Here is a 109,008-nt window from a genome sequence, read left to right on the forward strand (position 1 = left end):
AGGGGTGTTTAAATAGCATGCCGGTGAAAGACATGAAAGGTATTTCAGACTTCCAAACAAAAGTTCAGACTTGGCAAAGGCCAAGTAAGTTGGCAGGAAATTCATGAAGGAGCCTAAATGAACAAATATATTTTAAAACAGTTAATTTAATTGTCTGTGATAATCAGATTATCATTCTGATTTTGTATTAAATTGTAAAAGTTTGAAATCAGAATTATTTTTGTTATGCAATTCAAACATCACATTAAAAATTTAACTTCAAATACATTTTATTAAAAAAAATTATCAAGCAAAAACTGAATAGGTGTGATACATAGATGGAAATCAGTGAGGCCTGGAGACGATGTCGAGCAAGAATGCCTTAAAGCATAGTTTGCACAGTTTATCTCAAAGGTGATAACTGGGGTTGAGGTCAGGCATTTTATGCAGTTCACTTGAGTTCAACCTCTCCAACTTTCGTAAATCTCAAATCAACCTCGAATCTGACCATATATCTGTTTCGAAGTTGTAGTGTTATATTCTAAAATTGAAATGGATTTAATTGGAACTACAGTACCAGTAGAACGTTTGGACACACCTTCCAAATGTATGTTTTTAAAAAAATATATTTTCTACGTTCTAGAATAATACTGGAGATTTCAAAACTAAGAAATAACACATATTTAATTATGTAATTTATTTAACAACAACAACAATCAATCATTATTCAATCATTATTTTAAAGACATAAACACACTTCTGGAATGTTTAGTCTCTGCTGCAGACTAGTGGATCATCAGAAATCACCAATTAACAGCAACTCAGATTAGAACCATTATGAAAGCTTTATAGAGCATAAGTATAAAACACATCTCAATATGAACTGTTTAATGAAGATTATTGCATATTTGGGATGCGTTCAGCATTATTTTACGATGTAGAAAAAACGTATTGTCATATATTCAGATGGCTTCTCTAACTAATCCCTTCTTTATCATGTCATTGACTATTTAGTAGATGGCCTCCTTTACACTTATTTGTTTTATATTTCTGAATGATAAGTATGTAATGGTGCTCTATGAAATACTCAACATTATAATTTTTTTAAATAACTCAAATCACAATTGTTAAGTTCCAAGGCTTCTGTTCCGATGCTGTTTCTTTATGTACAGTATGTTCTTTAAAAAAAAAAAAAAACTCTGGACCATTTATACTGGGTATATTTACATGGGGATAATGAAACAATTAAATTGCCCCACATTTAAATTGTCATCATTACCAGAAATGAATTCAGTGTTCTCCTTCTTTCAGCTGCTCTTGTTAGGAGTCACCAGAGCAGACACACCACATTTGTCTCCCTCTAACTCTTCTACCACATCTTCCTTTGTCAATCCAACCTCCTGCATGTCCTCTCTCACAACAGCCTTTCTCTTCTCCTCCTGCGTGGCAGCTCCATCTCTAACATTTTCCTCTCCATATATCCCAATGTCCAAACCATCATGATCTAGCCTTACTAACACGTTCCTTAAACCGTCCTTATCCTGTCCATTCTTGCCACTCCCAAAGCAAACCACATCTTCAGCTGAGCTCTGCTTCCTGTCTTTTTGTCAGCAGCAATATCTTTAAATCATACAACATTGCTGGTTTCTCTACCATGGGACCGACACTAAAAGACAGCCTAAAAGTACACTGGCTTGTGCAACCGCAGTGGCCAAATTATGTTGGGAGAGCCTAAAACACTGAAATATGTAGAGCAGTGGTACTCCAGGACCAGGATGCAACTGTGCAACTAGACAAGGAACTGAATGAGTACCTAAGTGACTTAAGTGAAAGGAAATTGCTGAACCGTCCCACAGCATAAACATACAAAAGAGAGTAAAGCCTGTTTGACTGTGAGTGAGGTCAGAGTAAGTAAACGGTGCTATCTGCTGGGTGCTTGCTGTAATGGCAGTTTACACTAGAGATGACCTGCCCTTTCACTACTTCTGTACCACTGTTTACACCAGCATACTACATTCCATTATTATTATCAACTGCTACTATTATTATTAGCTATTAGTAACTGCCATCCAGGTGGGAAGTAGGAATACACCCTGGGAAGGCCAATATTCCCTCATACCATGAGCATGCACACGTTCACATACTCATACACACCAATGGTCATCATCCACACTCTTATTCTGTGTAGAGGGTTGGTGGTAGGGCACAAGGCGGGGTACACCCTGAATAAGGTGTCAATCCATTGTAGGGCACACACACACACACACACACACACAATGGGCATATGGGAATGCTAAATAATCTGCATGTCTTTGGGTGTGGGAGGAAACCGGAATACTTAGAGGAAACCCTCTGAGCACAGTCAAACTATACAAATACAAAGCCCATACACACCTGAGGCGGGAATCAAACCCTCGACCCTGGAAGTGCACTGAAAAAAATAACTTGTAAGATTTACTTAATAAAATCCTCGTAACAATTTGCACACATAGATTTTAAGTAAATTTTATTGCTCCAATATTAAGTAAAACTCACCTGTAATTGTCAGGTAAAATCTACTTAACAATTAAATTAACAATTAAATTAACCATTAAATTAACCATTAAAAAAATTTAGTAAAAGTTACATAATTATATTTAATGCACAAGTTAGATTTATTTAAAATAATCTAGTAAAGTTAATTTATTGTTGTATAAGCAGGAACCTTGATTTTATGAAATTATTAAGTAAATCTTACTATCATTTTGTTTTATGAGATTTTCCCTTACTTGGTTTTATTAATTTATATTACTCCCTATAATAATGTACACATTGCTAATTTATGTTTTGCAAAGAAACTTAAGTAATTATTTCATCTATATCTTTCATAAATCACACAACTAAAATATAATTAAACAGTTTATTCACCAACATTACCAAATATTTTTGACATTCATTGTCTTTTTAATAAATGCGCATTCAGATAAATTTTGCATCCATAGGAACATCTGCACAGCACCAGGGCCTGAAATACTTGTTTTAAACAAAATTGTGTAAAATAATAATAATAAATTAATTAATTAATAAAATACAGCATTCATTTAGAAATAAAATACTGCAGAAAATACATTAAACAAACTGTAGAATAAACTTTAAAACTTAATAGCCCTCTGTAGCAGTGAAGTTGCAACATTCAAATCAGCACTCTGGACTAGTGCACTTAAAAGTATGCCATTGAAACTTAACGCATTAAAACATTTTAAGCTGAACATGTAAACACTGAACATGTAAAGACAAGTAGTCAAGCCATATCAAATGTTTTAAGATGATAACTTTATCTTTAAAGCTTGCACTTTTGGTGATAGCTTAATCCCACCAAGTTCTAAAAGAACTTTTTGAAATAGCTCAAATGTGTAGCGCAGTGCTCGGGGGTCTAAAAGGTTTATAGCATAAATTATTTCCATAAGCAGTGCACATGCATTTGCAGTATTGCCACATTCTTGCAAAATTTCCTTTTCTTCAAGGATTATGGATACACCAACTGGTTCCTCCCCTTCAACAGCACGGACAACAAGGATTTTAAGAATGTGCAAACTGGCATTACTTCGTCTGTCCTCCTGCATAAAATTTACAAGTAAATAAAAGAAAAATTATTTTGAGAAATAAAAAAATCTGAATTGCTTCAATCACCTGTGATTACTTCATTATCACAGAGAAAAAATAATAATAAAAATGATTGATAATAAAAAATGACCATCACTTCATATACTTCGGATTGTTAAACTTGGGTTAAATTGCTTTAGCAATAATCTTGCATCAGTAAAACATTCTAAAACATGTCATGAGATGGCTACACTCCATAGATTACTCTGCACCTTTACAGTGTCAGGAAATCATATGATGAATGCTGAGTTTGTATTTAAAGGGTTAGTCCAAACATGAAAATTCTTTCAATTATTACTCAGATTTATGTATTTATTTGCATTTGGTATATGCTTCTGTCCAATGCAACAAACACTATATTCAAGGTACAAGTTTTTATTTATAACTTGTAATTTACAATTACTTGCTTTTCCTGGGAATCAAACCCATGACCTTGGTAGCACCATGCTCTACTGTTTGAGCTAGATAAACTGTAGATGGTCATCACTAAGCAGAAAATGTCCACCCCTTCATCTAACTTTATCTTGTAGTGAATTTAACATTTTAAATTGTATAATTAATAAGAAAACAATGCTTTACCAGGCAATCATCAGAGATCCTCTTCAGCTTCACGTCTCAGCTCTACGCTTTGTTTCTGTGAAAATATTTACATTGTATCATTACATAATCTTTTATTAGTACAACTACATTTAGCCATTTCTTCATCTTTTGTAAGTTTGCCTTTATCCAAAGAAAAATTACAAAAGAGAAAGGCATCAAGCATGTCAAGCACTGCTACTAACACAAACACATGTTTCTGACATTGTTAGAAAAATACAAGATAGAATAATGAGGGATTAAGGAAAAAGTGAGAAGTAAGAATCATGTGTGGAAAGATTAAGCATGCAAGGTCACAGGATGACTCTACTTCTTTTTCTTGTCTGCAATGCGATTTGGACAAATTAGAGCTTCTGTCAATACTGTATGAACATATGTACAGGTTCTTTACAGTTGAAATTTAACTTGTAACTTATTAATAAAATTCGGATTAAAAAAAAAAAAAAAAAACGTTTATTGCTAGTGCTCTTTTACCATTTAATGCTTTAACACACCTGACTCAGTTTGTTCAGAAAGGTCATCTCACTGACGAGCTTTTCTCTGAACACGCCGTTTTCACGAGGGGTGGGGGTAAGAAACACGCATCTCGGTTTATTAAACCACGCGCTCGGTTCGTTATTATTTTATTTATTTTTTAATTTTATTTTTACCACAGGACCCCTGGGGGGCTCCGTAGGTTCAGGTTTTTACACGAAAAACGGTGTTTTGTGAATCTCCACACTATTAAAAACTGAAATATTGCTAATTGTACGTCCTGAGATTAAGATGAACATTAATTGGGGGTCATGAAAGTGAGAATCACATCCAAAACAGAAAGGTAAACTTACCTCGAACACGCCAAACTCCAGCTCCAGCCACGCCGTGCTGTACCTCCGTGATGATCCCCAACCGACTGATCCACAGCGCGGGTACAGCGTCTCCAAACACGCATGCGCGGTTTAATTTGAAATTTAAACTAAACTTTAAAAGTAAAATTTACTTAATATTATTAGGTTTATGTGCAGTGACTATAAAACATGTAAATGTTACAAGTAAATACATAATAATATTTAACTCTTTCCACTTAGTTAATTTATTACACGAATTAAATGTGTAGGTATTTAAACTTTTACTTAGAAAATTCTAGTTCTCCTTGAAATGTATTTTTACAATGTAAAAATTATGATGGTTAATTTAATAAATTTTACCACACCAAAAAATCATTTTTTTCAGTGTGTAAGGTGACAGTGCTAAACACTACTTCACATATTGGCATGTTTTTGTGAGGTGGAACAGAACCAAAGAAGCCTAGACAAATTCATGTGGGCATAAGGAAACTGTAAAGAAACATGAACAGAATCCCAAAAACATAGCAAAGACATCAACCTGAGCTCAGGATCAAACTGGGGACCCTGGAGGATAATAATAATAATAATAATAATAATAATTAGTATTATTATTTGATAATAATAATAATTATAATTTATTAATTAATACTACTACTACTACTAATAATAATAATTATTATTATTTTTACAATACATTATTATTATTATTATTATTATTATTATTATTATTAATATTTACGTATAACGTAAAAAAGACTTTATTTCAATTGCCACGTGATTCCGTGAAACGCAGGTATGCCGTAATGCATTAAGAATCAACTAACGTCCTTCGAGTAGCCGCACAGGACTTTTATTTTGTACCGGAAGATAAAAAACCGGAAAAGTGTATTTTGTGCGACAATTTTAAAAAATAGGTTTACATTTATTAACGTTTTATTTACGTTATTTAAAAAATGGCTTCTATGAAAGAAATCTTACAGATGGACCTGTATGCTTTGCTGGGAGTTGAAGGATCAGCGACAGAGAAAGAGGTGCAGTACAAAAGTCAGACATGATTATTAAGGCTGGCGTTGGTGAGTTAGCATTAGCTGTAGCAGTGAGTGTGCTGACCGGCTTTCTGATTTATTTTCTACATTCTAGAACAATACTGGATTTTTTCACAGCTACGAAATAACACATATGGAATTATTTCATTAAGTAACAACAACAGTCAGTTGTTATTTTACGACACGAAAGTCGGCTCTTCTGGAATAATTCTGACAAGAACAGTTTTGTCAAGTGTATTTGCAAAACCTATCAAGCACCATGATGGAAATCACCAGTCATCTCCCGATACGATATTATCACGATACCTAGGTAACGATTTGATTGCACTTGCGATTTTATAAGTGGGTCATTGACGGATAAGACTTTTTAATAGGCCACTTTTAAAATACCAAAAATATGGATATGTTTGGCCATTTTCTAAACATTTGGAATGTAGTGTACACATGCCTTTATAAAGAAAAGTAGAAAAAAAATGACAATTTTAGTGTTTTTACACTTAAGTTAATAATACATAGCCTTAAAAAGTCATCTGGGGCGACCGTAATATATCTCAAAATTCACATTTTTATGTATCATTAAGACTAGTTGAACTCATATCAGTAAGTAGATAAACTGATGAAAAGAGATAAACTTTAGTGCGCTTTCATTTTATGAAAACCATTATTTCACAAGTTTATTCTATAATATCAGAGTCTCCCTCATTATCCAGTTACAATACTGATTTTTACTTCAAAAGCAAAAAAACTGAATTAGGATTTATACAGATATTACACATTCAACAATAGCATACCACTGATTAATATATGAGGCTATACTGATGGATATTTGGTTATGCATTTAGTGTAATTATTGCCATTTGTTGGTTACCCCACATGACATATGGTCGCCCATAAGAAAACCACAGGTATAAAAATTTCAGTTGAAATGTACACAAAAGAGTTCAAGACGAAAGAAAATCTAACTCTTTTTATTCAGATAACATTTCAACATTTAAATATAACAAATCAGAAGGACATTAACATTTAAAATTATATAATTTTTATTGCAACACACATTAAATCCTTCAAGAACTTAAGAAGCTGAGTAAAGAATCTCTTTTTTGGAACCTTTTTGATTTATTGGACAGGGATGAACACTACTTGCATTTCAATTAACCTTTCAACATTCAAATATCACAACTAATAAGTTTCTTATTTTGGCCCTTTCCTTTTCTTTTCTCATTGTAAGGGCCATATTTCATTCTTGTAATTTGTTGTTGTGTTTATTTCATTTCAATTTGTTAGTTAAGCATTATACATTAAGTCCATTGAGTTTATTAGTTTAAGCACTTAGTATTATACTCGTAAGTTGTTCTGTGACATCATCCCACAGTTTTGTAGCTGTATGTCTATCACGCACGTTAGTTGTTCAGTTGTTGTTAAGACACGGAAGGATACAGAAAGGTGTGGAGAACACAAGCTTTTGACCGTGACACTGTAAGCTAAAGGATACAGTAAAATAAGTTGTTGTAACTGTAATCTACCGAAGCTACAGAACACAGCAAACGACTTGTCGTGATTACAGTGGATTTATGCAAAAAACTGTAACAACCGGTGTCCTTTGATGTTGAAAATAAAACAAGAGAGAAAGAAATCAACGGACGTAACACTGAGTTAACAATGTGTAACAAGAACTGAGTAACACTGAGTAACACTGTGTAACAAGAACTTGTGAATAACATGCACGTACACTCATCTTTGCAAGTTGTTTCCTCAGATTTATGTTTAGCTTTCTTAATTCATGCTTCTCAGCATGCAGTCGTTTAAAATGTTTCTCAGCTTTCTTTTCTCTATCTTTTCTCTCTGGTGTGGAGGATATTTGTAGATGGTAATCCTCATTTTGAGGTGGAGCATCCAACACCACACATCCCCCTGGACTCACTTGCTGCCCCTCCACTCCTTCTACACCTGCTGGATCTGGCAGAGTGTTCTCTATGGATTGAGGTGTCAGGTCCAACATTGCCTTCACCATCTTTCTTCTCTCCCTGTATCTTCTGGATGCAGCCTTCCACTTGTTTCTCAGATTATTCCTCTCCCTCTCTGATAACTCATCTGACTTCACATATGGAATGCTTTCTTTTTTGGTAGCTGAAACAATTATGTACAGAGTTGTTCATCAACAACAAGATAAACATTCTACACCTGTGCTCTTTCCTCCTTATCCTGAACCTACTCTCTTTAGAGAACAGCTGTTTCGGTGACCAATGTTTAATAGCTCATTGTAGCATACTGTTATTTGATCTACCTTGGTCTCCTACTTTCTGTAGCTCTAGTGACTTTAGCTCACTGCTACAGAAGCTCTTTTTTCTTTACCTCTCTCTTTTCCTTGCAAGATACTCTGCTCTTGCTGCAGGGTCGGAGTTGACTTTCTGTCTATGACGAGCAGTCTTCTCTTTGCTTGTTAATCGTGCCATCTAGGAAATAAGTAAAATAGGTTAAAACTTGTTTTAAATGACTAATACATGTATAGTCTCACAAATAGAATGTCATTGTGTAGTTTTTATTTTTTATTTTTTATTCTTTTACATTTTTCCTGTAGGACTGTACTACAACAAAAAAATAAATGTTTATCCCTATAAAAGGAATGGAAAATGGCTGAATTTAGAAAAAAACGATAAAATATACAAATAATTATGCTTAAACAATTAACTCTATGTATATAATTGATGTATAGGATATGAAAACTACAAATATAGGACATATATCTATCATTTAAAACACTCAGCAGTGGTCGCCCCACATGATACTCGGTCGCCCCATATGATGTTTTCAAGTTTACTCAGGTATAACAGGCTAACAGTTAGCCTCAGAAACCAAACTAGCTTCTTCTAGTGACAAAGCACTATCAAATTTATCATCAAAATATAGATTTGTGGGAAAAAAAATTATAATTCACAGTTTTGGGGTGGTCGCCAGTAGTAGCCTTCATGTGGGAGTACCTTAGGGACGAGGAGGAATTGGACACGACTTAATTAGGGAGAAAATTTGGAGAATATGGCTATATGTGAATGGGGAAACAAAATAATCGCAATTCATAACTGAATTGTGTTTTTTGCCTGGTCTCTATTAAGCACCACAATAAAACTGACTCAAAACACTTATTTTATAGAAAGAAATTAAAATCAGGAAAAACCATGAAATGAGAAGGTGTGTCCAAACCTACTGGTAGTGTATATACATATATCTTCTATCTAGTCTACATTTACAAATAAGTTAAAGTTTATTCATTGGAGCTTTCAAACCTTACTATAAAAGTGATTTAAAATATGACGTACCACTCCAGTACCAAGGGACGGGACTGTTTGGTACTTTCGGCAGCTAAGAACTCATTTTTTATAAACAAACAGGCACATACAGTAAGAGGATCATTTTATTTGTATGATCCACCAGTTCACACATTGTGCCAATTACTTTTCAAGATAATTATTCTTTTCATTTAGAATTGATATTTGTTGCATTTCACACTATGACAAAAAACGCGAGCCAGGGATGTGTTCCAGTCTTTTTGATCATTAGGAAAAATGCTGCTTCTAAATATTTATATGTGGAAATGAAAGCTGGAATTCTCGTCTGTTGTCTCATATTTAACATTATCTTTTAGGCAGGTTGACTTTTTTTTTTTTTTTTTTTTTTTTCTGCATTTGTTAAATTGGCCAAAGTGGCGTCCCAGATGCTGCACATACTGTGTGTCAATAGCAACTATATAACTGCAAGAAAAAGGTTTTAGGACATTAGTGAAATCACATTTGTTAAAAGACTGTTTCTTATAACCTTAGTTTTCTTACATTAAAACAGAGCGCAGCGTTTAAACAAAACAAACTAACGTTAAATACAACAGTCTAACATTGTTATATTGTAAATTCATCCTGCTTTTTTTCAGAGTTGTTATACATGTTTGTGTTATTGGATCTGCAAATAAATAGTGATTAGACCACTATGTGTCTCTGGTTAATAGTTTATAGGTTTATACAAGTGGGTTTCAAAAGTGTTTCAAACTGTGTTATTAGTCAAGTTTAGGTGCGTTAACTACATGAAGCGGTCAGTGCTTGTTTACTGCCTTGTCCACAGGGGGCACTCCTGCACCACTATAGCCTTATGCCTACTGAAAGTCAACATTAGAAAGCTTGCGTGCCTGGCTCATGACCAGAATGATGTAGAGCATTGATTCTCATCACTTTTTTTGCTACAGTACTCCCATTCAGTAATGTTTTAAATGTCTCATGTAATGTCTCATGCTATAAAAAATACATTCAATGCAGCAATTAATCACACATTGCAGACCGCAACATATGAAATGTATTAGTTAATAATAGATAGAGAAACAGTTAAATGTAAATAAGATTTTATACATTTCCATTTTGATAATCCTGTACAGTATTGTCTTTTGTATTTTGTGAATGATCAACCGTATGGCAAAGAAACAGCTGGTTCTTGTGCTCAAAATTTCATACTTGTTAAATCCAATTTAATCATCAATCATCAATGCAATTGAGTTTTCCTCTTTTTGTTAAATCCCCTTTATATTACCTTCATTTGAAAAATATCACCTGTGCTATATCATCATTAGAGCTATACGATTGAGTCATATTTAGTCAATCATAGAATTTGTTTATATATTTACACGCTAGATGTGCCCGCAACTTTGTTCACGTGGAATTTAATTGCACACTCATGAGCGCATTTGTAAAAATATACAGCGGCATCTTTTAAAAAAAAATTTGGAATTAAAAAAAAAAAATTGTGTTACCGTTAAGTGCACAGAATGAATGTGTAACATCAAGTAGATTTAAATTGCCCACTCAAAGCGCATATTTAACAATGTACAGCGCCATCTGTTGAATTTTGAAATGGCCTAATGATCTTTTTCAAGGTAAATTTTTTTAAAGTCATTAATTAATTAATTAATTTAATTCAATTAATTATATACAGATGAAACTCGAAAAATTAGAATATTGTGCAAAAGTTCATTTATTTCAGTAATGCAACTTAAAAGGTGAAACTAATATATGAAAGACTCATTACATGCAAAGCAAGATAGTTCAAGCCGTGATTTGTCATAATTGAGATGATTATGGCTTACATCTCATGAAAACCCCAAATCTACAATCTCAGAAAATTTGAATCTTGTGAAAAGGTTTAATATTTTAGGCTCAAAGTGTCCCACTCCAATAAGCTAATTAAGCTATAACACCTGCAAAGGGTTTCTGAGCCTTTAAATGGTCTCTCAGTCTGGTTCAGTAGAAGGCACAATTATGGGAAAGACTGCTGACCTGACATTTGTGCAGAAAACCATTATTGACATCCTCCATAAGGACGGAAAACCTAAAAAAAATAATTGCAAAAGAAGTTGGATGTTCCCAAAGTGCTGTGTCAAAGCACATTAATTAAAAGTTATGTGGAAGAAAAAGGTGCACAAGCAACAGGCATGGCCGCAGCCTGGAGAGGATTGTCAGGAAAAGGCCATTCAAAAGGCACGATATTCAAATTTTTTGAGTTTCACCTGTGTGTGTGTGTGTGTGTGCACAAACAAACAGACAGGCAAAATTACAAAAAACATCTTGATGTGTTTTATTACTCATTACTCATGCGTTACTCCAAAACACTTATTTAGGCAATATCTTGTGCAGTAGTGCAACACCTCAACTTTTTTTTTTTTTTTTTTTAGGATATTTTAAATCACGTTTATGTAATTGAGTATGTACATGTCGATGTTGCACCAGGTTCATATGTAATGTTGATCGATCATGAAATTTAATCAATCTTTTGTTTCTGATAATTGAATTGCTGAGTTGGTTTTTGATTCAGAATTGATTCACAGTTTATAAATTAGTTTGGTGAACTTTCAAAATGGTTAAATTGTCTAAAAAAAAACCCAAAGTTTGCAGAAAATACAGCTTTTGTCTGCAAATAATCATGTTTTGCGAGAGTTCCTCAAAAGAAGAAGTGGTACTCTCTTGTTGTTCGGTGCACTACTGTCACCTACTGGTCTGGAATGTGGTGCAGAAGATTCCAGACCAGTAGGAAGCAGAGGAAAGAAGCAAAGGAAATGTCGAGTGAGACTATGAATTTAAAAGCGCCTGTTTCGATGGTACTGTACATAATTTCTCACGCCTAGATAATAACAGTTTGTTTTATCATCACCAGCTGGCTGTCTGCCTGTTGAACAATACAAGAGTTATCACTGGCCTTTATTGTACTGTGTGCAAACACATATTACGAGTTTGTGTAGGTATGGTACTGAATTAATTAATTTACGAATTGTACAAAGTTTCCTGGAATCTTGATTCTCATCTCTATACACGAAGAAGAACTGGTAAATGTCTTCCAGGCAACATGCGCATGGACATTTACCAGTATTGTACCTTTAATTCACTTGAGCACCGTGTTGATCTCTTAGTGCTTAGAAACTGTTAAAAGCTTTGCTCTGGAGGCTCAGCTGACAGGAAATCAAATTAACCCTCCCGTTCTATGAGTTTTAATTTGAACCTAGAGTAAACTTATGGGCTGTGCTGTTCTTTTGAACTTTATCTAAAAAGTCAGAGAGCTTAAACTCTGATATGGATCATACCTCATGGGAAAAGCTATGTTTTTCCTTGGCTAATCCCCCCCCTTTCCCACGTGGAGCGCAACATCATGGCGGCTTAAATATAAGCTTGAAAGAAAGGGGAGTGTGTCTCGACGTGCATCTGATGGAAGGATCTAAATCTCGAGGTCAAGGCCAGCGAACGATAATGATGTTTAGTTTCGGAAAGCTGAACAACTGAACCATGTCTTGTTGGATTATTAGGATAAAGCCACACGTGCGGGCAACACAAAGCCAGTGGGTGGTAGGGATGGGAATCACCAGTGACGATACCCAGATGGGGATTCGATTGAAATTGCGATTCTGTAATTTCTATTTTAGAAATATCTTATTCAATATAACAATTTTAAATCTTTAAAAAAGTTTAATGATCAATTTAATGTTAAGAATACAAAATAACTTTAAATACAAGACATTAGCATTTAACTAAGCAGCACGTATCTCTTTCATCCAACATAATTAGTATTATTTAAATAAACTTGGTAAATAATTTACTCCTACCACACAGGATAAAAATGTAAAAATAGTTCTGAGTGCGCCACCTGTAGGATTATAAAGAAACAGCAATGTTTTACCAACTTAAAACTCAACTTGACAGTGAGCGTGCAGTTTGAGTGGCTGCAAGCATGTGGGTGTGTGAGGCTTCTAATGCTGAAACCCAGGGCTTTTAACAAATGCGATTTTTGGACTAATTACTGCTTATGTTTTGAGAGTGGTCTAAGTGTGTGTAATGACTGGGATTAAGCTTAATTCACTCGTAGTTTGGAGAGAAAGGCAGATTGGAGGCTTTTAATGTGTGCGATTTTTCTTAACATCATAAAAATGCGTTTCTGTTACACCACTTATACATAATCATTTATATTCAAGGCTGATCGGCTGATTATCGGTCATGGCCAATCAAACTGAAAACCAGTCATTCTGGTCACGGGCTGATCAACAAATTCCTCTCTAATATAAACATAAAAATATATATTTAAAAAATTTTGAGTCAGTATGGCGATTCGCAAATTGTTAGTCAAAAGAATCAGGATTCATAACTGAATTGACTTTTTTAAAATGCTGATAATTAGTCACATACACACATGACCACTGCAAAATACCACGGATGGGTTAGAATGATGATTGCAGAGCTAGTCAGTAAAACATGTTAAATATGATACTAATTCAGCATTTAAGACAAAAAAATTGTTCACAACTGGTAAATACAGTTCACTTCTTTTGACACTCGATAATTCTATCCAAAAAAACCTGCCCATTTGTGTGAATGGAAAAGGACAAAAGAGCATAAAAATACTTCTGGATCATCAGGGCATATGTATGCGTAAAAAATAAAAATGTAAAGAAAAAAAACCTGACGACAACAAATGGATGAAGGCTGTACACAAAACTCCTTTTTATTCAGCTCATTCTTAACTGTTCAATCACATCACACACACACTGTTGTTACATCTTTCTTGTTTACAGATGCTAAAAGACGAATAACACAAATCCAAACACACAAGTCCGACAACAAGCAATATTAACACAACAAAAACCCTAAATCCAATAACATTTAGCGAAACAACAATGCAGATGTTTCCTCGTGCGATCAGAGAAAGTGACCGGCCTGGTACTTGTTTTGTTTTGTTGTCACAATTTTTTTATTTTATAATTTTGTTTTAGAATAATGTGCAGTACTGTTTTTACTCTCTCTGTTTGATTTTGCGCATCTTTCGGCCATAAAGCCTTTCCTTCAGTCAAAGCTAATTGTAGAACCTTTTTGAACTGAAGTGTCACACTGAATCCTACTTTTCCTCTACTGATTTTGTTCTCAGCTGGCTTTGCCCTCTTCTCTCTAGCAGTCAAAGCAATTTAATCAAAAGCATATTGTCATTAACGTCACAAACAATTGAATGATGCGTGCAGGCTAAATTGTTTAAAACTACTGGAGGTTCACTGCAGAGTTTGATCCGTACTTTAGCGTAACAGCTTTTTGACTTTAAAAGCTCGACTGCAGGTTCCAGCCCGTAATGTGTAGAAAAAGTTTCTTATCATGTGCATGAAAAGAGACTAAAGGACATTTTCAAAAATTATAATAGTCTCAGCACTCCGTCTGGTTTATTTAAACTCTTGTCAAAAAGCCTTACTTATGAATGGCTTATATTTGTGTGCATGTGTTTATAGCTTGCGTAGCTAGACCGGCCAAATGTCCCCATGAGAATAGAAATATAGAAAGTTTTGACATTGTAGGGACATTCGACTGTCCCCAGGAGGAAAAAAATATGGGCTTTTTCAAATTTTATTTTTAAAATCTTTCCTTTTTCGAACCTGGGGTTAAAGTTAAGGGTAGATTTAGCAATAGGCATAGATTAAATTGGATGCATTACGTAATAAAACAATGACCTCACAAGGACTGTTAAACAAATATATGTGTGTGAGAGAGAAAGTACAATAATGTGTTCTTGTCAAATCCACTTTAACTTGCATCCTTTGGGGTTTAGTATGAAGTGTAGAAACATTCAGCAGGCTCATGCCATCATAAACTTGTGGTGAACTGTTACTACCACCTTATTTTTTTCTTAATTTCGAGAATCTTTTATATTGTGTTTTCCTGGGACCGTCACCCCATTCCGTGATTCCTCCCCCTTATACATTTTAGATTTGTGCTGTTCTTGCCAATAACGACATGAATAACAATAGAGTCTGAAATTTTATCATGATCTTATTCGCCAAGAAGCATACAGTGGCTTGGACCGGTCCCAAGTAAAGCACTCTCTCAGTTTTCTAAAAAACATAGTTGAACGTACTATTCAAAGTCAAAGGGTGTGGAGTACAGTTTGTGTTTGTTGAAGGAGAATACCTGGAAGTGTTTTGTTGAAATCATGAATAAGTACCGTGTACTTTTGTAAACACAGTCATGGCCTGCAACATTATTATCTATTGATTTATTTATTAATCTATTTTTTTAGATCAAGAAAGCGTACAGACAAAGAGCTTTAACCTGCCATCCAGACAAGAACCCGGATAATCCAAAGGCTGGTGAGTCTGTTTGGCATTTACGCATTCGCATACACACATTGGACACTTTCAAAAGAACAGCTATACACCTGCTTATTCATTAGAGATGGGGGGGGGGGGGGATTGGGATCCATTCTGTTATGTTTTTTTTTTATCTTTGAACAATTTCTATGTTTGCATTTGAGGTGGTAAAATGTTGCTGTTCCTTTACAGTCCTATAGGTGATGCTGTAAATAAAGCATCCTGTGTGGTAGGAGCAAATTACTTGCAAAATTTCTTTAGAACTGTAAAAAAATGAAAAATAATATTGCATTAGTAGGGGTAGTGTAACAGTACACAAAATTCAGAGTTGGTCATGGTTTGGTATGTGTGTATGCTGTTCATGCAGTGAAGTAAAAAAAAAAAAAAACATACATGAACTTTCTTTTCAATTTTAATAAATTTAACTTGTAGGCCCCGGTTCAATTGCCAGCCCCAAGCCCGGATAAAATGGGAGAGTTGCATGAGGGAGGGCATCTGGTGTAAGACCTGTGCCAAGTTGTGTGCGGAACGGATGGTCCGCTGTGGCGACCCCTTGATGGGAGCAGCTGGAAGACTAACAACAACCATATAAACTTGTACAAACTTGTAAACGGTGACAAACCGGTTGTAATTTCCTGAACTCGTAACAAATGCACATAAACGTGCATGCCTTTTTTTCCTTAAAAACCATACTGTAGGTATCTATGCACAACAAGTAGTGCAGGACTAATAACAGCACTATGTGGTACAAAGTAAATCTATAGCAGATAATGCAAAAATAGTTATTTTAAATAAGAGTTAAATGATTTTTAAACATAATTTGCACTAGTTGCTCTAAATACCACAGCTGCCATTTGGGACGTATCAGTAAGCGCTTTTTTTTTAACAGAGTAATCTCTTCCCTGTTGAAATGATGTCTTATTGTTAAGTTAGTTACATTGTATATTTAAAATGGGTTTGACTCAGTTATGAATCAGTTTTTTCCCCCCATTTGATTATTTGGCGATTTTTGTATTGCCACAGTGACTCCAAAACCGATTTTTTTTTCTTTTTTTTTTTTACTTTTATAATAAAGAGAAACCAGTCTCAGATACTATTATCTGTGTGCTGAGCATGGCTTCTGCAACAGAAATACATTTTTTCATACTTTATCAACAATCAAGCACATTTCTTTATAATCCTACAGGTGGTGCACTCTGAACTATTTACACATTTTCATCTCCCATGTGGTAGGACTGAACATTTGCTAAGTTTGGCTACGTTCCATTCCGAAGTAAACTTCACAGGGTGCTATCTAATCCCTGCCCCGTTTGCAGAGATTCTGGGTAAAGGGAATTTCCCTGGACATACCTGGCACTACATGACATTAAATATTGAATATTTATTGAAAAAAAAATGATACCATCATTAAACATACTATTAAAACGTATATAACTTGTAAATACATCATTGATTAATAATGATCGATTAAAGATATACAGAGATTTTTTACCTATTATTAGCCTATATAATACTAAGGATTTCTTGATTTGCATTTAAATTTACATGTTTGTGCTCTTTTAATATGATGTCGTCCACGATAGTGATAGTAAATACGTACGTAAATCGTTTTTTTTGATGCAGTGGCTTATGGGAAAATTTTCATTCACTTTTCTGGTGAAGTGAAGTCCTGTTGTTCACTCGTTCCCCGCACCGTGCGCTGTTCCCTTTTAGCTAAACGCTTTTGTTCCCTACAGTTTGGTATCACACTTAACATGAATATAAAGTTTACATGCAGTGTTTGTGAGCTGCACATGCTGTAGGGAGTGTTTATCAGGTTAAGAAGAGTGTTTTTTCCCTTTTATTGGTTGACAATTTGAAACAATAAACACTTTGAATTGACCTTTACTGGTTAAAGCTAGTGTAAAGTGTTTTCAAACGTTCAGTAAAAAATTTCAATCAGTGATTCATATCGCAGCAGTGCAAAGCCAAAATCTTGCATATACTAGAACTGTGAACCCTAGGTAGACTTTTGATTTGATTAGATTTTTGGGCATTGCGATTTTTAAATTGATTTGATTCAGTCGCACTAATGTTTACTGATTTGTCTCAAGCAGCATTAGTATTAAAAACTACAAAAAATCTTTAACAAGCATTTAAATTTAGTTTATCTTGTGTTGTTGATTAATTAAACGTAATGTCTCGTACAAAGTGATAATCTGCAACGATCAAGTCCAGTAAGTGGCGATATTGCACCAAATGCTCAAAAACCCAGCTCTACTCGTTTGCAGATTATTTTACTTAAAGCAATTTCCAAACAAGGAAGTCAGGAAATTAAAATTTCAAAATCTTGCATTTAAGGGTTAAGGATTTAGCTTTCTGGCTCAACAGTGGCTCTGTGGTACTCATGGGTTTAGAAATGCAACGTAGTTTATATACATTTTAAACAGAAATGCCTTTGTAGCAGGAAGTTTAGATTTAACAGGAAGTTTACATTTCTGTTGTATTGTACTGTTTATAGAAACTCTCAGCCATACAATTTTAGATTTGTGCTTTTCTTGCCAGAAACAGCATGACTAACAACAACTTTAAAATCTTATCATGATCTCACTTGCCATGATGCGTTTGCCATGTTCATGGGAGAAAAGATTTGGATACATTTTACAGACAAAGAAGTAGCAGGAACAAGCTTAGACCAAATGTCCTAGGTTGCAAACTTTGTCTGCCTTAGGTCTGTTGGGACCTGGAATAAAACGTAAACAGAGGGCTTGCGGTATTAATAAGATATTTTATAACATAGTTAATGTATAAGCACAGTTTTATGATACATCCTGTTCTTGGGTAGCTTTAGTGGATTGAGGCACTATTCTACAGACACAGAGGTGAAATAGCATAGTGCATTTAAAGAAAATATTTTGAATGTGCACTGCCTGGACTAAAAAATTAAAAGATCACACATTAAGATTTCTTTCGATCACCTTTAGCTTTGGTTTTGGTGCACAATTTGGTGGCCAATTCCAGTCTGAAAATTCTTCCTCATTCTCCCAGGACCAGTCTTTCACAATTTGAGTCATGGAATATGCCTGTGCCTCCAGGGAAGAAAACGCATCTATAGATGTGATAACCTGGTCATTCAGTACATTCAGGTCATCAGCTGACTCTTTTTGATGAGCTGATTTTATTGCCACATAACTTTGCTGAGCCTAGACCTGACCAACTGAAGAAACCCCAGATCATATCACTGCCTTCAGAGGCTTGTACAATGGTGTAAAACTTTTAATGGGGCAGACCAGAATGTAGACCTTGGGTATCTGGAGATGAAGGAAAGGTTTAGGCTGCAGTCTTGGGAGATGATGGCAGAGCAAGACAAGCCTTTAAAAAAATTTTTTTTAAACTTTCCCCCGATTCCTCCGATTTCTCTCCCCATAACTAGGGGGCTCCTACATTAAGGCTACTACTACCACTCAGTCGGGAGGGCCGAAGAACCACCAGCCGACTACATCTTTTCCAACTGCTCACTCACGCATCGCAAACGCTCATTTGGGGATGGCGTAACACACTTGCACTATTCGCTCCTTCCACTTGCGTGAGCTCACAGACGCCCCGATTGGCTGTAGAGCCGTGATTAATGTGGAAGCACTAAGTACCACTCATTCCTCCCCTCTGAACGAGCTCGGCCAATCAGCTCCTTCTAGACCTTCAGCAGCGAGAGGTTACAGAGTGAAGGAGGAGGTCTAGCTTGGTGCTGGCTCCTTCTTGGCAGGTTATTCCGAGTCAGGGGAATCTTTGGAAAAATGAAAAAGAGAGTTCTGTAAGAAAGTAAAAGGAACGGACTGACTTTCAGCGCTTATTTCAAACGAAGCAGATTATAGAAAGACATCTACAGAAGGTCATCTAAAGAACTCTACAGTGGAGTCACCTTTTGACAACTTCTCCTGCTAGCTGGTGTTAGCCTCAGGCTAACTAATTAGTACCTAATACTAGTACTAATTAGTTTATGGCAATAATTACAAAGAGCCACCCTTCCAAATTTATGCACTGCCCTTGAAGAAAAGGAGAACGATGCAACCGAATGACATGCAAACAGAGGTTTTTGTAGGAAATGGCGGCTTAGAGATGCGTTTCATAAGGCTGGCTAACAGTGTGATGATTAGTGGTTCCATGTTTGGCCAGCACATCAAAGCCAAAAACAAAAACAACTCATTTGTCATTGGAAATAAAATTATGAAGTTGGAGACCGTAATCGTGAACGTAGCAATTGCCACATCACCTGGCTCAGTTTGAGCCTCCTGCCTTGACACCCTATGTGATGGAGCTATTTGATCAATAACACTAATTTAACTTCAGATTTTGCTCTGACTAACTTTATTAGTTCGCATTTAACATATTACCTTATTATATCAGTAAAGGGAACTAAAAAAAATGAAGAAAGAAGAAATGCAGTGTATTATTTTGGTAAGTAAAAATATGCTTGGCTGGTGGATTTTTTTGCAGTCAAAAAGTAAAATTTGGAGCCTGCTGTTTGGCCGGGCAGTGTAGTCAGATGTATCTAGAATTTCCTATTACTGTACTGTATAAGATTGCAATAACCCAAATAGATAGGGTAATATTAAAATAATTTCTAGGATTTTCTTACTTATTTCAAGATAATTTTTTTCTTATTCATTTGACAAAAAGAAAAAAATACCTTAAGTATTTCACACTTAAAGGAATAAGGCTTAATCATCTTTAATTTGGTTTATTGTAATTTAATAAGAAATGCTAGCTAATTTTGAAAGTAATTATGGTATTTTCTGTTGCCTTTTTATCAGAACCTGTTCTGATCTATTTCATAGCTAGACATAAAACTAGCTGGCAAACCAAACCAGAAACTACAGCAATGTTCACATTACAAGTCACTGATTTTAGAATTGATTTTCTTATTTATTTATTTTTTTCAGATCTGAATTTGCATGTCATGACGGCCTGTTATTTTCATCATAGGTATACCTCACCTATGAGAGACAAAATAAGGAAAAAAATCCAGAAAATCACATTGTAGGATTTTTTAAGAATTCATTTGCAAATTATGGTAATAAATAAGTATTTGGTCACCTACAAACAAGCAAAATTTCTGGCTCTCACAGACTTGTAACAACTTCTTTAGGAGGCTCCTCTGTCCTCCACTCGTTACCTGTATTGATGGCATCTGTTATCAATGTAAAAGACACCTGTCCACAACCTTAAACAGTCACACTCCAAACTCCACTATGGCCAAGACCAAAAAGCTGTCAAAGCTGACACCAAAAACAAAATTGTAGACCTGCACCAGGCTGGGAAGACTGAATCTGAGGTAAGCAGCTTGGTGTGAAGAAATCAAATGTGGGTGCAATTATTAGAAAATGGAACCCACGCAAGATCTCACCCCATGGGGTCAAAAATATCACAAGAACTTTGAGCAAAAATCTCAGAACCACACAAGGTGACCTAGTTAATGAGAGCAGAGTGCAAAGGAACAAAAGCTACCATCAGTAACGCACTGCGCCGCCAGGGACACAAATCCTGCAGCGCCAGATGTGTCCCCCTGCTTAAGCCAGTATATGTCCGGGCCCGTATGAAGTTTGCTAGAGAGCATTTGGATGATCCAGAAGAGAATTGGGAGAATGTCATATGGTCAGATAAAACCAAAATAGAACTTTGTGTTTGGAGCAGAAAGAATGCTGAGTTGCATCCAAAGAACAACACAGTATGGGGGTGGAAACATCACGCTTTGGGGCTGTATTTCTGCAAAGGGACCTGGACGACTGATTCGTGTAAAGGAAAGAATGAATGGGGCCATGTATCGTGAGATTTTAAGTGAAAACCTCCTTCCATTAGCAAGAGCATTGAAGATGAGACGTGGCTGGGTCTTTCAGCGTGCCAATGATCCCAAACACACTGCCCGGGCAACAAAGGAGTGGCTTCGTAAGAAGCATTTCAAGGTCCTGGAGTGGCCTAGCCAGTCTCCAGATCTCATCCCCATAGAAAATCTTTGGAGGGAGTTGAAAGTCCGTGTTGCCCAGTGACAGCCCCAAAACATCACTGCTCTAGAGAAGATCTGCATGGAGGAATGGGCCAAAATACCAGGAACAGTGTGTGAATACCTTGTGAACACTTTTTGAAGCACAAAAACATTTGACCTTTGTCATTGCCAACAAAGTATTGAGATTAAATTTTGTTATTGACCAAATAATTATTTTCCATCAGAATTTGCATATAAATTCTTTAAAAATCCTACAATGTAATTTTCTGGAATTTTTTTCTTTTTTTGTCTCTCTGAGGTATACCTATGATAAAAATTACAGGCCTCTCTCATCTTTTTAAGTGGGAGAGCTTGCACAATTGGTGGCTGACTTTTTTGCCCCACTGTAAATATACATATGGGATCCAGTAACACATACAAAAGAGACTTCGATCCGATCTGAAAACAGTCAGATTTGTGCATGCAAAGATCAGAAAAAAAAAAATCAGATCACATTAGAGTAAAAAAATCGCATTTGACTCTCTTCAGGCTGGTAATGTGAACGTAGCCTATGTTTGATCACTTACAATGGGGAGGATATGTGGCTCATTAAAAAGCTGTGTGTTTCCAGCTATTGTACTATTTTAAAACCATTCCAGCATAGTTAGATAGAGTTTAATCCTGCCTTTAACCCCAGCATCATACTCACAATGGCCTGTGGCTAATGTGGTTAGTGGTTCAGACAAATCCAGGCAGTTTTTCTCATATCTCCAGACCACCGGTCCCTTGGGACGGTCCCGAGAACGTAACGCAACAGGCCTGGAATTGTAATCCAGTGTTCGAAAACGTGAATCTGCACCTTGGAAAAGGAAGCTGCGCTGCATGGTTTTGATTGAGGCTCGTGCGGTCTCTGGACGCCGCGGCTGAATCCTGATTAAGTCAGCAAACGAGGGGGTAATAGGGGTTCAGAGCCCAATGAGATGGGGCTGGCTTTCCCAGAAATGAAAACCGAGAAGTCTGCAGAGAATGCGGCCTCAGATGCATGTCATTTACGCTCTCACACGACAAGGGGAAGCCACGAAGAGGACATAAAAAGGGGGGAGAGACAAGGTTCTCTTGCGGACACCCATGAACTGACTCTCAGAATTTACTTAGACATTAATTACACAAGTGGTTGTCATGCAATAATTCAATTCATATTATTTAACATTATATTCCACTATTCTTTTATTCTAGAATTATTCTATTCTACCATTAGTGTTTAGAATTAAGGGCCATTTTAGTCAACTTTTACCAAGTGTAGCACATCTATCAGTGTAGTGAAATCGCCATAGGATATCTCCTCACCGATAATAGACGATGGAATATTCATAAACACAACATGACACTATCATGAAGGTAGCGTGTATTTGGTAGCACAATGTAGTGCAGTCTCTGTTACCCATAATGTGGATGCAAGTTTTTTTTTTTTTTTTTGTGAGCAGCATAATCCAGCAGCCGTCATTATGTTTTTCATCCGAGTGGTCTGTTATATAAGTTGTTGCTTTCTTTACTGACATTTTCAGTACCATTTCATTTTTGTTGGAAAAGTTATGTTGGGGAAATCTAAAATGTTTTTGTACTGGCTCAGTAATTCAGTCATAAAATAAACACCAAAAATGTAATCTGTACTAAAAATGCATAGGGTGCCTAAGATGTTTGCCCTGTTGTTTTACTTTGAATATTTATTTCAAAATGTGCAGTTTACCAATAAATGAACCAATAAAACACCAATAAATGTCCATGAGCTAAAAAATCTGTTTGCAATTTGATGGTGATCTGCTTTACAAATATTTCTTTTATATACTTAAATTTTGACAAAGTACGTACATATCAAGTACAGTAAAAGTGCAGAATGTATGTTTTGATTTTTAAACAAAATGCATTATTTATATATTTCTGTAAGTCATCACTTTCAATTTATGTCCTATGTTTCGGCTTGGTTTCACTCTGAAACGCATACAATTAATGAAGAAAGCAAGCAAGTATCCACTTGAACATACTGTTTTTTTCCTCCCCCTCTCTTTTGGTTGCTATGCCGTTTGGGGTCACCACACTGAATTACTAGGTCTGTATATTTGATTGGAAACATGTTTTATGTTGGATGTCCTTCCCAATGCAACTCTACCTAATTAATCCGGGCTTGGAACCAACTCTATGAACGCACAGATGTACGTTTCCCAATGGCTGGGTTATGCACTTGAGTATATTGTATTAGAGAATAATATTTCAGCCATAGCACTTAAATGCCCCATTTCTCATTTTAATTGCATTACTGCACTAATTGGTTATGGCACATGATGGGTGGTCACACCAAATGAAAAAAAAAAAAAACATGTTATACACAGCCTCCTAACAGAGATTAAACTGATTCCAAAATTCCAAATTGAAGTCTTACAAATCTTTTAAATGTTTTCAAGGATCATTGGCTAGATTAATATTTAATAACCTCAGAAGGTTTTTCTTAGTTTAAATGCAGATGTGCAGCAGTTTTGTTAAGCAATGCGAAACTTTTTTTCAGAATTTCACTAAAAGTCTAAGTTACTCTAATTTTACAAAAAATAATAATGTTTATGACTATTGCATCATTGATTTAGTCCAAAAAACGTTACGTTTTAGCAGAAAAGTTAAATTTTACAGAGAACTGTTTGTCAGTCAATAAAGTAACCTATTGCATAAATACATCACTTTATAAAAAGTACACATCCAAGGCTGACTGCATTTAACTCCGTAAACAGAAGTGTGACAGCTAGTGTCTTTAGAAGACCTGTAGTAGATTCTCTAAGCTGTTCCCAGCAAACTTCCCAGCAAAAATCACACTTCACATTTTCTTATGTAAATGCATCTATAACTACCATCTTGCTTTCTATCAAGCATGGTACCTAATGGTAAAGACTTTTGATTAATTTCAACAAGATAAGATATTTCTTCGTGTAGTTGATGTGTTCTTTACAATAATTATGATAAAATAATTAGTTGTAAAGTTTACAAATGCCAACCTCCACACAATTTACAGTACTTCTCTTATTAACCCAGTCTTAGTCACGAACGATACAGTAGTTGATGTATTAAAATTGGACATTCAACTGGACTACTGGCCTTGTTGCTCTATACAATCATAGCAGGGAAATAGATTTTTCTTTTTTTCCTTTTACTAAAGTATGTTCTTAATAAGAAAATCTATCATAGCAGAGTAAGGCTCTGGTATGATAGATGGAGATTCGTCACCCTTAAGCTTGTTAGTATTGTATTTCGCGGTTGATCTATCATGTCTCGGACTGAAACAATCGACAGACAATTCAGCTAGTGGCAGACTTTTAGCTTGTCTAAACAACATTGTGAACAGTGAAAACATGACAACATTACAGCGCTGTACGTGTTATACTTGCTGTATAATAGCAAGCTATTCTTGTTATGGTATTATTTAAAAGCAGATGACACCGCTAAATGACAGCTATGACTAATTGAGTTATGCATTCAAGGAATAGCTAGACCCCCAACAGTATTATCTGGGTGTACTAGACTTTCAGAAGTTTACTTTAGTATAATTTCAAGCAAGCTAACATGTTTACCTGTTTTTTTTTAAAATTCAGTTTAATCCAGTTTTAGGACTAACACAATTAGTCGGACTAACACAACGTCATGTAAGCATTCTGATAAAAAATTAATAATTTGTCAAGTAACACTTTTGTGTAGATGCTTTTTGTTTGCACTTTGAACAAGTAATTTGGGACAAGCAAATATTACCGGAAAAAGTTTAGACATCTAATTTACAAATGTTCAAATTTTTGTAAAAACTGAACAACTGTTGTGACGTCATTGCTGTGAGCTCTAGGGGGAAGCTAATCGCAGCCAATTTTTTGGTCTTTTCTGGCGAGTGGATCCATGTGTGTTTTCATTTACCATTGTTATTTTAAACATACAAATGATTATCAAATGAAAGAAAAATTATTTACTCCACCTTTAATAATGTTGCAACTGTTTTATTTTTGGGATTTTTTCCCGGATTTCCTTCCTAATTTTAGTTGTTTTTAATTCCTCTCTGTCACTAGGAGCTTCCACATTAAGGCTACTACTACCGTTTAGTCAGGAGGGCCGAAGACTATGACGTATGACTATGACGACCACATCTTTTTGTACCGCTCGCTCACAGAGTAACACGCTCAGAGGACAGCGCTATCCGCTCCTGTCGAGTGCACGAGCTCAAAGACGCCCCTAATTGACTGTAGAGCCGTGATTAATGTGGGAGCACAAAGTACCTCCCATCCCTCCCCTCTGAGAGAGCTCTCGGCCAATCAGCTTTCTCTAGACCTCCGGCTGCGAGAGGTTACAGCATCACCCGGGAATCGAACTTGCGATCTCTGGATGATAGGGCGAGCACTTTATCACCTACATTATCATTTTGTACCAACATTTTATACACGTCGTCTTATATAGACTATAGACTTGTAGGAAAAGCCACATAAGGTTAACACATAGATTAAAGAAATTTACTTTTTTACATGTTTTCTATTAGAAAGCATTTATTTTGTGTTTTTGGAGGCGTTACTTGTATCACTGCTTTGTAAGGATAGAGGTAAGGTTTAAGTTTACCGATAGAAGAATGTCTTCAGGATAGAGGTTTTTTTTGTGGTATGAAGCTGCATTTTTACTTTCTCGAGGGAATTTAGAAAGAGGCTGGCAAGAGGACGGCTGTTTATACGCGTTATAAGCGAGTGATTGGTTTCATAGGCATTGTCCAATAGTTAAGGAAAAAAAAAACATAATCAAGGAAAAGTGTCTGACGCATTGCACAACAATTCTAATCTAAGTTTAAACAAGGTAATTTGACTCAGAGGACAGAACACTTTGCCCCACACGGAGGAGACTTTTCAATATAAATAACAAGATGCAGCTCTGTCATGATCTTGCTTCAGGAGGAGTACCTGCTCAATACAAAGTAGTTATTTTGCCAAGACCTTTTCTTTTTTGCACTTTTCTTTTTCCTCAATCCAATTAAAGGTAGCACATGTAATTCTTGTCTTCTTAGTTGCAATAGATGAGTATAATTGTGTGATTTAATGATCGGTAAAAATAAACACAGTCATTTCAATGTTAAAATGTACTCTGGGGGTGCTTCAGCTTATGTGCGTGCTCCATCTCCATCATTTTTTTAGAGGCAAAAGTGCCAGAATAGGGTCATTAAAGTGCTGTAGGAGTGTGGGCTCTGGGATGGAGGACGGGGGGTGTGTCTGTGTGGACCCACTTTCTTGTTGGCCTCTCCATAGGACTTAATAGGAGCTGCGGCAGGAGGCCTCCAGGTTTACGTGAGAAAAGCGGCAGGCCATTATTAGAGGAAACGGCTTTCGTGAGACTGAGTGCTCTCTTTTAATGCTGCAAATGTGAGTTAACGTGAGCCACTTGCAAATTGCCTACCCGGTCATTATAATTATTTAGGTTCCCTCATTTAGCTGTGAACATACACGTGTGAACCATGGTCAAGTTACTATATTCTCACCACACAGAATGTTTCCATTTATGTTCTTTTTTTTCCTTCCATTTTCAGCATTTCTTTGCTCACTCTCTTTCTCTCTCTCTCTCTCTCTCTCTCTCTCTCTCTCTCACCCTTTTTTTTTTTTTTTTTGCTTTTCACCAGGGTAACCGTCAGTCAAACATATGTTTTGAATGGTGATTTCATGGTTTTGTCTTTCGTGCGAAGAAGACACACAGGCACAACTGTCCTTAAACTTAACCGTAAACTGGGCCTGTGTTTAATTGTATTTGATTGTTCATTGTTGTCTGTCGTACACAGCTGAGCTCTTCCACCAGCTCTCCCAGGCCCTCGAGGTGCTGACTGATGCAGCGGCAAGGGTAAGAAAATCGTCTAAACAACATTAACTACTGCTCATCCAACACCCCCACTGACACTGACACTGACACAAGGCAGCTTTATACCATACAAACTTTTCTGACATTTTTGACGTAGTTGGAACTGCTGCATTAACAGTCATAAGGTTATGTTTTTAAGTGCGTTGTATACCAATAAGCGGCATGGTGGTGTATTGGTTACCTCCAGGGTCAGAGTTCAATTACCGGCCAGGCTCGATTCCCGTCTCTGTGTGCACGGAGTTTGCATGTTCTCCCTGTGTTTGATGGGTTTTCTCTGGGTACTCCAGTTTCCTCCCACAGTCCAAAGATATGCAGGTTAGGGTAATTGGCATTCCCAAATTGCCCGTAGAGTGTGAATGGGTGGGTGTGTGTGCGCCGTGCGAAGGATTGGCACCCTGTCCAGGGTGTACCCTGCCTCGTGCCCTAAGCCTCCTGGGATAGGCTCCAGGATACAGGATAAATGGTATAGTAGATAAGTGAGTGAGTGTATAATAGAAAACATTTCTGTCATGAATGCTTCCCCAGGATACATGAAAAATGCCAGACTAGGATTTTTTTATACCCAAGTTTGATGTAGTTTCTTTATGATGAATATGTTGTTTCTATACAGGCTGCTTATGACAAAGTCCGCGCTGCCAAGAAACAAGCTGAAGAACGGACGAGGAGGCTAGATGACAAAAGGAAAAAGATCAAATTAGGTGACGTTTTTTTTGGCTCATTTTATTTTCAACAACCATCTTGATCTTCCTCACCTTATCCTCTGAACCTGTCTGATTGTGTTGTAAATTAAAATTTAGCCAAGAGTGCTTTAGAGAGTTACAGAAGATTTTTGTACTCTGCTGTTTGGATGCTTTTGGTTTGTGTTTAATTGTCTGGTGTGTGTGTGTGTGTGTGTGTCCGTCCCTCGGTTGTTGCTGTTCGTTGGCCTGCAGACTTAGAGGCTCGTGAACGGCAAGCAGAAGCAGAATCTCAGAAAACAGAAGAATTAAAAATCACCCGAACATTAGAAGAAGAAGTAAGAACTGAGATTTGCCACACGCACACACACAAATACACATTCACACATTTCTATCTATCTATCTATCTATCTATCTATCTATCTATCTATCTATCTATCTATATTAGGTAGATAGATGAATAGATAGATAAATAGATAGAGAGATAGAATAGATAGATTCTACTGTGCAAAATTCTTGGGCCACCCCTCATTTCTTCATACTTAGCTTCCAATGAGCCAGCCTTTTATTTATTTATTTATTTTTTAATGTAGACTCAAGGAGCCTCAATAGTTCTTTAGGCTTCCTGAAGGATATTTTGTCTCTCACTTTTGGCAAGACATTCACTCTCATTTTCAGTCAAGTCCCTGTACCTGACTAGTTTCAGTGAAATGTTTTTTTTTTGTGTGTTAAACCTTACAGTGACCTATGAGTCATTCGAGCATAAGAACTATCCAACATAAGGCATGAACCAGTAAGAAACAGGTGCAGATGGTGACAAATGATCAGGCCAGTGATAAGTATGCTGCTGATGCTGAATGCTGAGTGGTTGGAACAGACAAGAGGGGAAATGAGGCTGCTGCTGAGGTTATTAAATAACCAACCAATTTTAAAAACGTATTTTAGGCACTTTGGAGCCTGTTACAGTCAAACATTTGTTCTTTGTTTTGTTTTCAGTTAATTTATATAATTTAATATGAAGAGATTGATGAGGTTTGGTTTAAGATTATCTATATGTATACTTCAAACATTTCTTTTCTCCAGCTTCTGAGGTTGTGTTTATATTATGGTGTTTCAATACATTTTTCACTTTTTTTTTTTTTTTTTTTACACATTTTTTATATCATTGTATATCTTTTTTAATATATCATTGTATGCCTTTGTGATTCCATAAAAATCCATAAAAATTTATATATCACAATTATCATAACCTAATACTACTAATAGGATCCGTTTAGTGTATTATGACGGGTATTGAAGAAAGTTTTTATTTCTTTTTAAGAAAGTTTTTAAAATGTTACACAATTATAGCATAATGTGATACGAAGGCACCTCAGTCTCATCAATTTATTAATTTCATTGATTGATCAAATAGAACCCCTTCTGAGTTACCTACATAGTGGCATCATTGTTCAAATAATGAATGAATTCTTTCTTCCTTTCATAAGCTCTGATACTGTTTAAAATCATTAGAATGGAATGAGACTAATGCCTCATGGTTTTCCTAATAACAAAGCTGGTTTCAGGCAAAAGGAGTAAGTCCTTGCTTCAGATCAGGGTATTTAATCCCCTCTAAATTGTCCCACCATGTGCTAAACAAAGAATTCAGTTACCTTGCTTCTTTCTCTACCTTTATACTTAATCAGTAACTCGGCTGAATACCACCTGGTATCCCCTCTTCACTTACTTAGATTTTTTTAATATATATATATAAACACTAACTGGTCGTCCTGCAGAATAATTTGCCATATACCCGTAAAGGCAATAATGAATGAAATTCTTTACATTCCTGTCGAGTCAAATTCTGATCGGGTTCTCCTGTGGCTCGTGCATGGTTTGAATTTAGATACGCAGAGGCCTAATTTGTTGACAGACAGTAGGTGGCAGTGTTCCATATTAAGAAACAGGGTTTAGGGTTACTGCAGTTCATATGGTTTTGCATAGTACATAGTGCACTGCGGTTTTGGTCAGATTTAAGAAATTCCTATGGCACTGAGTATGCGTTGATGTGTTATGTTAGCATGATTTGTGTGCTGGTGCATGTTAACATGACATTTGTCTTTGTAGTCAACTTGGTGCGTTGACTGGGTTCTATCTTGTGTGTGTGTGTAGATTGTGCGCTTGAGAGAAGAGGGCTCCAGACAGCTGCAAGAAGAGCAGAGATTGATTCGAGAGCAGATCCAAAAAGAGAGGGAGCTGAGGTTTAATGCTCAACCCACACATGCAGGTACTTACGTGCTTTTATTACTTGGAGCTTATGCAATATCCAAGTCGCATGCAAAACATTTTGTACACATGATATCGATTAAAAAAATGCTGTGTGTTATTGCATTTTTTAAAATCATGATACAAAGCCGATTTTATATAATATTGCATCATAAAACGTGTTATTTGGTTTAAAAAGATTTATCTATTTAACTATAAATATTAAAAATGAATAGAGCAGAAAAATTGAATTAGGATGATGCAGCAAACAGATTGAAAATACAGAAGGAGTTACATGTTTGATTAAAGGATGATATAGAATTGTTCAGTTATTAACAATGACACCGGTTTAAGTGTCTCTCTCTCTCTCTCTCTCTCTCTCTCTCTCTCTCTCTCTCTCTCTATCTCGCTCTCTCTTTAACACTAATCCCATCACCCTCCTCAAATTTTCTCCTATGGCAGATTTTTCATCAGTGCAGCAAGACAACAAAAAGGTCACCCCTAAATTAAAGGTACTTTACTTAATTATTGTTAGACTTCTTTTTTGCATACATTTCAAATGCACCTTTTTTAAACTAAATGCGTTAAAGCAAATGTATTAATTTAACACAGTCTAGAGAGCGACAAAGTGTTTTTTTTCAGTATGTTTTTACAGAGGATGGATGCTGTTGCAGTTGATGCTGTAAAGCATGCAGTCATGCAACGAAACCAAATAAGGCAGAAAGTTTGAAATAGTCCTTGTGTTTATTATGGCAACCAAACTTTCTTAGACAGGCTGTATATGACCTTAACCCCTTTTCTGTTTCCTCCAAATTCCCTTCAAATGAAGCTTCACCCTGCAGCCAATACTCCAGGCAGGTTGTCAGAAGAATTATAACTATGTAAAGTGAGCACTATTTTGTTGCCTTTGGAAAGGCTTCGGCTTGTCTTATTAGTGGTAAAGGTTCAGAATTAGCTAATGGCTTTGTGTTATTAGTCACATCAGCATAGTTCATACTGGTCCCAGCGCTGTTCTCTCGTGTTATACTTGTGCTCATTTAAAAAATATACACCCAAGGTAAATTTGCGGTCATATGCTGTCGAATTAGAGTTCTTTTATGGTAAAAAGAATTTCTACTCATCTTCAACATGAGGATCTCTACCTGAAAAGGAAAATCTTTAGCTTGTTTGGCTGTATAATACTTTTATCAGTAAGAGGTTTTCTTTTCCTTCATCGCATCACTCAGACATTATCTCTTTATATTATCCTAATAATATCCTCTGTTATTCTTATTATTGTTATTATATTATTAACATTTCATTGTTCTTATTTTAAAGCTTATTTAAAGGAAGTGCCAACACACTCCTAATAAATGCAAAATCATCATAAATCATGTCAGAACACTTAAAATAATAATAATAAAAAAATAATATTCTAAATAAACTAATGTGGTTGTACAAGTGTGCACACCGTTCATAGCAGGCTTTGGTGATATTCTTAGAATGAACCAACCACATTCAAACTTGTTCAAAAATAATTATAATTAACCTGCAATAAAGAGTTTGCATGTTCTTCCTGTGCTTGGTGGGTTTTCTCCGGTTACTCTGGTTTCCTCCCACAGTTCAAACACATGCAGATTGGACTAAATGGCGTTCCCAAAGTTGCCCATAGTGTGTGATGGACTGAGTGTGTTTGTGTCCTGTGACAGATTGGGACCCAGTCCAGGGTGTACCCTGCCTTGTGCCCAAAGTCTCCTGGGATCGGCTCTACCCCTCACGACCCTGTACAGCCTAGAGTGGTATAGAAGATGAATGAATGAAGTGATTCTGATTAAGTCACTTTGAGTTTCAAAGCTTACTATGCATGCACACGGTATTATTATCAAAGGGAAGTGCACAAAAGTATTTCCAAAACAACAGTTTACAGTTCTACTTTATCAACAAGTAGAAATGTGTATTACAGTGACATTACCATGAACAAGATAAGCCTTTAAAATAAAGTAAAGGAAAAGAACATCAAGAAGGTTACAGAGACTTACTGTATGATCACATTAAATGAGCTGTAGAAATACTGGGGTGGGGTGCCTAAATGAAAATCCTTTTTCATGACAAATACACCTAAACCCACCAAAAACACTCCAAAACGTGTTATAATGTGTTATGGACTGACCGAGTTTGATAATTTTTAGGACAAACACAGATTTTGATTTTGGTGCAAAAATAAGATGGGTCACCCAAAGAGCACCACACCTACAATGAAGCCTGGTGGTGGCAACATGTTACCATCATTTTGCCTTTACTAGGGCCTTTGGCAATATAGGGTTTGGATATACTCAGCAAAAAAAGAAACTTTTTTTCTATTACATCTTACCTTTTTCAGGACTGTGTATTTCAACAATAATGTTGTAAAAATCCAAATAACTTTACAGATCTTCATTGTAAAGGGTTTAAAGGATGTTTTCCATGCATGTTCAATTAACCATAATCAATTAATTAACATGCACCTGTGGAATGGTCGTTAAGACCTTAATAGCTTACAGAAAGTAGGCATTTAAGGTCACAGTTCTAAAAATGCAGGACAGTAAAGAGACTTGTCAACCGACTGTGAATAACACCCAAAGAAAGATGCCCAGGGTCCCTGCTCATCTGCGTGAACGTGCATTAGGCATGCTGCAGGGAGGCATGAGGACTGCTGATGTGGCTAGGGCAATAAATTGCCATGTCCGCACTGTGAGACGCCTAAGACGGCGCTACAAGGAGACAGGAAGGACAGCTGATCATCCTCGCAGTGGACGACCACATGTAACAACACCTGCACAGGATCGGTACATCTGAATATCACACCTGCGTGACAGGTACAGGATGGCCACGACAACTGCCTGAGTCACACCAGGAACACACAATCCCTCCATCAGTGCTCAGACTGTCCGCATTAGGCAGTCCATGAGGAGGAGATGCACTGCAGTACTTCAAGAGCTGGTGGCCACACCAGATACTGCCTGGTACTTTTGATTTTGAGCCTCCCTTCATTCAGGAACACATTGTGAAACATTTTTAGTTTATGTCTTATGGTGTTGACTCTTTTAGTGTTCATACAAATATTTACACATTAAGTTTACTGAAAGTAAAAACAGTTAAAAGTCAGAGGACGTTTCTTTTTTTGCTGAGTATATATATTTATATATTATAATATTATATTATAATATATATTTGGATGAGCATGGATAGCTCAAAATATCACTTTTACCACAAAACATGCAGGCTTATTTTAAACGACTGTGGATTAAGGAAATAAATTAGCAAAGAAATTATTATAACCCATAATCTGTGTAATGCATTTATTGTCTAACACCCGTCTCACTGTTGTGTATTTGCATTTTATGTGTTCTTATAACAAACTGTCTTTTCCTCATGGCTCTGGTGCAACAACAGTATAGTACACAGATTATATAGAAGAATATCAATTGAAACCCACTTAATGTGACTTCAGTGTTTTGAAATGGCCCAGGCAAAGCAAAAATTTTTGCTTTATCTCATTACAGTATTTTTATTTTTCTTATTTTGATTTTTACATGCTTTATTTCCTTATGTTTTTTACTCAGTTTGCATGGGAGCTTCACTACTTAAAGCCTTTCTGGTGTGTTGCGGGCAATTCTGATGAAAACCATCATTCACCAGACTTAAAAAATGAGCTAAAAAACCCAGAGGCCAACCATCTTGCGTGAGGTGGTGTTATTTTTCGTGTGAGGGCGTTTGCTTTTGTTCTGGAAGGAAAAAAAATATTGCTCTTATTTGTAGCTATATGGTTGGGTTGTCTGAAATGTACCGAAGAAGTTGCCAAAGAATCCCAGCATGTGACTATGAGAAATGCTTGGAGTGTTTAACCTGGAAAATGTCCTCCTTTGAAAATTTGAGCATCTTTCTTTTTAAAATAGGAAAAGGTTATAAAGCTCTTAAAAGAAAACCCTAAACATAACGACAGAGCTTTGATTTCAAGAAGCATTTCTTTAGTGAAATGAAACAGAAGCAGTTCCAAATGCTGTAGTTATTTATTAAAAAAGCACAAACACTCCCATCCACATTCGTATACATTATGTCACTACAGTTTCTAACAACTATAAAGGATTTCTCCAGTTCCTGTTCTTACTTCCTTTCAAAAAATTCTTACTGGCACCACTAACATCTGTAAATGAGTCTGGTGACTGCTAGCACTTGATTAAAATATCTAGTGGTTAGCAGGTGAGTCACTGCTGTGAGTACTCCAGGCATTCATATTAGCTTAATCAATTCCCTTCTTTTCATTTCATTACAAAATAAGAGTAACAGTTTATTGTGCATGCTAGGGCCTATTGAGCGTCAGGTCCAATAAAAAGACAGATTTCTTAAAAAAAGAAAGAAAGAAATGCTCTTTGACCTTTGTTCTCACTCCACATTAATCTCTGTAGAACATCAGAATGAAAGCCATAATCCCACAACCACATTAACCTTCTTATCCAGAGCCACTATAAATAAGTAGCTGTTAGTCAAATTTTTTTTGTTTTTGTAAAAATTAGAAATGAGCTTCACTATATATATATATATATATATATATATATATATATATAACAGAAAGACTGACCTCTTAGTCTTAAAATAACAACTAACTGTTGTTTTTGTTGTTATGAATTACCTAATTCCATATGTGTTGTTTTATGATTTTAAAGTCCCCAGTATTGTTGTAGAATGTTGAAAATAAATCACTAAACAAAAAAAAAATTTGCAAGTGACCCCAAACTTTTGAACGAAAGTGTATATATGTACACTGTGTATATACAGTGTATATATATATATATGTATTTATATATATATGTATATATATATAATATATATATATATTTTTTTTTCTTTCTTATTTTGTCTCTCCTAATTAAAGCTGAAGTACTGCTTTTTGCATTTTTCTCTCAGCTAAAGTGGAAGTGCAAAAAAGATGATGAGAACAACGGTGGTTATTCCCAGGAAGTTCTTCAAGGCCTCCTTCAGAAGGTGACACACTAAATTACCTCCAAATCCAACACACTTGCATCAGAAAATGCTTTCATATCAAAATGCAGTTCACTTTTTTGTATATCGACCCAGTTGGCTAAAACAAACGGTGCAGTCTGGTTTCGACTGCTGCAGCATATTTTAACAAGTGTGAGAAAGCGTCCTCGCACACAAACAAGCTGTTTCTCTTCTTAATGAGCCAGGCCTGGTGTCCAGCGCCCCAGGTTTTCAGGCCTGCATGACATCAACTGTTTAAATACTTTTTACTTCTCCCCCTTATGTGAGGGTCATTAAATTTTGTTGCAACGAAAAGTGCCGAGGGCACTGCAAGTGCCCTCTTAAAGAGCTGCACGCCACTCTTGCTAGCCATCTTTGTTGGTATGTTTAATACTATCAGGGGAGTTGCTGGAAAATATGCTCTTCTCATGCAACATGTGTACCACCCTGATGAAGCACTTAGCTGATTTCGAGATCTTTTGGCAGAGGTGCAGGTTTGCACTTTACCTTAAACTCAGGATTAGAACGTATAATGATAACTCCATGTAACCCCTCAATTCAGCACCACCTAAAAAATCTTCCCGTTTCACTGGAGCAGAATAGACTGGAACTCAAGATCCCAGATTACAGATGATTACTTTTCTTGTATCTCTTATATAGAAGTCACAATCCAATAGTGTCTTGAAGGATTATGAGAACTTTGAAAACAAAACGAATTAAGTAATGAGTTTTGATAGGATGGCAGCCAGCTATTACTGGCAAAAACGTGATGGACTCTAGTCTTCATTTGGCCGGGGTCTTTGTATGTTTTGGAACAGGACTTTTTGGCTGCAATTACACCACCTCTCTCTGGAAAGAAAAAGGTTTGGAAAAGTTACATGTATGAGCTATGAGTCCTTTGGGAGCGTTTTCCTTTGTCACTGTTGGCAAGGTTCTTGTCCTTAGTGTCCAATTGCGTTCCTGACTTCGCTTTTCCCAGCAAATGAACATCGATTCCCAGCAGTTTTAAATTTCCAGAAACCATTTCTCCTTACTCAACATCTCTAGTAATAACTCAATAAGCTCATGACAGGTGATCTGTTGATGCAGTGTTATTTGAGTGCTTGTTCTTTTCTTTAGCTGTGACTAGTGGGTGCCTCTTTAATGACTATAAACGAACATGGACTTTAGTCAACCCGATTCTTCACGCCTCCCTGTGGGTTGAAGGTTACTGAGTGACCCATACTAAACCTTCCACCTTTACTCCCCAGCCTTAATCTTACTGGCAGGCCCAGGGAGCTTAGCCATTTTCATTTCAGCCCACGCACCCAAAAAACCACAGACACATTAGTAAAACAGAAAGGTTGCAAAATGGGTGAAGATAACTTTTTTTCTCAGAATATGGTCTTTCAACATCCCACTATTTCTCGTAGACAAAAAAAAAAAGAAATAGATAATGCAATAATGTTAATGGTGTCTAGCTAAAATGTGTAAGCTCTAAAAAGGGTTACTGGCACAGGATGTGTAATTAAGATATACATCTTGTCTAAACCTTTTCTGTATTTTTAAAAATATATATTTTTTTACTGTTATCATACAAGCAACCTTTTAAAAAGCAAATATCTTAAAATCTTTAACACTTTAGTTAGATTGATGTGGCAAATTTATTTTTTTTCTTCTGTTTGCAGTATGGTGACATCTTGAACATTGTAGTATCGAGTAAGAAAAAAGGCAGTGCTGTGGTTGAGTTTGCGACTGTAAGAGCAGCGGTGAGTATTTTCAAACTGACTTGTAGTTTGAGAAGTGTGTCAGTATGGCAGAGCCATATTTGACTAATATATTTTACAGTTATAGAAAAAAAAATCATAATTCATAATCACAGTATCCAGTGTCATCCAGAAGAGAATGGGTTCCCTTTTGAATCTGGTTCCTCTCGAGGTCTCTTCCTCATGTTTTTTTTTTTTTAAACACTGTCGTCTCTGGTGTGCTTATTGAGGATAAGTTAAAATCTGTAAAGCTGTAAAACAATGTCAGTTGTTTAAGGGTCATATAAAATAATTTGTCATATACATTAATTTAAATTAAAGTTTAATTAAATTTAAGTACTAATAACAAACTTTCCTTTTGCTGACTGTTCATAATATTAAAGTGTTAATGTAATGCTATCAGGTCACCTTTATTTTTACTTTTGCACTACATGTGTAAATTAGCTAAAGAACAAAAACCTGTGCATCACAAAACTTAGACTTTTGACGTAGTTTGGAATCATGTAAGTGAAATAAACAAGAGAGGGAATTAAAATCTGATTAAACATGTGACAGCATGTGTTCCCTTGCTGCGCCTTGCAACTAAATTGTTGCTTAACGGCAAAAACATTGTTAGAGAGATTTACTGTTAGCAACTCGCTTTTATTTGTAATATTAATCACGTAATCCCAGGGTTTATTTGAAACTAATACCAAAGTCTCCTACGCACATTTTTCTGCCCGAAGCAGACGATCATGGATTTATAGTTTATGTGTATAGATAATGTGACTGATGCTGTAAAGGAGCATTCTAGCACGTTTAATGGAGCCCAGAGTTTTACTTATTGTCAGGATCCGTTTGGCTGCATGCTGGGACTTGGACTGTTGTGGGCTCTGCCTGCTTGTGCGGTTGCTTCCCCAGAGAACATGGCCGCCATGCTTTAAGAACAGACTCTTTGTGTGTGGCGTTTAATGGTCCCAGGGCAGACTGGAGGCCTGGGGCTAGCTCGAGTTCAACACACACACTTTCTTTAACATGCACATAGAGATTAAATCACTGTACTGTGACAGTGGTGACAATACAAATTGCAGTTTTTTTTTTTTTTTTTCCTTACCTTATGCTTACTTGGAAAGTGATAAACGTTTGTTTAATGTTTAAGGTTAAATTTTGTAGTGTAATTTAGCTGTACTGTAATTTTTCTATTTTTCTATTTGACCCAGTTACAGTAAGTTATGGCAGAAAATATCCTCTGCTATGGATGCCATGAATGTTGAGGCTTTAGAACTTTATCAGGTGAGCAGAGTGTACAGGCAAGAGGTGAGAGGACTAGACAGACTCGAAAGAGCATTGTGGAAATGTAGGAAACTGTTAGCCAAATTGGAAATGATCAATATGTCAAGTAATTTTTTTCAGAAGTATTTATTTATAATAATATTTATTAGAAGTGGTTTTTTTTTTTGAATTTTTTCCCCGATTTTTCTCCCTAATTTAGAAGTATTTTTAACACCATTGAAGACGACATTAATTATAATTTTTTTTTGATGTTCGGATTACTGCAATTGGTGCTAGATGATTTTTAAAAAAAGTAAATAGTAAAAAACTAAATACACACACACACACACACACACACACACACTACTGTTTAAGAGTTTGGAGACACATTCTAAATCCATGGTATTTCCTGATTTTTATTTGTTCCTGGATGTGCAAAAATCCAAATTATGCAATAATATCCTTTTAATCGTTGATGTTGAGAAGTGTCTGTTATTGGTATTATTTAATTATCTACTGCCATATGCATTATTTTATAGTTTTGAATCCAGTATTGCTTTAGAATGTAAAAAATAAATGCAGACTTGGGTCCAGACTCTTGGCCGTTTTTTTATTTTTTATTTATATATATTCATGCAGGAGTTGTAATGTTCAGTCCTCGGGTCTCATTTACAGTACACCTACTAGTGTGTGTGTGTGTGTGTGTATATACATATACAGTATATATACAGTATATATATATACAGTATATATAATATTCTCTTTTTTCCAAACACTTAATTTTAAAACTTATATATAAGATGTTAATGAGACTCTTAACATTTAGTACTCACATTTTACTCTACTTATTTTGTACTCTCATTCAGGAGCTGGCATGCACAAATGAGAGTGGTTTAACAGGATCTCCCTTAAAAATCTCTTGGCTGGAGGGACAACCGGAGACCTTTGTTCCAACAGCACCTAATAACGCCACAGCTGGAGCATTTACCCATTCACAGGTATAGCAATGAAAATCATTGACATGTTTCTCGCATGTTTTTTAGCTTTGTGCAGAAAAAATAGCTTCTGAATCCATATGCTATACAGAAACTTACTATTCCTAAAAACTCAAAATGCACATGCTGCAGGTTAAGCCTCCAATCCAAATAATGTGTTCTAAATGCTGTTCCCACTTCTCAAAGAGAAATATGTAAACGCTTGACATTTTATATTCGCATCAGTGGGCAAATATGTTTGCTGCACTCGCGTGCTCATCGTGGGGCTCCCGGACAATGTGTTTAGAGAAAGGGGGTTTGGGTTTGTTTCCTTTGGAAGCGGCTCTCTGTGCACGTCTAGCAGCCTCGACGGCCCCCTGGGCTGTCCCTCATTAAGGCCTGACCCAGCAGACGGAACGTGAGAAGAGCAGGACTAGCTCGCTGTATATGTAATGGACGACTGGCACGAGAGGCAGCTTTACTTCTACCCCCCCCCTCAAGGGAAGAGTTAACCCTAAACATTCCACTTTCTTTCTGCTTTTCAAAGTACCCCGATCCATCATTTACATTTTCCAATATCCAATATATTTTTCTTATTATACATTAGCTTCTCCTCTTTCAGACAACTCTTATACTTTTGGGAATGTGTCACAGTGTTTTTTAAATTTTTTATTTATTATTAACTCTTATGAACCACAGAATTGGAAATATATTCACTATTTTTATTATGATGATTATATTAAAAGTCAATTACTTCATCATTGCTAGGTTCCCAGACGCTAGTAAAGAAAAACATCATTATAACGCAGCAATTTTCATGCTAGTCTGCAGTTGTGGAGGTGAACATTACTAATGCTGTCAAGCATCTGGGTCAAGGTTACCCTTGACAGTCTTGGAGGCTTGCCGGAGCTGCTGCATATCCCACAATGCCTGTGTTCCCTCGTCTCCTCACGCCAGCTGTAATTGTAGAGGAGAGGTTTTGAAATGTATGTTTTTTCTTTAACCTCATGAATTTCCCATGAATGCACAGAGACCTTGGCATCTTTTTTAGCTTTTTTGCTGCAATTTTTTGGTTGTGTCACCTTGTTTGTGGACTGCAACATATTTTTTTTTTCATTATTAAAGTTTTAGCTCCACTATAGACAGGTGTGGTTTTGTTGGGCAGCAGGGCATCACTGATCTATAATTTGCTTATGTACTAATCTGTACATTTAACACCTATTTATTAGCTCTCAAATATGAACGTCCAGTGCTAAATGGGGTAGAGCACCTCAAGGTTTTTTAGTTCCACTAATCTACGTTTTTAAAGACACTTACTTTTTTGGTTATTAGTGTTGTAAAATCAGTGATGGAGTTCAAGGCCTGCTTTCCACAGCTCATCACTTAACCCTTGGATATATTATATAGGTTGTATATTTCTTCTATTTTCTGCTTTTTGGAATATGCCACGACGTTTCATTTGAATTGATGGTGTTGACTTTTGACAGCCAATGAAATATGTGCCTAATAATTTATTTCATGGTGGTTGTAGGTGTGATGGCATGATGGCTCTAAGGTTGCTTGTTGCTGGTTTTAATGAATGCTTAGTTTTCTAGTTGGTCTGGCGTGCATGGTTTTCCTCTCTTTAATTAATTTCTAGTAGCCTCGTCGTGTCAAACTCCAGACATCTGCAGTGATGCTATCGGAATGAGTAACCACAGTGTGATATGAGCAGTACTCTATGTTGAAACTTTGGAAGTTTCTTTTGGACATTTTTTCTGAAATCTGCTGATTTAAAAAGAATTTCCACTGAAATAGCGTTGTGTCCGTCACTGGTATAAGTTGTAGCCTGGAACATTTTGCATTTTTTTTTTTTTTTTTTCCCCCCAGTTCTCTCAGATGCATTATAGCTCCCACCAGACACAACATTAACCAGATGTGTCTACTACGCAGACTTTCCTTTTTCCAGCTGTATGTATAAGCCGTGACTGAAAGAAGTACATTATTCTCTTGATAAATGTGTCCGGTTTGGGACTTGTGTTGGCGGCAATAGTTAGTCCCACTTTTCCTAGACAGTCATCTAAGAGGAATCAGGTTTCTGAGAAACGTCTCATGTAGTAGCTTGGACATTGATATTAGCAAGAGGTAGCATGGTGTAATTTATGGCTGTGTTTTTTTTCTGATGCAGTGATCATTCCGGTTGTAATATTGAAATTAGTGTTATCTTTATTATCAGCATTAAATAGATTACAGTAAGGTAGTTTGTACATCAGAATGGTACTATTTGATGGCTTGCCTCTCCCTACATGGTATCAAGTTCAGAACTAATTATTTATAGACAGTTTAAATAAAAAGTGAAATAATGTTGCATGCTTTGAGGAGCATTGTTTGACGCTGCCAGATGCAATTACAACAAGGAAAAGAATGTCTCGCTCTTTAAAACAATATTTTGGACAAGGTTTTCTGCAATTTCTAAGGGAAGAAATGTATATTTTTTCATTATCCTGTGAGATGGCAGGTTTCTGGTATTTCGGGTGATAGCGAACTGGAATTTGAAAAGGAAAGTGGTACCAGATGTTGTCAGGGTATCTTGCAGACGTCTGGCTTGTTCTGTAGCCTCAAGGTAATTTGTCTAATAATTATTGTCCCTTTATTCTTACATTAACCATGTTATATTTGGGCGGTTGGACTTCATGCAAACTCTCAATCTATTCATTTATTTTTTTTTTAAATATATGGTCCATGATGTGATGTTACATATTAGAGGTATGATGATGTCTGATTTCTCTGAAGGTAATTCTCATATTATGTGTCCTTTAGCTGTTTTCTTACACTTTATGCACGTTTGTAGATTTTCAGTCCTTTATGATTAGAATGGAGTCTTGTCTCATAATTGTGACTCTACCTAAATCTCTTTAGGGAAAAAATGGGAATGAGAAGAACGCTTTCTTTTAGATATAGTGGTCAGATTTTAATCAATTCTGTTTTTTAAGCCTACATTTAAAAAAATAACAATAATAATATGGTCATGCATTTTCATATAAAGTTTTCTCATATGTTTTACTCATATACAGTACTCATCATAAATGTCAACAATATTGAATTTGTAGTAAAATCTTTTTTATTTTTTTACCTTAAATAGTATAAAACCATTTCATACACTATTTTTTATTTATTTTGGGTTTTATAAAATCAATACAGGTTAAAAATCTTACATTCATCTCCCAGGGGCAGTGGTAGGTCAGTGGGTTAAGGCTCCAGGTTACTGGTCAGTAGGTTGACAGTTCAAGTCACAGCTTCACCAGGCACTCATTGCAAGCCCTTGAGCAAGGAGCTTAACGAATGGTTATGACTAAAACCTCTGTTCCCTGGGGGAGAGGAATGAGGTACAACACATAACGTATGGGATATCACGCCCTCTCGTGTCCAGGCTAAAGCCACCTATATTCACGCCGTAAAGGCAGTCAAAGGGGGCTGCGGAGTGGTCACTTTTTGAGCCTGTTTGGGCTTCACCCCTCGTCGCTGAATTATGTCTCACAACGCCTCAGCCTGTTTTCTCTTGAAGTCAAACTCTCCTGAATGGCATCGAGTGACTTACCGAACAAACCCTCAGCAGACAGCTGTTCATTCAAGTTGACGGCCCTGTCTCTATCTGGGATGGCTGAGAGCATGAGCCATAAATGCCTCTGTGCTACCACCGCACTCGCCATCCCCCTGCCGAGGGAGAGAGCCGCACAGCGACTTGGTCCATGACGACGTTAACTCACCGATAAAGTCAGGAAACATGGGCAAGCAGTTTTTAATTGTTGTCAGTTCAGGAGGGAGAAAAAATCCCGCAAACTTGACGGTTTCTGAGCTGGCTGTGTGGAGGGCCACTCCACTCGGTGGTAGAGGGCAAAAAATGAAGTGTCTTCCGAACGGCTAAAGCAGTAGCAGCGGAGCTCTGAGCAGACGGCAAAATTAAATGCTCGTCCTCCGATAAGCCGGCATTTCCAGACCGATGTCAAGCACGTCATCATCCTTGAAAGCACACTGCTCAGTGCCTGGCTGCTGGCCAGCGCTGTAGGAGAGCTCCTGGTCCTTCGACCCCTCAAACTACTTCATTTGGTCTGCCCAGCTAAGAGCGGGGACTTCTGCCGAAAATTCCTCATCAGCAGACACAGGCGAAGCTGGGACTGCTAATTCGGAAAGGTGGGGGTCCTGCTAAGCGACCGTATTTTTACCCAGGATTCTCTCTACGAATATGACCCGACTTTGAAGCGTTGAATGCCGGAGCTGGCGACAAAGCGCACATGACTCGGCTCAGCTAGCTCTCCTAGCACGGAGAATTCCCAGACAGATGGGGCACGCTTTGTGCTGGTCCTACTCGTGCAAAGAGAAGCCGCACTTCTGAGGACAGGGTCGAACAGCGGACGACTTCTTTGCCACATTAGCTTCCATGCTCATACTAGCTAGCACCGTTCGCCCAGCTAACCTTTACGGCGTGAATATTGGTGGCTTCAGCCAGGACACGAGAGGGTGTGATATCCCATACATTATGTGTTGTACCGAGTGAATCAACTGAAAGGGAACCTTGTCTGCTCCAGTATCAGTTCCCTGTGTGCTGACTCTGTGCTTTGACCCTGCCCCCAAGCTATGATATTCAAAGAAAGAAGTTTTCTGTGTAGTAATGGATCATAAAGCTTAATAAAGGCTTAACTTAGCTTAAACACAGGAGAGTCCGAAATAACTTTTAAAAGGACCAGTTAAAAGTAATAATCAAAGTCCAACATTTTACTGACATTAATGTTCATGTAACCCTCTTACTGCAACTGTAACACTTAGTCAGATGATTGATTTAAAAAAAGAAAATTGTCCCAGAAATTACTAGTCACAGTGTATGAGCAGACAAGTAACTCAACCAGTATGAAATACTGATTAATTGCATTTTTCCCCCCCTCACAGACACTCTTTCTTTTATTTTATTACTACCATGTGTACTTACAATGGGCCTCATTTATCAAGCTGAATAGGAACAGATTTTTGCGTAAATTGTTAGTATGAGCAATTACACTATAAATTTCGGTATTTCTGAAAAAAAAATAAAATGACATTCTTACTCTACTAAGTTCCCGACTGTGCGTACATTTACTCCTAAAAAGACTTAAACCCTGACTTGATGGCCTTCTGATCATTTAATTAGCATGGATTACTGCCTTTTTGTATATACTGTAGAATACAATTTTCAGTTTAAATATTTTTTTACAGGATTTAACGAATACAGGTAAGGAGTAACCTATAGAAATGCTTTGGTATTTTTTACTAAAAGCACATCCTCATGTTCTTTCACTAGGACAGAACTAAGAATAAAGAACAAGGTGTGAATTTATATTATATATAATCTATATTATTGACATTTATTAAATAAAATGAAAAATGATGAGAAAAGAAATAGAGAAATATTTCTGTAAACAAAAGGCTGCAAAATGTATCACTCACTTTTTAAAATTATTATTAAAGTATATATTTAAATTTACTCAATTGGTATAGTAGGGGGTTAAATAATTTTTACTTTTGTTTTTCAGGCTTTATTTCAATGGTTTTATACTTACAGCTGCCTTGTGCACTTGTGAACTTTTTTGGAGATGAGATGCGAAAGAGCTATGCTGTGCACATGCTTGGTAATTTTCTGGTGATTTGAATTCATCAACATGCCATCAAAATTAGCAATTTGAAACCTTTGTAAATATGGTGGAAGATTTAAGTTTGTTTTGGTTCATTTTCGTTTCTCTGTAGCCCATGGATTAATCAGACTAAGAAAATGAGGAGCGTAAAGCAGAAAGAAGGACGCTAGTGCGGCTCTTTAGTGATGGAGAGACCTGAGGATTTAAATGGCCTGAAAAATGAGCCTGCTTGTATTTTATTTTAGATTGATAGGTAATTACTTAATTGCTCTGCTGTTGTCCTTTAGCCAGACCTATTTGTTAAACGTGTTAGCTACAAATGGAGCACACTACATACTGTACTGTAACTAGTTTGGGTAAAAAGTGACACCGCTTGGATGTCTGCTGTGTTTGGTTAATATGGATACAATTTCCTATTGACAAGGGATTTTTGTCTGTGCTGTTGACTTTGGTGGTATTAATCTGACTTCTAAAACACTGAACCATTAAACTGCATAATTTGGTTTCATTATTTTCATAGCACATAAATAAATATCCTAATTATTGAAAATAAACGGATTCAGCATTTTTTTAAATCATGGCTTCAATTTATTATTTTATCTAAGGTAATCATATCAGGATATTATCCATGAGCTTTGAGACAAACTTAGACAGAATTCAGTCTTAATTTGGAAGTATTTTGTTTTTTATGTATATTGTAAGAATGTATTAATTACATATAATAATAATAATAATAATAATTAAAATGCATTAGTGCTCAGTTGATGGATAAGTAGTAGAGCAGTTATATATAAGGTATACTTAAAATATCCTTTTCAAGGAACAATATACATACATCACAATTGGTAAGTATCAGTGCAGGATGAATAGAAATATTGATTTCTATACCCTAAATCTATCAGTCATCAGTTTAATATATGTTGTATATGTTTGTTAATTATTTGGATTATGTTGAAATTTAAACCACAAGGGCTACATTAGAGATGTCCTCACCACTCTTCCAGTAAGGTCAGGAAGTGCATGCATCAGTTTTTCTATTAATATATAACTCATCACAGTTTTTTATTTTTTTTTATTATTATTCCTGATGGAGTTTGTCCATAACCCGCAGTACATCATCCAATATAGAGGGTCCCAGGTCTAGATCAAAAGTAAAGGTTGTGTCAATTTCATCTGGGTAGACTTCCTCAGGTCCAGTCTGTGTTGAATCTCTGCCTGAGCTGAGGCTCCCCCAGCCAGGGCTTTTGCTGATTGAAGTGTCTTCTTGATGCAGACTGTAAGCTTCTTCTTCCATGTCTTCAGTGTCCAGAAGTGGCAGAGAGTTCGATTTTTTGCGTCTTTCAGTTGAAGGCTGGTATTGGTACTCCCAGGTATCACTGTGCTGGCCCAGCTCTGTTTCATTAAGGTTGAGACGAGGAGGCTTTGGAGGGGGCAAGCAGGCCTGGAGCAGGTTCTGCTCACTCTGAGAGCTTTGTCGCAGCAACCTGTGACCCTGCTTCAGGAAAGAGAGGTCTCCAAAGCTGTCCCCGTTTGCATTCGAGTCAACATGAGTGAGGTGTCGAAAATCTGCCAGTGGAAGACTGATCATATTGACCGAAAGAACTCTCCTCTTTGATGATCTCCTTAGCCACCTCCCCGAAGGAGGTTTACTTTGTAACGTTGTCCTAAGGGACATCCGACTGAATTTTGTTAAACTCCAAAAATATGGTTTCCCAGGCGTTGTAAGGGATCTTTATAGGTAGCACATCATGGAACACTTTATTCTGAAAGAACATATGGGTAAAGCACAAATTCAGGATAGTCATGTCATGGGATTTTGCCACATTTACTTAATGATATTTACTGTTCTTAAAAGTCTAGTTAAGAGCTTTGCTTTCAACAAGGTCTTAAGATTTAAGTAGGCATTCTCCCAAACATGTGAACATGCATTTATTTAGTGAATATCACACTGACAGGGATTGGCACATGCATGCATTTTCCATTATTTGCATTATCTGCACACTTCTCTTAATCATCGATCTTTCTAAACATTTTATCGTGATAAGAGTATGACTGTTTAGAGTAATTATACATCTTCCTCTGTAACAGGTGCTACTTTTTAAGCCTTCAAATCAGATTATTCACAGTATGAATCATTCCACTTATACGGAAATCGCTGCTAACGTTCTAAAAGCTAGTAATTTTTTTCTTTAGGAAGCTTTAAAAGTTTCCATACTTAGGGGAAATCGAGCCCATTTATGCAATTTATGGACAAAAAGGGATGATGTTTCAGAAGGGTCAATTTATTGGCCTGCATGAAGCAAAGAAAACCTTTAAATTATTGGAATTGGGTTAAGAATCATCTAACGCATTATTAAATCCTGGAAGGATTGTGCTGAACTGTGAACTTTGTGATTGAAGAAATGTGATTGGACAAAATTGTTAAATGGTCATGAGCATATATGTGGCAGAATAATTTACGTTGTCAAAAATCATCAGTAGAAATCATAGTTATGCTTAATAGTTAAAGGGAGAGCATTTTTCACAAGATAGGGACCAGAGGAAAACCATTTGTTGGTGAGACTAGTCAGAAAAAAAAAGCTTAAGTCTACTAGTAAGAAAGGTTGGACTGTATGCACCTGAAATTTGGGGAAAAAAGGTATAAACCTATGGAATGAGATTTGTGCCAAAAGGGTTAAACAAAAATATATATAAAAAAAACTTACAATACCATGCAAGAAAATTTCAGTTAGGCTGTATTCTTCTCATTTTTTCCAGTTTTACATTAATTTTGTCACTAATAACTTATCAGACAGGATATACAGTGCTGATCCTCATTGGCCAGCTGCTGTAGGGTGAGAGTTACAGCACTGCATTCTAATTGGCCAGTTTAAATCTCTGCGGCTGTTTTTCTTGATAAAAAGCATTATAAAGTTTATATTTATTGTCCAGTAGTTTTTTTTTTTTTTTTTTTTTAAGGGTTTACACGTAGATGTGTATTTAAAATAGTTACTCAGACTCTGAATAGTTAGACTCTAGTGACTGCTAGGTTATTAGGACACAAATTGTGTCAGTGCAAGTTTAAAGTTATATGAACTAAATTTCTACCATGATGAAAAGTCATTTACTGTCAAAAGGAATTAACACGTTTTTATTTTCAAGCGTTTAATATCTATACTGGAACAAAAAAAATAATTATTGGATACTTAGAATCACTGATAAGTGCTCAAGAGTAGATATTACATGATAAATATGTTGTATTATATTATACATGCTATGATAGATATATTTGTGTACTATTCACTACCCACTATAATTTTATAATTTTCTATATTTCCAAAAAAACTATACTGATTAAATAATCTATACTAATAAAACTAACTATACTAATATTGACTATGTTAACTATGCTACTTTATATTTTTTTACACTGATATTGTTATATTACCTCTATAATATACTTGCACTACTGTCTGCATCATATACTTGCATGAAACTTTGTATTTATAAGTTATTCATAGTAGATGCTATATTGCTGCACTATTTTGTAAATACGACTTCAGTACATCTCACAGTTATGTGCCATAGTGTTGATTTGTATTTGATGATTTGTTCCAGTTCCAGTTCATTAAATTGAGTTCATTATATTTTTAGTATTTCAAAGTGGAAATGCTGTGTTGCGACCTGCAGTTTTCACAATGTATACAATTCCTTACAGCAGTAAATACTTGTCCACCATGATAGTAATTTTGGTTCGTGTAAGCTCCCGTTTAGAGTATTAACCTGGAAAAATAAGGCAAAATGTTTGATTTTTCACCACAGTAGACATTTTATTCGTATAACATCAAACCATCACCGATACACATCCTCACATAACTATCAAGATTCTAAATAACTGTACTAAAAGATTGTTAGGTCTACGAGTAAATAATAAATCCTAATAATTTATTAACAACTGGTTAATAAATATAAATGTTATAATGCTTTTTAACCAGAAAAAAATGATTGCAGCTAAACTTGTCCAGATGATGTAGTGGAGTTTTAAACAGCTGGCCAGTGAGAATGCAGTCCTGAAATCTCGCCCTAAAGCAGCTGTGGAAAAGGATGCAGCACTAGAAGATCCGCTGGATAGCAGCCTGTCCATGAGAAATCAGCCCTATAACACCTGCGCTATGAGTGATTAGTGACAAAATTGAGACTAAAAAAATAAAAATGCATGAAAAGACGTAAGCAGCAAAACAAAAAGAAAAAATGAAAGTGGAGAACACTGAGACTAATTGCAGTTCTCTTGTATGGTATTATCATGACTTTTGTTTTTGTTTGAAATAATTTCCTTCATTTTCAGTTAATTATTTTTTTTATATATATTTTTTTTTAAGATTCTTATTCCATAATGAACAAAGAATGAAAAAAATATTCTATGCATGAAGACTTTTCAGACGACTTGCCCTTTGCAATGATTGTCCAGTTCACAGTCCTGTGGACTTGAGATTTTATGTTGTAAAGACCTCCTGAAGATTCACACACTTTCGTGACTTAAAACACTCACTGTATAAATGTATATAGTACTAGAAAAAAACGTTTTCTTTGCCAATAAAGGTTTTATCGTCACTTTAGTAGCAGCGGGAGATGAGGGAACGTGGACATAACAGCATTCCTTTTTAACCATGTAAGGATGAGGGAGGGAGAAGATTGACCCATTTTAAGGAAGCTTTAGAGGGTTCATCTGCCAAGTCAAAATTAATGTGGGCCTAAACCAACAAAACTTTGCCAAGACACCTCGCAACCCTTATGAAAATACACCTCCTGTTCCCGCTCTTCCACTTCTTCCCTGTAGCCTCTCATTATTCAGTTTTGAGAAAAACTGGTTTATATCATGCGAGTTCAGTGCTTCAGGGCTTTTTTTTAAATTACAAGTCAGATCTAGTCACTGTTTACAGGAGATAACTGGGGCTGACCCGTATTTTGAAAGGTTTTCGTGAGCTGGGTCCCTTCTCCAGCACCTACTCACACGTGATAATCAGTTTACCAGGATGAGACATACACTTGAGGCATTTTGAATTAAACTGATTGCTTGTTCAGCTCTAAAGTTCTGGGAAACGAAGAGAAAATCTTTTTGTTGTTATTATGGGTACCGGTATATCAGAATTTTTAAAATGCTTTTAAAAAGAAATATGAACACTTTCTCACTAAAATATGTAGTCTATTGTTTATGTACTGACTTTAACAAATGCATATTCTAACCATCATCTCCAAATCCATCTTTTTTCGCATATAGACCGACCTCTGCTTTTTACATAGACCACAAAGTTCAAGCACACCAATGCAAATAAACACGTAAAATAGGTCCCTGTGAGTGTACTAAAGAATACAAACACATACTCTTACCTTGATTGAAACCTTTTTAAAAAAGCAGGTTTATATCTTTCAGCTGGAAGTTTAGCTCGATAGAGAATCTCCTCAGTTCAGAGTCCTTCCTAGCTTGCGAGTGCTAAGGTCCAACGTCAGATATGACGGTTGATAGTATTGTGCGTGTAGTTGTGCAGGTGAGGTCTGAATAGAAGGTGTGTCTGCAGGTGATTTTTTTTTTTTTTCTCTTTTTCTTCAGACATACCATGTCAGTTTGCTTTTCGTCTCGGCTGAACAGTACACATTAAAGTACAGCACTGTAAATCCTAAAATTGCAAATTGTACCCCTCTCACAGATAATGTCTCTTGCTCTGTTCTTCCCTTCATTTTTTAAAAAATTACTTTATTGTTCTCTTGTGAAACTGGGGTTATTTCACTCACTTCGTTCCTCTAAGTTGACTTAAGGAGCAAGGAGAGTTAAATGATTAATATGAGATAAATTATATCTGTGCATTGTATATATATCATTGTGCATTTTGCTGATTTCCTTTATTGTGTTTGCTTTCCTTCTTCAGTTGTTTATGTATGGTTGTAAAGATATGCAGAGAATTGTAGATGAAGGGCATTTATAGTCTGGGACATGTATAGGCTGGCTGCAATTGCAAAAGCAGCTATTTCAAAGAAAGAACCTGTTTCAGCTCCCACACCCACGTACGGATGTATTCTCATCATTGTATCTTCTGTGTGTTTTGCAGTGGATAAATGACTCATATTACAACAATAGTAGAAAGAAAATACCACTGTGGGCCTTGCTTTTGGGATTGTGCAGTTTTTTTATTTTTTTTTATTTTACATTTATTTAGTGTTTATCAGTTAGAGCACATGCATCAAAGCTCAAGGCTTGCAGGACAAACACTGCTCAAAACACAATTTTTACAGTGCTGATGAAAATTATGTCCATCTGCTATGTTTGATTCAAGACAGATCTGTTCCTAAAATCAGTCCATCCGTCCATCCATCCATCGTTCTTGGATGGATGGATGGATGGATGGATGGATCCTTCGAAGCCATGAATAGAAATCTGATGCTACTATGGGCTCTAGCCTAAAACTGGACAGGATGGTTTGAAAAAATACAAACACTTTTTTTTCTGTTTTATTGTCCAGTTCAGTGATATTCTTTCTTTTTTTTTTTTTTAGTCTGCTCATATCTATTGTTGTTCATAACGTTGTTGTGACATTACATAAATGTTTGGATAACTGCATGAATGAGCATGTGTGCAGGTGTTTCTAATAAAGTGCTCAGTATATACTGTATATTAAATTTTACTTTTAGAGCATCTGTGGTTGTTCTTTTGTTCGGCCGCTCCCATTGAGGGGTCGCCACCGTAGACCATCCAATCCACACCCCCAACTTGGCACAGGTGTTATGCCGGATGCCCTTCCTGACACAACCCTCCTATTTTATCCAGGCTGCATCCAGTGGCTGGGGTTTGGCCAATGGGTGGGAACTAGTGATGGGTCGTTCATGAACGATTTGTTCTTTTTGAAAGAGTCTTTAATGTGACTCAGAAGAACGAGTAGTCTCAGAGAGTGATTCGTTCATTTTCTACTTCGCAAAACCTCCGGGGTTATGTACAGGAAACAGGAATGAGTAGTTACCTTCAAGCTTTTTGGTCCGAATCGTTCGTTCTTTTGTCACGTGACTCCCATAGATGCTCTGCAGTGCAATAGACAAGAAGATATGAGAGGCTGAACAAGATTCAAAGAACCGAGTCACTAAAATGATTCAAACTTCCTAGTGGGAACTGAATCTGGGCTTTGCACATGACAGGTGAGAAACCTATCACTGAGTCACAAATGTCCCTTTAGATTTACAGTAGATTTAGCCTAGGTTATGTTAATTTATTTATTTTCTCGATCTATTCTCTATTCTATTAATTAACAACCTTAGATTGTGATCCTTTAAGGGCTTACAAACATGCTGATGTGCAGGATGTAGGCTTACATATTGGTGCAGTAACAAATAAATTATTTGGTGCTGATAAAGGAGAGCGCTGCGTAACCAAGCATTCGCAGTCACTGGAAAAACAGCTTTTTATTTACCTATCACACTTATGCACAAGCATTATTGCGGGATTTTGCAGAATTTGACACCCCTGCCTTCTCAAACTCGCTTAGATCTATGCTCAGCATTTTATATGCAAGCCAGCCCCCACACCGACAAGCTACCACTGTAGGATCCTTGAGCTTAAAGCCTTTAATCCTCATTTCTCATTACCATGGCTCTACCTTGCCTTGTAACACGCTGGGATATTTAAACAGCATAATTTCTGTGTGCTGTAAAGTTAAGACGCCAAATAAATCTAACAAAAACTCTAAGATCTGAAGTTTACCTGTGGATGTTACCTGATTTTATTCATTGTAATTGAGAAATTGTTGATAATACCAAATATGAAATTTGAACTTCCTGGTAAAATTCAATAAAGACTAAGGAAAGCAGAGCAAGGATCACAGGAGTACATAGGAGAGCATGTTCCACCATTAACATTGAGCCAGACATATCAGATCCTTGTCAAACACTGCTTATGTTTCCGCTCAGTTTAATGACGACCTGTGTCTGGGACAGATAATGCATTGTTGAAAAGACCAAAGTGGTTTATATCAAGATTTAAACTTGACAGGAGGTAGTCCTTCTGTGGGACACATGCTGTTCCAGGATGTGCTCCAAGTTTTCGCTTTCTGGAGTGTGAAAGCTGAAATGTTTTACTGATCGTCTCTCGTTCTACAAGTGCTTTCATACTTCTGCAGTAAACATTTACTCTTCCCTTGTCTCCATCAGAAGAATCAGGTCTTTCGGCACAGATGCAATCACTCATGCAACCAAAACAACATCAGCTCTCGCTACAGCATTTAGCCACAAGTGCAACTGCATATTTCAGCATTACCTTCCCCTTGAGTTTTAGACAAAAGCATAATCAAGATATTAATGAAGCTTTGCGTTATCTACAGTATCTGCTGTCTATAAGTGCCAGTAACACACAAAGCTTGTTGCTTCATTAGAAGTTAAGTTGGAACTGCTTTTATGTTATGCTCTGTATGTCTGTTGGAGTCAGACTTGATTATACTGGCCTTTATTAGGAGGATGGATTGTTTATTGAGATTTTAGCCAAGTTCAGGACATTGTTGGTTTCTTTAGTTTTTTGGTACGGCTTTTTCTCAAACTCTAGGCCGCGTAATCCTAGTTGCTTGGGAAAAGTATTTCCAGATCTAACTTTGGGCAGGCTTTAAGTTTTCGACTGGCTTTTTTTTGTGTATATTCATTTGTGTACGTTTTGTGGATTTGGTTCTAATGATTTAGTCCATGAACACAAGCGAAAAAATTACTGATTTGTCTATGTACGTCTGCCTTCTGTGCATTCCTTTTAAGTTGTTCATGATTTTAGCTTGAAGCGATCATAGATTTCTTGTGCCATGTGTAATATTATGAATTATTGTCTAGTTTTATGCCGTTTTGTCCAGTTGAATGTTAAATATATAAGACTTTGCATGTTCTATGATTAGAACGTAAAACTGAGAAATAACACCTGGCCCCGCAATGACTGAAGCGTACTGTATTTAACACAGTTCCTATATACATGTCATTGCCAGACATGTCGGTGTGATACACAGCAGAATTTATATGCTTTTTAAACTTCCACATACTCCTGAGAGTAGACAGCTTACTGGACTTTAATTTGACCGTCTGGAGTTAAATGCATAAAAATCTGTGAATGCTTATAACTCTTGAGTGGACGTTCATGCTATGCAATCCGACTGAGTGAAAGAATATAGTATACCTACATGTGGTATTGGCAAAGAATTACCCCTCATTAGTAGATGATGTTTCTAATATTGGGCTTTCTTGGAGATTTGAGAGACATAAATAAACATTGGTTGGGAATCTGCATTAAAAGCAGGATTTGCTAGTCACATTGATGAGATAAGAGGCCATTTCCACTTTTTGTGACTGATTTGGACGATGTCTTTGTCTATATGTTGGCAATAGTGTTGAGCGCTCAACGCTGCCTACTGTACCTTAATGGGAAAAAAAAACACCACATTATCTTTATTTTTAACTATATTCTTTTGTATTGTTTACTGGTTAAACTTAATGCCCGAGTAATTGAAGTTTAGTTTGGGATTTGACTTTGCACATAGATGTGAATCTTGGTTATCTTGTACTCTACGAGGAATTGAGCAAATTTTAGATCTACTTAACAGCTGGCAAAAAAAGTTATCCATATAAGGCATGGTTCCTTTAGCATGTTTAAAAGGATCAGAAAGAAGTTAAATAATGTAAATGTAAATGTATGGCTAGTCAGCTAGATGTGTATAGATAACCCTCTTAGTATAACACAGAGCAGAGGATTACGAATCTGTTAGGCTGCTATGTTTTTACTTTTCTTTTCCTGAAGTGTGTATAAATTTGGCTGACTATACAGTATAAATATATAAAAGGATTATATAAATAATATTCAATTGAATTCATGTTTTGGATATGAGCAAGACAAACACATCAAACAATACTTTAAACAATACTTTCACATTATTGTTAAATAACAAACACATGAATCGTTGTTGTTGTCATTTCTTTTGTTCTTAGTCACATGATTTACTAATAATGCTTAATAAAAAAAAACAAACCCATTAAACCTTAACTTTACAAGATGTGTAAATTAATTTTCAGTACATCGTTAGTCTCATTACATTCAGTTTATGACTACTGTTAAGAGTATTGAGTAGCTATTCTCCATGTACCTCCATGAAAAAAGGATACATTTAATATACGGAAAATGTGTATTTCCTTATACAGTATCTCTTCTGCACCTAGTCCAGTTTCAGTGGTACTGTAAGTGGCTATTTTTTACCAAAACATGTAACTCAACATGTTAAATCATACCCAGGTATGTTGGAATAAAAATCTTTAGCCACATCAACCCTTTCAGGTGAAAAGGATTAACTGATCACAGTGTATGTTGCATACATACAGAATTCAATATCCTTTCTCAGCCTGGGCTTTTGAATTCGAACCACCAGATGGTCCACATGCTGATGGTTAATCCCTGCCTTTCCACTTTGGTCTCTTTGTGCTTTAACAACGTGGAGGAAGTTGTCCTTCTGCAAACACGAAGAAAACAAATAATATTAGGAAGTTGCATTTTACACCCGTGATGAACACCACTATACACAAGCTGTTAGAACCCTTCTGTGTATCATAGACCTCTGTCCTTTTATAAAGTCTTTAATTTTTTCTGGGACCGAGAGCTTCATAGTCAAGCGGCAGCATCGATGTGGTGTTTGTTTGACTTACTAAAGAGGCTCAGGCACACATTTTTTGTATACATATTAATCTCCTTTAATGGTCAAGTTCTTTAGAAGTCATTAATCAAGTCAGATTCATAGACACAAAAGAATAAGAACCGATCACCGAACTGTGTACTAACCATTTTTACTGCTGTGCTTGATGAATTTAATTCATTACTCAACATGATTTTTGCTTAAACATTTGGGAAATAAAATACAATAATTTCTCTGTTGTTTTAGTAAACTATATTTATATTTTCTTTTTTTTTTTTCAAAAAAAAAAAAAAATTGGCTTTAGGAATAAGTGTTAAACATATCGTGTTAATTTTTTCTCAGTATTACTCTATTATAACGCAAACTGTTTTCAATGAATGGTGCAGCCTACATTAAAATGTTCATAGAAGCTAGAAGACATCAAGCTGATAGACTTTAAACGCATCTTAAACAACTTAATATTTTACTTTTTATCAGTTGCAAATTATGTAAATTAATTTCGGAAGTGCATTGTGCAACTGTAGATAGTTTACTCCACCACATTGAAATTTAGCTAGCTTAGCTACTTTTTTGGCCCTGCCTGGCAGACAGTGCTCGACCTGATTTTGGAAAGGACATTTGATGCTCTTACTTATGAGGAAATATTTAAAAGCAATATTGATTCAGTTTAGGAGTCAGGGGGGAAAGTACCTAATTTTAGCTCCATTTGTACAATGACGTTTATTGGCTTTCTAGTTATACTGTGACCAAGCATTGTGATACAGTATGTATGAACTACTGTATGATGTGTTTACCCTGCTGTAAAAACCACCAGCCACCACAAATATGATGTACATACATTCTGGCAGTACATTATGATGAGACATTCATATTCTTGTCATCATAGGCATTTCTATATAGGCTTTGTGAAATATGCATAATGCCTGACCAAAAAAAATAAATTAAAAAGTTGCACACTGTACTACTTTCTTCGGCTGCCTTATTTCAAATGTCCTGGAATTTGCCCTCAGGGAAGAAGAACTCCATTCGTGTGATACTCTGGTCATTTAGTACATTCAGGGAGTCAGCCGACCTTATTCTGTTGTTATATAACATTGTTGCGTCTGGACCTGGACCAACTGAAGCAACCGCATATCAAAACCCCGCTTCCAGAGGCTTGCACCATGCAACCATCATGTATAGTTCCTAGGTACTATGCATCATAGGTGCACCCGTTACTTTGGAACTCATCAGATCATGTGACCTTTTCCACTGCTCCAAAGTCTAATCTTTATGCCTCTTAGCAAATTGAAGCTCCTGTTTGTGTGAAAATCTTTTAACTTTCACTACTAAACTCAGCTGTGATTTCTACTGTTGAATTTTAATGAAACAACTTCACCAAGCGTGTTAGTCATCCCTGATCCTGGTCAATTGGGATTTATTTACTGATCAGATTTATACAGCAAATTTGACAGTTCAAGCGCTCTAGTTCCAGGTTTTAATATTGCATTGGACGGGTCTTAAACCAATTCCAGTAATTTTAATTTGTTCTTTGCTTGAGGTAGGCCAATAATTTGACTTGTCTGAAACAGTGACTTTTTTGTGTATGTATGTGCGTGTGTGGTTTACGGGTGGGGGCGGGGTGGATTGGGGGGGGGGGGGATTTTTTGGCCAGGCAGTTTATATATGGCTATAATTTCACCTTTCAACAGCCATGATGTTAAGTGACGTTATTTCCAGAGCAAGATGTCTATGTATGTACTACGTCGTTTCTTGTAAGAAGCAAAATAAGCCACTTTACCATGGAGCATTTTGCCTTTTCTCACGACGTTGATGAAAAATTATGATCTACAATATGTTGAAAAAGTTGAGTGTTTCAGTACTTATGGTCTTGAATCATTGGCCTGTCACTAAAAATCATGGTTACAGGGCCTTTACTGTAAGTGTATGGCATCTCTCTAACTTAAATCTCAGTACATAAAAATGACTATTTTTGTTTCTTTTACTTATTTAAATCTAAAATGATTATGTGCAAGATGACGTCAAGCCCTGCGTTGTCATTAATCTAAACAACCTACAGTATGACTCAGCATTAGGAGTCAAAATGAAGAGTGTGTTCACCCTTAGTTGGTGTTTTCTGTGACGTAAAACCCGCGAAGTACCCTTCTCCATATGGAGCTACTCAAGACTGCTTAGTTTATCCACACCTTGTATTGTTAGGATGTATACACGCACAGACAGCCCGGAGCCAAACACATTTCTCACACCTGTGACGGCACTCAGTCTTGTATTATGAGTAAGAGCAGTCTCGCAGCTTATTCTGTATTCAGCCCGCCATCTGGTGTATCACAGGCCAAAGCCTGGGGGTGCATTCTGAAAAGCGGTGATGTCAGTAATCCCATGATCACATCAAATGATGAGGTCAGCCATGCCATTCGCAATTGTTGAGTCAACATATAGTCACAAAGACTTATTTTGATGTCTTGATATACACCGGTCACTTCCATATTAATGCAATTCTCCAATCAACCAATTAAGTGGCAGCAGCATAGCACATAATATAATGCAGATACCGGTCAATAGCTTTTTTTTTAAAAAAATATTTGTTAATAATCTCTGATTTTGTTTTAATGATTTATGACATGGTTGTTGGTGCTAGAAGGCTAGAAGGAGTATTTCAGAAACTTCTCCTTTCCTGGGAATTTTACACTCAACTGTTGATAGTATGGGTGTAGGTTTTCCTAATACACTAGGAAAGTTTACATGAATGCCTTGTGCTTTATTTATTGGGCTCTTGCATCTACTTGTGGAAATAGTTTTTTCGATTCTTCATCATGGTCTGTTCAAGTTTTATAAACACAAGCACACCTGCAGTATGCTGCATAAACTGTACAAGGAAGCTGCAGCTGTGTCCAGCTGTGTCCTTGTCCATAAGAGGGTGCAGTGGAGCTTCGGTTTACAGACCTGGAGATGAAAAATCCAGTCTGGCAGGGTTGTTTTTGTTTGGTTTAGTTGAAGATGCAGCATTTGTTTATGTACTTAATTGAGCTTGCGTGATGTTTGGTGGTTAGGAGGTGGACATGAGGCTTGAGCTCATACAACAAGAATGCTAATGGCAGCACTCTCCTGCCTGCACACGCAGCATTATTCACCTCCTCCTCCTACCCCTTATTTCCTCCCTCCATTTGCCATTTGCACATCTTTTGGGTAAATACTGGTGACCACAACCACATCTTACAGATGGTTTACCTTACAACACATCACTTACTGTCATGCTCCTTTTCCTTTTTCCAAACAGACACGTACACAAAGATAAACCAGCGCACTACACCCTCACTATCTTGATGAAATTGGACATGTCTTTGGTCTTTTTCCATTAATAACTTTAAAACACATTTAAAAAATTGCTAAATTGCTTTCTCTCTTTTTGTTTCTTCATTCCATGATATGATGCAGGGCCCACTGGAAATTCTGATAGCTTTTCTGAAAGGGGGAAAGTTGTTTATTTAAAAAAATAAAAATTATCCATGTAGTTCCAAACTTTTATTTAAACACAATCTTTTTCCTTTATCAAACATCTGTTTTTAAAATAGTTCTTCAGATATAGCTTTATCCTAGTCAGAGAATGGTCAACATAAAGGGAATGGCTGTTGATAATTTATTTATAAATAACAAAACTTGTTGATTGGCTACAAAAAATTCAAAAGTATTTATCTTCATCAAGAGTCATCGAAATTATATGCCATGGTCAAATGAGACCAAAATCAGACCTGTTGGCTGAGCATATCAGCCTATTTGGATATTACATTCAGAAGCAGTATGTTTTTCTTTACAAGTACTGCAATTTTTCAGCCCAAAACCTGGTTCAGTCTGCCAGGATGTGATGACTGGGTCATAAATAATAATGAAGATAATGACCCTTAACCTAAATTTAAGTCAAAACAGAAATGGTTGCTACAACACAAAAAGAGTGCTTTTCACTCTCCAGATTTTAATGTTAATAATGAGCTGAATTGAAAAGGGTGATCCATATACACAAATCTTTGGACATGAAGGCACTGCAAATGCCCTGTAATTTGTCCGAGATCCTTTTAAAATAAAATTTTCCCACTTTGTTAGACATTCCAGTAGGCCCAGTGCTGCTGTTCTTTTTAAAGGACAAAGGTGTCCCTTAAGTCTAAGGGTGCCAATAAATTACAGTTTTTCAAATGTTGAGCAATTTTTGCTAAGCAATTATTCTACCTACAGTATTTATGCCAGTAATTATGTTACTTTATTTATGCCGATAATTATGCTACTTTAATTATACCAGGATTATTATGCCATTAATTCTACAAGGCACTGCATAAGGCAAGTTTGGAGGGTCTGAGATTTTCCAGTTTTACAACTCGACTTTTTTAATAGAAACGTACTTACTGTAAGAGACACTGGGCTTTTGAAAATATGTAAAAGAAAAATTTGCATAATATATAGAACACTATATAGGCTATTCTATATAGTGTCAGGCCAATTGTACACCAGCAGCAACATGGAGGACAATATGCATCCGGATTCTGATGGGGAGCTGCGCAGGCTAATTTGACTTTAATTCTGAAAGAGCAAAGAGAATTCAGGAAAGAATCTAATTATCAATTGAACAGCATAATGGAGTATATTAACAAAGTTTTAAAAGCATAAAGAATCAGAAGATCAAATTAACTAGGCCAAAGCTTGGATTCAGTCGTTGTAGGATGTTTTGTCGGAGTTGGTAAAATTCCATATGCAAACGAAGAATTCAAACAAAATGACTGATTGATTTATCAATACTATTGATAAGTAGAAGTGCTAAAACTGTGATATACCTATACTGGGTTAATATACTTTTTGCCTTTTTAAAACAAAGTAAAAAAATGACATTATGTAGGGTAATTATTAAGGCAGTAAAGTTAAAACATTTGGCCGGGACACCTTGTAATAGATTTGATGGACCTACTGTATACTTCACCGGCACAGAGAAAAAAGACTTTTCGTCCAAACTCGCACAAGTCCCCAAAAAAAGATCTAAAAATTGGGAGTCACCAATGTTATCTGTGAATGTCTTGTTTTATTGTATTTTTTTTTACTGATATGTTGGTCTATGTTTATGTTCGTGCTACTGTTCCTTGTAGCACTCTAGGGTCAGAACATGACTTATATACATCATCAGCATTCAGGCACACAGATCATACTTCTCACAATGCAAAGCAGTAAACCAATCAAAATAACCGCTTATTAAATTAAATGGTCTGGAAAGCCCAATAAAGAGTAAAGTTATAGCAAATTTGAAAATGGATGGAAGGGAAGTGGCTTTTCTCCAAGAAACCCATTTGATGAAATCGGAACATGAAAAACTTAAAAACTCCTGTGGACATGGCTGTAAAAGAGGGGTAAAATTTTTTATCTTTAGTAAACTTATCTTTGAATATACTTAAGAAAAGAAAGATAGGGATGGGAGATTTGGATTTTTAATTATTAATGTTTATGCTCCCCGGAATCTAAACAGAATATTAATAAGCACTTATGTCGACACAATGCATGGTCGGTGAATCAAGGACGTGAGACTCTTTACCTGATACGATTACTGAAATTTAAGTGACAAACTAAACAAACTTATAGGTAAAGACATTTCATGCCATATTAACATTAAAACCCAATAAGGCAGAAGGACCAGATGGTTTTCCATCAGAGTATTACAAAAGACAAACCGACACCTTTACTGACTGACCACCCACCTGCCCCGGGACAGAAGTGGTAAGTTCAGTATACTGTTATACCAATGAAAGTTTTGAACCAGGATTACAAGATTTTTACCCATATATTAACAAATAGAAGGAAAGTAATCCTTCACCAGATAATAAGCTTACATCAGACTTTTGTGTTGATCTATTATATGATTGATAATAAATTACTCCAAGCTATACTATTACACCTTGATGTAGAAAAAGCATTTTATAGAAATCACTATATAAATTACTACATAGATTCGGATTTCATCAGACCTTTATTAAATTATTCAACCATTATATAACATGGCCGTATCAAATTCTATTGGCCTGGAAAGAGGAACCATACAGGGCTGGACACTAAGCACAATACTGTTTGCACTGTTCATTGAAATGCTAAGCCCCAGAGTATTACCGAATATTATGATATTACAGGTATAAAAATGCAAAAGCAGGAACATAAAATTTCTCTATTCATGAATGACATTTTAATTTGTTTATAAACCCAGGGACGTTCTGTCCCCAAACTGCTATTACTTTTAGATCTCTTTAGTTCCCTGTCAGGTTACAAACTAAAGATTTTAAAGACCCAAATAGTAAGCTTTAATTACATCTCCAGCCAGATCATAAGATCTATATCAATTTAATTGACGATATCTAATATCTTCAATTAAAATGGGACCTATCATAACGGGGCAGTTGTGGCTCAAATGATAAAGGCCATAGATCACTGATCGAAAAGTGTGGGTTCAAGGCTCAACACAGCAATTCTTCCACAGTTGATCCCTAGAGCAAGGCCCTTAACCCTATCCTTAACCCAGGGGCACTATATTCTGAATGACCCTGCGCTCTGACCACAGCTTCGTAAGTGGGATATGCAAAAAAAATTATAATTAACTATGCTATAAGGTATACGTCAATTAACTAAAATAACTTAATCTTAATATGAAGTATGTTGTTAGTCTTTCGGCTGCTCCTGGCAGCGGACCAACTAATCTACAGTACACTCAACTTGGCACAGGTTCGACTCCGGATGCCCTTCCTGATGCAACCCACCCATCAGGCACTGCATCCGGTGAATGGGGTTTGGGCATTGGCTGGTAATCTGACACGGGCCTTCCACATGGCAGACGAGAAACCTACCATCAATTCCGTACATAAGTACGAAGCTATTTCACTGGAATTCCACTGAAAGACCAATACAAAGAGGTGTACATGTGAGAAGTGGAACAAAAATCATACATGATTCCAAACATCTAAAAAAAAATAAATAACTGAAAAGTAGGGTGTGCATAATTATTCAGCCCCCTGAGTCAATACTTTGTAGAACCACCTTTTGCTGCAATTACAGCTCCCAGTCTTTTAGGGTATGTCTCTACCAGCTTTGCACATCTAGAGACTGAAATCCTTGCCCATTCTTCTTTGCAAAACAGCTCCAGCTCAGTCAGATTAGATGGACAGTGTTTGTGAACAGCAGTTTTCAGATCTTGCCACAGATTCTCGATTGGATTTAGATCTGGACTTTGACTGGGCCATTCTAACACATGGATATGTTTTGTTTTAAACCATTCCATTGTTGCCCTGGCTTTATGTTTAGGGTCGTTCTCCTGCTGGAAGGTGAACCTCCGCCCCAGTCTCAAGTCTTTTGCAGACTCCAAGAGGTTTTCTTCCAAGATTGCCCTGTATTTGACTCCATCCATCTTTCCATCAACTCCGACCAGCTTCCCTGTCCCTGCTGAAGAGAAGCACCCCCAGAGCATGATGCTGCCACCACCATATTTGACAGTGGAGATGGTGTGTTCAGAGTGATGTGCAGTGTTAGTGCGGGACTTCTTATGGTTTTCTGTTAACAATGGCTTTCTTCTTGCCACTCTTCCATAAAGGCCAACTTTGTGCAGTGCATGACTAATAGTTGTCCTATGGACAGATTCCCCCACCTGAGCTGTAGATCTCTGCAGCTCGTCCAGAGTCACCATGGGCCTCTTGGCTGCATTTCTGATCAGCGCTCTCCTTGTTCGGGCTGTGAGTTTAGGTGGACGGGTTTACAGTTGTGCCATACACCTTCCATTTCTGAATGATCGCTTGAACAGTGCTCTGTGGGATGTTCAAGGTTTTGGAAATCTTTTTGTAGCCTAAACCTGCTTTAAATTTCTCAATAACTTTATCCCTGACCTATCTGGTGTGTTCTTTGGACTTCATGGTGTTGTTGCTCCCAATATTCTCTTAGACAACCTCTGAGGCCATCATAGAGCAGCTGTATTTGTACTGACATTAGATTACACACAGGTGCACTCTATTTAGTCATTAGCACTCATTAGGCAATGTCTATGGGCAACTGATTGCACTCAGACCAAAGGGGGCTGAATAATTACGCACACCCCACATTGCAGTTATTTATTTGTAAAAAATGTTTGGAATCATGTATGATTTTCGTTATACTCTTCTGTGGTGTACAACACTTTGTATTGGTCTTTCACGTGGAATTCCAATGAAATTGATTCATGTGACAAAATGTGAAAAAGTTTGAGGGGGCCGAATACTTTTGCAAGCCACTGCAAATATATGTGTGTGAGAATATGTATATATATACATATATATATATATATATATAAAAAATAGTGTGCCCTTGGCTTCGTCCATGTGCAGATCCTGACGCCTGCGTGCGACCAGTGGAGTGTGTGGACAACTCGCTGAAGCTTTTTACGCTGTTCAAATGTCTCGTACTTCTGCCTGTCGTATGCATTGTTGCTGTAGACGCTCTGTAGTCTGATCCAGGGTTACAGTAGCTATGAGCTCAGCCAGACTTACCAATTTTTATATCCAGGAGTAAATATGCTAAAAGAATTAACTCATTAGCCTGCCTTAAATTTTAACCAACTGTGTCAAAGGATAATGGAAGATGTACTTGTTTCAGATCATTCCAATATTCCAGTTAAAATAGTGTAGACAATTCAATTAATGGGATAAATTGATATAATTGGTAGTGGAAAAAAAAGTATAAAGTATAAGGACAAGATTACAGCAAAGGGTTGCTCTGTCTTCTATATAAAGTAGCTGCTTATTTGAGAACCATGATTGTTTGTGTAATCCTGATTGACAAGTAAGATAAAGAAATTGAATAGAGTATATTGGGGAAATTGTGAGTCAAGCATGGATAGGTAGATTAAACTGTTCCTTAAAAAGTGGTATTCTCAAAAAAACTGATTTGCTTAAAGAAATAACTACAAAGATGTTGCTTCTAGCAAATTGGGTACGAGATATAAGGGATGGGTAGATTGGGGCTTCAATTCATATTATACCTTCTTTAACTAGGAGACAATAAGTGATTTCCAAACATTGAAAAAACAAACAGTAGACTGAATAACAAAGATTATTTTTCTTTGTTTGTTTGTTTATTTATTAATTTATCAGGTACATTATTTTAACGGTCTAGCTCTTTTTGATATAAAGTCAAAAAGCAATGAAGAACAGGCTACTGAAATTTTTTATTAGTGCTCATAGAACAGATTTAGGGCTTAGGTCAGTTTCAAGACTTCAAGCGACTAAAACAATAAACATTACAAATATAAGACAAAAGGGGGAAAAGAAGCGCACAGTTACATCCCAGAGATTGCCTGGAGATTTCAACAGGGGATACCAAGCTTAGCAACTTGGAGAATGTTTGGCTAGAAAAGCTTAAGTAGATTATGTGTTAAGCCTGTACAGAAGATTCATCATTTAGGCCCTCGGCTGCTGGAGGAATTGTGCCTCCCAAGAAACCAACCACTAATTCTGGGCCTGTCCAAAAATAAATACTTTTTAGTACAAAATTTACACAGAAATAGTGACAATAATCGGGAAAAGCATTACTCATAATTAGTTAAAAATTTTAAATACGAAATCAAAACTTCCCTTTGGAATGCTGAGTGTAGCTGTTAAAAAAGCTATAATATATAATAAATAATTTTGGGGATTTAAATAAAATTGTGGATAAATGGAAATGGTGTATTTCCCAAAAATGCCCTTTTTATGAAATTTACTTCATTACCTCTTATGCAATTATGCAGTAATTTACCATAAAATGAATGCTTCTCAAGATAAATATATATATTGTGGAGTTACATGGTAAAAAAAAAAATCAAAAGATGGTTTACTAGAACAATATGCAGCTACTGTATGTAAAATAATGTGAATAACAAATATGTGATCCTTAATAAACTGTAAATAAAAAAGAAACTGGAAAAGTGGAATTCATAATTTCTTTTTTGGTAGTAATATAAATAGCATCGTCTATTAAATAGGTTTTAATAAATTAATTTATTTATGGGGGGTAGTTCGTAGACAGCTTTACAACTAGAATAATATTTTTAAATGCTTGTGTAGTAATTTGGTTATAGTGGTCAAACTAATGAATATGCCAAGTAAAGGACTGGCTTACACTCTATCCTATCAGTCACACTCAGTGTTCGGTAGCCATCATATGTGAAGAAGAGAGCTGACTGGTGGGTGGGAATTAGCAGGTGAATAAATTGTGGGGTTTAATTTAACACCCTTTCCTAGATATTACAGGTACATTAAAATGATTAATTTGTGTGTGGTGTTTTTTTTTTTTTTTTGCAGACCGCTCTGAGCAATGAACGGGATTACGAGAGCTTGGTGTTAATGCGCATGAGGCAGGCGGCAGAGCGACAGAAGCTTATCGAGCAAATGCAGCAAGAAGATGAGGAGGAAGAAGCAGCAACGACCTGAACGCTTTCACTTTGCAGCTTTAATTAAACATTATAAACCTTCATTGCAGTGTTGTGCTTGTATTTACTATCAAAGTTTGAATTCTCAGCAAACAATAAAATACTTTGTTTTGTAAAATGCTGACAATCAGGGTTGTGTAACTCAATGTGCTCCTCGGCTTTTGGCCGAGGGTGTGCCTGAGCAGGAAAAGATTTTCGCTAAGGAAGCACGCAGACTACAAATGGCTTTAATCAGTCGGCACACATCCCCGAAACTGCGAACCATGTCTCTCGGGTGAATTTTTGGATTCAGATCCTGTTCTTGTCCAGTGCTGAACACGTTAGAACTGTTGGAGGATGTAAACATACATTTTATTTTTATTATATATTTTTTATGGGAACCATGCTGCTGGAGTTGAGGAAAGGTGATTGGAGGTTCTGGCCTCTCTGAAATAACTGTAATGGTTACAATGATTACACTTCAGATTTGGCTCAAATCATTAAGGACATGCATTTTTGAGTCTTGAGGCCGGAGTCCATAATAAAAAGCTGATTTGGGGTGCTGGAAGTCTTGCACCTTCCAGTAGGAAAAAAATAAAAAAAATCTTGTATCCCCCTAAATATACTCTAAACCACATTAATCATATGTTTGTTATGCTTTTCCCTATTCAATCTTTGATTAGATTGGTTTCTTTTAACAAACACCAGAGATTCTCTGATATGGTCACTCCAGCATTTGTTGTTTTTACTCTACCCCAACTCCCTCATCATACCTTGATCATCTATTGCAAGCATATTAGGAACTGGAACGATGAGAAAATGTAAACTGACTTCTGGACTGGATGGAGAATCTCTGGTGTCAATTAAAAGCTTAAAGACATCACCATTTGTCTAAACCGATCTCATTCTTCATAATTATACTTTTTACTATTAGTAGATCCCTGCTTTTTTTTTCTCCTATTGACCACAAACCCCTATTCACACTAGCTGTCTTTATTTGAGTTTTACAGCTTTACAACATGTGACTAGCAGACCTACAGTACAAAGAATATTTTGTGTGTTTTTTACTTTTGTAAAATTATACATTCACATAAGAACAATTTCTTTTCTAGCAAAGGTAGCAGCATTATGTTCAGCCTGAAGTCATTGTTTTTAATTTACATGCAAACTGAGTGCTAACATACAGTAGGCACATTCATTGGATCATTCTGATGTGGGTTCTTTCCACTTTTTTCATATTTGGCAATGATGAGCAAAAAAGCTACCGGAGTATGAACTTCCCCTTGTGGAGAAGCTTCAGCCTGCTGAAAGTTAACAAGATATTAGTGTGGTCAATAAACCAATTAAATGTTTCGCATTTAAAACTTAGATACAAGGAAATCTTCATTGAATTGCTTTGAATTAATAAAGGTGGTTGGGGAAAACAGTGGCCAACAAATATAGCCTAAAAATTCTAAACCAACTTGATGTCTTGTGAAAGCGGCCCAATGTGAGAGTGATGACAGACAACAAGCTTATACAGTGTTATGGTGAATGTAAGCCAGAATGATTAAAAATTTGCCAGATGAGACAGTATGCATTAAAAACAAACCATATTTTCCAAGGAAAAATGATTCTCTTGAACATTCCTTTTGAAGAGTTGCCTCAAAATCACTTGTTACAAATCTCTAATTCAGTAAGATATATTAGTTATCTATTCAGAATGAAGCAGTTTAGGGTTTAACTCTGCTGAGCCAGGTCTTACTGCAGACTTTGGTCCCTTTTACCTCCTAAGAAAAAATTTGCAGTTAATTTCTTGAACTTTGTCTGAATCATTTTAAAACAAATCTTAAACAGAAAAAAACAATTTGGTGCACAATTTTTAAAAATATATGTACATAAAGCACATATTTTGTTGACTGTTCTTTAGATAGCCATCAAATAGCTTCTCATTGAGTTCTTTTGAACATTTTAAATTTTACTTTTAATTAAATTAAAGCACAGTCCACAAATTTTTTTAGATGGTTGTGGCTGGAAAAAGCTTGCCTAGTTAGTCTACCTTATCCATTCCACAACTGCCTTATTCATTTGTGTTTTTGGTCGTCCTTTTGGTACACTCAATTTTGTTCAGCAGTCTTGCTGATGATCTACAGTTATAAAGAGTTCTGAGGTAGTCCTGCTTTATTATTCCATTTACTTTGTACAATGCATGTACATGCCCCAAAACATGATGCTGCCACCACCATGCTTAGCAGTTGGTGCAAAGTTGAATGCCTCACCTTTCCTCCTCCACACATACTTCTGGTCCTCCAGAAGACTTTTTCTTTGTCCATGTGGTCACCTGCAAAATGTATTTCAGCTTGAACTTTGATTTTGGAGCAGGGGATTCTTTATGGCTTTCCTGCCTTTCTGTCCATGGTGATATAAATCTTGTTTGACTGTGAAACTAGTGTTCCAGGAGCTTCTAGTTCATGGCAGGCCTGTGTCTTGGTGGTTCCTGGCTGTGTCTGATCATCCAAAGCAATTTTTCTCAGATGTGACAGGGTGATAGTTTGGGCTGTCTTCCAGACCTTGACCATGTTTTTGCACCTCCCAGTAACTTTCTTTCTTTTACTGATCTTGGAATCTGCAGTTGTTTAGAAATCGCTCTGAGACACATTCTTGACTTGTGTAAATTTCTTTTGGGATTAATAAAGATTTATTTTATCTTAAATCTGCCATGCTCTTTTTTTCCTTTCCCTCAATGCACAGTATTTAGCTCAATCCGGTAAGTGCTGTCAAACAAACCCATTGTATGTTGGCACAGAGAAACAACCAGCTGTAATTAATCACTAACAGAAGTGAAGAGGCCATGGGTTGGCTAATTAAAAGACATTTCAGGATTTTTGGCACCACTCAATTAATAATTAGGTGTGTGGTTGTATATTTTTCACCTTGTATGTATAACCTCGCACCTTTGATTAAAAAAAAAACCCATTTAGCTTTTTTTTTTTTTTCTTTTTAAAATAAATGTTGTGCAGTGATTCTGCCCCAGAAAAAGAAAAGTTCAAATAATTATACAAGGCCTAAACTTGCAATGACTTTCATGTTCATGATGAGTGTATGTAAACTTATGACTACGACACTTTTATTAACTTTTCCCTATCAAATGACTTGGCTTCTCTAAATTTCTCATGGGTGTAAATACATGTGTGTGCATGGTGCCTTGTGATGGACTGGGGTCCCATTGCAGGGGAAACGGTTTCTGGAATAAACTCCTGATCCACTGCAATTCCGCACAGGAGAAAGTGTTTCCTGTAGATAAATGAATGCATGAATCTTTGACATTGGGCTGTTTTCCATCCTTTACCATTTTTCCAAACAACATCACACAACCAGACATTATTATACATTTTTCCAAGGTTCCATGCTGCCATTCATCTTTGAGTCACACCTCCCAAAGTCCTAACAAATCCATCTTCCTGTTACACAATACCCATCTCAGAGCCATGCTGCTCTCACTCTATTTTTGTTGTTCACTGCAACGTTCCAGTCACATGGTTCTGTTTACGAGCTTGGCTCTATCACATCCCTGGAAAGTAGTTTTCAAATTACAACACAGGAAACCCAATTACACTCGGCCCATCCACACACACGCACACACGAGTCCTGCTGGAGGGATGAGCCAGATCAGCTTCTGCACTCTGAAGACTCCCAAGGCATCCACCGCTGCTATTATTATCACCTTGTGTTAACGTGTCCATCTCCCCAGAAATCACCTTCATATACTAGCTACAGTATAAGGTCATTAGAGGGTAGAATGCTTGGAAGTCCCAAGCATGTTCCTTAGGGAAAGATTATTAGACACTTTGGTGTTAATGGAACAAATTACAGGCCAAGTAATGGTGGAGGTACACATTTAGAGCCAAGTGAGGAGAGCTCTGCATAAATATTTGGCAAATTGATAACTGAGAAGGAGTTTCTAATTAAACCAGACACTGTGCTTAAGGTTTGTAGTACAGTATGTTTAAAGAGGAGCACAGGATGCTTGTTCCTTCATTTGATGAACCTGATGTTTAGTAGAGCAGAACCTAATGTGTAGAGCTTTAGCCATTCAGGACTGGAAAAAAGGAAATCCCAACATAAACAACTGCAGGCAAATGCTTACATCACTTTCCCTGGCATATGGTGTGATAATACTTTAAGTTGATTGCTTCTACTTTTGGTATTGGCTGCAGGTTTCTTTCCACTTAAGAGCCAATTTTTAATGCAATTAAAGTTACAAAAACTAGTGAATGAAACAAAGTAGTTTTTGCAAAGGTTTGTGCTAAAAGTTAAGTGTTTTTCCTGTAACAAGACAATAATCAGAAACATGGAAAACATACTTCAGAACAATATTTCGTGATCATTCTATCACATTTAATTGACATAAGGCACCGTGTGACATTTTGCAGGGTTCTATCAATTCCAGCTAGAACAATTGTATCAGGAATAATATCTTAGAATCCACTATTTGATCAGTTTTGTTGCTTGTAAAATTGATGAAACATCTGTAAAACATTTTTCATATTGCCAAAAAACAATTCAGCCTCTTAAACTGTAATCTTCATAAACCAAGATACCAAATAAACAAGCACAACATTCCCATATCTTCGGTAAGCAATTAACTGGTTTAAACAATCAATATCATTCATGGTAAAATGAATCAAGACTTAACCATGAAAATCATGAAAACTGCTTTTTAAAAATAGTCTTTTTTGACTTGATTTATGTCTAATTTATTGGAAACAATGTTCCTCAGTACAGTTTCATTACCAATAGATTTTTGTGGTGTTTTGGTTGATGCAGGCTTTAAGTGAAACTGAAGTCAGCTTTTGGCCACTTTCATATTCAGAATTCTGTTTTATATCAAATGTCATTTTACTCCTCTAAACATTTTCCTGAATTCTTTATCCACCATGACTCAAATTCTATAAGTATAAATTATGTAAGAAAAAACTCACCTTATTTGGGTGCACTAATAACTTTATTATCCATTTTCCATATCGTTCATCCTGTGGAGGGTCAGGAGCACCATGGAGCCTATCCTGGGACACTAAGGGGGCAAGGTGGGGAACACACTGGATCCCATCGCAGGACACAGGCAAATATACACTTAATCATACACCATGGGCAATTTGGAAACACTAATCAGCCTGCACAGCAGGGTCCGGGTTCACTTGGTGGGTTTCCTCTGGGTCTTGCAGTTTCCTCCCACAGTCCAAAGACATGCAGTTTAGGCTAGTTGGTGTCCCCAAATTGCCCGTGGTGTGTAAATGAGCATGTGAATGTTGACTGGAGGTCCTGCCATGGTCGTAAAAATGGGAATAAATACAATGGTCACCATTGGCCTTAACGGTCCCTGGGACCTTGAAATGCTTCTTACGAAGCCACGTTACCCGGGCGGTGTTTTTGGGATCATTGTCATGCTGAAAGACCCAGCCATGTTTTATCTTTAATGCCTTTGCTGATGGAAGGAGGTTTTCACTCGAAATCTCACGATACATGGCCCCATTCATTCTTTACTGATTTACATGGATCACTTGTCCTGGTTGCAGAAAAACAGCTCTAAAGCACCCCTAGCATCGCCGTACTGTAGGTATGGTGTTTTTTGGATGAAACTCAGCATTCTTTCTCTTCCAAACACGAAGTTCTATTTGGGTTTTATCTGACCATGTGACATTCTCCCAGTCCTCTTCTGGATCATCCAAATGCTCTCTAGCAAACTTCAGACGGGCCTTGACAGGTACTGGCTTAAGCAGGGGGACACGTCTGGCACTGCAGGATTCGAGTCCCTGGCGGCGCAGTGTGTTACTGATGGTAGCCTTTGTTACTTTGGTCCCAGCTCTCTGTAGGTCATTCACTAGGTCCCCCCGTGTGGTTCTGGGATTTTTGCTCACAGTTCTTGTGATCTTTTTGACCCCATGGGATGAGATCTTGTGTGAAGCCCCCGATCGAGGGAGATTATCAGTGGTCTTGTATGTCTTACATTTTCTAATAATTGCTCCCACAGTTGATTTCTTCACACCAAGCTGCTTACCTATTGCAGATTTAAGCCCAATCCCAATTCTACCCCTTACCCCTATGTTAATACACATAGAAATTTAGTTTAATGGTGTTTACCTTTTTGATCATGCCTCTGTCCAACACCCTCGTTGGGTCAGTGGAGCCCTAAACCCTCAGCAGGCTGGTGAAATAGAAAGTTGCATCTCTGCGATGCTTTTATTGGTTACTGATCTAATGTACTTCCCTGCCCAATGGACAATGTTTTGGTTGTGTTTAGTAGGTTAAACCCTTTAGAATTATGTTTCAATCAGTTAGCATGTTGCTCATGCAACAATTTGGTTGGGATGATAATGTGGTGCTTAGGCCTTGTCTAACAAAATGGAAGAAAGGTGCAGATATCTGGTAGGGGCCATATGCCTTCCCTGCAAAGGGGGGTAACCTGAAATTGCTGCACAAGTGTCCTGTGTAACATTGCTGTTTTAGTCATTCTAAAACTGAAGAATACACATATTTCTATTCGCCAGGATCAAGAATACTCCCCTGTCTGCAAAGGCCTGTCACTTACTCAGTAACATGTAACATAAAATATTGCTAAATAGCCTGCAACTAAATGTAGAAGATTTCGTTCTGAGGACTGAAACTGAAATTCCATAACTCTTTACCAGCATTACCACCACTGATGTTATAAGAGCTGTTAGGAGGAGGTTGGAAGAACACAGCACCATCAACACTAGAAGGAGCCTCCACCTGGGCCAGATCTGATCTCTCCTAGACCTATGTCTCAACACCACCTACTTCACTGACAGAGATGACTCGTAAAGACAGACACTTGGCTGCGCCATTCCCACCTATTGTGGCTAACATGTACATGGAGGAAGTGGAGAAGAAAGCACTCAACTCCTTCCAGGGGACTGCATATATACAGACATACATACGTCTATGTACAGTATATGCATGAGAACCCCACCTTAATGCTCACATGACATTTTCTTCAAAACGTTTTTATTTAGTCCTTCTGTGGGAGCACACATTTCATTTTACATTTACAGTACAACAATGTTGTTAAACAGGTCCTAGAAGGTCATTCATTACCTTACAGAGATTTGTGTTTTCTCACATTTTGCTGAGAAACCCTTGATTTAAATCAGATATTGGAATGAGGTGGTATACTGAATTGTGCAGTGATGTGGTAGAGTAAAACACAAATGGTTTACACAGTTAGGCAAAAAATGCAAACAACTAAGGATATGTCACAATGGTAAAAAAGCAAAAAACTGACTTAGTGACATTTTGTTTGGATGGCAATGTATGTGGTGGAATGAGTTTAACATTTTAGCTAAAATTAATATTGTGATTCTCCAAAACCACAAAAATTAGATTTTTTAAGCATTCTTAAAGATAAACATGTAAACCTCATTATTTAACCTTCATTTGGGAAATATAAAGTACATACATTTAAATATGCCTAAACCGGAATAAACAGCAATTACTATTGGACTGACTTGCCTTGCACTGGCTTAACTTTAGAAAGAGAGAAGTTCTCCGGGTGCAGTAATAAAAGATTTTCACATTTAAAAAAGTAGGCTTTTTTTTTTTTTTTTTTACGTTTAGACATATATCCTTCTGTTTTACCATGACTTCTTTTTAAAAATGTTGTGGGGTCTCTTTGTGAAGGCACCACACCAAAGACTGACCAACTCCTGTCATGGACACAACTCTGAAGCCTTTTTTCTCAAGCTTGTCCAGGACTAATCGTGGCGGTTCATCCACATGGTATTCTGAACTGCAAGAGAACAAACATATAAATATTTAATTAATTTAGAGTGGCTCAGTTAACGCTGACATTTAGTGTCACAAACATTAATTCATTAGCATTCAGCATGCATGCCTATGACCTGTACAGCAAATAGTTGTAAATTTTTGATTTTACCTAGAATTTGTTTAAAATTTTCTAAATGTATTATTCAGTAGCAAATCCTGATAAAGGATAAACAGTAAGAAAATCAGGCACTGTCAACCAAACCATATTATTATTATTATGATTATTATTATTATATTCCTTTTTTTTTGGAAATAATGAATCTGTGATTGACAAGTACCAAGAAGACTACTTTAAAACACTTATAAATGATACCTAACTTATACACTCACCTAAATGATTATTAGGAACACCTGTTCAATTTCTCATTAATGCAATTATCTAATCAACCAATCACATGGCAGTTGCTTCAATGGTCAAGACAATCTCCTGAACTCCAAACTGAATGGCAGAATGGAAAAGAAAGGCGATTTAAGCAATTTTGAGCGTGGCATGGTTGTTGGTGCCAGACGGGCCGGTCTGAGTATTTCACAATCTGCTCAGTTACTGGGATTTTCACGCACAACCATTTCTAGGGTTTACAAAGAATTGTTTAAAAAGGGAAAAACATCCAGTATGCCGGCAGTCCTGTGGGTAAAAATGCCTTGTTGATGCTAGAGGTCAGAGGAAAATGGGCGTCTGGTTCAAGCTGATAGAAGAGCAACTTTGACTGAAATAACCACTTGTTACAACATTGAGGTATGCAGCAAAGCATTTGTGAAGCCACAATACGCACAACCTTGAGGCGGATGGGCTACAACAGCAGAAGACCCCACCAGGTACCACTCATCTCCACTACAAATAGGAAAAAGAGGCTACAATTTGCACGAGCTCACCAAAATTGGACAGTTGAAGACTGGAAAAATGTTGCCTGGTCTGATGAGTCTCGATTTCTGTTGAGACACTCAAATGGTAGAGTCAGAATTTGGTGTAAACAGAATGAGAACATGGATCCATCATGCCTTGTTACCACTGTGCAGACTGGTGGTGGTGGTGTAATGGTGTGGGGGATGTTTTCTTGGCACACTTTAGGCTCCTTAGTGCCAATTGGGCATCATTAACTGTAAATGCCATGGGCTACCTGAGCATTGTTTCTGAGCATGCTCATTCCTTTATGACCACCATGTACCCATCCTCTGATGGCTACTTCCAGCAGGATAATGCACCATGTCACAAAGCTCGAATCATTTCAAATTGGTTTCTTGAACATGACAATGAGTTCACTGTACTAAAATGGCCACCACAGTCACCAGATCTCAAGAGCATCTTTGGGATGTGGTGAAACAGGAGCTTCGTGCCCTGGATGTGCATCCCACAAATCTCCATCAACTGCAAGATTTATCCTATTAATATGGGCCAACATTTTCTGAATCAATGCCCTGTAGAATTGAGGCAGTTCTGAAGGCAAAAGGGGGTCAAACATCGTATTAGTATGGTGTTCCTGAAAATCCTTTAGGTGAGTGTATATAAGTGTATAAGTTCCCCCTAAAATAACTTATTTTTTTGCTACCCCATCTCTCTGTGACTGGTGGAGAATGTGCGCATCAGACTCAAGTACAAGAGATAGTCCCTCTGCAAAGCAGTATATCTGGCACCTCCTGGAGGCAACCTGCAACCAGAAGCTGCTACACAGAAGCTAACTTGGCTAAGTAGCTACAGCTTCGAGGCATGCCTCTTCCTGACCACTGTCATGATGCTCAAAGACTACTTTGCAAGCTTACTCCCCATGATGAGGCATTCTAGGAGACATTTGAGTTCACAGTCTCACAGGTAGTGAAGCATAGCCTTTCCCAGCCCTCAACGTGACCCTATGTATGGGCCTGTGGAAGAGGAATCAACACATGACAACCCAATGTCAGCACTGTCAGAATGAGTCATAATCGAAGGAGCTCCCATCTTGGCATTAGGAGATAGGGAAGTATGATTTTTTTTTTAGCTCCTGCTTCCCTGCAGTCTGGTTGCAGTCCGGGAAACCCCACACATGTTGCGAGCCTAAGCAGAACTGCAGTGAGTGTATAACTGCCCGGTACTATCCAGAGACTCAGAGATTTCCAACCAGGGGATCTATGGTTGCTGATTCTTTCCAGTGCTGAAATGTCTTCTGCAACAACCTGATACGAGAAAATGCTGTATCATGCCAATTTACTTTAAAAGTGAAAAATTACATGCTGTCTCAGCCCTTACCACTCTTTATGCAGAACCACAAGGTCCAGTACCTCCAGGTCCAGGACCTTACACATTACACAACATCAGAAGCTAAGTGAGCTGATTGACAGATACCGGGACATGTCCGCACCTGAACTGTGGCTCATGCACGTTCTCAAACATGACATTGAAAGACCTCCAGGAATGGTCATCAGACAGTAGCCTTAATAAACCCTGGAAGCCCACTATCATGCTGTCAAAGCAGAGGTGGGTAAAATGGCCAGGGTCAATCCACCTGTGGCATCTAAACCAGGTATCCAAACCAGGTAAATTCTTGGCTAATGACCTAATAGAATTTGCCTCGAGGTAATGACCTAATAGAATGTGTGGAAAGATTGTGCTACATTTCTACCATGAACTCAACAAAATTGTACAGGCAGGTAGCCCTCACTCCCGAAGCTGAAGGGATGTCAGTACTAACAGAGACCCACTAATGGGTACTTGCATACAGTAAGACCAGGGTAGGGCTCCTGCTACCTTCAAAAGACTTATAGACATCACACCAACAACACCACTATCCACACCCTGCCGCCTAACTTGACATCATCATCCACTCAAGAGCTTGGGAGGACCATCATCAGGATCAACTGGAGAAGGTCCTGGAAGAACTCAGGAGAGCAGGACTGATGTCAACCATATCATTAAGAAGTGTCTTCTGGGGCGGCTTACTAAAAAACATCGAAGAAGTCCGAACATATCTAAGACTAACCATCAAGAAACAGAAATATGCCTATTGAGGAATATTATAAATGATTCATCCCTTACTTCTCCTTCAAGTAAGCCCCCCTCTTTAATTTAACCAGTAAGTGCCAACTTAAACACATGTGGTCAACTGAAGCAGCAAGACTGGGTTTTCCAGGAGCTGAAGACGTGCCTCAACAGCTTCCCAGTCCTGTGCAACCCAGACTTTGATCACCCATTCCTGTCCATACTCATTCCTCTGAGCCAGGCCTTGACGTCATGCGGTGCCAAGACTTCAATGGCGAGGATCACTCAGTCCTGCAAAACCTCTTCCCAACTGAAGAATATTATATCACAATTGGGCGAGAGGCCCTCAGAAGAGAAGAGTTAAAATACTACTTGGTTGGTTGCCACTGTTGTGGTTGCCACCACATGCCTCTTTAGTGGATGGCAAGGGCTAACAGATGGATCCTCTCACGGCAGGACTACTTGTTCACAGTACAATATCAATCTATGTATAGTACCCATTAAGCACCTTCAGTGCTGCAGACAGTCAGACAACACATGCTCAAGGCACGGGGCTGTGGAACTCAGCAGGTCTGGCAGCCAATAATCACTCACTCTCTTTGACCTGCCACTCTGTGACCAAAAGCTGCCAGAGTAGTGTATTAAGTGCTTTACTTATTTTATGGTCTCTCTAGTTTGCAGACTCGATTTCCTGCTGCTGAGCAGCCCACTAAGACCCAGTTAAAGCCAACCTCCTACTGTCTCTTTGGCGTCCTCTGCCTGCTGCCTCAGCCACTAATTTCATGCTGTGTCCCACTACAGCTGAGATCCATCAGCGACTTTCACCTCCTGTACTGAACCATGTACAACCCTAACTCCTCCTGCCTCTTCACCTCTTATTTTCCATTACCCCAGCTCTGTAGCCATGGATGTGTGCTGCCTTAGGCTCTTATGACAAAACAGTAAAACAAAACTGTGAAAAAACAATCTCACTACTGACTGCTCCTTATGGCTAATCACGATGATTAGGATTATTCCATGCTATAATATAAAATAATTCATTCAAATGATAAATTAAACTTTTTATAAGGATTTTATCTTACGTAGACTAAAATCCACAGATTTCCAGTTTCTTATGCTAGGCATTTTTTGTCCTACTCTCACTTTGAGACTGATTGCTCTATTAAGCTTGTTAATAGATGTTATGTAAGCAATAAGGTTATATGTTATGAGTTAAACCTGTTGATTTGTTTATTTTCTTTTTTCAAGAAAGGCATGGCTGCTGCCCCCAGAGGTTTCACTACAAAACAACTACACAATCTCCAAAATGAGTATACAGTATCAGAGCTTGAAGTTTTTATTATATTATGTTAATAATAAATATTGGTTGTACATTTATGTACATTAGTCAATTATAAAAATGATAGAAATACAAATATTTTTGTAATAACTGACATCAATAACTGTTTTTAAAAAAATATATTTAAATAAATATGTTTTGAAAAAAAAAAAAAGTAAATTTACACACACACTTACATTAGATTTAGGCATTTGCTCTTATCCAGAGCAACTTACATTTTTTTTTATCTTATTATACAGTGGTGTGAAAAACTATTTGCCCCCTTCCTGATTTCTTATTCTTTTGCATGTTTGTCACACTTAAATGTTTCTAATCATCAAAAACCGTTAACTATTAGTCAAAGATAACATAATTGAACACAAAATGCAGTTTTTAAATGAAGATTATGTTATTAAGGGAGAAAAAAAACTCCAAATCTACATGGCCCTGTGTGAAAAAGTAATTGCCCCCCCTTGTTAAAAAATAACTTAACTGTGGTTTATCACAGTTAAAAGTTCAATTTCTGTAGTCACCCCCAGGCCTGATTACTGCCACACCTGTTTCAATCAAAAAATCACTTAAATAGGAGCTACCTGACACAGAGAAGTAGACCAAAAGCACCTCAAAAGCTAGACATTATGCCAAGATCCAAAGAAATTCAGAAAAAAATGAGAACAAAAGTAATTGAGATCTATCAGTCTGGTAAAGGTTATAAAGCCATTTCTAAAGCTTTGGGACTCCAGCGAACCACAGTGAGAGCCATTATCCACAAATGGCAAAAACATGGAACAGTGGTGAACCTTCCCAGGAGTGGCCAGCCGACCAAAATTACCCCAAGAACGCAGAGACAACTCATCCGAGAGGCCACAAAAGACCCCAGGACAACAACTAAAGAACTGCAGGCCTCACTTGCCTCAATTAAGGTCAGTGTTCACGACTCCACCAAAAGAAAGAGACTGGGCAAAAACGGCCTGCATGGCAGATTTCCAAGGCGCAAACCACTTAAGCAAAAAGAACATCAAGGCTCGTCTCAATTTTGCTAAAAAACATCTCAATGATTGCCAAGACTTTTGGGAAAATACCTTGTGGACCGACGAGACAAAAGTTTAACTTTTTGGAAGGTGCGTGTCCCGTTACATCTGGCGTAAAAGTAACACAGCATTTCAGAAAAAGAACACCATACCAACAGTAAAATATGGGGGTGGTAGTGTGATGGTCTGGGGTTGTTGTGCTGCTTCAGGACCTGGATGGCTTGCTGTGATAGATGGAACCATGAATTCTACTGTCTACCAAAAAATCCTGAAGGAGAATGTCTGGCCATCTGTTCGTCAATTCAAGCTGAAGCGATCTTGGGTGCTGCAGCAGGACAATGACCCAAAACACACCAGCAAATCCACCTCTGAATGGCTGAAGAAAAACAAAATGAAGACTTTGGAGTGGCCTAGTCAAAGTCCTGACCTGAATCCTATTGAGATGTTGTGGCATGACCTTAAAAAGGCGGTTCATGCTAGAAAACTCTCAAATAAAGCTGAATTACAACAATTCTGCAAAGATGAGTGGGCCAAAATTCCTCCAGAGCGCTGTAAAAGACTCATTGCAAGTTATCGCAAACACTTGATTGCAGTTATTGCTGCTAAGGGTGGCCCAATCAGTTATTAGGTTTAGGGGGCAATTACTTTTTCACACAGGGCCATGTAAGTTTGGATTTTTTTTCTCCCTAAATAATAAAAACCATCATTTAAAAACTGCATTTTGTGTTTACTTGTGTTATCTTTGACTAATAGTTAAATGTGTTTGATGATCAGAAACATTTAAGTGTGACAAACATGCAAAAGAATAAGAAATCAGGAAGGGGGCAAATAGTTTTTCACACCACTGTACATCTGAGCAGTTGAGGGTTAAGGGCCTTGCTCAAGGGCTCAATAGTGGAAACTTGGTGGTTGTGGGGTTTGAACCTGGGATCTTCCAAACCGTAGTCCAATGCCTTAACCACTGAGCTACCCCTGTCCCCCCCACCCCACACAAAAGTCATCCAAAGAAATGTATACACACTTCAGAAAAAAGAAATACTGGTATTAATATTTTAATACTAAATCTATTGCTATACATAATTATAATAATATGTATTATGTATATATGATAATATTATTATACTTAACTAATATGATATATGTCAAAGTCTTTTTTTTCTGAACTGTGTATAAATTTGTTTGGCTGACTCTAGATATGTTTTTAAGACATTAAAAAGTCAAACAGATTGAAAGACAACTCTAGAATCCCCTGTCCCCTGCAGATACCTCTGACTACCCTGACCGTCAGTCTCTAAACATGACCAGATACTACCGAAACATTCTATCAGAATGTGCTTGTTTTATACACTGTCTTGAGAGCACAGCTGCAAATATTCCATTGTGTTTTGGATGTGCATTGTGGGCATATCTTATCCAGGCATCTTTTCTAGCACAGCTGTTCTCTTCAGAGATCTACAGAAAAATCATTTAAATTTAAATTAGGAAAAACAACAACATTTTACTGGTGATGTCACTGCCTCAGCTTGTTTAAATACCAGATGTAGATGATGCACATGGCGATGTATGAAATGTGCATGTCCTGAACTTTTCCTTTTTATGGCAGCTTTTGCTCCTTACTAACACTAGAGCCATCACATGTTTGTGCTATAAGTCTGAGACTATCTCCTTTTTGATCAACAAACTAAGCGTAATTGCTCTGAAAGCACTTTGAAGATAAAATCAGCATTCTTATCATTAGTTTTATCGGCCCTGGTGAGATAATCTGTTTTTCCGAATTTTGTCTTTAGATGTTTTCGAATACTTTGTTTTTCAACAAACAATGGTGGTTTTATTTAAATAAATAGTTTGGATTTCTAGGAGTATTGGAAAGGTTACTGATTTACTGTATGTTTATGTTTCTCAAAATGTGGAGCAGGGACTGCAGGGTTTCAGGAAACATAGCCAAATGATCTGTGATGCTTTACATTTTTTTCTTACAATAGTGGAGATTATTACTCCTTATTATCAAAGCTCAATGTAATTATATTTATTATTTAGTTCTTTAACTGGTCCGATCGACTAGTCGTTTAAAACTTAGGGGCTTTAATCTGAATCTATATAATACAAACATACTGTAATTTGCCTATATATACACACAATATTCTGAATGTGTTTTGTCAATGGAAATCTTAAAAACTTCATCAACTTAATGTATTTTAACTAGTGCTGTCAATCGATTAAAAAAAATTAACTAATTAATCGCACATGTCTTTTGCAATTAATCGCGATTAATCACAATTTAAAGACTGAAACTTTTTGGAAATGTAAATGTAAATAATTAATGTAAACTCAAGACAATTTTAAGACAATAAAACTATTTAAATTCAAATATGATTGTTTATTGGAATTTTTGTTTAACTTGTAACACAGATTTTCTCATGTAAACAACATACCTGCAATAAACCATCAATATCCTCCAAATTAACTGTTGGCTTGAAAGCCATATTTATTACAGAAATAAAAACACAGGTATGTGCCATTTGTGTCATTTGAATTTCAAAACAATCAATGCAATTTACATTGACAAGGCCCTGTAGAGATTGTTTCGGTGGGGTGTTTTGCTTTTAAGTGATATGTCAAAGACGAATTACTTCTGTGGTATTTAAATTCGGCTTTGCAAAATGTACAGATTACTTTTGTTTTATCCACAGAACCATCCGGCAGAGTTTCATACTGAAACTTTCCATCTAAAAGTCCTTCCTTGGTCTTATCCATACTTCTTTGCACATTGAACACACGTCGGCCACAACAGGAAATAAAAAAAAACTGCAACCGCGTTAATTACGTTAAATTTTTTTAATGCATTAAATATTTCAAATTAATCGCATGTGTTAACGCGCTAATTTTGACAGCACTAATTTTAACATAAACCTTCGTACGTATTACTTCGTTTTCCTATGGTAAATTAAACAGGAACAATACTTTTGTTTATCTGTTGGAGAGCTACTGTGTAAAATTGGAAATGACATTGTATGTTAACTCTCACCATATGGCAATAATAAGCTTTTGACCAACATAGTTTGGGTCAAAAGGTCTACATGCTTGGTCTGCATTATAATGTAAGATCTGGCAGGAATAAATTCATGCTTTGGCTAGAGCTGCCCAGTTTCCTGTATAACAAGTGCTGGCAGCCCTGGCAAGGTTTTATTCGCTAGGCAAGACCAATAAGTAAGTATCAGCAATTAAGCTGCTGTATGTTTCACTTAATGTATAAGCTTTGCCTTTGCTAGAATCAAGAGAAATAAGATATAGGGGCATATTTAAGGGATAGTGACAGCCGTAGTCAGAAGGTTGTGAATAAATTTCCAGTCCTGGGTGGTTCACCATTGCCAATTTGACCTCACAGTATGCTCACATTTAGGACACATTATGCTTATAATATAAATACACAAGCCTTAATGAGCTGTGTTCATTCAGGCCCTGAGTTTGAGGGCGTTTTCAGACTCATTTTGGCGCAATAGGGCCCTTGGATAGTTTTCGAGAAGACTTGACCCCAAAGTCTGGTTCATTTTGATCAGTGAGAACAATCATTCTGTGCTCAGGAACCGTGCTGCTGGAAAAGGTGTGCTTAAGAACGATACAGCGTACTCGGGCATGGATCGAATCAGATATGGAAGCCAATCTCTCCCTGAGAACGGAAGCCGATCACTGTTTAAACACGACATCATCAGTGCCGTCTGTCTCCTCCTAAATCTCAGTCTGTGTGTGTAGCACACGTCAATCCCATCCGATGCTCGACACTGTCCTGAAAGAGCTGATAAAGTAGGAAAGCACGCAAGAGCATTACCCTTGAGATTTTGGTGTCACAGGTGTACCCATTAACAGAGAACAAAATAATGTGAATGATGGCGAGGGGAGAGCAATCGTTTATGGCCAAAGTACAAAATAGTTGTGCCCAATGTGAAAATGCCCCGACACTTCTGTGCTAGGTGTAGTACTGCTTAACACTTACAAGTTGTTGCCCAGCTGGGTAGTTTTCCTTGCTCCCAGATAGGACATGATAGCAGGATCTGAAAACTCATCCCCTACCATGGTGGGCCCAGTTTCCTGAAAGCATACAGTTTTTCCACTGTCATCATGTTAACAGTTTTTTTGGTGTTAAGAACATTAACTGCATTAACAATAAAGTCGATATAAATGAAACTGAATTTGGATATATTCATTCATTTTCAGTAAGCGCTTCATCCCAATAAGGGTTGGGGTAGATCAGTTACCCACCCAGGTGCAAGACAAATTTAACTATACTTATGTGTTACTAATTTTAAAATTCTTAGAATTTAGCTAAAATCGTCAATAAGAAGTAATGCTGATCATGAAAATGTGAACAGGTAAGCGACTCTCCATGGTGGTACAGTAAGTAGTGTTATTACATCACAGCACCAGTGTCCTGAGGACGAGCCTCAGTTTGGATTACTGTCTGTGTGGAGTTTCTCTCCTCCCAAAACAAACCCCTAAGTGTGTATGTTTGTGCATGGTGTCTTGCAAAGTGTTTAGTGACCCGGAATAAAGCACTTACTGTAAAGTAATCTTTATATATGTAGGGTATATATACTGTAGCCATTTTCATTATATGAAATATTTATATATTTATTTTAGACCCAAGATGGCTTTGAAACTAACAACAAATGATTGACTAGAATTCATTCTCATGTAGGCAAGACAGGATTCTTTACATATTCTTCACATAGACATGATGCTGTAGCATTTACATACTGTATTTGAGTATGGATCCAGATTTTTGGGACATCTAGTATACTGAACGAGGTGGCATGGTGGCTTAATGGTTAGCACTGTCGCCTTGAACCTATTGTAAAGGGTCTGAATTTGATTCCTGTCCCGGGTCTGTGTGCATGGAGTTTGCATGTTCTCCCTGTGCTTGGTGGTTTTTTTGTAGGTACTTTGGTTTTCTCCCACAGTCCAAAGACATGCAAATCAGGCTAACTGGCATTCACAAATTGCCCTCGGTGTGTGAATGTTGACTGGAGGTCCTATGGGTTGTAAAATAGGAATAAATACAATGGTGATTATATTTACGAATGGGGATTGAAATACCACGGTTGGACTACAGAGGTTCCTAGATGGATGAATAGGGGATACTGAATATTTGCACTCTCAAATGTTAAACTTACTTTTTTAATTTGTGTACCAACACATGGACAGTTGGACATTTATTATGGATATTTTTACATGCTAAAAGGTACAAAAAAATAAGGATTGGATCTGTTGAAAAAGCTTATTAAAAGTAAATCCAGGTAAAAGATACAGACTAAAGGTACAAAACATGGATGATCAAGGCCAATTTATTTATTCCTCGATACATTTAAGACATTTTATGGCTGAGATAAAAAGATATAAGACAGACAATCCACACTTCAGCTGTCATTTTCTGGTCTTTACATTTCAATGGGGCATATTTTGTTGAACCAATCCATTTTTCATGTGACCATAAATATTGGAACATGTAATTGAAAGGTGTTTGCACTGGTAGGTTGGTTATTTGAATGATTAGTAGCTCTTAAAGTACGTGTTAATTTAACACTACCGGAATATGAGCAATTAGCATTATTATTATTATTATTTATGGTCATAGAAACAACCTAAAACAACAATAAAATATGTGATCACGTGCGTATTTCCTTGCCTGTGTGACCCATTTTTTTTTTGTTCAGTCATGTTTGTATAGTTGGTTAAAATAAAAGGTTGTGCTGAATAAAAATTATGTCACTCTATATAGCACAATCCTGAGCTCTAGATATGTTTATAACATAAAAAAAAACCTGACTCTTACTTTACCTTGTTTAACCATTTAGTTGTAAGAATCATATAATGAAGCTGAAAGTTTGACACGTTCTCTCATTCATCTTTTGGCCTCAAACTCAAACAACCGAATGTATGGCAAAAACGAGTTGTTTTAATTTTTTAATAATGTTTTTATAATAATATATATTTTCCTTTATCGCGGACACGCACGCACACACATGAGCAAACACACAAACATGCACGCACACATTGAGTAAAAGAGAGAAAGAGAGAGAGAAAGAATTTCTGTCCTTTGATCTCATAATTAATAGTCTGGAGTTTTAGAAACATATTTCTGGTGTATAATTAAAGGCCTTGTATCTACGATTTATTGACAAAAACAAGAACGAAGCAAACACTTCACTCGAACACAGTGACATATACTCCAAAACACAGTATTGGTGCTGATTTTTTTTTTCATTATACATATAATATAGAAAATGTGTATACCAAAGAAGCTACTTGTGAAGTTAATGCAACATGGAAGTGATCAATCTTGCTTCCCTAAAAATTTTAAGTAACTAATTTGTCTCACTTCAAACAATAATAATTTTAAATGCAAATGATGTTTGGTCAGGTCTGTGCTCTAAACATTGAATTCCAAAAGGAGTGGACGTACACATATAAAACCATTCGAACCATTATTATTGGACTCGGAGAGACATGCTTCCTTTAGATTCACATATTGAAAAACAAACTCTTGTTGCCATAAAGATTTACTTTTTGTGTCTGACGCATTTTGAAAAATAGTCTTTAAAAGTCAAATCTTTGCTAGTTTTTAAAATGTCTATGATGTTGTATGGTAAAAGAATCAGTAAGATACTGCCTGTGATAAGCCTCTGGTGGTCTCCAGGTGTTTTATTGATTTTTTAAGCAGAATAGAATGTATATTCTCCTGTTTTATGCAGATCACTGTTCTAACTTTGAGTAGTTTGGGAAAATTTTAGTTTTTTTTTTTTAAAGTAATGTTTGTGTGGCTTAATTGTCGGAGTATTGTTAGGCAAACCTGTTTTTACAGTATGAAAAAACAACAATTTTAACATACTACGTCTATGGGAGACAACTTACCTTTTTGAGTAGATGAAAAGCTGGGCTAAGCAAATCTTAAAGAAATACGATTAATTGAGCACACAAACAGTACTACTTGAGCTGACTTAAATGTTTGAGTTACAAGTTGAGTCAACTTAAGATTAAGCAACAATTTATGCAAGACATATGTTTTTATAAAGGCCCTCTTATAAAGGCAAGTAAACCCTCGACCCTTAAGGTACAAGGCTAACCACTAAGCCATCATGCCGCCGGGTTTTGTTTAAAACCAGTAATTAGACACACCTTATGTTATGTGAACTTAAAACATAGAAAACTATAGTTTATTCAATAAAAATAGCTTTTTGTATTCTGCCCAATAATGATCGTTCACACAGATACCGTTAAAATTCCAGGGCTACCACTATGCTTTGCATGTAAGATGGTTCTTGGTAAAAGTTTAAAAGCCAAAAAATCTGTAGTGTCCGTAACCATGCCCAATTGATGTTAAAATGTATCTTACCAATTTAGCATTTTCGAAAAAAATACACTCTTTCAAGTTTCAGGTGAAGTCTAAATTGGCCAGGGTTCATCTCAATGACAATTAAGACCATTGAAAGATTTGACACTACACCTAGGTGAGACACTTTTTAGCACCAATACTGTGTTTTTGGCCGACTGTAATCCTGCAATCTACTTCATGGACCAAAGTCTACTCGTCCCCTGATAGGAAGAGAAACAGGCTGCGGAAACAACACACACACACACACACGCGCGCGCGCGCGCGCTGAATACAACGGCTGCGTGATCATTCATGTAAAGTAAAATGTATCGGTTTTAGGTATTTAAAAATAAGTTCTAGATAAGTCTTTACCAAAGCAAACGGTCAAGTCTAATGCTGTATAACCTGTCTGCAACCTGACACACCTGTCCAGCAGTCACATTTCAGTCAAAGATACAAAGTTTATCCCATATATGAAATACACACCAGCCGGATCTGTGTGCTGATCAGAATGTACGGCATCTTCTGTTTTCTATGCGGATCTCTGGGTCGCGTTTCCCCCCGAAGGACGTCAGTCAGTGTCGCGCTGCAGGATTAGCGACAGCGCCTTTCACTCTGGTCACTATCACGGCGGAATGCGGAAACAACACCCACCGCGTCGGACCAATCAGAGAGCGAGGCTCTGTCCAGAACAGGTTCCTATTGGACATGAAGTGCGCTGCGTGCAGCGGAAAGTCCATTATAAAAAAACATGTCAAAAGTAGTGAGTCAGGGTAGAGAGCATGAAGCAATTCAGGATTTAACACTTAACAGCGTCAGGTCTTGTGAAATCTTAGTGGGAAAAGGGTAAACATGAAATAACTAAACGTTTACAAGAAATTTATGTCGCTGTTTCAATGTTATGTTAATTCACCATAATTATGTAGTTGATTAAAAAGTTGTGTGAGTAAACACATTAATTAGCGGCCAGAATGTATTACTGATCTAAAAAAATGTTTCAACTAGGTGGAAAAGTGAATTTTCATATAGGATCATATAACACTATTTTTCATAATACCTAATGTTTATCTACATATGCATACACATTTATATGTCCTAATTGTCATTCATATGAAACTTGGCCAATTTAGATTTCACATGAAAAAAACTAAATCTGAAAACAAATATTATTCGAAAATGCAAAATCATCAAGATATTGGAACATGAATTTGACATGGTTACGGACACTACAGATTTTTTGCTTGTTGAGCTTTTCCCCCAAAAATTCTCTCATGCAAATCACTGAGGTATCCCTGGAATTTTAATGGTATATGTCTCATCGTTTATACCACTTAATAATATTTGACTACTGGGTCTCAGGAAACTTAGGGCACAAGGTGGGGTATACCCTAAACAGGGTGCAAATCCATTGCAGGACACACACACACACACACACACACACACACACACACACTCATTTACACACTACTGACAATTTGGGAACATAATGGTATATGTGTTAACAATAATTGTGGGGCAGATTGCAAAAAGCAATATTAGCAGAATAAACTATATATTTTTTTTTTATGTTTCATGGACACATAACATAAAGTGTGTCTAATTGTAGCATTTAAACAAATCCACTGTTGTTAGTGATTATGGGGAAAAAATCCTTAATGTTGTATGGAATGCTTTAATTTGTACAACAGTTTTTACAGGTCATATGCTTCTAGAAGCTTTTACTAATTTTTATATCAATACTTGAAAATTTGCATTTTATTTTGCAAATTATTATTGTTTGAATAATTAAGACTTCATAATGCAAGAACATGGCCATTATCTCTCTAAAAAAGCTGAAGTGAAATTTTTAGGTTAGCAAGTTTGATCACTTCCATGTTGCATAAACTTCAGTAGTGACTCCTTTGTCACACACATTTTTTGTATCATATGAATAAAAAAAAATCAGCACAGATAATGTGTTTTGGCCATTTGCCTATTTGTTTCCTGCCTTAATTGACTTTCTGTTGCCCAGCTAATAGCTGTTTGCTGATTGTTTAACACTGGTGTTGAGTACATCCTGGTCCCTTTGGTTTGTTAAGAGTAGTCTGTTTTAATAATGCATTGGTGTATTTCCCCCTTTTGCCCAACTTCCTTTTGTTTGTCTCGGGTTCTATTCTGATCAGTAAAAAGTAATTACTGAGGATTTTACTGTACCTCCTGTATCCCTTACAAGGAGGATTCTCTTTTTTTTATACATTAAATAGACTGTAGAGATGTGTTTATAAATTGTTTGAAAACAAGCCCTAGACCTGTGGAAGATTTTCTTTGGCTTCAATTATATATAAATTCGCACAAGTATATTCATCAAACCAATTATATATCATAAGTATCACAATCAAAGCAACAACAGTGAAAGGTTAGGCCTTTAGGCCTAAAATGTTCTTTGGAAAATAAGTTTAATCCAGATAACGAGTAAGCTCTAGGTACAAATAAGGAGCAAATCCTTATTTGTACCTACTGTACTCAGAACAGCTGAGTTGAGCACAAAGCAGGTATACAGGTTCACAACTTCCCCTTTTTTAGGGAGCGTGCATGGCGAAGTAATTAATAATATTTTATTTACAAAATAATTAATTATTCTACTATACATTAGATTTGTTATTATCATCAAATGTGAGGTGAGATTACGGTAGAAAGGGATCTGAAGAAATAAGGAGGGATTTTAGGACTGTCCGCCAGAGCCATAGAAGTAGACGAGTCCTCATCGGAAGGAAGCAGTTTAAATACTATGAAGTAGAAAAGAGTTTACGCAGAGAGGAATGGGATAAGCTGCCCTATATAGGGTATAAAAGTCAAATGTGACTTATATGACATATATAATATAACACTGTCTAAACTGTTAACCTTTTACCCTGAAAAATTTAATATGCAATATACTATACACATAATAATTAACACATAATAGAATCAAAACTAGTGACATACTCTGTGTAAGAGCCCAACACGTTGATCAGTAGACTTAGTTATACTCCAGTAATTCACAGTCCAATAAGAAGGAAATTAGATGCTTAAAGTACTTATACATTGTGGTATAAAGTTAGAAGAAAGATTGCAGCAACATTAAGTGATATGATGGAATGTGACAGAAAATCGGGTCCCAAGTCTCCCATTAAAAACCAGAACGTAAGTAGACCTTAGCAAAAGATGTGGCTTGGTTTGAAAAGACAACCCACATGTAAATGGTTATGAAATAACCAATAATAAAGTGGGCTTGTATATAACTTATATATAAAGTAGAAAGCTGAATAAATTATAATTTAACTAATAAATAATTAATAAAAAGTAATTCAGAGAAAGAAAGAAGAGCAACACACTGGTTTTCTTAGGCTCTTTTTTGTGTCTTTATTGCTTTTCTTGCTTCTTTTTTTTTTTTTTGCTTTTTAGCTCTTTTGGCTTTCAGACTTCTTGGGGCATCGACACATGTTGATGACCTGCTTTCTGACTGGTTTATCTGTCTTGTACACATCAATAAATTTGATTTGCTTTTTCTCCTTCTCTACGTGTGCCTATTGTTTATGTTTGAAATTTTGCCGCAAAATTTGTCATGACAGATCTCCTAATTACAGACTGATTATGAGATCATATTTCCACTAGTAAAATATTAAACACATCATTCAAATATGTATAAATATCTTGGGTTTTTTTGTGTTTGCATTTTATTTTTGATTCACAAAAGCTGTTTTGGATAAAGGGTAAATCCAAAAATTCTAATCAACAACATATACAACAAGTTACTGTAATATTTTAAACAGATCAGTAGAGACTGGCAGCATTATGCACACTCAACACTGGCATGTGTGTTATTATTAATATAAATGTACTTGTATCTAATCAAGTAGGATTTTCAATTACTGGCACAAAGTTCTGTAAATTGCAAATATGAAATCATCCATGAAAGCCAGACTTTATGCTGTAAATGTTTCATAGGATATAGGACAGCCTGGCATACTTTATATACATCATTCCATAGTCAAGTATTGTATTGTGCTGAACCTTTATTTACATCGAGACTGGGCTAGTTCACAATTTGATTAATTCAAATTGCTACCACATTTTGTATGTGGTCTTAGGAGGCATTATACTAACAAGAAAAATCTGCAGTATACACATGTTGATGGATGGTATGATAAGAACTAATTTTGTTTAGGTGTGAAAAGCAGCAGCGTGCTTTAGGTCTTTGATTTCTTAAGGACTCAATCCTCAGTCCTGGTGCCTGGTCTTTTAATTTCCTCTTGGGAAAATGGCTAATTTCCTCCTTGAAACTGATCTAATCACGCTGAAATGAGCTCAGGGCTTCTGGGTAAGTAAAAAAGACCCCAACTGAACAACAGGAGTGGGCTTGATAAAATCAGCAATATGGCTGTGGTGCCAAGAAATAAATCATCTGTTGGCTGTTTCATAACATAATGGGAAAAGTAACCTATACATACAGAATAGTTTTTCATTTAGTTTGATTACCTCTGTGTTAGTGTTTCATTTTATATTCTAACTGCTAATTAAATCGATCAAATAATCAACCAGGGAAATCACTTACAATAATATGCAACTAAATTCAATGCCAGGCCAAACAAAAAGTCCTTACCTGGAGCCTTGCATTGGGCAACAAGTTACTTAACCCTAACTGATGCAGTAAGTAGCTTCTCATTTCTTTAACAATCACATTAGAAGACATATCATGTGGTGGTGGCAAATATATCCTTTTTCAGAAGGGTCAGATTATTGTCCCATATTAAACACAGAAAACAACTAAGGTGATTGCCCTGATTGAGTCGAACTGTAAAACACATTATTTAAACTCGATAGATAGTGGTTATACCATCATCTTCAAGGGAGAAATGATCTCATGAATGCGACTCTGGTAGGAAATAAATGTTGACACATTGTGTAAACTTATCGTAACAGTGCCACTACCACAATTAAAGTGAAAGGCAGTCCAACAAAATGTTTGAGATGTGTGATTTTTTTCTCCTTCAACTTTACTTTTTTTACTCACTTGAAAAACAATCAACTTTTTTAGCACCATCTCAGGTGGTATGGTGGCTTATTGGTTAGCACTGTCGCCTTGCACTTCCAGGGTCTGGGTTTGATTCCTGCTTTTTTTTTATTCCTGCAGGGGATATAGCAGGATATAGAGATGATGAGTGAGCACCATCTTGTCTAAAATTTAGCTTTTAGATGAAAACAACATAAAGACAATGAGCAAAAACCACATGGTGCATTACATAAACCACAGTTAAACTCCAGCACCTGGCTGCTCTGAGGAGACTCTGAAACAAAATGGAGAACAAACATACAGAGGAATGTTTAGGCAGTGTGCTCTAATTACTAATTCTGTCCTTAAGACCAGAAACCAGAAACAAAAGCTTTCCAAATTTATTTGAGATATATTCAGTGGTCTCACTATTGTAAAACAATAAATAAAATGTACAAAAAGTGACTAATGGATAACACTATAAACACTTTTTTGTTCTTGCGTGTTATTTTCAAATAAAATGCCTATTAATTCCCTCAAACTATGCCTTTGTGACCAGGGCATTGGTGCTTTGGAATTTACCCATTTTCATTGAAAGAAAATTGCAAAGTCGTGTCTTTTTGTTCACATGAAGTCAGAACAAAAATCATGTGAATAAAAATATCTCATCCTACTTATCCTAAGGGAAAAAATATGTGAATCATATTTTGAGAGATATTAATATATTTTTATATTATATATTAGTTATAATAAAACAAAGCAGCCCCCAAATGCAGTCTACCATAAGATACAGTACTGTATGTTCTTATTATATTGTCTTTGGTAACAGCATTAGGAATATCCTGGTGGAACGGCTCACCTTGCTTACATATCCTCCCATGTTCTTATTGAATTTCTCAAGATGAAAATGACAGATAATAAATTTAAGAGACATCCTTGAGCCCATTGTGCTTTATCCTTTACCAGCGACTCAACCAGCCACTGTACCAAAGCGGTTCAAAATCTTTTTATATTCTTTAGACATTCCATAACTGCGTAACAAGTTTAAAATCTCAAGAGTTTTGAGACAAAATTTAAATGTTGATGCACGTGCTCACATTTTATCCAATGTTTTAACCATTTCATTGTTTTATCTCTGTACATTTAAAGAAGCAAGCAATTTGTCCTTATATTATAATAATGGCATGTCTTATTATTTATACTTGTATGTATGCGTTTTTAAAAACTGAACTTCAGTCAAACTCCATTCAGGTTGCACTCTTCAATATACAGTATACCATGTCATTATGTCATCATGATAAATTATACATATTACTCCGTTACTGTACTTAAGTTTTTTTTTAATATGATCTGTAAATTACTTGAGTATTTTCCTAATGTGATACTTTTTACCCCTGCTTACTACATTATTTCATAAAAAACCTGTACCTTTACTCACTCACTCACTCATACCACTTTATCCTGTATACAGAGTCGCCGGGGGCCTGGATTCTCTCCCTGGATGGGTTGCCAATCCATCGCAGCGCACACACACATATACTTACACACACATGCTCATTCACATACAACAGGCAATTTGGGAATGCCAATTAGCTTAATCTGCATGTCTTTGGACTTGTAACTCGAAAAGGAAACTCGAATAGGAAACTCGAATACCCGGAGGAACGACACAGAGCAAAACGTGCAAACTCCACGCACACAGACGCGAGAATAGAACACTGGAGGTGCAAGGTGACAGTCGAAACACTATGCCACTGTGCCAGAAATTATGAAATTGCAGCATCAAAGCTAATTAACGGTAACCTGGGCAACAGGTAACACCCACATCTCTTCTGGCTTTTTTTTCAAGCCCTTTAAGTGGGTGCGCTTGTCAAGGTGAGGTAGGTTAATAAGCCATCTAACTCTTACATGTTTGGTTTGTGTTTCACACCAATAACAACATCAATTCACAAAACATCAATTTATATAACACACCCATAATTATAATGTTATAGAACATGCTTCAACCTTAACGAATTTTGTATGCCTGTAGTATGCCCATGTTTAATTACAGTATATAGACTACTTGCATTATACAGGGTAGCAATAGTACCAACTACAGCAGCTAGCAAAGCTACCAAAATAATGAAAGAGCTGACCAAATGCTATCCGCCATTTGTTTAATTCTTACAAAATCGTGTCACTATTAATTTCTACTAGACTTGCACATTTATTTAATCAAGAATATTAACTTCAATTGTGTTTAAGATACTTGAAAATACTGTTTATCAATAGTCAGTTGGATAGATATGCAGAAAAATCTGTTTCTTTGTGTATTTTACTACTTAGTACTTCAACTTGAGTAAAAAAATTGTGGTGCGCCTACTTAGAGTAAAGTACAATTTAGGCAAGTACTTGTACTTGAATATTGTGTTATATCTGCCACCTCTGCATTGGGTAGAAATTTGTGTCAGTAAAATACCTTCCCCTTATAGAAACAACCAGTAGCATAAAGTCATAGTGTTGCAGCCACCTATTTTTTAAGATGATAAATGTATAGATATACAGTAAAACCTCGGATTATGAGTTACTCGGTTTACGAGTGTTCCGCAAGACGAGCAAAGATTTTTACAAAATTTTGACTTGAAAAACGAGCATTGCCTTGGTTTACAAGCACCGAGTATCATGTATCACGCATGCGCTTCTTGTTTTGACGCCGGGCATCACGTGATCACAACTGAGCTAATGGTTTTTCTCTCTCTTGCACCGCGGAATTGTAGGTAATCGTCTCCTCTGCTGGGTCTTAGTGCTCGTCTCTTACTTGTATAATCAACATCCATGCACGTGTGTACTGTTTACTATAACAATATGACCACGTGTGTAAAACATATTTTATTTTGTCTTTGTAAGCGCGTGTGTACAGTGCGCATGTACTATTTCTTATAACACACAAGTGTACAGCGCGTGTGTAAAGCAAAATAAAGTCTCATTACAGAAATTAAAGATACATTTTCTCCGTCTCTGTTTCAGCCCGTGTGAGCTAATGTGTGTGCGCACGCATAATTTGAGACTGTGCCGGTTCACACACACTCTCTGGTCTTTAGTGTGTGTGTGTGTGGTTGTGTGTGTGTGACACACAAACACTTTCTGATCTAGACAGAAACTCTGCTCTGTCGTGATTCTTTTCAAAGGTAAAGTGCAGGTTCATTTGTTTGTTTGTTTTACTTTAAAGCTATTTCATTGGTATGCACTCACACGAGTGTCATTAGCGATGTTCCTTGACAAAACAGTTTTGCGGGAGAGAGAGGTTGATTTATGACAGCTGTGTACGGAAGTGTAGTCCAGTGTGGGAGATGCATTGTGGGTAATGCAGTCTGGTGTGTGTGAACGCAAATGCGAGATGTAAGTTAGGATATAGAGCCTGAGTTTTGTTTTCTCTTCAGTAGTTTTTTTTTTAACTGGATTTAAGTGAAGGTTCCACCTGAAAGTTTGTACTATAGCCTGACAATGCAGCAAATAAAAGAACGGGCATCGAGCAGTTTGTCCATCTTATCATTACACACACGCACACACATGCACACACAGACACACACACAGTGCCTGCGTGCACAAACTGCTTTTAAAGGTAAAGTGCAGGTTAATTTGTTTTATTTTTACTTTATATTTTGTATTAATTATTTTTATGTATTTATTTTTTTGGGCTGTAGAACGAATAATTTAAGTTTCCTTTATTTCTTATGGGAAAAAATAAATTAGGGTTACAAGTGTTTCGGAATACGAGCCCAATTCCAGAACGAATTATGCTCGTAATCCGAGGTTTCACTGTATGGAGGAATGAATGTGTGAATATGCATGGTGTCTTGCAAAGTACTGGTGCCTCAATTATAGGGGACTGTGCCTGCTTGATCCCAGAATAGGCTCCATGTCCACAGTAACAAAGACATTATGTCTACAAATGTCTGACTGTATAATGTTTATCAATAGAACAATAACATACAGACAATAACATGTCTTTTTTTACAATCCTGTTGTTTAACATTGATGTGTAATTACATTTGATCAAACTTTGACATCACTATCATATTCTATAGGCACATAGACATAATCTTAATTAATAAAATAAATATGTGGAAGTTGTGGAAACAGTGGTGGAACATACTGTAAATGGTGTGGATGGAACAGGTCACTTAAGCGACACAGATATGCTCCAGACATATTGTTTAAGAGAATGTTAGCTTGGGTGCCAGCTTATCAGACTTCACATAACAGTGTGCCGACTTCATGTTTTAGGTCAAGTACAAGAACAACCCCAAACACTGAAAAATGGTAACTTTGTCTAAAAGTAAAGGAGGTGCAACAGAAGTGAAAAGCCACCGATACATCAGTAGTGTGTTGTTATGTGTCAGGTTTGATAAACAAGGTTCTGATAAATGAATGTTACCTCATGTGCAAGCAGCAAAAGTAGTATTGGATGTGTTTCAGCTGCTAAGGAAATTGATTAAGAAATGCTAGTTTTCTCTATTGTGATCCATTTTCCATGTGGGTGCTTCTTGTTAGCTGATACATATTGCACTGAAAAAACTATTGGCAACATTTGATTGAGGATGTTGAGAAGATGAAAGACAACAGCTACTCTGACCTCAAAGTGTGAACACAATGTCAGAAAGTGTTTAATAGATGGATAGGGAGTCAGGAAAAGAAACAGATGCTATGGGCATTCTGCCATCTCAGTACAAGCTGGGGCCATAAACACACAGCATTTTGCACATTGTTTAAGGCAGAGTATTTCTTCTTGACTCCTGTTGACCAAATGGAGCATAGAGTGAGATGGGATTTGCACTGATCTCAGATTATCATTTACAGACTGATCATACAGTGAAGAACTTATAGTATCTGGCTTCACCTTTAGAAGAAGCCTCGTCATCAACGAGAGCCCAGTGGAGAGAATAAACAACTTCAAATACCTCGGTGTTCACATCACCAGCCGTGGTGAAAAAGGCCCAACAGCGTCTCTACCACCTCAGGCTGCTCAGGTGAGAGGTGCTCAGGAACTCCTGCACCGTAGAGAGCAACATCTCAACCTGGTTTGAGAACAGCACCATACAGGACAGACGAGCTCTACAGAGGGTGGTGCGATCAGCTGAGTGCATCATCCACACTGAGGTCCCTGATGTGCACTTGATCTACAGCAAGCAGTGCTGGACCAAGCCAGGTAGATCGTGAAGGACCTTAGCTACCCCAGCAATGGACTGTTCTCTCTGTTGCAGTCAGGAAAGCGTTTCCGCTCCCTGAAGGCCAACACAGAGAGACTGAGGAGAAGCTTCTTCCCGCAGGCAATACAGTCTCTCAACCAGATCGCTACACAGGACACTGTTCAGAGGTGAGTGTGTGAATGGTTGAATTGTGGAAAAGAAACCAGTTGTTTCTCCGGAAAAACAACAAGTAGCATAGACTTTCTATGGCCAAGTAACACAAGCAATGGACATTGGTGGAAAACTGACCTTCGGGTTCAGATTTCAAATTTCACGAGCCATATTAGAGATTTTTGGTTCTGACTGTTGTGCCTTTGATGGACTTGAAGAGGGTGGACAAACAGGAGGTATGATTGTGTAGGGGTGCTATGCTTTGTAACTTAGTCAAAACTGAGGGTATCGAATTTTGCAGCAGCATGCCATACCATCTGGTTTGCTCTTAGTCAGACCCTAGTTTTTTTTTCTACCAGGAGAATGACCACAACCACACCTTAAGGTTATGTAAGAGCTAGTTGTCCAAAAAGTAGAGTGATGGAGTACTGCATCTAATGACCTAGCCTCCTGTTTTTCCTTCACTGCAGATTGAAGGAGCCAACAAGTACTCAGCACCTCTGGGAACTTCTTTAGGATTGTTGGAAAACCATTCCATGACTAACTCATGAGGCTGAGTAGGAAAATGCCAAGAGAGTGCAACGCTATCATTAAAGCAAATGATCAAAAACATTTTTTTGACTACATAATTCCATATTTTCGCAGGCATAATTTCAGTGTATTCAGTGTTAATTGACCATGATGGAAACAATAAAAATAAAGAAAAAACATTGAATAAGAATGTGTCCAATCTTTTTGACTGGTACTGGATATAAACAAGCCTATTTAAATTTTAGAACTTTTTTAATTTTAAGACCAAACACACATTAATTTGTCTCCTTAATAGGACATTCATTTACATTACATTTAGGCATTTGGTAGACGCTCTTATCCAGAGCGACTTACATTTTTATCTCATTATACATCTCAGCAGTTGAGGGTTAAGGGCCTTGCTCAAGGGTCCAACAGTGGCAACTTGGTGGTTGTGGGGTTTGAACCTGGGATCTTCCGAACCATTGTCCAATGCCTTAACCACTGAGCTACCCCTGGCCACACATTTATATGTACAGTACATGCATATTCAAGCAGCTATCCAATTAACCAATCAGGTAATATTCACATTTATTAGACAAATGTAATTCAAAGACACTGCTCACACAATGTCCAAAACATTGCAATTTAATAGTTAAGTAGCCCTTAAAGCTCAGAGCATTTTAGCCATTATTTATTTTTTCTTCTGTTTTTCTAATTAACATACATAGAGCTCAGAATTGTACTGTAAAGAGTGACATATTCTTTTCCCCTACACTAAATAGACAATATGATGAACCACATTTTATTTCATTTCAACTGACTACCCAAACATAACTAAGCAAAAAAAAATAAATAATAAAATGTTACAGAGGCAAAGAAACAACAGAGATACACACGGTCACATGTTTTTATTGTTATTTTTTGTGGTTTCTTTGACAAAATAATAATAATTATTATAATAATAATAATAATAAACTCATTTTGAGATTTCGACAATTTTTTAAACTTCATTTCCATATTCTGGTAGTGGTAAAATTGTATGACTGTTATAAAAGCCATGATAACTTTTGTTCTACCTGACATTTCCAAAAACACTAATACAAAGTCTGAAGCCTCCACATTAACACACAAGAGCAAGACTTCCATATAATCATATATCATTTTTTAAATAATGTGTAGCATGTTTCTGTGCCGCTTGAGCTTTAAGGGTGGCCATGATTAAAACAACTTTACCAGTTTAAATTAAAATATTCTAGAAATCACATTTCTTCAATGTGCTGAACTTTTTTTTTTTTTGGTAATGGTTGTAATTATAGTACGGTATGTTATTCGGGCACTGCTTTCACAACATGACAACAAGCCTTATACATACTGTAGCTAAGTAAAATTTTGTAATGTAAACACCAAAGAGACACTCATCTACCCTTCCTACATTACCACATGCACTAATCAACCTTCTTTAGTTAGTAGTTATTCTCCAGTGTATGCTTGTCAACAAAAATATAATTAGTGTTGTTACTGTTGTGTCATGGTGGTGCTAATAGTCTGTAGGATGTTCCATTAGTCCCACAGTGTATCTAGATAATTTTTTGCACTTTGCTAAATAAATATATCCGCCTTCACCTCCCATTTATGACAAATTTGCACAGACTTAATAGATAAATACTTGCATGATGATTAAAACAGAGGCATGCATTAGTTATGTGTGATTCTGACCTTGGACTTTAACTAAACATACTTTTCTTGTTTCATTTTGGACACTGGAGGACACGGTACATTAATCATTGCATTGCTTATCTTGAGAAACAAAGTTAGGATAAACACCACTGAATTCAAATAAGAAGTAAGTGTAGCAGATGAAGACTTGGTTTGTTTACCCTTCAAAAGAGGTTTTCTTTGTAGATGAGCACTTTAAATTAACTTAAACATTGGCATTATCTTATTAATCACATCCACTGTACCAACATGGACAATGCATCTTGGAATACATGCTACATTCCTAGTTTAATTACTGATGTAACTTTTGGACCTGCCCAACTTCACAGTGTGTAAATAAATTATAAGCAAATTTGTCACAAGCTGTAATTGATTTTATGTCATTAATCTACACAAATTATTTTATTATGCTATAGTGAGGGTAAATGTAAATATATAATTGCAATATGCACTTCAGCATGAAAAATATATATGTCTCTTTTCTGTTGGTCACATGAAAGCATCAATGATGATGTGATTACTGGCATCTTTAGGGGAAACATAAAACTTGTATTGAGTTTTAAAAAAGAGTGTATATTGTATTTTTTGGGCCCCTCTATATAAATTTTACCTCATGCTAAATAGTTCTGGGACAAACAGTTATCATCAAACACCATAAAAAAACTTTAAAGGCACATTGGAGACTCAATAAACATTCTCTTGTGTGATGAGACCTACACACTAAACATGTGTATTTGTCAAAACGTGCTACATGTGATAGAAACCCAGCACTGCTCATCAACCTGGGAAGATCGTTCATGGAGTGAAGCATGGTGGTGGTAGCATCATATTTAAAGTATGTAAAAATGCCAGAAACTCCAAAAAGAACCCTGAAAAAAATTGACAGACAATTCCTTCTTAAAACCATTCCAATCCTTCTTACAAACATTCCTTCAACTTCAAAATTCAGAACACATTTTGCTTACCTAATATTGTTAGCAGGGCCATCCCTTGCAAAGTAACTGTACATATCATGTTAATTTCTCAATTATCTATATATTTTTTTCAAATATTTTACCCTATACTGTCTATGCAATATAACAAGCCTGCACACTATGCAATTTCTGTGAATGCAGCAGCAGGTTACTTCAGTTTAAAAGGCCTGACTTGCATTTCCGTTCCTGGCTCACTGACTTGGCAGAGGAGAGCCAAGGGAAGTGGAGGACTCTGTATCTGTAATCTGTATTCACTTTGATTAATTATCAACAGTCTGCTGGCTGCAGGCTCTTCTGGAGGCTTGTGCAAGATCAGAACACACTAGCTCATATCCTGTGCCTGCAAAGTTTTCCTGACTGCAGCATGGACACAGCACACACATTACGCTTTATGTCTCCCTGAGAGAACAGTGAAGGAGCATTGCAAATGGCAAATGACACGTAAAAGATTCCATGTTGTGAAACAAACCAGACAGTTTGTGTATGGCAGTTCTGAATAAAGCAGGAAAACAGTGAAAGGAAGCTCAACAACTGTAGAGTAAACAATTTTGTGGAAAATGTATTTATTCACTTGTTATTTAATTAGCAGATAATATTTCATAAAGGAAGGTCATATGTCCTTTAGGTATGTCCTTCATATGTGTTAAGGTCATATGTCAATGCATTTTAATAGCAGACAGACAAAAAAGGGAGTTCTTGCTGTAGATCTAATAGTACAGTATATAATTTCATATTTATAGTATGTGGGTGGTGTAACTGCTATTCAAAAACACATGATCAGAATTAGGTCCGACCATTCCATATTTTGGTGATTTTTTTCCACTCATAGGCACCTGAATAAACATATCAGTTCTAATAGTTTTGCTATAGTACGCCCAGTACTGTACGTCACCAAACTTTGCTGGACTCACCCTTTGCAGCTCTAAGGTCTGGATTTGGTGAACTGAGATATTCAGGATAATAGAGTACTATTAAATTATTTTGCTAATCCTTTTTAATATTATGCCTCAGATCTGATGCCCCATATCCAGAATATTTAGAAAAAGTGACATTCTAGTTTTGACTTTTGTAAGTTTTGGGAAAACATAATAAAATGATGCAGCTTGTTTTGGTCTGATTTCTATAAAGGTAACATACATAAAGTCTCTGATTTTAAAAAGCAGCACTTAAGACTTAAGAAAAAAAATCAGGATATTCCTGCTATGGAATAATCAATTATGTGTTTTGTTGTATTTAATTCTTCATGATAAAAGGAAGCAAATTTAACTAAAGAGAAATTGACTCTGCTCTAACACTCACTTTCCAAATTTAAATTTAAATTTTTCTTTCCTTTATTTTTGTGAAAACCTCAGAAACACTTTTGTTGTTTATACTTTGCTTCCTGATATGTGACCTGAACAATCAACATGCACTGATTTGAGCCATGAGAAATGATTTAGGAACACGTTACATCACTGTTAAATATCACTTATCTTGTGTACTGCAAGCACATGAAGTGGAAAAGATAGAGAATATGAAGTTAATTAAGTGACAGTGATGTAACCAGACTACTAAATTTTATTATAAGCATATGTCTTGGATCCTAGTGGACAGGATCATGGATCGCTCTCTCTCTCTCATTCTCTCTCTCTCTCTCTGTCTGTATTTTGTTCCTAAAACTTTGCGAAATGTGGTTGACGAGATGTGTAAATGATACCGTGGTCTCCTTAGGGAGATTATGTCTTATAGTGGAGCTTACACAGACCTAATCTTATAATTGAATAGGTTTTTAAAAAAATATATATTCCAAAAGCCCTTGATATACGTATGTCAACTAGCCTGTAATCTATTAACAGATAATATGTAACAATGAAAGACTCAGAACAAAAGTAAAAAGACATTAGCTTGATTTATAGATAGATATAAAGTAATAAAACAGAAACCTGATATCAAACAATACAAGAAATGACCACATGAGCCTGGGCATTCAGAGTGGTATTGGTGGAATTCTGCCTTCTGAAAATCCTCATCTGGAACTTATGCTGAAAATCTGTCAACTGTTAGAGTCAGTGGTGTTTTTTTATTTATTTATTTATTTTTAATAAAATAGCTTCTTGCAGGGATACTGAAAAACCAGTCCTGACAATATTGAGAGCAACAATAATAAGGTAGAAAAGATGCTGACATGCCATCTTCACCAACGTGGTAGCTCTTAAAGCTTAAAGGATTTTAGCCATTATTTCTTTAGTTTATTTTTTTTTATTATTATTTTAAACATACTGTATATAGCGCTTGGGATTGTGCAGTACATTGTGACATATCATTTAGCACAGCTACACATAATAATGTATTTTTATTGTTGTTTTCGATTGTTTCTATGACCAAAAAAAAATTAATATGCTTAATTTGAAAGTTCCTATATTTCGGTAGTAGTAAAATTCACGTTATAAAAGTAATCATAGAACTTTTATTTTACTTGACATACCCGAAACCCCAAATGTACATATGTGCTTGACTGTGTCCATGACCAGTCCTGTGTAAATTGCACACCAAGGTACTGGAAACTGTTCACTTTCCACTGGGAAGCCACCACTAATGTTAAGCAAGTGGCAACCCATCCATTTTTAACCTATAATTCTTGTTCAAATATACTTTCAACAATTTAAATAATAATAATCTGCTGATCTGTTTGTGACAATCAATAATGACTTTGGTGATGTTCTTAATTCTCTATACTGCTAGTGTGACCACACACTCACCACATGACCAAAAAATGTCATCCAAGTTGATTGCTTCATACGCAACAAACTATGTCTCCTGCAGCTATAAAGCACACACTCATAGTAAACTAAAAGTAGAATGCGGCATAACCCTGGAGCCAGTTGTGACCTCTAAGCTGTTAAAATGTATTTGCTGTTAAACTGTACTGTGCTTGAAGTCTTTGGTAATTTGGTTTTTTTACTCATGAGGAATTTCATCACAAGTGCCTGTTTGAGTGGAATGCCCCTTGTGCATTGCAAGGTAGGCAAGACAGAAAAAATTAACTAGCATATCTCTCATTTGGACAAATTAATAGTATAAATTAAAAAGACAGTCCTTAAGACATGGTGGTTTTGCTAAATTAATTTTTAAGATACATTTTGTAAAAAAATTTTTGCATTGTTTTGATTTATGCATTTTTATAGTAAAATATAACACATTTGGTTATAATTTGTATTTATGGTTTCAATCATTCCCGCCCCCCCTCCATTTTACAGTTTCAGAATGACTCTTTCTATTTAACAGTATTCCACTTTAAATTACACAGGCACCATGTTCATGTTCACATTCACGGTCAACTGAATACTAATCATGTACACTTGTTCCTTATCACCACAGCACTTACTTAAGCACACCCTGAACACTGACACATTGCCAAGTATTAGCTCATTGTTGCTACTTGACTTCAATCGGGTTTTTATATCTCTGTTAATGATGGGTTTAATCTTTGTCTGTTTTTGATTTTGCCTTTTGGTTACTGTTTCTACTGTTGTTTGCTGATTGCCGGACCCTGCATTCTGACTTCAACCTTTTCTGCTGTTTTTAGATTTGCTTAAACTTTTTTTAAATTACTATTTTTTAAAATAAACTGCAACTGCATTCACCCTGTCATTTCTGCTTTATAAGGAATAAAATGTATATATATATAAAAAAAATTTGCAGAATCAAAATTTTACAAGAGGGCAGTTTGCACAGTATAAACCATTCTTTACAAGAATAAGGAAAGTTCAAGAAACTGGACATAGTTTCTGCTATTAATGTTGCTTTCATTACTTTTTTTTTAAAATATTTTTGCTTTTCCTATTTTCTCCCTGGTTCAATCATATACAATTTCTGCTGGTCTTGTTAAGTCCCCACAGCCCTGGAGCAACGACTATAATCTGATCAGAAATTGTGAAGGAGATGAATGGAATACTGTATGGCCTTCAGTACCACATTCAGGACATTATGAGTATTGTGTGTTGACTTATAGGCTATTCTTAGCACCTGCAATGTTCCAGAAATTTGTAAATGACTTACTAAGAGCAATGTTGGGAAAATACATCATAGCTTGGAAATAATGCGTTCACCTTGGCTAGTGTCAATTTGGTTTTAAAGGAAATTCCTTTCTTGCCAGGAAGGCATACGGATAGGCCAAGAGAAGGTATTGGCTGTCAGAAACTGGCCCACTTCAATAACCATACGTAAAAGAGTATTTTATGGTTATTAGGATTTTCTGATTACTGTAAAAGGTTTATTAGAAACTTTAGCTGAATTGTAGCACCACTCACAAACCTTATGAAACCAAACCCCAGCAGCTCAAAAAGCCATTTTAAAGTAGAAGCAATCATTTTAAAAGATTTAATGTCAAGTTTGCTGAGAAACTGAGAACTACTCACCCTTAAGCTGGCATTTAAGGAGTGGCGTCATTGGCTTGAGGAAGCAACACATGTAAAAGAGACTCATGAACACACCCTTGTTGCTTCGTTACAGATCCTTTGAACTTGCATGACTTTCTGGATCTCATTGCGTTTTTTTTTCGTTTTTTTTTCGAGCTTAGCCTGTTTATGCCCAGTTTATGCCCTTCATACATCGCCCGTCTGTTTTCAGATTTTAATATTGGATTACTCTTGTCTGTTTGGATAACAAGCAGTATTGTTTTAATTAAATTAGCGGTACAGTCTCTGCATGTCCTGAGACCCAGTTCATAACAATTAATTACAATATTGTCTGCTTTTCTTTTGCTACTTAGCAAAAAAAAGTTTTTAACTCACTGCTTAGTTTTTAAGTTTTTAACTCACTGCTTAGTTTTTAATTTGTATTTCTGACACAAATATCCCACATGAGCACCTGCTGCTTCCTCGTTTGTATGCTACATTTGGATGGTTGTTACAGTATTGCACCCTCATTGGCCAGCTCCTTTTTAGCTTCTCTAGACAAATGATGGAGCAGTGTTTTTTTTCTGGATAAAAAGCACTATAATATAATTTCAATATAATATAGCACTATGCTCTACTACACTTCAATGTCTATTATATTACACTTAGATTCACACATAGCATGGCTTAATATTCTATGTGTCTTTGCTTACATAGTTCTGGAGTAAAAAGGAGTGAAAAACAGCAGGAAAGTAAAAATAAATGTAGGCCAAGAAACAAAGCACACTTCAAATTAGTTGTTTGATTGCAAGTTGTATTTTTAAGATTTTAATTTCCTTATTCATTTACAGAATAAAGGGTTTTAGGTTTACGGTTATGATTTTGTCGAAGTTTTGGCCTTGCATCCACATGCAAAATCTGTTTTAGATTTTAGATTGGAAAGTTTGGAAAACTCCTTCCAGGGTGAAACTATATTTAGAAACTTAGTACTGGTGTAGTGGATAACACCTTGGCCTTGCACCACCAAGGTTAAGGGTTCTCACCTCAGGTCAGTGTGTATAGAGTTTAAATGTTCTCCCTATGCTTGGTGTGTTTCCTACAGGTATTTTTTTTTTTTTTTTAGAAAAATAACCCATTATGTGTAGACTAAGCCTTAGATAATGCATTTTTAAGTTTCCCTTTAAGCTGACCCTGATTTTAGGCAGTAAAGCAGCATTATTACACCAACCCACACTAAAAACTTAACCGAAAACTGAAAAACCAGGACAATTCAATTTAATTTAATTTGTTTAATGATTCTATTGTTGCAAAGCAGCTTTACAGAATAAAAAATAATAATTTGAAATGTGTATGAATCAAAATGATCGGGTTGCATTTCCAAATTCTCAATAATGTTCTTACAATGAATTGGCACCCCGTTTCACCTTAGTACCCTGGATCGCCGGGGTCTACCCATAATCCTATACAGGATAAGTAGGTTTCCAGTGTTGATGTGTGGACAGGAAAAACTATTTTTGCCTTGTAATAGCACGCAGCAAATGTGCCAAATGTGCTGTATTTGACATCAGAGTGTGACATACTCAAACTTTTTTTAGGCTTATTGGCTAAAGGGTTGGGGTACAAGACTATTGCTGTCTTTTGGTTTGACATACTTTGACGAGTTGTTTTTATGTTTTCATTCGGAGGAATTTTTGAATGTTAAAATGATTTTTATTTTCATAGAGAAATACCCATTTATGTTTGGACTATGTCTTAGATAATGCATTTTTAAATGTATATTTCTTTTTAATATTTACATTTACATTTAGGCATTTGGCAGACACTCTTATTCAGAGTCATGTACAAAATTCACATAAAATATGTTCACTTTAAGATGACCTTGATGTTTCACCAAAAGCAACATTGTTACACCAACCCGCACAGGAAACTTGTGTCATAATTTTAACCAAAACAGAATGATCGGTAAAATAAAAGTGAAGATAATTTTGATATTTTTTCTTTCTTATTTAAAGTGAGGTTTTTTTTAGGTTTGAAATTATTTTTTATTCATTCTCTTATTTTTTTTGTGATATTTCCGTTCTTTCATTGACAACCTCACATACGCCATGCAAAGCCTTCAGTTAGAGTACATTATTCATAATACTGTACAAGCTAAGTTTTTTTTACCCTGGATTCCTGGAGGTGTTTAAAGGTCCTATAGTAATATGTTTTGGTAACAGAAATGATCAGGTGTAATCTGAGTTGTATGATCGCATATGTTTTGCTCCATCATTTCATTTCAGATATTTATAACAGTCACATTAATTCAATAGCAAATAACCAACTTTCATGTTGTCTGCCTTGAAACAAGCAATATGAAGGAAAGACTGGAAAATATCAATAGCAGGTCAGTGAATCTTCAACACAGGTATCAAACAAAGGTATATTATCTTTTATTTAACTTGCAACATAATGATATTTATTTCCCATTTCTGCTTCACATTAGTGCCAATATTCCATTTCCTGTCACGTAATCCTCTCCCTTAGGGGCCTTCTGGACATGCATGCTGCTCAAGCTGTATGACTTGGCAGTGCGCTTACACTACAGAGCACCCTGTGTGTGTGTGTGTGTGTGCGTGTGCTTGCCTGTCCCTACATTAACATGTAATAAGAGCTGAGCAACAGATCTCAGGAGAGGGATACGCTTCACTGCCGCAATTCCCCTTTTTGTCCTCAGACCCTTATTACACTCTAGTAAGAGCTCATACCTGTGTGTAAAGGGGCCAATATGTCCAAAGCAAGGGGCCCAGTTACTAAAGCATGAACCACAGAATTACAGCTCTATTTGATTTGGGAACGTTCCCTCTAATAAAGAGGAAATGTTCTTACTCCTTTTCTCCATATCTGTGCTAAGCTCTCATGGTCTCTGTTGTTTGTTGACTTTCTGTTCCCCCAGTACTAGCTGTGACAGAAAGTATTAAGTAAGTAAATATTTTAATAGGTTACCTAAAGCAGCATGTACTGAACATTTTTGTATACACTGCATTGGAGCCATGAAAAGTATAACAGCTATGCAATATGCAACCACTGTATGATGTGTGCTGGTAATACAATTTTATTTCAATACAGTGCAATATTTTTTGGAAAGCTACACAATCAAAGCATTTAAAAATTCCATGGCCTTATAAATGAACCTACTTGAAATCATCATATAACAATAAATAAGTTATATGCATCGTCTATAGCAGGGTTGACTTATAGGCTATTTCATATGCAATGGAACAGTTAACATCAAAAGTTGAATTAAAATTATTAATGTTTTTGAAGTTTTAGCCGAAAAACTTTTTTTAAAAATTTTTCCAAAGGAGATGGGACAAAAAGTGTACTGTACATAGTCACATAGCAAGTAAATATTCAGCTGTACAAAGAGTAACTTGTAAGTACTGTAGGAGAGTCCTGTGTATGAAATATTTCACCAAAATCTGTTTAGTTTTTGCCTAGAACAAAAGTTACATTTATAAAATTTTGGTCAAAATAGGCAACTTGGCATTTCATAACAACCAGCTTTGCAAAAATTACTTTTAAACCTAATGTCAATGTTTCTCACTGTTTTTTTTTTCTTCTCACTGGTCATACTATTTGACCAAATATAGTTTGACAAATACAGTGCCATTAAAATTTATTTTCCCCTTCCTGAATCTTTATTTTTGCATATTCATCACACTGAAATGATTCAGATAATCAAACAAATTTTAATGTTACACAAAGATAACCTGAACTAAAAAAGAAATCATGATTTTAATCGTAAAAAAAAAACTGTCCAAACCTACCTGGCCCTATGTAAAAAAGTAACTGCCAAACAAAAAAAGAAGAAGCAACAGAAAAACTAAACCGTGATCACCCACATTTTTTGAAAAGGTGAGTTAAATTTCACTTGCCCTATCGAGGCCTGATTACTACCAGACCTGTTGAATCAAGAGATCATATAAACAGAAGCTGTCTGACAAAGTCAATCATGATAAAAGATCTCACATCATACCACAATCTAAATTAAAAAGTCGAGATACAAAGTACTTGACATGTATCAGCCCAGAAAGAGTTACATTTCTATGGCTTTGGAACCCCCAGTGAGCCATGAGATTGCCATTATCCACAAAAGAATGTGGTCCACAGAAGAACAGTGGTGAGGCTCTCCAGGAATCTCCGGCCTTGCACAATTACTCCAAGAGCACAATGACAACTCATCCAGGAAATCATAAAAGAACCTAGAACGACATTAAAAGACCTGCAGGCCTCAAACATAATATTTTGTGTATTTTCATTATCACCACAGATTCTAGTTCCTATTAAAATGTAAGATAAACTGTTGCCGTAATTTTTGCTAAAA

General features: G+C 36.5%; 3 protein-coding genes across 4 annotated transcripts; 1 reads left to right on the plus strand and 2 right to left on the minus strand.

Moving 5' to 3' along the window:
• The first annotated feature begins 5,913 nt into the window (after positions 1–5,913).
• On the plus strand, positions 5,914–66,286 carry dnajc17 (DnaJ (Hsp40) homolog, subfamily C, member 17). Of its 2 annotated transcripts, XM_053510513.1 has the most exons (12): positions 5,914–6,076; positions 15,662–15,731; positions 27,521–27,579; positions 28,208–28,295; positions 28,530–28,612; positions 30,426–30,540; positions 30,981–31,030; positions 35,442–35,519; positions 37,184–37,264; positions 39,379–39,510; positions 45,030–45,125; positions 45,241–45,327. In XM_053510513.1, exons 1-11 carry the CDS (start codon positions 5,999–6,001, stop codon positions 45,075–45,077), a joined length of 882 nt encoding a protein of 293 aa, XP_053366488.1. In that variant the 5' UTR covers positions 5,914–5,998; the 3' UTR covers positions 45,078–45,125; positions 45,241–45,327. The 2 variants fall into 2 exon arrangements, with proteins under 2 accessions (XP_053366488.1, XP_053366487.1); XM_053510512.1 differs by lacking the exons at positions 45,030–45,125; positions 45,241–45,327 and adding an exon at positions 66,115–66,286.
• Positions 45,877–46,887, minus strand: LOC128536304 (cdc42 effector protein 3). The gene has a single exon (XM_053510514.1). It carries the CDS (start codon positions 46,801–46,803, stop codon positions 46,207–46,209), a length of 597 nt encoding a protein of 198 aa, XP_053366489.1. The 5' UTR covers positions 46,804–46,887; the 3' UTR covers positions 45,877–46,206.
• A 6,923-nt stretch (positions 66,287–73,209) lies between the features above and the next one.
• gchfr (GTP cyclohydrolase I feedback regulator) lies at positions 73,210–87,355 on the minus strand. Its single transcript, XM_053509835.1, has 3 exons — positions 87,197–87,355; positions 83,336–83,430; positions 73,210–74,007 (listed from the first exon to the last, which is right to left on the minus strand). The coding sequence occupies exons 1-3, from the start codon at positions 87,230–87,232 to the stop codon at positions 73,869–73,871; spliced, it is 270 nt and encodes an 89-aa protein (XP_053365810.1). The 5' UTR covers positions 87,233–87,355; the 3' UTR covers positions 73,210–73,868.
• Positions 87,356–109,008: the final 21,653 nt, after the last annotated feature.

The sequence above is a fragment of the Clarias gariepinus genome, chromosome 13, assembly GCF_024256425.1.
Source record: "Clarias gariepinus isolate MV-2021 ecotype Netherlands chromosome 13, CGAR_prim_01v2, whole genome shotgun sequence".
Lineage (NCBI taxonomy): Eukaryota > Metazoa > Chordata > Actinopteri > Siluriformes > Clariidae > Clarias > Clarias gariepinus.

Bases quoted from the DNA above. Each gene is read 5' to 3' on its own strand.
- dnajc17 (XM_053510512.1), top strand. From the start codon at position 5,999: ATGGCTTCTATGAAAGAAATCTTACAGATGGACCTGTATGCTTTGCTG. The intron at 15,732-27,520 runs GTGAGTCTGTTT...TGTCGTACACAG, and splicing joins CCCGGATAATCCAAAGGCTG to CTGAGCTCTTCCACCAGCTC. The intron at 28,613-30,425 runs GTAAGAACTGAG...GTGTGTGTGTAG, and splicing joins CCCGAACATTAGAAGAAGAA to ATTGTGCGCTTGAGAGAAGA.
- gchfr (XM_053509835.1), bottom strand. From the start codon at position 87,232: ATGCCGTACATTCTGATCAGCACACAGATCCGGCTG. The intron at 83,431-87,196 runs GTGTGTATTTCA...GTATGCTTTCAG, and splicing joins TCAGCACACAGATCCGGCTG to GAAACTGGGCCCACCATGGT. The intron at 74,008-83,335 runs GTAAGTGTTAAG...GTTCTCTTGCAG, and splicing joins ACCCAGCTGGGCAACAACTT to TTCAGAATACCATGTGGATG.
- LOC128536304 (XM_053510514.1), bottom strand. From the start codon at position 46,803: ATGTCCCTTAGGACAACGTTACAAAGTAAACCTCCTTCGGGGAGGTGG.